Source organism: Hyperolius riggenbachi, chromosome 3 (genome assembly GCF_040937935.1).
Source record: "Hyperolius riggenbachi isolate aHypRig1 chromosome 3, aHypRig1.pri, whole genome shotgun sequence".
Taxonomy (NCBI): domain Eukaryota; kingdom Metazoa; phylum Chordata; class Amphibia; order Anura; family Hyperoliidae; genus Hyperolius; species Hyperolius riggenbachi.
In genome coordinates, this window is record NC_090648.1 from 455,980,838 (window position 1) to 456,125,016 (window position 144,179).

The following is a 144,179-nucleotide window of genomic DNA, read 5'->3' on the forward strand; positions in this document are numbered from 1 at the left end:
ACACCTCACAGCCTCCCCAGCACCCTGCAGCTCCCCTCACAAGCAGCACCCTCCTCCAATAGCACACCTCACAGCCTCCCCAGCACCCCTCACACTCTGCTGAAGCAGCACCCTCCTCCAGTAGCACCCCTCACACTCTTCTGAGACAGCACCCTCCTCCAATAGCACCCCTCACTGCCTCCCCAGCACCCTGCAGCACCCCTCACTCTGCTGAAGCAGCACCCTCCTCCAGTAGCACCCCTCACACTCTGCTGAAGCAGCACCCTGCTTCCTGCAGCACCCCTCACACTCTGCTGAAGCAGCACCCCTCACACTCTGCTGAAGCAGCACCATCCTCCAGTAGCACCCCTCACACTCTGCTGAAGCAGCACCCCTCATACTCTGCTGAAGCAGCACCATCCTCCAGTAGCACCCCTCACACTCTGCTGAAGCAGCACCCCTCATACTCTGCTGAAGCACCAGTGCACCACCCTCCTCCAGTAGCACCCCTCACAACCTCTCCCAGCACCCTGCTTCCAGCAGCACTCCTCACAGCCTCTCCTAGCACCCTGCTTCCAGCAGCACCCCTCACAACCTCCTCCTCCACCACAAGCAGGCTGCCTGGCATGCCTGCAGCACCCGCCCTGCCGTCCCCTCCCTCAAAAACCGTACACAGGAGAGCGCGTACTAATGACTGTAACGTGAGCGTGACGTTGAGATCCCGCCCACTTGGTACAGCCTCCCACCGGCACTACAGCCCACCCTTCACCCAAATAGCGCTCTGAGTGCCGCGGAAGTACAGCGAGTCAGCGACAGCTGCAGACATGAAGGGAGCAATGTCAGTCCTGCTCAGCACCGGAGCCCGCATGCCGAGCCTGGGCCTGGGGACGTGGAAGGTGAGGAGGGGGGTTGTGTGACTTCATGTCTTCCTGTACTCTGTGTGCCGCTCAGTATTCCCTCATGTTGCCTGTGTGTCCTATGCCTCATTCATTATATCCCCATACAGTATGCTGCATTCTATGTACAGATATGCTACCTCACATTGCACCGTATTGCCTGTATGTGACATCACACAGTGTGCTATTCCCCCTGTATGTGACATCACAGCGTGCCATATCCCCCCTGTATGTGACATCACATTGTGCCATATCCCCCCAGTATGTGACATCACAGCGTGCTGTATTGCCTCTATGTGACAACACACCGTGTTGTATTCCCCCTGTATGTGACCTCACGGCTTGCCGTATATTCCCCCTGTATGTGACCTCACGGCGTGCCGTATATTCCCCCTGTATGTGACCTCACGGCGTGCCGTATATTTCCCCTTGTATGTGACCTCACGGCGTGCCGTATATTGCCCCTGTATGTGACCTCACGGCGTGCCGTATATTGCCCCTGTATGTGACCTCACGGCGTGCCGTATATTGCCCCTGTATGTGACCTCACGGCGTGCCGTATATTCCCCCTGTATGTGACCTCACGGCGTGCCGTATATTTCCCCTTGTATGTGACCTCACGGCGTGCCGTATATTCCCCCTGTATGTGACCTCACGGCGTGCCGTATATTCCCCCTGTATGTGACCTCACGGCGTGCCGTATATTTCCCCTTGTATGTGACCTCACGGCGTGCCGTATATTCCCCTTGTATGTGACCTCACGGCGTGCCGTATATTGCCCCTGTATGTGACCTCACGGCGTGCCGTATATTCCCCTTGTATGTGACCTCACGGCGTGCCGTATATTCCCCCTGTATGTGACCTCACGGCGTGCCGTATATTTCCCCTTGTATGTGACCTCACGGCGTGCCGTATATTCCCCTTGTATGTGACCTCACGGCGTGCCGTATATTGCCCCTGTATGTGACCTCACGGCGTGCCGTATATTCCCCCTGTATGTGACCTCACGGCGTGCCGTATATTCCCCCTGTATGTGACCTCACGGCGTGCCGTATATTCCCCCTGTATGTGACCTCACGGCGTGCCGTATATTCCCCCTGTATGTGACCTCACGGCGTGCCGTATATTCCCCCTGTATGTGACCTCGCGGAGTGCAGTATTCCCTATTCGCTCTCCTGCATCCCGGCGTGTGAGCTCCACTGCGATGAGCAACACATTCTGTGGAGACGCGGTATGTCCGGGTTTGGAGTCACCCAGAATAACGGCACTGATTGTAGGAGAACGGCAAGTGACGGAATGACCAATTGTTAGACCAATAGAATGGCAAGTGACCGCAAATAGTTAAAACTACTCTGCACTTGTAGCTGCCTAAGCCTGATGTGGCGTAGTTTTAACAGTGGTGGCTCCCGAGCACAGGAAGAAAAAACGCCTCCCCACCGGCACAGACCTCTGCTGTCTAAAGATAGCCAAAAACAATGTTTGTGCAGTGGCAGGCGATGCAACACATGCAAAGGAGCAACAGACCAATGTGCACCTTCCTTGATTAACATAGTGCGCTTGTAGCAATGCACTGCATGTTCTGCGTTGTAACACCGGCATCCGTTGCATTGCAACTGAGGAGGTGTGAAGTGTACATGAATCATACTACGTTACAATGCGTAAAACAGTGTATGTTACAGCAATGTGTTAGTGTGAAAGTACGCTAAATGCGCACCTGACATACATGAGTCACATCTTACTGGCTAGTGGACTTTTAGTGCAGTTCCACCACTCGTGGGTTTCACAGAGCCCTGCCATGATGCACAGCCATTCTGAGTCTGCAGCTCCCCCCCCCCCCAGTTTATAAGGGCTCTTTAATACTTACCGTGGTGAGTTCTGTTACGTCTCGCCGCATCCTGTTACAGAAGCAGTGATAGCCCCATGAAGCTATCACAGTGATCGCGGTGTTGTGCTCGGTTAATTATGGAGTGAGGCATACATTCATTGTATATGCTGCACTTTATGGCAACGCTGGAGCGGTAATGTGCGGTGCGATATTTCAGAACCATTGTGTTGCAGAAGAACTGGTGTGGAAGGGGCCTAAAGGGACAGTAAGCAAAGCTGGCTCCCCTATAGCACAAGTGCTATAGTGTGTGCCCTGCGCACAGGTAATTCGGAGTTCTGTCGAGATCAGCAGACCTCAAATTACTTCTCCCTCCAAGTTGCTACGACTCGGAGAGTAGTATTTTACGCAGCGGGGAATTTTAACGGCAGCAGGCGGAGCTGTCATTCAGCTCACCCTGCGCCCAACTCACCGGCGGCGTACGTATACCGCTCCATGCACAGAATAAGCCCTTGTGATTTATATAACTTTCGTTTTTGTAAGTGTACTTCTGAAGTTTGGAAATGAACCCTTCGGGTCCGCGTGGAAACATTACAATTTGTGAGCATCACAACACACAGCAGGCTTGTTCTGCATGAACAGTTACACAACCCTTCCCTGCATTTCATAACACCCTGCGGCCATAACCAACACCTGCTGAATAGTTAATTATAGCTTAGCAACCTCTAGATGTGTGTAGGTAAGGAATGCCTGTGTTACATATGATGATGCAGGCTCCACTGCGGTACTTATACAGCCGATTGGCAAACGTGGCGTCTCAAAATGGGCCGATAGGATTAGGCTGTATGTAACCATCTCATGTGATCTCCAGATATTGTAGAGATTGGGCACATTGCACGGTTACTCCCTCCTGTACAATCTGATGCTTCATGAAGAGTGTGGAGATTTCCAGCTGTCTCATCAGATTAGCGTGCAGTACCATCTTTCTGTATTGCTTATGTTCTGCCGATTTCAAAGTTAGTAGATGTTACCCAACAGTCATAAATCCAATTAAGTGGCCAGGGTGGTTGTTTTTTTTTTTTTTTTTTTTTTTTTTTTTTTTTTTTTTTTTTTTTTTTTTTTTAGAACAGTGAGGCCTCTCTTACACTTACCGCAGTGAGACGCGTCACGGCACTCTCCCCCACCGTAGCCTGTTGCAGTGGCCATTAAAGTCAATGAGCCAAGAGGCGACTTTTCGGGTAAGGTGCAATTGTTCTAAATCGCACCGATGGAAAAGCATCACGCCAGTTTCTGCGCCAGAGGAGCTTACACTCTGTGTGTACCGCAGTCACACCGGGCTCAGTTCACTCAGCACAGTTTATAAATTGCTGTAGTTTTTCTCTTGCGCTGTTATTCCCTTTTGGGGTGTAATTTTAATACAAACCTACAAACAAAGCTTTGGGGTTTTAAGGTGTCTCTAGCAGGGCTGAGGAGTCAGAGCAATTTTTTGCTAGGAACACACAATGCGTCCTTTTTTTTTTTTTTTTTTCCCCGATTCAATTTCCCGCTCGATTCTCTTATCTTTTTTCTTATCTATTTCTATTCACTTCTATGAGAAATAATATCGGACATGATGGAAATGATCTAAGTGTATGGTGTGTACCTAGCATGTGGGTACCTGGAGTAGGAGTCTGTGGTTTCATAAACGGAGGCGTTGGAGTCGGATGATTTTTGAACCCACTTAATAGCCATGCAAGGGCTGTGCAGGAGGAGTCAGTCGAGGAGTCGGAATCAGTGGTATCATAAACATCGGAGTTGGATGATTTTTTTGACACTACAGCCCTGGTCTCTAGTACCACAAAGCCATGAAATGTAGCTTTTAATAGTAGTATTTTTTTAAGAGCCTGTTTCCATGTGCCAACATTTCCTCTGTTTTTATGCACGCAAATTTGGAAGCAGAATGGAGTGGTGGTATAGCCTACAATTGAGGGGGGAAAAAATAATATATTCTGAACATGAGCTTTAACTATCCTTCCTAGTGTGCTGGTGTCTCTCCAGGAACCTTTTCCGCCACCTATTAGGTGGTGGGTGGGGGAGTTTGCCCTTTTTTTGTTCCATGGCCTTTAAGGGGACTTCTGCGCACAGCATTAAGGACGTGTGCCGGCCCAGAAGTACATAGACTGACATACATTTAAAAATGGCACAGGCACATTTTTGTAATGTCGATAGATGGCTCACCCTACTGCAGCCAAACTCCTGCCTGTACTAAATACTACTCCCTCTCTGAGTTGTAGCAGCCTGGGGGGGGTTGGATATGTGATTTGGGCACAGTGTATTGTTGGTGCCCAAATTAGTCACTGAGCACCACTATAGCCACAATTCTTATTACAGCCTATGGCAGCGCCTAATTGAACGGCACAGTCCTGTGCCAAAATTAGGTGATTCGCATATACTGTAATATGCAGGATTTAATACAAAAGCAATGTGTTTAAAGTTAATGGAATTTGTCGAAAGAGGAAAAAAGTAAACCAGATAAGGTGAGCGAAGGCTCTGTCCCCTCGTTGCAGGGCTGGCTCCTCCGTTTGAATCCCCCGCCGCGGGGGACTTCAGAAGTCTTTAGGAGTGAGTCCTCCTGAAGACGGGCCGCTCCATACCGCACACGCGCTAGTGTGCGAGAGAGGGCGCTCATGCGTGCTCAGTATGGAGTGGCCCGTCTTTAAGGAGTACTCAGCTCCCGAAGACTTACGAAGCCTCCTTTGGCAGTGGGAAGAGCACTATTTGTCCATATTGGTGAAATGCTGCTATGGTGGTGACAGTGCTGCAACAGGGAACGAGAGAGGTGTGGGAAGGCTCTATAGGACCCAGAGGTTTCCCTCTCCATAGGTAAGTATCTATCCTCCTTTTTTTGATTCCCATTCACTTTAAAAATACCCAATGTGATTGAACGCAATTGAATCAGGGTTGGGTGCAACTTATGTGTGTGGGGGGAAGGGGGGGGGGGTCTATACAGTCACTTCTGGGGGATTGTCATGATCTGCATGTTTCCATAGGTGCGGCTTGAATAGCACCACATAAATACCTGATTCAGTCTCCACCTTTCATTGATAAATTCCTCCAGCAGCAGCTGCTTAGAATGTGAGATCCGTTCCGCTGCTCCATTAATTTACACATTTGCCTGTACTCCAGGCTTGATGGAATGTATTAATTTCTTCTTCTCACTAAGCATGTGAGTTCTCTGAGCTGAATCCCAGTCATGTGTTTCCACAGGGAATTTCCCATATCTCCTGATAAGCTTTTCTAAGTTTTTTTTTTTTTTTTTTTTTTTTTTTTTTTTCCCTTTTAAATGCTTATGAAGGGCTACTCCCAAGACGGGTCTTTGGCAGATTTGCATTACATCTCTCATGACAAACTGTGATATATGTTCACAGCGTAGCTGTACACATGTTCATTTTGGTGATTTTGCTGAAATGAAGACTATTGTTCTGCACTTCCCTGCACTTCCCTTTGGAGATAATAATTGTACCTTTTTTTTTTTTTTTTTTTTTTTTTTTTTCCCCCTATTTGAAATTTTTTACATTTTTTTTTTTTTTTTTTCCTGAAGAGCATGTTAAAAGTGTATCCGAGATGAAAAATTAACTATAACAAGTAACTTCTGTATATCTTATCTAAAGTTTAGATAGTTTATACACATCAAATCTAGCTGCAAACAGCTTCAACAGTATGGCCTAGTGCACACCGGAGCGTTTTCGCTGCTGTTTGCGATCCGCTTGCGGGTGCGGATCCGCTAGGGTAATGTATGTCAGTGGGCTGGTGCACACCAGAGCGGGAGGCGTTTTGCAGAAACGCATACTCCCGGGCTGCTGCAGATTTTGGATTACGGATGCGTTTCTGCCTCAATGTTAAGTATAGGAAAACCGCAAACCGCTCTGAAAAACGGCACTTCAGAGCGGTTTGCCAGGCGTTTTTTGTTACAGTAGCTGTTCAGTAACAGCTTTACTGTAACAATACATGAAATCTACTATCACAAAACCGCAAAACGCTAGCTGAAACGCTACAGAAACATAAGAACAAGCGTTTCAAAATCTGCTAGCATTTTGCGGATCTGTTAGCGGTTTTTGGTGTGCACCAGGCCTATATGAGTATTTCTTCCTTTGATACAATGAGAGCAGCCATGTTCTGTTTGTCATCATTACACAGGCAAGCTGCTCTGTATGTCCATCCCTCAGCCTGTGAAAACTCCACTTCCCTCTCTGCCCCCTTTCCTCTGAAATCTCCCCAGACTGAGCTCCCCTTGAGAAATGCCCTATAAACTATATGTAAGTGGCACAATTATGCAATGAGTAAAAGTTTATCTCGGATCCACTTTAATGCAATGCCTACAGAATGTAACCTAGATTCATGTTATTCTATGTTATTGACATTATCTCAGGATTCACCTACGATCGTTTGTGACCATGGCCACTGATATGGGGAAGTCTTCATTTATTGTGCACAAGGGCCAACTGTTGGCTGCTTCTGCCACTGACACACACTGCAAATCACATTACGTGCATCGCTTGTTACATTTCTTGGAGCTGATATATGAAAAAAATGCAAACGCTAATTTCCTGTGGTATGTTTGACAAATGTAGCACTCAGTGTCAGTTGTAAAACAAGCCTATAAGTCCAGAGTGCAATAGTAATAAAATACGCATATTTTACTGGTTAGCTCACACTACATTTATATAGTATATCTGGGTACAGTACTTGTGTATAACGGCATTGGATGACTATTGACCATTGGCCCCAGCAGGGCTGTGAAATTGGAGTCCCTGGGCTCAGTATTCTTTCCTCCCTGTTACCTTTTAAATAGATAGATAGATATTATATAATCTCTAAACTGAATCTGGAAGTGGCCTGAACTTGTTCATTTTCCCTACTCCTCTTATGCCCATTGTGACAACGCTAAGGTTCCTTGTGGAACCTTAAAGCTGGATTATCTCCATAAAAATCTAATTTCAACAGCCAGCAACTAGTCTGAGTGTATTAAAGGACTTATGAGCCGAAGCAAAAAAAAGAAAAGTTAATTACCTTTGCTGAATGTCAGACCTCAGGGCAGACGATCAGTGCCTCCCTTGCTATTTATAGACCCTCTGCCATGTTAATCCAGCTATCATTAGTGGCCCCGACCCGGGCCAGGTTCGCCTTGGCTCATGACGATTAGAATCGCCGCTTTAAAACTCCTCTGCCTGCGCAGTACTGAGGCTGCGCAGGATTACAGTCCTGGGAGCGGACATCGTCGCTCGGTATACTGTTATACGTCATGTGGGCTTCACCACATGACAGCCCACATGACTGACTGCACTTCGAGCCGGCCGCGCCCCCTCAGCACAGAATACCAGCGCTGAGCGAGGGAGGACGTTACCTAGCTAAAGGATTAGTTTTCTGCCGATTTGCAGAGTACGTTATTTTATTCAAATCTGCAGTAAACAAGTCCTGTAGCTAGGTAACGTCCTCCCTCGCTCAGGGCTGGTATTCTGTGCTGAGGGGGCGCGGCCGGCTCGAAGTGCAGTCAGTCATGTGGGCTGTCATGTGGTGAAGCCCACATGACGTATAACAGTATACCGAGCGACGATGTCCGCTCCCAGGACTGTAATCCTGCGCAGCCTCAGTACTGCGCAGGCAGAGGAGTTTTAAAGCGGCGATTCTAATCGTCATGAGCTAAGGCGACCCTGGCCCGGGTCTGGGCCACTAATGATAGCTGGATTAACATGACAGAGGGTCTATAAATGGCAAGGGGGGCACGGATTGTCTGTCCTGAGGTCTGACATTTAGCAAAGGTAATTAACTTTTTTTTTTTTTTTTTTTTGCTTCGGCTCGTAAGTCCCTTTAAGAGAGAGAGATGCTAATCCTGCACCCCTGTCTGGGGTTGTTTTGCTGCTTCAGGACCTGGGAGGCTTGCTGTGATTGATGGAACCATGAATTCTACTGTCTACCAAAAAATCCTGAAGGAGAATGTCCGGCCAACTGTTCGTCAACTCAAACTGAAGGAATCTTGGGTGCTGCAGCAGGACAATGACCCAAAACACACCAGCAAATCCGCCTCTGAATGGCTGAAGAAAAACAAAATGAAGACTTTGGAGTGGCCTAGTCAAAGCCCTGACCTGAATCCTATTGAGATGTTGTGGCATGACCTTAAAAAGGCGGTTCATGCTAGAAAACCCTCAAAGCTGAATTACAACAATTCTGCAAAGATGAGTGGGCCAAAATTCCTCCAGAGCGCTGTAAAAGACTCGTTGCAAGTTATCGCAAACGCTTGATTGCAGTTATTGCTGCTAAGGGTGGCCCAACCAGTTATTAGGTTCAGGGGGAAATTTCTTTTTCACACAGGGCCATGTAGGTTTGGAGTTTTTTTTTTTTTTTTCTCACTAAATAATAAAAACCATCATTTAAAACTGCATTTTGTGTTCAATTATGTTATCTTTGACTAATAGTTAACGTTTTTTGATGAGCAGAAATATTTAAGTGTGACAAACATGCAAAAGAATAAGAAATCAGGAAGGGGGCAAATAGTTTTTCCCATCACTGTACATGTGATTCTAATTTGCAATTCTTAATCTGTACTGCATGCTGCGTTTTTCTGCATTTATTTTCTCATTTTGATAGCATCCAGGGAAAATTGGAATCGCAAATCAGATTTGCAGGGGCCTTAGAGGGGCAAAAATAAGCCTAGCTAAGGAAGAACTGTGCATCTGTATTATAATTAAAGCGGACCTGAACTCTTGCACAGGAAAGATGGAAAACACTGAGAAATCCACCCTCTGTCCACCCTGTGCGTTTTTTGTTTTGGTTTTTTGTTTGTTTGTTTTTATAGAGTACAGCTATTTCTTTGTTTCTTCTTAGCAAATAATGAGCCAGTGTAATTTGATCTCCCAGCTGTCTGCCTAGTTGTGAGCTAATATGTAAATAGATGAGATTAACCCTTTCTGTGCTCCCAGCAAACCCGGAAGTAACTATAATGCAGCATGTCTGAGGAGCTCTGTAAGCTGTAACAAGGAAATGTTTTTCTGTAAAGCTTATTATGCTGTTACTTGTCTTTTAGCGCAGAGAGGAAGTTCTGAGTTCAGGTCCGCTCTAAGAGCTCTGACTGTTCTCGTCACGCCTCTCTATTATTTTCCACTTTACATAGTTCTGTTTACTGTTAATTATGCATAAAGAGACACTGGGGAGATATATCCACACATTACCGACAGTTTTTTTTTCTTCTTAATCTGTTCTAACCAGCAGGGAAAACAGTTCTGCATGATAAGAACGTTCTTAAATCCTAGTAATAGTGGCAGTTTAGCGTGGATTTCTAGGAGCTGCACTACAGTTAAGAGCAGTGCAAATCCATCCCTAAACTGGCGCAGATTAAGAAGTGCTTGAAAGCAGTTCTACAGATGTAGAACTTCTGGCTAGACATGATTGCAGAGTGCAGGCTGTACATGATTTGTGATGTGCCCATCCCACCTTCTGAATTCCTGCTCAGTGCCTGTTGCTATCAATACAGCAGGTGCGTTGGTTACCTCAGCAACAGCAATTCCCTTCACACACTGCACTATCTGAGAGACCTTCCCAGCTCCTCCTATTATACAACAGTTTTAGAAGGAATCTGCAGTATCTAATGATTTCTTAAAGAGAATCTGTATTGTTAAAATTGCACAAAGTAAACATACCAGTGCGTTAGGGGACATCTCCTATTACCCTCTGTCACAATTTCGCCGCTCCTCGACGCATTAAGTGGTTAAAAACAGTTTTTAAAAGTTTGTTTATAAACAAACAAAATGGCCACCAAAACAGGAAGTAGGTTGATGTACAGTATGTCCACACATAGAAAATACATTCATACACAAGCAGGCTGTATACACCCTTCCTTTTGAATCTCAAGAGATCATTTGTGTGTTTCTTTCCCCCTGCAGCTATCTTCCACTGAAGTGTCAGGCTGTTTCTTCCTGCAGAGTGCAGACAGCTTTGCCCTTGTCTGTAATTCCTCAGTATGTGAAAGCCCAGCCAGCTCAGAGGAGGATTTATCCAGCTTGTAAAAGATAAGAGAGAAGAGAGAAGCTGCTCTAATCTAAATAATACACAGGCAGTGTGTAGAGGGGCCTGGAGGGGGGAGATGCATCACAGAACCACAACACTGAAGAACTTGGCAGCCTTCCAGACACAGGCTGACAAGTCTGACAAGAGAGAGATAAGTTGATTTATTACAGAGATGGTGATAGTAGAATGTGCTGCAGTAAGCCAGAACACATTAGAATAGCTTTTGGAACTTGTAGGATGATAAAAAACAGGATGCAATTTTTGTTACGGAGTCTCTTTAAAGGGAAGGTCCAAGCAAAATAAAAAAATGAGCTTCACTTACCTGGGGCTTCTACCAGCCCCATGCAGCCATCCTGTGCCCTCTTAGTCACTCACTGCTGCTCCAGTCCCCCGCTGGCAGCTTGCCGACCTCGGAGGTCGGCGGGCCGCATTGCATACATTTTTACGCATTCCCGCTAGTGCAGGAACATTAACACATACATTTTTACGCGTTACTGGTTCAATGCGTACATTTTTACGCATTGAACCAGTAACGCGTAAAATGTATGTGTTAATATATATATATATATTTTTTATTTTTTTTTGCTTGGACCTTCCCTTTTAAGATGCCTGAGACAGTTCTGCATGGATTTGTAAAAACCTACAAATATTTTGTCTCAGACACTCTTGATAAATCTGGCCCATTGAATTTACCAGACTTGGGAGATGACGCGTAAAAAGTATTGTTATTGTTGTTATTATTATTATTATTATTATTATTATTATTATTATTATTATTAGGATCATCCAGGAGGGAGAAAAGACCCTCACAGAGCCGTTCGTGCATCCAAATTCTGGAGAAAATAAGTAAAGAATGAAATTTATATTGATCAGGGGCAATGTGGGGTTAATTCAACTGATTCCTCAATGGGGTTTGTAAGTAAGCTAGGAAGTAAAATATGAGTGAAATGTATAAATAAATCATCGCTCTCTGTTGTAGTCAGAGCCGGGCAAAGTGACAGCGGCGGTGGAGGCCGCTCTGGATGTGGGATACAGACACTTAGACTGCGCCTATGTCTATCAGAATGAGAACGAGGTGGGCGATGCCATTCAGAAGAAGATCAAAGAAGGTGTGATTAAGCGAGAGGACCTATTCGTCACCAGCAAGGTAAAGACATCTGTTGCAGATGGTTAAATGTTTATTGTATGCCATTTTTTTACAGCTCATATCCGGACCAATCATAAAAGTTGCAGCACTTTATTTGGGGGGAAAACTAATTACACTAGTGGAAAAACGGCACTACCATTTACATGTTAATCCTGGTGCTGTTGTGATTGGCTAAATGGGCTCAATCTGATTTATCTCAGAAAAGACAAAAAGCAAAGCGGCCACTAATCGTAGTGTTAAAATATGGGGAACAACACACTGTAAAAACTGTTCTCTTGATTGTGACTTGTTAGGTAGCAGCTTCATAAGCTTGTAAAGACCTATACACCTATCTCTACTCAAGTCCTCGAACTGTCTTCCTTGGTGGCTGCCTGTCAAAAAATCACAGTGGGGGCCAATGGCTACAATGCTTGTGCAGTATGCTGGAAACTATTTTAGCAGAGCTGTGGAGTCGGAGCAATTTTGGGTACCTGGAGTTGGAAGTTGGTGGTCTCAATAAATTGAGGAGTTGGATGATTTTTGTACAAACACCACAGCCCTGGTAAGTATTAGCCTAAGGGGTCTGAACAGTTTTGGGTACCTGGAGTCGGTGGTTTCATAAACTTTGGGGTTGGATGATTTTAGTACCGACTCCACAGCCCTGTATTTTAGCGTGGTAGGCGCTCTCCAAAAAAAGAAAACCATTTTAGGTTCTATTTTAGTGCGAGACACATAGTCAAAACTTTGACACGTTGAACTGTTGTGACTATTTCCAGGATCCGCAGACCCAGCATTCTAGATAAGCCTAAAGGCATGACATTTGTTCACAACTCAGTCATAATAAACCTTGGATTGTTATGACTGCTGTGTCATTAAACTCCCATGTGTTTCTGCGAATCTGGAGTACTGATTTCCACATTCACCGGGCACAGGCTAATTTCTTTAATGTATCTGTGCACTGAATGTCTTCTCTTGTGTGGATTCTAGCTATGGTCCACCTTCCACGCCAAATCCATGGTGAGAGATGCTCTCCAGAAGACACTGTCTGCTCTGAAGCTGGATTACCTGGACCTGTACCTGATTCACTGGCCAACAGGATTTAAGGTATGATTGATGTAGCTCAGGACCTCTCTCTGGAAACGTTTCACTTTCATCCAGGTTATTAGGTTTATTATCTGTATATTTGGGTTTTTAAGAGTGATATTGAGACAGATTAGGTTATGGAATTTAAACTACCAAATATATCAGCAAATAAGATATGACTTGAGGATTGCACAGACAAACTTAGGCTACACACTCGCCGCCTGACCAGCGACACCCCCTCAACAACGGTCGTCAAGCGACGCCTCTTCCTGCTCACAACATCACGCATCTTCATGAGGGGAAGTAAGCGATCGCGGTACTTTGCACGGAGTTGTCAGGGATATCGGTCACATAACAATGCGCAATCGCCATTGGGGGGCAACATCGTTAACATGATTATGTTGAACGATGTTCCCTGACGTTGGGGAACATTGGCGCAAATATCACCTTGTGGGTACTTGGCTTTACTCCCACCTCCCAGTGTAGAGCGAGCATTTGAGCGTGCTGATGTGTGCAGTGTGTGCTGCAGTATGTACAGGGCCGGTGCTCCAACAAAATAGCCTACATCATCAAACTAACCTACATCCCATTGACTTTACTGTCCCCCTCCCTAACCCTTTGCCTATGCATTTGCCAATGCATGTAGGCTGATTCGACACGTAGACATAAATTATGGCGGATCTGGCAAGGAAATAAGGGGTTACTACATATGAAAGAGTGGGAAAATGGGAAGCAGCACATGAAAAAGGAAACTGATGCTCAAGGGAGCTGTTCATGAAAGGAGGGGTTACTTTACATGGATAAAACACGAGGAAGGGGGGGCTTCACATGGAATGGGAGGTGTGCCGCAGCACAAGAAGAGTCGCAACATACTTGGCCTAGCGGCACAAGAAGTTTAAATCCAACCTTGAGTATGTATAGCTACCACTCCTTTCTCTGGCTTGCATCCTGTAGAGTCGCATGCAGCTGCTGAGCTGCACTTTTGTCATGTGACCACAGTGAGCCTGGAGCTCTAGTGGCCCCTTCGTAAAGCTGACTGGAAACTAGAGGATGCAAGCTGGAGCCGAGGACAGGTATACATGCTTAAAGAAAACCTGTAACCTCAAAAAGTCCACTGGGGGGTACTCGCCTTGGGAGGCGGAAGCCTCAGGGTCCCAATGAGGCTTCCCACGCCGTCCTCTGTCCCTCGGGGGTCTCGCTACAGCCCTCCAAACAGCGGCGATGTAAATATTTACCTTCCCGGCTGCTGCGCAGGCGCTGTGGTAGCTGTCTGCTCCGAAGTAGGCGGAAATACCCGATCGCCGTCAGGTCTGCTCTACTACGCAGGCGCAACTTTCCGGCGCCTGCGCAGTAGAGCGGACCCGACTGAGATTGGGTATTTCCGCCTACTTCGGAGCTGAAAGTTGCAACAGCGCCCCCACTGGAGCCTGCAAAGGTAAACATTGAACAGGCTGTCGGCGGCTGTTCGGAGGGCTGCGTGGGACAGAGGACGGCGTGGGAAGCCTCATTGGGACCCTGAGGCTTCCCCCTCCCGAGGTGAGTACCCCCCCCAGGGGAACTTTTTGATCTTACAGAGTCTCTTTAAGCATGCTCCGCAGTGCACCATGTATACAGGGGCCCTTGCACATATCACCCATGGTATATCTTCAGCAGATAGACCGATTTTCAACACCACCACACAGGCATGCACGGACCAACGGGAATCCCAGGACAGGAGGTACGTCACTGAGCAGGGACGTGCCTTTGCATATGACCCTGTCTGCATACTCTGCCGCAGAGTCATATGATTGTTTTTTGCGGTGGGATCTGGCAGGAGTATCACATTGCAACGCAAAAATAAAGTAAAATCGTCTTCAAAGAGAACTTGGGTGTAAGTGTGACTGGATATGATTTAATGTAGAGGCTGCCTTTTTTGTAAAATGATATCCAGATTTTAGGGGGCTGGTTTAATTATGCTCTGCTGTCCTTTTGCAGCCTGGAGATGCCTTATTCCCCTGTGACGATCAAGGACTGGTGTACCCAAGTGACACAGACTACTTGGACACCTGGGAGGTGAGTATAAAATGTCTGTCTCGTTCAGATGTACTTTATGTATTTTAAAGCAGCTCTCCAGGCAGAAATAGACTGTGTTCCCTCAGCATTCTTCTGGGACAAAAAGCATGAGCTGGCCACCAAGAGATGGAAACCTCAGCACCTCCACAGTAAAAGTACAAATAAAATGTACAACTTTGGAGACGGCTCTGACAGATGCTCTATGGCCATCTAGAGGTGACCTCTTTCCTACCTGGGATATAGTAGAGCAAGCAAGAGGGACCATATCCACTATCCAGCAGTCTGAGAGTGAGCATGCAGACACAGACCAGCAGCTTGCAGGCAGAGTGTCTGCTAGATGGGTGTCATGTGCCTAATATAGTAATGGTGCCAATACATTACTCAATATTGCAGCCCGTTTGACTCCAACTCCACTGCCCTGGTTGGAAGGTCAGAGTCTGAGCAATTTTGGGTCGCTGGAGTTGGGAGTCGGTGGTTTCATAAACTGAGGAGTCGGATGATTTTTGTACCGACTCCACAGCCCTGGTTCCAACACAATATGGTCATTTAATTAATTTAGGGCTTAAATCAGTTGAAAGGATTATTTGAAAATGCTGGCAAAATTTTGCTCGCGAAGGCTCAGTCAGGTTCTCAGTGGTATTATGAGGCAACCGATGGACCCCGGACCGGTGTCCCCAAGTGTATGTGTCCCTTTCCCATGCTAGTGTTCAGTGTTAAAGGACAATTGTAACGAGAGGGATATGGAGGCTGCCATATTTATTCTCCTTTTTAAACATTATCCGTTTCCTGGCAGTCCTGCTGATCCTCTGCCTCTAATACCTTTAGCCACAGACACTGAACAAGCATGAAGCAGATCAGGTGTTTCTAACATTATTGTCAAGATTAGCCGCATGCTTGTTTCTGGTGTTATTAAAACACTACTGCAGCCAAATAGACCAGCAGTGCTGCCAGGCAACTGGTGTAGTTTAAAAGGAGATCAATATGGCAGCCTCCATATTTTTCTCGCTTTAGTTGCCCTTTAAAGTTTCAGTTCTCCAACAGCACAAATCCTGGCCTCCTCACTACAAAAGCCTGTTCCACGTGACACTGGCGCATGTTATGTCAATAGACGCTGAGCCACATGGTACAGGCACCCGTTGTGCTGCTGAACACCGGAGGCCAGGAGTTGCCATGGCAGAGAGGTGAACCTTTACACTAAGCCTGGGGGGGGGGGGGGGGGGAGGGGGTAGTGCAGTTTTTGCAGGGGTTTGTAGTTCATGGAGGGCAAAGTCTAGGGTGCCAGGACATCTGGTGATGTACATCCATGCCTGAGGAGCTCCCTGCAGTAGGCCTTCATCTCCTCACCCTAGGGCTAAGTAAGCAGATGATGAGGTTCTGTAGTATCTCTGAATATGTCTTGTTTTCACTCATTAGTCTAAAAGAGGTGAAGATGTCGGACAGGAAGGAATTTGGGGAAGTTGAATCGAGATTTAAATTCCTGTTTGAGGAAGCCAAGGGTCACAGTGGGGGCACACATGAAAGCCTAAACATACAAGGAGAAAAGAACTTTCCTTATAACAGATTGTCTAGCAAGCTCATGGTGAACCAGAACTTAGGAGTGCGTAAGGGGGTAAAAAAGACCAAAAAATCCTGTTTACTAAAATGCTATGCAAAACAGAAATGTACCTCAAAACAGAAGGTAGTTGAGATTATTCAGGTTGGAATGTGTTTCTACAATGTCACACAATGCATCACTGCTAAATATGCAAATCATTCTTTTATGTCCCTGTAAGCCAGGAGTGTCAAACTCAAATACAAAGTGGGCCGAAATTGTACATTGGGACCAAGTCGTGGGCCAACCTCAATATCTACTGGCCCCCTTCAACCACTATACAGTTCCCTGGTGTCTAGTTTCCTCCCTCTCCTATAGAGTTTCCTGATGTCTAGAGGCCACCACCCTCCCCTATACAGTTCCCTAGTGTTTAGTGCTGCCCACCCCATATGGCTTCCCTGGAGTTCTAAGGCTTCACCTCCAGTATAGCTTCCCTGGTGGCCTAGAGTGGGCCAAACATAATGCAAAGTGGGGAAACCACTTGAGGGCCAAATTTAATTGCTCTGATGGACAGATTTGGCCCGCGGGACAGAGTTTGACATGTATCTAGAACCGCTGGAATGCAATGATGTGTCAGCTTGTTAATTGCACTGAGCCACAATAATTCAACCTCCATACAGACTGTTTCAGACAGTTTAGTCCTCATGAGCGCATGGCATGAATTAATGTGGCTCTATGAGGTAGGACGTGGGGAGAAGGGGGGGGGGGGGGGGTAGAATAAGGCTACATCCTCCTCCTATTGGAGAGACAGCATATCAAACCCTGCATGTTCTTACATAATATACAGAGCTTGATGCCAGCGGTGTATGTGTTACCAAGACACCCCAGAGATCTGATAGTAGCAGATGTACTAATAAGGCTAATAGACTCCCCAGAGATCCAGTTAGTAGCAGATGCTCTAATGCAGTTAATTCAGGAAAATCTACTTCAAAAATAATTATTGCAGTGGCAGAACATGAATAGAAAGCATCTATTGTGCGATCTTCCTGGTAGAGAAATAAAAATACAGGAAGTTCAATTTCCAGTTCTTTAGGTTCATGTCTTCCAACTGCTTCTCCTGCTGAAATAAGCAGGGCTGTGGAGTCGGTACAAAAATCCTCCGACTCCTCAGTTTAGGATTTCACCGCCTCTGACTCCTCTAATTTGCATATTACAATCTTGTTGAATAAAAGTATGTAACATGAAATTCGTCTCTAACTGCCAACGCTTAGGAATTTTAAAAGACAACTGAAGTGAGAAGGATATGGAGACTGCCATATTTATTCCCTTTAGTCATAGACTAAAACTAGTCCTTGGTAAGAGTACTTGTAAAAGGTACAGACCGGAACAAAGAACATCTATCAGGCCCTAGGCAATGTAACTGTGGGTGCATGTAAGAGTGATGTGCAGGTACTCTGCAGGGGAATCAGGAGAGTCTTCCTCTATTACACATTCTTCATGCACAATCTGAACCAGGTTTATGGTTATAGACAACACCTCTGTGTTCAATGTGCACAACATTCTCAGTGGATTCCCTGCAGCTCTGTGGAGAGTGCATATGTAGAGTATAGTACAACTGTGTAACAAAGTAAACTTGAGACAGATGAAATTAAAGTTTTATACGTACCTGGGGCTTCCTCCAGCCCCCTTCAGGCTAATTAGTCCCCCGCTGTCCTCGTCCGCCACCTGGATCTTCTGCTATTAGTCAGGTACTTGAGCCAGTCTGGCATAGTGCGCATGCACACACTCCGCTGCCGGGAGCGTACTACACCTGCGCAGCACTATTGCGCAGGTGCAGAATGCTCCTGGCGGTGGAAGCGGCATGCGGCCGGACTGCACTGACTGGCTGAATTACCAGGACTCCTAGCAGAAGATGCAGGTGGTGGAGGTGGACAGCGAGGGACTGATTAGCCTGAAGGGGGCTGGAAGAAGCCCCAGGTATGTATAAAACTGTTTTATTTTCATCCGTCTCAGGTACCATTTAATTCGTAGTCACCAAACCAAATTTTAACAACATATCAAATTATTTGATTTCATGAGCAAAGAGAGTGCGTACATTTGCATAAATCAGAATTAACGCAGAATTATTTCCATCTCATTGACCATCTCTATTAGTGACACGGCTACACATCAGGCTTTATACTTACAGCATAGATGTTATTTAGTATATATAAGACATTCCTGTGTACACATCATATATACAGTCACAATCAGATGTGTATATCTGACTTTAAAAATACAGGGACTGCTTTATTGAAGCAGCACAAGTAACTAATTTTGATTGGTTTATTTCATTTTTGTGGACTAAGCACAGCTATTACTTTATGTATAAATTATTTATGATGACTATTATCTGAGCAATAGAACATTTTATCATATTTTCTATTTTACCGTATATACTCGCAAGCAAGCCGACCTGCATGTAAGCCGCCCCCCCCCCCCCCCCCCCCCAACTTTCACCTGAAAAAACAGGGAAAAATGATTGACCCCCATATAAGCCAGGGGTAGGAAATGCTGGCCGCCTTATTCCCCTGGTGTGTCCCAGTATAGCTAGTATAGTGCCCATTCTCGCTTGTATAGTGCCCAGTATAGCTAGTATAGTGCTCAGTATAACTAGTATAGTGCTCAGTATAGCTAGTATAGTGCCCCAGTTTAGCTAGTATAGTGCCCCAGTTTAGCTAGTATAGTGCCCCAGTTTAGCTAGTATAGTGCCCCAGTTTAGCTAGTATAGTGCCCCAGTTTAGCTAGTATAGTGCTCAGTATAGCTAGCATAGTGCCCCAGTATAGCTAGCATAGTGCCAGTATGGGTAGGTGGGTGGGTAGGTAGTTAGTGCCGCTCCCCCCCCCCCCCCCCCGCGGCCGCCACTGCTATTACCTTAGGCGGCGCCGCTTCCTCTATCCCTGTCCTGCTCCGGTAACTAATTCACAGCAGCGCGCTCCTCGCTGCTGTGATGACGGAGGAAACCATAGAGAGCGGCTTCCTGTAGCGGCGATGCCGTTACTATGGGAACCGCTCTCTATGGTTTCCTCCGTCATCACAGCAGCAAGGGGCGCGCTGCTGTGAATTAGTAGTTATCGGAGCAGGACGGGGATAGAGGAAGCGGCGCCGCCTAAGGTAATAGCAGTGGCGGCCGCAGGGGAGCGGAGAGGGGCACCACCTACCCACCCACCTACCCATGACTCGCAAGCAAGCCGTCCCCCCCCCCCCCCCCCCCAACTTTTGGGCCACTTTTGGGGGGTGAAAAATTCGGCTTGCTTGTGAGTATATACGGTAATTACAGTTTAAATTCATTAGGAGTCTGTGCATATTTTTTCCTGACTCCGACTCCAGGCGCCCAAAATTGCTCCGACTCAGACTCCACAGCCCTGGAAATAAGAATGAGTTCTTCAAGTACATTAGAAGTTTTAGCCATTTTAGAAAGTCTTATGCTACGTACACACATGCGACAACGATCGTTCGTTGAGAACGACGAACGAACTTTTAATTGATGAAAGAACGACCTAAGTAAAGATAGTTTTAAAAGGTGTGTAACGATCTGATCGTTAGAACGAACGTTACATCACGTAAAGCATCTATTGCGCCTGCGCATAAAAATGAGAAGTTTCACAGAGAAATAGTGAAATGCGCATGTCAAGCCTAGTACGAACGACCGTTTCCAACGATGTACTACTTTTGCAAACGATCGTCGTTGGTTAAAATCCGCCGAGACAGAACTTTCTTTTGTAGCGATTTGGCTCGTTCGTCGTTTGCCTTAATAGTCGGTGGTTCGTTTTTTGTAACGATCGTCGTTGGTAAAGATCGGGGAACGATCGTTACAAACGACTATAGTCGCATGTGTGTACGCACCTTTAGACCTGGACATGAATGCAGAACTTGGGTCTCTCTTACCTTGTACACTGATAAACTGATGCAGACATCAAACCGACAAACGCTGCTTCGGGTAAAACCTTTGATTAACTGTACATGGTTAATTGCAAGCTTTCAAAACCATTCTTCTTTCTTCAAAAGTGACAAGTTATTCCAACAGTAGAAAAGAGAGAAAATGAGAGCCCAATATGGTGTAGTATGTCAGAGATACGAAGGGAAATGAATAAGTGAGATGGTTATACTCACAAACATGGGTTATCTCTCAGGCAACCACTGTATAGGCAGGTGAGGAGATTAGGCCTCTTGCACACTGCAAGCGATTCAGATTCCGCTTTTTAATCTATTTTTACTTCAGATTCAGATTTGCAGTTTTCTCCCTGCACACTGCAAATCGGAATCGGAATCTGATGTAAAAACTGATTAAAAAGCGGAATCTGAATCGGAATCGCTTGCAGTGTGCAAGAAGCCTTAGACCTGTCCTCAATCAGGATTAAGAAGTCGCTCTCTGTAGATCCGAAAAAATGGGGTGGGGTCACCCCTCCACTTGGGGTGGACTCAAGTATACTGGTGGGTGATCAGAGGCGCCAGCAGAATAAAATTGATATAAAATTGTTCAAAATTGCTAGGAGGGAAAGTGGTGGACTTTCCCCTCAATAATTAGACACCAAGGTCTGTCATCAAATTAAACGAATACATTTATTCAATAGTACCCCAAAATCTGCAACGCGTTTTGTGGGAACAGACCCACTTCTTCAGGCAATAAAACGGGGACAACAAACACAGCAAGCAATGTGCAGTAAATTTAGCGCCTCTGTGAAGCCTGTGTTGCCTGAAGAAGTGGGTCTGTTCCCACGAAACGCGTTGCAGATTTTGGGGTACTATTGAATAAATGTATTCGTTTGATTTGATGACAGACCTTGGTGTCTATTTATTGAGGGGAAGTCCACCACTTTCCCTCGCGGCAATTTTTTAACAATTTTATATTAAAACAGGGAGCTCTGGAAACTTTATTGAACTACAGGAGAACAACCGTCCAGTATCCAGGACCTGGAGCACCTAGTGGGGACCATGAATTCCCCACAGGCTTATACGGTGGTTGCAGGAACTGCAACCCACCTTTGTGAGTATATAATCATAAATACTTTTGTCCCCGTATACCTAATGATACTGCACCATTTGGGCTCCTGGTCTCTCTATACTTCTCGTTTAGGGCTCTTGGTCCCTACAAGAACCACCAAACCACGTTTAACGGTGCAATGAAAGCTTGCAATTAACCATGTACAGTTAGGTACTAAAGGTATTACCTGGACCATACTTCACTTGATAAACTGATGCGATTTAACTGATTAATTGTTCTTTCAGTTGCAATGTATGCAGTGTACAAAGGGCCCGAGGTCCTTTCACACTGAATCCGTGCTGTCAGTTATAACTTAACAGACAACTGATGTGCAGTCCAGTCCTTGTTTCCATCTGTGCGCGTCTACCGCTTTTTACCAGCACCTCAATGTTACAGATTGATACATGTTGCTGAAAAGCGGATAGATGGAAACTAGGCCTCAGGCCTCGTTCACATCTAGCTAGCGCAGATGGCCGTGCGATCCGAACGCAACGCATACGATCGCGCGCCATCTGCGCTGCTGATCCCATCCATTGACAGTGATGGGATCAGCTTTGCGCTTCCGGGCAAAATGCAGGCAGCAGTCTATGCCCTTCTGCCGTTCCTGCGTTTCACCACATCATACGCGCTTCCAAATGTGCACAGAAGCGCGTATGATGTGAACAAGGCCGCAATGTCCATGTTTCCCTATGGCTCAGCTCACATCTATGCACTTTAACTGAAGGCAGTTATATTATAATGGTACTGTTCACATCAGCACAGTAGCAGTATGATGTGACAGATCTGTTGGGCATACTTTTCATTGACTCTGTGTACTTCACTGTATGCAATGTGCGATGAGACCTTTTTGTTTTCGTAGTTTTCCTGTTTTTACATGTGATGCAACTTCCCAATGTGAAAGAAGCCTAGGCCCCTTTCACACTGGCGCATTGCGTTGGCCTATTTTGCTGCAGGCCAACACTATGCCAGTGCAAGTCTCTGGGGAATTTCATTACCTGCGCAATGCGACGGAAGTGCTCAGTTTGCCGCTCGGGTAACGCTGGTGGCCAGCTTGCGTGGCATACTGGAAGTCATGTAAGTCTATACGGCACGGCACATAAACTGTTCACTGCACATACTCGTGTTGCGCATGCCCGGAAGTGTATCTTTACAATAAACTTCCACGCAGTTCTACCGTCAGCCACAGTGAGCGCTAGAGTTTTACTTCCTGTGGCCAGAAGGGAGACTACCGTGCATTGAAGTGGTAACCCCCGAAGGCTTATTTTTTTTTTTTTTTTTTTTAGCTGTGCGATACGATCCTCGCACAGCAATGCCATTTAGCAGTGTGAAACTGGCCTCACACCTGTTCTCCACCCTCTCTCATTACTTCTAGCTACAAAAATGCTGCTTCTGTGGATCCATTAGGGATTACTTTAGGAGGTGACCATTCTGAAGTCGCAGCCCTTTTTGTTTGGGCAAATAATAGCTTTAGAAAACTCCTAACGCAGGTTTATTTGGTTTTTGTTTGGCCCAAATTAGTTGAGGCAAAACATCTGTAAAGAGAGAGAAAACGTTTTAATTTTCTGACAATGAACTGTAGTAACTGACTTAAAGTGGACCTGAAGTCTTACACAGGATAGAAGGAAAACAGAGAGAAATGCGCTCTGTATGTATTTAGAGAGTTTAGCCTGTGTAATTCCCCCTCATCTGTGACTATTCACAACTGTAACTTGATCCCTCAGCTGTGTCACGTGGCTGCCTTGGTACAGAGCTTATTTGTAAACGCAGGATGTTAATATGTCTGCTTCCATGGAAGCAGGAAGTGGACACACTGCAGATTTTTTTTTTTTTGGTAGGATTTGTATCGGCTGCAGCAAAGAAATGTTTTTCTTTAAAGGTTCTTATGCTTTTGCTTATCTTTTAGAGCTGAGAGGAAGTTCTGAGCTCGGGTCTGCTTTAACTTGGCGCATACATTTATGTACAGCTATGTGGATCTCTTGTGTTGAGGGTTATATTATAACTCTGCCCGTCTCCGCAGGGTATGGAAGAGCTGATGGACGCCGGGCTGGTGAAAGCCATAGGAATCTCTAACTTCAATCACAGCCAAATTGAGCGCTTGCTGAACAAGCCGGGTCTGAAGCACAAGCCGGCTGTCAACCAGGTAACCTCCAGCTCCATGATCTATACATGTTCTCCTATTCTTCCTGCAGAGTCACCCAGCCACACTAACACAGCATTATCTGTATTCTTCTCTTCACTACTAGATTGAGTGTCATCCTTACCTAACACAGGAGAAGCTCATTGAGTATTGCCATTCAAAAAGCATTGCAGTGACCGCATACAGCCCGCTGGGCTCCCCTGACCGACCCTGGTAAGACTGCTTTCCAGTAAACGTCCATTATTATGTACTAGCTGGTTGCCCGGGAATGTATTCGGCTGGTGTTGGCTCCGCATACTTTTTCTAACCCTAACACACAATTACTCAATGACCAAGTTTGTGAGCTTTGCGGTCTTTGGTATCAATAATTTGCATTGAAAGGAAAAAAAAACCTGAGTGGCTGTTTGTGGCTCCACCCCCTTTTCTGAATTTGAACCCCAGTCACCCAATAACCAACTGTACCAGGTTTGAGGGCTGTGCCATTAACAGTGCAAGAATGGCAGCAATTAAATATTCCCCTTGAAAAGCAATAGGTGAAGTTTGATTCACTTTTGTAGGTTCCACCCACTTTTCTGTATATTAATCCGTCTCCCAGTGACCAACTGTGCAAAGTTTAAGAACCCTGCCATTAACAGTGTAAGAATGGCTGCAGTTTACGGTTTCCCAGTGAAATTTTGTATTTGTCTTGTTGCCCAAGAATGTATTTGACTGGTGTTGGCTCCGCCCACTTTCTAACCCTAACGCACAAACACTCAATGACCAAGTTTAGGAGCTTTGGGGTCCTTGGCATCAATAATTTGTATATTCCAATATAAATTAAACCACTCAGATTGGCTGTTTGTGGCTTCACCCCCTCCCCAGCATTTGAACCCCAGTCACCCAATGACCAACTGTAGCAGGTTTGAGGCCTATGCTATTAACAGTGTAAAAATGGCAGCAATTGAAATATTCCACTTGAAAATCAACAGGTGAATTTTGATTGGCTATTATAGGCTCCACCCACTTCCCTGAATATTAATCTGGGCAAAGTTTGGGAACCCTGCCATAAATAGTGTAAAAATGGCTGCAGTTTACATTTTCCCAGTGAAATTTGTTTTTGGCTCCGCCCACTGTTTGTAACATGGACACACAGTCAATCAGTGACCAAGTTTGTGAGCTTTGGGGTCCTTGGCATCAATCATTTGTATTTTCCCATGAAATTAAAGAACTCTGATTCACTGTTTGTGGCTCTGTCCCCTTTTCTGAATTTGAACCCCAGTGACCCAATTACCAACTGTACCAGGTTAGAGGCTTGTGCCATTAACAGTGCAAGAATTGCAGCAATTTTAATAATCTCCTTGAAAAGTGACATGTAATTTTTGATTGGCATTTTTAGGCTCCACCCACTTTTCTGATTATTAATCCCAGTCACCCAGTAACTAGCTGTGCAAAGTTTGAGAACCCTGCCATTAACAGTGAAGAAGGGCTGCAGTTAACAATTTCCCAGAAAAGTCTGTTTAACTCCACCCACTTTTTGTAACCTGGACACACAGTCAGTCAGTGACCAAGTTTGTGAGCTTTTGGGTTCCTGGCATCAAAATTGTGTGACTGGAAGCAGTTTATCCAGCAAAGAAATCTGGCTGTTTGTGGCGCCACCCCTTTACTGAATTTGAACCCCAGACACTTAACGACCAACTGTACCAGGTTTGAGGCCTCTGCCATTAACAGTGTAAGAATGACTGCAGTTTCAATATTCCCCTTGAAAATCAATAGGTGAATTTTGATTGGCTCTTGTAGGCTCCACCTACTTTTCCAAATATTAATCCTAGTCACCCAGTGACCAACTGTGCAAAGTTTGAGAACCCTGCTAGTAACAGTGTAAGAAAAGCTGCTGTTTACATTTTCTCATGAAAAAAGTTAGTTGTTTTTGGCTCCGCCCACTATTTGTAATCTTGACATACAGCCACCCAATGACCAATTTTATGAGCTTTGGGGTCCTTGGCATTAATAAGTTGCATTTTACCATTGAAATTAAACAAATCTGATTGGCTGTTTTTGGCCCGCTCCCTTTTCAGAATTTAAACCCCAGTCTCCCAGTGACTGACTGACTGTACCAAATTTGAGGCCTCTGCCATTAAGAGTGTATGAATGGCAGCAATGTAAATAATCCCCTTGAAAATCAAAAGGTGAATTTTGATTGGCTGCTGTAGGCTCCACCCACTTTCCTGAATATTAGTCCCAGTCACCCAGTGGCCAACTGTGTCAAGTTTGAGAACCCTGCCAATAACAGAATGGCTGAAATCAATCTAACAAATCTGATTTGGCTATTTGTGGCTCCACCCCTTTAGTGAATTTGGACCCCAGTCACCTAATGACCAACTGTATCAGGTTTGAGGCCTCTGCCATTAACAGTGTAAGAATGGTAGCAATGTGAAGATTCCCCTTGAAAATCAATAGGTACATTTGATTGGCTGTTGTAGGCTCCACCCTCATTTCTAAATATTCATCCCAGTCACCCAGTGGCCAATTGTGTCATGTTAAAAGTTGTTGGCACTGCCCACGTTTTCTAACCTTGACATAGTCACTGAATGATCAAGTTTATCAGCTTTGGGGTCCTTGGTATCAATACTTTGTATATTACCATTGAAAAATAAACAAATCTGGCTGTTTGTGGCTCCGCCCCCTTTCAGAATTTGAACCCCCAGTCACCCAGTGACCAATTGTACCAGGTTTGAGGCATCTGCTATTAACAGTATAAGAGAATGGTATCAGCTTAAATATTCCCTTTGAAAATCAAAAGGTGAATTTTTATTGGCTGTTGTAGGCTCCACCCACCTTCCAAAATCGTAATCTCATTCACCCAGTGACCAACTGTGCAAAGTTTGAGAACCCTGCCATTAACGGTGTAAGAATTTGCAGTTTATATTTTCCCAGTAAATGTTGTTTTTGGCTCCGCCCACTTTTTGTAACCTGGACACACAGTCACTCAATGACCAAGTTTGTGAGGTTTCAGGGTCCTGGCATCAGAAATGTGTGAATGGAAGCAGTTTATCCAGCAAGGAAATCTGATTGGCTGTTTGTGGCCCCGTCCCTTTAGTGAATTTGAACCCCAGTCACCCAATGACCGACTGTAGCAAGTTTGAAGCCTCTGTCATTAACAGTGTAAGAATGGCAGCAGTTTAAATATTCCCCTTGAAAATCAATAGGTGAATTGATTGGCTGTTGTAGGCTCCACCCACTTTCTTGAATCTTAATCACATTCACCCAGTGACCAACTGTGGCAAGTTTGAGAACTCTGCGAGTAACAGTCTAAGAATGGCTGCAGTTTATATTTTCCCATTTAAAATGAACGGCTGAAATTTCATTGGCTGTTTTATGCTCCGCCCACTTTTCCTGGATTTGTAACCTCATCACCAAGTGACCAACTGTGCCATGTGTGGGGATTCTGGCTTGAATAGTGCGAGAATGGCAGCCTTTTCCATTGACTTGAATAGGTGAAATCTGATTTGCTGTTTGTAGCTCCTCCCACGTGTGCATAGGGGACGCGAGACCCCCAGAACATCTCATCCCAGGTAGTAAGGGATCTGCATACCAAGTTTCGTTCAAATCGGTCAAGCCATTTTCGAGTGGCACGCACGTACGTAGCGCTGGCACCTTCCACAGTGATACTACAGGGTGGGCCATTTATATGGATACACCTTTTTAAAATGGGAATGGTTGGTGATATTAACTTCCTGTTTGTGGCACATTAGTATATGTGAGGGGGGAAACTTTTCAAGATGGGTGGTGGCCATTTTGAATCCAACTTTTATTTTTTTCAATAGGGAGATGGTCATGTGACACATCAAACTTATTAGAAATTTCACAAGAAAAACAATGGTGTGCTTGGTTTTAACGTAAGTTTATTATTTTATGAGTTATTTACAAGTTTCTCTTTGTTTATAACCATTGACATGTCGCCGAGATTAACACGTGAGGGGCGAATAGAAATTGTGTTGATGTCTGGTGAATGCAGTAACCGGGTCATTGCAGCATATTTCAATGCAAGACCCCCCCCCACAAGACCACCCATCTCTCATGCTATAGTTGGCAAACTGCTTGCTAAGTTTCGTGAAACTGGTTCAGTGTTGGATTTGCCAAAATGTGAACGCATGAAATCTGTCACTAATAAAGAATCAGTTGCTGTCCTAGCTTCATTCAGCAAGAGCCCACAGCATAGCAGTCACCGCATGTCACTGGAGAGTGGTATTAGTCGAACATCCCTTCGGTGGATATTCGCTATTTACAAATGGCACCCTTACAAACGCCAGGTACTGCAGCATCTCAACGAGGATGACCCAGATCGGCACACTGAATTTGCAGAATGGGCAAAACAAAAATTGGAACAGGACCCCTCAGTTTACGCAGAAGATTTTGTTCAGTGATGAGACAAACGTTTTTATGTGAATGGTGACGTAAACAAACCAACCTAGCTCACATTGGATAGATCCCTCCTAGACTGTAACGCTCGGTCTACACGCCGCAATGTGTCTTATCAATTGAGCCGCTGATGCGGCTCGATAAGTTTCGACAGGTCCGATCTTGCCGCCGATTCCCTGCTTGTTCCCCACGAGTAGACCATGGCAGGGAATTGAGCGGAAGATAAGCGGCGCCGGCGGGACGAGGGGGGAAATCGAATCCGACGCGCGAGCGGGGATGCGGCAGAGGCGATCCGGCGGCTAATCGAGCCGCCGGATCGCTCCGTCTAGATCCAGCTTTAGAACAAATATAGATGGTATGGTGTGGTATATGGGGTACAAAGATAGTGGGGCCATTCTTCATCAATGGAAACCTCAAGGCCAGTGGATATGCGAAATTGCTACATGATGATGTGTTTCTCTCTTTATGCACTGGAGCTGGCACGTTCCCTGAGTCTTTGCAGCAAGATGGTGCGCCACCACATTATGGATGTCAGGTCCGAGCATTCCTAGTTCCTGAAAAGTTGATTGGTCGTCGTGGCCCCCAAGGTCTCCCGATCTGACCTCCTTAGACTTTTATCTTTGAGGTCATCTGAAGGCAGTTGTCTGTTGTGAAGATACGAGATGTGCAGCACCTGAAACTACGTATACTGGAAGCCTGTGCTAGCATTTCTCCTGCGATGTTGCTATCAGTGTGTGAAGAGAGGGAGAAGAGGGTTGCATTGACAATCCAACACAATGGGCAGCACATTGAACACATTTTATAAGTGGTCAGAAACTTGTAAATAACTCATGCAAGAATAAAGTTGCATTAAAACCAAGCACACCATTGTTTTTCTTGTGAAATTCCCAATAAGTTTGATGTCACATGACCCTCTTCCTATTGAAAAAACAAAAGTTGGATCAAAAATGGCCGACTTCAAAATGGCCTACATGGTCACCACCCATCTTGAAAAGTTTTCACCCTCACATATACTAATATGCCACAAACGGGAAGTTAATATCACCATCCATTCACATTTTATTAAGGTGTATCCATACACAGTGGTTTGCAAAAGTATTCAGCCCTGTTGAAGTTTTCCACGTTTTGTCATATTGCTGCCACAAACGGGAATCAATTTTATTGAAATTCACGTGAAAGACCAATACAAAGTGGTGTACACGTGAGAAGTGGAACGAAAATCATACATGATTCTAAACATAAAAAAAAATGCAAAGTGGATAATTATTCAGCCCCCTGAGTCAATACTTTGTAGAACCACCTGTTGCTGAAATTACAGCTGCCAGTCTTTTAGGGTATGTCTCTACCAGCTTTGCACATCTAGAGACTGAAAACCTTGCCCATTCTTCTTTGCAAAACAGCTCCAGCTCAGTCAGATTAGATGGACAGCGTTTGTGAACAGCAGTTTTCAGATCTTTTCACAGATTCTCGATTGGGTTTAGATATGGACTTTGACTGGGCCATTCTAACACATGGATATGTTTTGTTTTAAACCATTCCAATTTTGCCCTGGCCTTATGTTTAAGGTCGTTGTCCTGCTGGAAGCTGAACCTCCGCCCCAGCCTCAAGTCTTTTGCAGACTCCAAGAGGTTTTCTTCCAAGATTGCCCTGTATTTGGCTCCATCCATCTTCCCATCAACTCTGACCAGCTTCCCTGTCCCTGCTGAAGAGAAGCACCCCCAGAGCATGATGCTGCCACCACCATATTTGACAGTGGGGATGATGTGTTCAGAGAGGTGTGCAGTGTTAGTTTATCGCCACACATAGCGTTTTGCATTTTGGCCAAAAAGTTCCATTTTGGTTTCATCTGACCAGAGCACCTTCTTCCACATGGTTGCTGTGTCCCTCACATGGCTTGTGGCAAACTGCAAACGGGACTTCTTATGCTTTTCTCTTAACAATGGCTTTCTTCTTGTCACTCTTCCATAAAGGCCAACTTTGTGCAGTGCACGACTAATAGTTGTCCTATGGACAGAGTCTCCCACCTGAGCTGTAGATCTCTGCAGCTTGTCCAGAGTCACCATGGGCCTCTTGACTGCATTTCTGATCAGCACTCTCCTTGTTTGGCCTGTGAGTTTAGGTGGACGGCCTTGTCTTGGTAGGTTTACAGTTGCGCCATACTCCTTCCATTTCTGAATGATCGCTTGAACAGTGATCCGTGGAATGTTCAAGGCTTTGGAAATCTTTTTGTAGCCTAAACCTGCTTAAATTTCTCAATAACTTTATTCCTGACCTATCTGGTGTGTTCTTGGACTTCATGGTGTTGTTGCTCCCAATATTCTCTTAGACAACCTCTGAGGCCGTCACAGAGCAGCTGTATTTGTACTGACATTAGATTACACACAGTATTTAGTCATTAGCACTCATCAGGCAATGTCTATGGGCAACTGACTGCACTCAGACCAAAGTGGGCTGAATAATTATGCACATCCCACTTTGCAGTTATTTATTTACAAAAAATGTTTGGAATCGTGTATGATTTTCGTTCCACTTCTCACGTGTACACCACTTTGTATTGGTCTTTCACGTGGAATTCCAATAAAATTGATTCATGTTTGTGGCAGTAATATGACAAAATGTGGAAAACTTCAAGGGGGCTGAATACTTTTGAAAACCACTGTAAATTCCCCCCCCCACCAAGCATTCTGGGAGACCAGAGATCTTCTCTACTGGCTTTGGAGCTCTCCGTTAACCAACATTTTACTGAGATTACCTGCCAGTAATAAAGATGTTGCCGTCTATGATACATTTCACAAAGTAGATCAGAGAGAGGTACATTTTTATGGGGGGGGGGGGGGGGGTTGCATATTGGGAAGGGTTAGAACCTGTTTGGATTTCTTACTGCTGTGACCTTGCTTGATAGAAAGTGAGATGACAATTTCACAAGAACAGTGTATACTATACCTGCCAGGTGAACACACCACCGGTTTGGGAATGAAGTGGCAAAGTGGAAGATTTTCCTCCATTTGGGGAGGTCGTTATCTTGCAGCGACCCCATTGACAGCACAGCTATAAAATCTGATAGTGGATGTCCTTTCCCTTCTTTATGCAGATAGGATTTTTATTGAAGCACAATATATTACCAATAACAGACTTATCAATACATATCACATAGGACTGTACAGATGTAAACAACTTCCCAAGACCTAATTATTAATACTAAAAATCGTGCATCAATGATGGCATATTGTGCTATCGTGAGTATCCGACATACAAAATGAGGGGTATGTTGACCTTGATTCCAACGGATTTTTCATTGTCCGTGTCAAAAATGTTTTTAAAGAGAACCCGAGGTGAGTTCTAACAATGCTTTCGGCACACAGAGCTGGGTCTGCATATACTGCCCAGCCCAGCCTCTGTTGCTATATCGATTACCCCCAAGGCCCCCCCCCCCCCCCCCCCATAAATCATCAGCTGAGCTGTCGACACACAGCGAGTCGCAGCTGGCTGTTTCCCTCTGTAAGTTGTCTCGCCGCTCCCCCGCCTCCTCTATAGCTCCAGTCCCTTCCCTCCAATCAGTGGGGATGGAAGGGACGCGGGCGGGGACCGGAGCTATAGAGGAGGTGAGGGAGCGCCGAGACTGACACAGAGGTAAACAGCCTGCTGCGACGCTGCGTGTCGACAGCACGGCTGGGTGATTTATGGGGGCATAGCAGAGCGCAGGGGGAGCTGAGGGGGGATCGGTATAGCAACCGAGGCTGGGCAGTACATGCAGACCCAGCCTCTGTGTCCTGATAGCATTGTTAGAACCCACCTTGGGTTCTCTTTAACCACTTAAGGACTGCAGTCATAAAACCCCTTAAGGACCAGAGCCTTTTTTTCCATTCGGACCACTGCAGCTTTCACGGTTTATTGCTCAGTCATACAACCTACCACCTAAATGAATTTTACCTCCTCTTCTTGTCACTAATACAGCTTTCTTTTGGTGCTATTTGATTGCTGCTGCGAGTTTTACTTTTTATTATATTCATCAAAAAAGACATGAATTTTGTCAAAAAAATGACTTTTTTAATTTTCTGTGCTGACATTTTTCAAATAAAGTAAAATTTCCTATACATTTGAGCGCGAAAGTTATTCTGCTACATGTCTTTGATAAAAAAAAAAAAAAACCATTCAGTGTATATTTATTGGATTGGGTAAAAGTTATAGCGTTTACAAACTATGGTGCAAAAAGTGAATTTTCCCATTTTCAAGCATCTCTGACTTTTCTGCGCACCTGTCAGGTTTCATGAGGGGCTAAAATTCCAGGATGTTACAAATACCCCCCAAATGACCCCATTTTGGAAAGAAGACATCCCAAAGTATTCAGTGAGAGGCATGGTGAGTTCATTGAAGATTTTATTTTTTGTCACAAGTTAGCGGAAAATGACACTTTGTGACAGGAAAAAAAAAAAAAAGTTTCCATTTCTTCTAACTTGCGACAAAAAAAAATGAAATCTGCCACGGACTCACTATGCTCCTCTCTGAATACCTTGAAGTGTCTACTTTCCAAAATGGGGTCATTTGTGGGGTGTGTTCACTGTCCTGGCATTTTGGGGGGTGCCTAATTGTAAGCACCCCTGTAAAGCCTAAAGATGCTCATTGGACTTTGGGCCCCTTAGCGCAGTTAGGCTGCAAAAAAGTGCCACACATGTGGTATTGCCGTACTCAGGAGAAGTAGTATAATGTGTTTTGGGGTGTATTTTTACACATACCCATGCTGGGTGGGAGAAATATCTCCGTAAATGACAATTTTTTTATTTTTTTTACACACAATTGTCAATTTATAGAGATATTTCTCCCACTCAGCATGGGTATGTGGAAAAATACACCCCAAAACACATTATACTACTTCTCCTGAGTACGGCGATACCACATGTGTGGCACTTTTTTGCACCCTAACTGCGCTAAGGGGCCCAAAGTCCAATGAGTACCTTTAGGATTTCACAGGTCATTTTGAGAAATTTCGTTTCAAGACTGCTCCTCACGGTTTAGGGCCCCTAAAATGCCAGGACAGTATAGGAATCCCACAAATTACCCCATTTTAGAAAGAAGACACCCCAAGGTATTCCATTAGGAGTATGGTGAGTTCATAGAAGGTTTTTTTTTTTTTTGTCACAAGTTAGCGGAAATTGATTTTAATTGTTTTTTTTTCACAAAGTGTCATTTTCCGCTAACTTGTGACAAAAATAAAATCTTCTATGAACTCACCATACTCCTAACGGAATACCTTGGGGTGTCTTCTTTCTAAAATGGGGTCATTTGTGGGGTTCCTATACTGCCCTGGCATTTTAGGGGCCCTAAACCGTGCGGAGTAGTCTTGAAACCAAATGTCGCAAAATGACCTGTGAAATCCTAAAGGTACTCATTGGACTTTGGGCCCCTTAGCGCACTTAGGGTGCAAAAAAGTGCCACACATGTGGTACCGCCGTACTCAGGAGAAGTAGTATAATGTGTTTTGGGGTGTATTTTTACACATACAGATCCTAGGTGGGAGAAATATCTCTGTAAATGACAATTTGATTTTTTTTTTACACACAATTGTCCATTTACAGAGAGATTTCTCCCACCCAGCATGGGTATGTATAAAAATACACCCCAAAACACATTATACTACTTCTCCTGAGTATGGCGATACCACATGTGTGACACTTTTTTGCAACCTAGGTGCGCTAAGGGGCCTAACGTCCTATTCACAGGTCATTTTGAGGCATTTGGATTCTAGACTACTCCTCACGGTTTAGGGCCCCTAAAATGCCAGGGCAGTATAGGAACCCCACAAGTGACCCCATTTTAGAAAGAAGACACCCCAAGGTATTCCGTTAGGGGTATGGTGAGTTCATAGAAGATTTTATTTTTTGTCACAAGTTAGTGAAAAATGACACTTTGTGAAAAAAACTATAAAAATCCAATTTCCGCTAACTTTTGACAAAAAATAAAATCTTCTATGAACTCATCATACACCTAACAGAATACCTTGGGGTGTCATCTTTCTAGAATGGGGTCATTTGTGGGGTTCCAATACTGCCCTGGCATTTTAGGGCCCCTAAACCGTGAGGAGTAGTCTTGAACCCAAATGTCTCAAAATGACCTGTGAAATCCTAAAGGTACTCATTGGACTTTGGGCCCCTTAGCACAGTTAGGCTGCAAAAAAGTGTCACACATGTGGTATCGCCGTACTCAGAAGAAGTAGTATAATGTGTTTTGTGGTGTTTTTACATATAACCATGCTGGGTGGGAGAAATATCTCTGTAAATGACACATTTTTTATTTATTTTTTTACACACAATTGTCCATTTACAGAGAGATTTCTCCCACCCAGCATGGGTATGTGTAAAAATACACCACAAAACACATTATACTACTTCTCCTGAGTATGGCGATACTACGTGTGACACTTTTTTGCAGCCTAGGTGCGCTAAGGGGCCCAACGTCCTATTCACAGGTCATTTTGAGGCATTTGTTTTCTAGACTACTCCCCACGGTTTAGGGCCCCTAAAATGCCAGGGCAGTATAGGAACCCCACAAGTGACCCCATTTTAGAAAGAAGACACCCCAAGGTATTCCGTTAGGGGTATGGTGAGTTCATAGAAGATTTTATTTTTTGTCACAAGTTAGTGAAAAATGACACTTTGTGAAAAAAACAATAAAAATCCAATTTCCGCTAACTCTTGACAAAAAATAAAATCTTCTATGAACTCATCATACACCTAACAGAATACCTTGGGGTGTCTTCTTTCTAAAATGGGGTCACTTGTGGGGTTCCTATACTGCCCTGGCATTTTACGGGGCCAAAACTGAGTAGTCTGGAAACCAAATTTCTCAAAATGACTGTTCAGGGGTATAAGCATCTGCAAATTTTGATGACAGGTGGTCTATGAGGGGGCAAATTTTGTGGAAACGGTCATAAGCAGGGTGGCCTCTTAGATGACAGGATGTATTGGGCCTGATCTGATGGATAGGAGTGCTAGGGGGGTGACAGGAGGTGATTGATGGGTGTCTCAGGGGGCGGTTAGAGGGGAAAATAGATGCAATCAATGCACTGGGGAGGTGATCGGAAGGGGGTCTGAGGGGGATCTGAGGGTTTGGCCGAGTGATCAGGAGCCCACACGGGGCAAATTAGGGCCTGATCTGATGGGTAGGTGTGCTAGGGGGTGACAGGAGGTGATTTATGGGTGTCTCAAGGTGTGATTAGAGGGGGGGAAATAGATGCAAGCAATGCACTAGCGAGGTGATCAGGGCTGGGGTCTGAGGGCGTTCTGAGGTGTGGGCGGGTGATTGGGTGCCCGCAAGGGGCAGATTAGGGTCTAATCTGATGGGTAACAGTGACAGGTGGTGATAGGGGGTGATTGATGGGTAATTAGTGGGTGTTTAGAGGAGAGAATAGATGTAAACAATGGATTTGGGAGGTGATCTGATGTCGGATCTGCGGGCGATCTATTGGTGTGGGTGGGTGATCAGATTGCCCGCAAGGGGCAGGTTAGGGGCTGATTGATGGGTGGCAGTGACAGGGGGTGATTGACGGGTGATTGACAGGTGATCAGGGGGGATAGATGCATACAGTACACAGGGGGGGGGGGGAGGGTCTGGGGGGGTCTGGGGAGAATCTGAGGGGTGGGGGGGTGATCAGGAGGGAGCAGGGGGCAGTTTAGGGACTAAAAAAAAAATAGCGTTGACAGATAGTGACAGGGAGTGATTGATGGGTGATTAGGGGGGTGATTGTGTGCAAACGGTGGTCTGGGGGGTGGGCAGGGGGGGGTCTGAGGGGTACTGTGGGCGATCAGGGGGCAGGGGGGGGGCAGATCAGTGTGTTTGGGTGCAGACTAGGGTGGCTGCAGCCTGCCCTGGTGGTCCCTCGGACACTGGGACCACCAGGGCAGGAGGCAGCCTGTATAATACACTTTGTAAACATTACAAAGCGTATTATACGCTTCCTATCCGGCGATCGTCGGGTTAACAACCCGCCGGCGCTTCCGATTGGCCGGCGGGTTGACGTCGCGGGTGGGCGGAGCCTATTGCCGGCGGATGCGCGCGATCCCCGGCCAGAGAGTGCCCCAGGACCTGACGCCAATCTGCGTTACGTGGTCCTGGGGCTGCCACTTTGCCGCCGCCAATATGAAGTAGGCGGTCGGCAAGTGGTTAAGGAAACCTGTAATGACTTTAAAAATAAAAAAAAAAAGTTTCACTTACCTGAGGCTTCTGCCAGCGCCCTGCAGCCACCCTGTGCTTGCGCCTACCTGGAATGATCCTCCGGTCCCCCACCATGGCTCAGTTTCGCTTTCAGCAACTGCCACTGAGCCTGCACGGCCTTGTTCGTGGTCCTGTCACCAGTAGTGTCCTGCACAGTACAAGGTTTTCTCGTACTGAGCATGACGCTCCTGGTGATGGGAACGAGGGCGTGCACGGCCAGGGCTGCGAAGGCGCAGTGGGCGTCAACTTGTAAGTCTTGAAAGTGAGCCGCGCCGGTGGACCGGAAGATCGTTCCAGGATGGTGCAGGCACAGGGCGGCTGCAGGGGGCTAGTAGAAGCCCCAGGTAAGTGAAACTTTTTTTTTTTTTTACAGGTTTCCTTTAAATCGTGACTAGTGTAGGAGTACAGACAGGACATCTCAGCTGAATGCTTTAATACGGGGCGACGTTCCACAACGCTCTTATCCAGATGTTTAAAAAACTAACTGGGAGTTTGAGGCTCACTGTTGCCTGTACAATGTATTTCAGGGCCAAGCCAGAAGATCCATCCCTTTTAGACGAACCAAAAATCAAAGAGATTGCCGCGCGGCACAATAAGTCATCTGCCCAGGTAAGCGAGAGATGTTCATTTACTTTTGGCACCGGCCACATGTAATTTCTGCACACCTCCAGGTCCTGACCGAGTTCACTCAGACTGATCGTTTTGGGACCTCTGGCGTATGTCCAAAAAAAAAGGTGCCCAGAAAAGCCGATAGAATATCAGTAAATTTACCAGAATTCTATTATTAAAATAGAATAAAGGATAGTCAAAAAAAAATCAGTATGTCATAGCAATATTTTATTACAGCTAAACCAAAGCCTATGCACACTAAAGCCTCCCACTACCGATAACTAACCTTAAACACTCCCCACAGCTAATCTTAAAGGACAACTGAACTAAGAGGGATATGGAGGCTGCCATATTTATTTCCTTTTAAGTAATACCAGTTGCCTAATCCTCTGCCTCTAATGCTGGGTAAACACTATGAGATTTTCTGGCCGATTTACTGTCAGATCGATTTTCAACATGTCCGATTTGCTTTCCGATCGATTTCCTATTGAGGTTAACAGAAATCGATTGGAAAGCAAATAGGACATGTTGGAAATAATCGATCTGACAGAAAGTCGACCATAAAATCTCAGTGTGTGCCCAGCATAATTCTTTAAGGGCTCTTTCACATCAGCCAACGCGTGCACAAGCAGTTCTCCTGCACACGTTGTCTGCCTGCGGCGGCGTCGGGTATCTGCGGTGCGACGCAATCAGCGGCGGTAGCTGGTAAACCCGACGGAAAACGCCGGCTCGCGGGTGCGCTTGAGGAAAAACTGCGCCCGGGTGCGTCGGAACCGCAACGCTTTGAAACGCAGCGTCGGGTGTGAAAGGTAAAATGAGTCTATGGACTTTCACCTTACCTTGGTTAACGCAAACGTTAGCCGTTTGCGTTAACGCTCAAAATCGCCGCTAGTGTGAAAGAGCCCTTAGCCGCAGACCCTGAACAAGCAGCAGATCAGGTGTTTCTGACATTACTGTCAGATCTGACAAGACTAGCTGCATGCTTGTTTCTGGTGTTATGGATCAGGCAACTGGTATTGCTTAAAAGGAAATAAATATGGCAACCTCCATATACCTCTCACTTCAGTTGCCCTTTAAAAAGAACCCGAAGTGGAATTTAATTATGTTAGTGGGGCACAGAGGCTGAATGTGCACACTAACACCAGCCTCTGTTGCCCCATGGTGTGCCTCCAGGACCCCCCTGCGCGCTGCTATACCCTCTGCAGTGCTAGCGACACACAGCGTGTCGCCAGCACAATGTTTACCTATGCGGTGTCTGTCAGCGCCGCTCCCCCGCCTCCTCTGTATTGGCGCTACCCGCCCGCGTCCCTTCCCTCCCGCTGATTGGAGGGAAGGGACGTGGGCGGGTAGCGCCGATACAGAGGAGGCGGGGGATCGGCGCTGACAGACACCGCATAGGTAAACATTGTGCTGGCGACACGCTGTGTCGCTAGCACTGCGGGGGGTATAGCAGTGCGCAGGGGGGTCCTGGAGGCACATCATGGGGCAACAGAGGCTGGTGTTAGTGTGCACAACCAGCCTCTGTGCCCCACTAACATAATTAAATCCCACCTCGGGTTCTCTTTAACACTCCCCACAGCTAACAACACAATTTTTACAAGAGTAATTTTGGTGATTAGACAAGGTAGCATCAGTATAAATGCCAAGTAAAAGGCTCTTGCGGTCAGCCACCACTTTCGCCCATGACCGCAGTTAACAGCGTTGGCTAATCTTAAATGGTTTGTGGCCTAATATGTGACCCCGCCTTTCCCTCCTTCCCCTTGGCAGTCTTTCAGAAACCTCTAATGGCTTTTCTAGCTCTGTGTACCATGATCCTTTTGAGTATGTCAGTCTTTCTACACCCTTATCAGTATGGCAGGAAGTGGTTCCAGTTATAATTCTTTCGACTCACTGCACTGTTGCTCTGGTTGTTATATTGTATCTTTGAAGGTATTATTCTTTCACATTGTCCTCATTGATGCCATCTTTCTGTTTGGTTACTTCAATTGATCGTACTGTCTATTTTTGTATACCGTAACAATCTCTGGTGATGTTGTAGACTTAGCGTGTATAAACATTTTTGATAAGAAAAAAAAACTGTGCGGTGTAGCAGGGTTGTGTGGTTCACTATTAGTTGCATAGAAAAAAAATGCAAAATGGCTTTTTTTTTTTTCTTTTTCCCCTCAGCAGCAGATACTGTATGTGTCACATGACCAAATGTTAAACATTCTTTACTCCCATTCAGGTTTTGCTCCGCTTCCCTCTTCAGAGGAATCTGATAGTCATCCCAAAATCAGTGACCCCTCAGCGTATCGGGGAAAATTTCAAGGTACTGCAGAACAAAATCTATTTGGGAAGGTATTTGACCCAAACCCTAGTGATTTCATGTGGCTTATTGAATCTGAAGTAAAAACAAACTGCTAAGATAAACAATTGTACCTATAGAAATAATGAGGACTTTCCTGGATTCCAGTTCTCTTATTTTGATTTTATGGGTTAAGAACCTGGGTTTGAATATCATTATTCATTGTATTTATGAAGCGCCAACATAGGTACCAACAATGGTAACGAAAGATGACAGGCATGCATGATAAAGGGGGCGTGAAGGAATTTGGGTGCACAATTTCGGCTAGTAGAATATCAGTAAAATTTAATGATGCTCTGTAAAGCGTAAATTATTGTAGAAAAATAATACCGATATTCTACTATAACATAACCAAACACTACTCTCACACAGAACTCTCCCTTAAAGAAAACCTGTAACAACAACAAAAAAAAAACCATCTGGGGGATACTTGCCTCTGGATCCTAACTAGACTTGCCCGTCGTCCTCCATCCTGGCAATCCAGCGCTGTGTAACTGGGCCGTGACCCCCCCCCCCCCCCCCCACATAGTCTTCTCATCAGTATTTCTCCTCTCCTGCATCCTGTTTGTCCACTGTGATCGATGGAATTCTCTGTCCTCCATTTTCAAACTAGCAATTGGGCTTAATTTGAGAAGTGCAAGTTAAAAAACCTCTGCGCACGCTATGCAGTGTAGTGCTGTGAAGCGCGCTGCTAACTTACGCGCACTCCTTTGTATGTACCGGCTGCTCCATTAATCCCGCCCTGGGCCCCATCAGGTCCTGTAGCTTTTTAGGATGTGATCCCCGCACTTTGATTGGCCCAATAGGCTGCCTGTCTGTCAACAGCTTACAGCAATAATAATGGGATCCTAGCAGCAGGAAATGTATGTTTCCATTAATAGCTCCATATCACTGACCATCTCCTGTGTCTGCTTTCCTCAGGTGTTTGACTTTGAACTGTCTGAGGAAGAAATGAAAGAGATAATGAACTTCAGTCAGAGCTGGAGGGTCTGTGCGTTATCATCGTAAGTATAATTGTAATATAGCGAAGCTGGAGGACCACTATAAAGGCCTAATGCAGTCATTATTATTTTATATAGTGCCAACATCTTCTATAGTGTTGTACATAATACAGAACAAATAGTGGGGAGCATAGATTCATGTTACTTACAAAAATGTACAATCAGGACATCCAGCAATAAAAATTCATACATAATGTGTGATTTGTGACATCATCAATACTGGTCCATGTTCATAGGATAAATTACAGCAGAATAAGAAACACTAAGAGGCGGTCCCTGTCCCTGTGAGTTTACAATCCCAGTATTGGAGGAATCAGTCACAGGGAACAGTGTTAGAATATAGTCTATGAAATGCTAATCATTTAGGCTTGCATGCAATTTGTATGTTGAGTGCTTCCTGTCTTGGCTTGGCCCAATTCCAACCTGCATACAATTTGCATGACAGCCGACATTAATAGCTGTGGAGTTTTCCTTTTGCTGTTTTGCGGTTTCCCTGACCTTCCATAATACAGTTTTGTTTTGTTTTTTCTTCTATTTGTTTTACAGTGCCAAGAAGCACAAGGATTACCCCTTCAATGCAGAGTATTGAAGCTGAATGATTCCACTTCTTGTTTGGTTATAGTTTTGTGTCTCTCTACATTCTATAGCACTTTTTGTTTAGCCTTTTAGTGTACTTTACAGATAGTATAGCTAAGCAGTAAGCATTTGGGGTAAGCAAAGAAGAGAACTCACCAATCAGATTGCTTCATGCAATCACACAAAGTGCCTGACCAGGGATGAGACTGTAGGCCTGCCTTGTCCCTGTCCCAACCATAGTGGTCTACACCAGTGTTTCCCACTTCTGTCCAAGTGCCACCATCAGTGGGAGTTGTGCAGGAAGTTGCACCTATACGCAGGTGGGATATTCACAGCATCTCACCGGTGTGGAATTAACCTCTTCTGTGGCGATCTACAATACAGGCAGCACTGATGGTACCAGAGAACAGTTTAAGCTATTTTAAACCGCTGGTCTGCATCTGTGCTTCTTAACCGCGTAACTTGTGCCTCATCAGTGGAACATCCTATGTGGAATTTCTCATCGTGGCACAGGTGGGTTATTCATCATTCAAACAAATTGCCTAGATTTCAGCTCGAGCATGTTATCTAGTAAATTGCTGAACATATAACCGCTAATGCTTTATAAAGGGCACCTCTGTATCCAGAATAAGGGGGGGGGGGGGGGAGAGTTACTTACCTCGGTTAGTAGGCCATGCTTGTACACTGAGGGGAGTGCAGAAGAGTAACCAGCTGGCAGCGGAGGGGTGGTGGACATCAGGGAAGCCTCTGGGCATTCACAGGATCCCCCCCCCCTATTGAGCGATCTACCTTTTTTGTTTTAAAGAGGGAACTGTAACCCAGGATTGAACTTAATCCCAGTCAGTAGTAGGCTTGCTCTCCATGGATTAATCATGAGTAACCACGGTGGTTACTAGTGTTGCGGCAGGGTTAATTAGCCATAATGCCGCTCTCTGCCCAGCGGTTCAACGAGTTGCAAGCGTCCGAATGAGCGTGTTGCAAGCCTCACTATGGAGCACTTCCTCATTAGGCTAGTCAGTAGCTGATATCCCCTTTCCCTTGAGAAATCTTTACTCTTTTCTTTTTTCAAATTGGGGGGGGAGGCATGGGCTGTATGGCTGATATTGTAGTGAAACCACTCCCACAGTATTTCCTGTCTGTGAAACCTCATTGCATTGTGGGAAATAAAGGCTGTTTCCAACTGCCAGCAACCTGCATCTCCCTCTGTGTATATATATCGATCTAAAAAAAAAAAAAGCTTGTGGCCTATCACAATGTTAGGGGGTGTGGCTATAAACAATGGTAGTTGGTGCTGGCTAGTGGTTTTTCCGGTCTGCCAATAGTAAAGATGACACTAACCTCCCCTCCCAAGGCTCATTGTGGATCAAACCTTAATTACATGGTGAATATCAATTGTTTCTCTAGGGTTTTTTTTTTCCCCCTTCACTAAAGTTAATGTTACAGGTATACATTCAAAGCAGGACTGAACAGTCCTTGTTTACATTGCATGACCAGTTTCAGGTTTGGGTGCCATTGTCAACAGGGTTATGGAAAAATCATCTTCTCTAGGCCCATGCATTTTCTGCCACTTAGAGACACTGAAGCGAAAAAAAAATATGATATAGTGAATTGGTTGTGTACTATGAATAATTACTAGAAGATTAGCAGCAAAGAAAATATTCTCATACTTTTATTTTCAGGTATATAGTGTTTTTTCTAACATTGCAGCATTCTATAATGTGTGCAGATTACACCACACTCAGCATTCAAAATGAGTCTTTCAGAGCAGTCTGTGAAGTAATGACCTCTCCTCTAGTAAACAGTTCACTTACAGTTGAGATAATATGTCAGATAACAGCCCTCTCCATGACTAATGCTGGGAATACACGGTAAGTTTTTAATTTAGATAGATAGGTTCGATAGATAAATTCCAACCCGTCGGATCTGGTCGATTCTACTTTCGTTTCGATTCTCCTCATTCAAGTGAATGTAAATTGATAAGAAAAGATAAGGAACTGAGAGGAGAATCGAGAGTAGAATCTATCGAAAGCGAAATCGACGGCAAAAACGCATCGTGTATTCCCGACATAAAACTTAGAGGGAGAGTTAATGGCTTGTTTGCATAGCGATAACAACTGGAGTTTAACTCTTCCTGTACTGGAAACAATTAGACTGATGTATCTGATCTTAATGTTTTATTTCTTAGCTGTACGACACATACAAATCATAAAATAATTTTTTTCGCTTCAGTGTCTCTTTAAAGAGGAATTGTAGTGAAAACATAATGCATAGATTTTTTTTAAATATGAATTTATAGTTTTAGTCCAGTGTTTCCCTATTGTAAAATCTTTCCTCATTTACATTCTGAAATTTATCACTGGAGGTGACCTCTTTAGTTCTGCCAGGGGATCTGTACAGAGTGTTAGTGAGGCCTCTTGCACACTACATGCGCTTCCTTTTTTTTTTTTTATTCAGATTAAACAGCATGCAGTTTTTTTTTTTTTATTTGAATCAAAAATCGGACCGTATAAAAAAAAATAAATAAATTGGAATTTCATGTAGCGTGCAAAAGGCCTTAGATTTCTTTGCCCAGGGGGAGATGCTGTCGCATTTTGGGAAATATTTTCCAACTGCCAACGAGGTTCATAGATGGCAAACTGTCAGGACCATGGTCATGACATCACACTGTGGGTGGGGTTTTACCACAATATGAGCACAAGCAGACCTCCCTGATGATCATTTCAAGAAAAGGTAAAGATTTCTTGTGGGAAAGGGGGTATTAGCTACTGATTGGAATAAAGTGTATGCCTTTAGTTAAAATTCCTCTGTAAGTGGCTATTCATCCATATGAACCACTGTCAGTCTTGTGTACACAAGCCGCCCTTTCCCCATATAGGTACAAAGGGCATAGCAGAAGTACTGAAACTGCCTGGCAGACAAGCCTGTTTCATGATTGTGATGGTAAGGTGAGGAATGGGCATATGATGGGGGGAGGGGGGTGGCTGGGGAGTAGCAGTATAGAGGGTAGGAGCTAGGGTGAGAATACTAAGGCTTCTCAGTGAACAGGAATTAGAGCCTCTTTGACTAGATCACAACCCGAACACAGATTTGGTTATCCCAATTTCTGCCATGTTTCAGGATAATGGGCATATTAGCAGCATTTTAAGCTGATCACTTGAACAGGTGTGGGGAACCTCTGAGCTAGAGCAGACCACTACTGCCACCTAGAGTGATATCATCTCCACTACAGGAGGACAGAGGCACCTTTCATTTAAAACAGCATCACGTTCTGTTATTTTATTACAAAAAAAAGTTGGCTTTAAATTTCTGTTCAGATTTTCGGTCTCCACACTCCAGTCTTCCCCATCTGCATTGAAAGCACTTCTGGGCAACCCACCCCGCTGCTCATAATCAGTGTTGTAGGTTTGCTTTGTTAATGTTAAATAAACCTGTGTTTGCAGAACATCTTTGTGTCATTCATTATGTCAGACTGTCCATTATTCCCTCATATTACCATGGAGAAGAGGTGGCACTGATTTACAGCTTCTGCAGAAAACAGGTCAGTATGTCTCCCTACTACAGACTCTAATCCAAAACTGAGAAGCTTCTGCCTGAGGAAGAAGAGGAAATCATATTGAGACAAACAGCAAGAGACCCGGAGCAGCTAAAAATGAAAATCTGCACTTACCTGGGGCTTTCCCAAATTTCTAGACTTTACTTGAGTATATACAGTAAGTTCAGAACTGTTCAGATATTGCCCAGCATGCCCTGGTACATTATCTGCAGCAAAAGACAACTTTGTCCTCCCATTGGAGGTATAATACAAGCACATTTACTAAGGCTAAAGATGCGTACACGTGCACTACAGCTGCCAACAACGGGTTTATCAAACCCTCCCCCTGGGCGGACTTTCAGGCGACAGTAGCACGTGTGTACGCACTGTCAGCGGACTGATGAGGCTGTTTCTGAACGAGCCGCCGGGCAGATCGCTCAGAAACAGCCTTATCAGTCCGCCGACAGTGCGTACACACGCGCTACTGTCACCTGAAAGTCTGCCCAGCGGGAGGGTGTGACAGACCCGTCGTAGGTGGCTGTAGTGTGTGTAGCATAGCCAGACTGGACAAATTGTTGGTACAGTATCTGACTCCTTTTGAAAATTGCAGCAGTCACTGTATAGAGGCAGCCACTCGCTTCCTGTGAGTGGCTCTGATACCTCCGTAGATGTGTCCTGCAAAACTTTCTGCTCACACTTAAGCCAATCATAAAGTCTCTTCAAAATGCAGCTAATCATAAGTCACTCACATCTGTAATGCGAGTGGCTCAGATAGCTCTGCAGGTAGTTTTGGCAATCTCCACTCGCCTTAGGGGGCCCATACACTGGTCTATTTCAGCAATCGTTCAATTATATGGAATCAATCGGAAATCTATTCCATCAAATCAGGACGATCTATTTGCGGCAGATTTCAGCAGCAGTTAGATGGCCCATAGTTGTATTGTATCTAATGGTCCAATAATGCATTTAGATAAGATTCCAATAGATTTTATTGTGAAATCTGTTCCTAGTGTGTGGCACACATCAGATTCCTGTCAGATTCGACTTAACAGGCATCTGACAAATTATCAGATGGTCGAATCTGCTGCAAATCTATAAGTGTATGGCCACCTTTAGTTGTGCAGCAAGACAGCCCACTCTGTTCTGCACTACAAGTGAGAGTAGCCTGCACTACCCTCTACACGCTACCAGGAATGCCATTGCTAACAAGGAAGAGATGACCGGGTGTGCTTAATCCCGTGGGAGAACTGTAAAAATTGCTTATGGCTGGCTGAACTGTAAATTATCTACCCAGATCTGGGAAGAAATAGTCAATAGTTTACAGTTGAGCTTGCCATAAATTATTACATTTCGTTTAACCTCTTCCTGATGTTGCTAGTTGAAATCTGCACTATTTGGTTCCGCTTAAAGAACCTCCGGACTAAAAATATACTCAGCAGAACTGAAAAGGCTTGGTGTTTAACAGTTTCACAGCATCAGAACTTTGTTTTTCTTACCAAAGCATAATTTTTAGCTGCATTTTTAGCTAAGCTCCACCCATCAAAGAAAAAAGCCTAGGCTTTTTTCCCTGATGCTGTGCAGAGCATGATGGGATTTCCTATGTTATTCACGTTGCCTAGCAACTGGGAGAGGTGCTCAGGACACTGGACAGTTGGAACGGTGTCTCATGCTCCCTGTCACCTACTTTCAACCAAAAAGATAGCTGCCATCATGAAATCAAAAATTTGCCTGTTCTTTTAAAACTGTGGGTAAAAGATTATATTACCTATCTATTTTAATTAACATAACTAATGTAACTTAGTGATATTATGTTTGTTTAGGCTGGAGTTCCTCTTTAAGCCTGCCCGGGCATAAATTTAAATTTCCTTGCCATGCAGTCAGCTTGCTCTGCTGTTAGTGACAGCAGAGCTTCATATCCTGGTCAGATTACAGTGAGTAAAACAGGGAAAGGATGGCTCTGGTCATTAAGGGGCTAGAACGGTCTGGTCCTAAGAGGGTTAAAATATACAGGAAATCTTCATTACAGGTTATGGAAATACTTAAGTTTTACTTGGATTCACTTCACTAGAAGCACTAAAATAGTTACGCTTGTATTTGCACAGGGCAAAGCGCTACTGGGGCACGGCTCGCAATCATGATTCACAGCTACTGATAAGACACTCTGATGTAGCTAAACAACACAGTCCAGTGAATGTATTCAGCAACCATATGTGAAATGACTTTTCATTGTGTGCTGTACTTAAGTTCTAGTCTGCTTTAACAAAAATATGGCATTTATATACTGTGCATAAAAACTGGTCACTCCTCCCATGTGGACAAAAAAAAAAAAAAAGTGTGAATATGCTTAGCTGGATTATACCATTACAGAGGACGTTTAAGTTTATCATCCTTTTATTTTGATATGGATACTGCATTATGTACATGAAATTAACTTTTTAAGCCCCTTCCATACAACATGGCGCTGGCATTATTTTAAAAAAAAAAGTATTCATGATTAAAGGGAACCAGAGAGGAAGCACCCTTGTGTATTTTACCATGTATATCAGTAAGAACATTAGAGAAAACACTTACCATGCTCTCTGTTTAACCCTCACTGCTAAAAGTGTCTGTTAACAGCAGTCACAAGAATCCCAGACTGAGCAATTAAATCTGGCTTTGCTATAATGACTCAGCAATAATCATTCCCAGCAAAGCCACAAGGGGGCAGGCTTGGGCTTGAAATAACACCACAGAAGACAGACTTAGCTATAATCTTTCTGTAGCAAAGCTAGACGGAGCAGCCTGACTTGTCAGTCGGGGATTCTTATCAGACGTGATAACAGGCAGATTACACAGAGAACAATGAAACAAAGGGCAGATTAGGTGTTTACTGTCATGTTCCCACTGATTTATAAGGTAAAATACAAGAGGGTGCTTCATCTCTGGTTCTCTTTAAGGTCCACAGTTTATCAACCAGATGGGCGCACAAAATAAATAAAATAAATAGCGTCCACATCAGTCACGTGTGTGAGGTCAGATTCTCGTCAGTATTAAATACGTTACAGTCCGAACTCAATAGTTCCTCCTCCTCGGAGTCGTCGTCTTCCTCGTCTGGGTCAGTGGGGGGCCCTATGGTGGGGCCCTTGCAGATTTTGAGGTGTCGGGTGAGGTGGTATTTTGTGAGGAAGGCCTTGGAACATTTCTCACAGACATAGTCCCTCCTGCCTTCATGGGAATTTAGGTGCTTCTTCAGGTGGTTGGTGCGGCAGAACTGCTTTTCGCATTTGGGACACTTGATCTGTCTTTCTCTGGAGAAGTAAACACACAAATTATTAGTGAAATCTCATATTGAGTCACCAGAATCGCAAAAGCCACCAGCTGAGAATGAAAGTGAAATACTTTCCATAAAAACAATGTACTTTTAAAAAATGTATTGATGCTCTATACATTCTTTTTTTTTATAATTTAATGTTAAAGGGAACCAGAGATGAAGCACACTTGTATTTTACCATATATATCAGTGGGAACATTAGAGAAAACACCTACCCTGCTCTCTGTTTCATTATTTGCTGTTCAGATTGCTTCTTATCAGCCCTGATAAAATCCCCAACTGAGCATTCAGTCTGGCTTTGTTCAGGAATCTTTATAGCTGAGTTTGTCTTCTGTGCTTTTCAAGCCCAAGCCTGCCCCCTTGTGGCTCTGCTCATGAATCCTTATAGCTGATTTATTATAGCAAAGCCAGACTGAATGCTCAGTCGAGATTTTATCTGGGCTGATAAGCAATCTGAACAGTAAATAATGAAAGAGCAGGGTAGGTGTTTTTTCTAATGTTCCCACGGATATATATTGTAAATTACATGAGGATGCTTCGTCTCTGGTTCACTTTAACACTAGCCTTTCAATTTCTAAATATCTAAAACTACCTTTCTAGCCTGGAAATTGTACTCTGTGTTGCAGTACAGGCAGCCCAGGTATTTTCCTCATGAGTAATCAGCAGCACTCAGGGCCTAGTCCAACAGGGGCGCTGTGCGCGGTGGGGGTGGGCAGACCATGCCCACGCCACACTGTGGGACCCCCCCCCGGTGGTTAACTGGCTTGAGGCGTCTTAATAGCCACCGCACCAGTTCACTACACGCAGCCCACCTAAAGAGCAGGGCTGCAGGAAGCCCTGCACTAGAGACTGTGTCTCCAGTACAAGGCTTCGGGCACCATCTTCCCGTAGCCGTGCTCTGCAGTGTCAGCATGGGAGTTGAAAATCATCGGGGAGATGCATGCCGGGAGAGTAGTCTTTTTTTTTTTTTTTTTTTTTTACAGGTGCACAGTATTTTCTGGTGAAATGCTGCCCGCATTACATTTTATGGTGTAACATTGCCACATTACGATTATTTTCTTAGGGTGGGCACCACAGGTTTTCTCGACCTGGAGTGACAACATGGCTAGAGGCACCCCTAGCAGCAATAAAGCTGCATACACTATACTCTTATACATTCAACGCTAGACGCTGAACAAGCATGCAGCAGGTCAGGGGTTTCTGACATTAGCTGCATGCTTGTTTCTGGTGTAATTCAGTTCACTACTGCAGCCAAACAGATCAGCAGGACTGCCAGGCAAATAGTATTGTTTAAAAGGAAATACAGTATGTCAGCCTCCATATCACTCACACCTCGTGTTAATTTTAAATGTAATTCATTGTGTTTAAAGTGAAAGGTTTACCTCCCACACTCCAAAAAAATAAACACATAAAATACAAAAAATACAATGTAAAAAAAAAATAAGTTACCTAAGGGGTTCAACTTTTTTTTAATATGCATGTCAAGAGTGTATATTACGAATATTTTTTAAATGATAAGCTTGTAAATAGTGATAGATGCAAAACTGAAAAAAAAATGCATCTTTATTTCCAAATAAAATATTGGCACCATATATTTTGATAGGGACATAATTGAAATGGTGTAATAACCGGGACAAATGGGCAAATAAAATACGTAGGTTTCAATTATGGTAGCATGTATTCTTTTAAAGCTATAATGGCCGAAAACTGAGAAATAATGAATTTTTTCTTAATATTCCTGTTTAACCACTTGAGGACCACAGTGGTAAACCCCCCTAAAGACCAGCCTGTTTTTTCCGTAATTGGCCACTGCAGCTTTAAGGCCAAGCTGCAGGGCCACACAACACAGCACACAAGTGATTTCCCCCCCTTTTCTCCCCACCAGCAGGGGTCTGATTCCCCCCCCCCCCCCCCCCCTTTTGTGTTTATTTTATTTTTTTAATACATATGTATGTTCACTGTTTCCTACAGTTTTTTTACTAATTCTGTTTATTTTTAGAAATTCCCTCCCTTCCCCAGCCAGCCAATCACGCGACTGGCTGTCATAGACTTCTACCTATGAGAGCCGATCGCTCTCTTGTCCCCCAGGGGGACAGCCGTATCACACGGCTGTCCCCAGTACAGCACTGCTGCTGATCACTATGTAAATAGATGGCGATCACACCGTCTAACAGTCTCCCGAGCGGCAATAGGGTATAAATACAATACAGTAACGAGTTATTCAGAATGACCTTTCTATTAAAAAAAAATTTCAGCTAGCTAAGATTTTCTGCAATTATAAAGAAATTGTAATTTCACGTGTCAGCGGTGTGGTGTTTGATGTACTAAACATCCCTGGATTCCGATCAGCCTGCCTAATCTGCTGCAGAAAGTGAGTTCAAAGCATCCCTTGTTCCAGCCTGAGCTTGGAAATCAAACATAGGGCTCTATTCACAACTTCTTATAAATGACTTCTCACTTAAAGGAGTACTGTAGGGGGGGGGGTTGGGGGGAAAATGAGTTGAACTTACCTGGGGCTTCTAATGGTCCCCCGTAGACATCCTGGGCCCGTGCAGCCACTCACCGATGCTCCGGCCCCGCCTCCGGTTCACTTCTGGAATTTCAGACTTTAAAGTCTGAAAACCACTGCACCTGCGTTGCCTTGTCCTCTCTCTTGCTGATGTCACCAGGAGCGTACTGCACAGGCCCAGTATGCGCAGTAAGCTCCTGGTGACATCAGCAGGAGCGAGGACACGGCAACGCAGGTGCAGTGGTTTTCAGACTTTAAAGTCAGAAATTCCAGAAGTGAACTAGAGGCGGGGCCGGAGCATTGGGGAGTGGCTGCGCAGGCACAGGATGTCTGCGGGGGACCATTAGAAGCCCCGGGTAAGTTCCACTCTATTCCCCCCCCCCCCCCCCCTACAGTATTCCTTTAATAAAAATAACCTTTCAGCACATCTACAAGCAAAATAAAGTAAACGGTTCGTGATTAACTTCATTTCAATATTACTTTTCTTACCTTAATTATATTTTTGCTCTTTGGGAGCTTAAAATAGTAACTTAGATAAGGTGAAAACAGCTGAGAAAGCTTTGTGCATCCTGCCCATTGATGGGGAAGACACTGTAACTGTGTCGAATATTCTCTACACAAAACTAGGGCAAGGACTTGGCATAATCCTAGCTGAGGAAGGTTAATATAGAGGCGGCCATATTTGGCTATTATAAAATGCGTGCTGACGATCTGTCATACTGAGCTTCTGGCTTAAAGGACAACTAAAGCAAGAGGAATATGGAGGCTGCCATATTTAGTTCCTTTTCAGCAATACCAGTTGCCTGGCTGTCCTGCTGATCCTCTGCCGTTTATACTTTTAGCCATAGACCCTGAACAAACATGCAGCAGATCAGCGGTTTCTGACATTTTTGGCATATCTGACAAAATTAGCTGAATGCTTGTTTCTGATGCGATTCAGACACTACTGCAGCCAAATAGAGCAAACAGGGCTGCCAGCGCCTATAGCAGTGCCTAGGCAATTATGTTTTTTCCTTCTTTGTGGCTTGGTTGGCGACAATTGGCGGTGGGGGGAGGAATGTGGGTGTGAGGGTTATGCGCCAAGTAGGAAGTTTGCGCTTGGGGGGGGGGGGGGGGGGTGTTTGGGGCCTGGTGTCAGGTGGTTTGTGCAAGGTGGAGGGGGTTTCACTGTGAGAATAGGGTTAGGTTTGGCCATAGTAAAATACCGGTATTTAATACCAATATTTGGGGGGGGGGGGGGGGGGCGGGTTCAAAGAGTAAGTATAAGATCCTTATACTAAAACAAATTTGTGTAGTTATATAGATCTACTGAGAGTTCAGGTGTCCTTTAAGTAAATAAACTAGGACAGAGGAGGATGGGCAGATTGCATTCACAGCCACTGTTTGCTGAGTATGACTTTCTTCTGCTTTACTCAACCAAACCTGATAAACCAGTGCAGGGAAAATGCACTTTAAAATAGAAGCATGCAGAAACTGTAAGGTTTGTACACACGCTTTATCAATGTTTCCCTTAAAGGGGAACTGAAGTAAGAGGTATATGGAGGCTGCCATATTTGTTTGCTTTTAATCAATACCAGTTGCCTGGCAGCTCTGCTGGTCTATTTCTCTGCAGTAGTATCTGAATAACACCAGAAACAAGCATGCAGCTAGTCTTGTCAGATCTGACTTAAAGTCTGAAACACCTGTTCTGCTGCATGCTTGTTCAGGGGCTATGGCTAATAGTATTAGAGGCAGAGGATCAGCAGGATAGCCAGGCAACTGGTATAGCTTAAAAGGAAATAAACATGGAAGCCTCCATATCCCTCTCTCTTCAGTTCCCCTTTAAGAGATCATTGCTCGATCTTTGGAGTGATATTATGGTGGATGTATAAACACGCTGCTACAATGCGCACAAGTACCTGAAAGGCTGTGTATTTTCACAATGAAAGACTGCTGCTACATAAGAACTAGGATCATAATACAAAAACCTCTTTTTAGAAAGTGAACCTGTGTCGAAAATGGAGTGAGACTTCATCCTTTGCTCCCCCACTAAGCTGCTCTTAAAAAGTGAACCAGTGAACCTGAGATGGCCCGAAAGGAAAAATGGATAACTACCTGGGGCTTCCTCCAGCCCCCTTCAGGCTGATTAGTCCCTCGCTGTCCTCTTCCACCACCTGGATCCTCTGCTACGGCTCCCGGTAATTTGGCCAGTTGGGGCCAGTCAGGGCAGGCGCAGTCCGGCTGCGCACATTCCCAATCGTGCTCCCACGACTGGAAGCCATAGCGGAGGATCCAGGAGGTGGAGCAAGATAGCAAGGGACCGATCAGCCTGAAGGGGGCTGGAGGAGGCCCCAGGTATCTATAAAATATAAGAACATCTCAGGTTCACGTTAATGGTCATTTGTCCTCATCTCAGGTCATGAGAGCCAGTTCACACTTCTCCAGAGTGGCAGCGTATTCGTACAGTACATATGTTGTGCGCTACCGCAGTCTGTGGAAGCTTGTGTTGCACGCACTTGGGCAATGCACCCACTGTCCAGAACAACAAACATGCAGGTCATGTTTGTGCGCTGTGGAAAGGCAAAGTACAAGGCTGGACACAGAAGAGATGGACGTGTGTGAAAGGGTACACATGGGGTCTGTCAGTCTACTGCGCTAGGTAGTGGTCAGACACTGGACCAATTGTGAACTTGCCCTGACAGCTGGAAGCAGAACAAACATTTCAGGGAACTAGCAATCATTCCCACGGACACGGAGGACAGCAAAAACAGGGCACAGACTTTCAATACTCATCCAATTCAAAATATAAATTATAAAGCTTGCAGGCAAAAGAATAACAGGGAAGTTCTTCTGCTATCACTTCCTACATCTGTACACGCATGTGCTTTAGGAAGAGGTCATTTTAAAGAAAATATAAGGCAACTCCCATAGACTAGTTCCACTGCTTTACTGTCCTCACATTTCTTCCCCTCCCACCCCCAACGTTTTGCGTCAGCCACAGTTGGGAAAGGTTAGAAGGCAGTGGTGTCATCAATCAAAACTGCTCCTCTTACTTTCTTACAGTGCTGATTAGTAGCGATAGTCACTGAGATGCTCATAATTCATTGTGAATTTTGTTAATGTTATGCAAATATATGCAGCTTGGCATTGGACCATTCAAAACCATCAGCTACTACAATTTCAAGCTGCACAGAGTTGCATCTAACATATATTTTGCATCGACTTGAAATGACTAGAACTCCTTGACTATCTCTGCGAATTATCTGTAAGAGGCAGACATGGCAGCCATCTTTGAGGAAAGTTATATGATCCGATACAGAGTGCCATGGCTCGTCTGCAAGCGGGCGGGGCTATGCACTCGAAGTCGGAGGGCAGGTTAAAAAACATTGGTAAAGTCATATCTTTTTAGTAGAACACGGTACATGCTATGTTTATTTTAGACTGCTGGAGGAAGGGAGAGCGTAGCGGTCACTCACCGGGTGTGGGTGAGGATGTGCTGCTTCAGGTCCTGCCTTCTCATGAACATCTTCTCACAGAAGTCACACTTCAGATTCTTCTCCCCTGTGTGCGTCACCATGTGTGAGGCTAGGTGAGCTTTCTGCGTGAACGATCTGTCGCACAGCCCACAGCGATAGTTCTTCTGTCCTGCAGGGAGTCATACAACCGGCATTTATCATCTAAAGTCACATTTCATGTCTCCATGAGCTGGTATAATAATAAAAATAATTCTTCACATTGTATAGTGCTTTTCTCCTGTTGGACTCAAAGCGCTTGCTCAATAAGCCCCCTGAAGCATTAAAGTGTACCTAAGATCAGGACACTGGGCATATTTTTACTTACCTGGGGCTTACTCTAAGCCCTATGAGGTGCGTGGGTTCCCCCGCCGTCCTCTCCATTGTCGTGGAATCAGACCCAATAATCTGACCAGTGGTGGCCAGCTTCTGCACATGTGTGGCCTGGCCACGTGCCACCACTCTCCCATCCTCAGAAGCGTTCTGCATCTGCACATTGCTCCCTGGGATGGGAGTGAGGCTAGAGGAAGCCCAAGGTAAGACAAGCTTGGCTTTCATTGTATGGCATTTTTCCCCTTGAACAATTTTGCTTTCTATGCATTGTAAGAGGAGAAAAACTGATAAAAAAAAAAAAAAAACACATTCATTCTTAGTTTTACTAATTCCAGTTTAAAAATAAAAAGCTCTACAGTAGATAAAAAAAAACACATTTTGTTTGGCTATTTCTACTGTAAAACACAAAATTTAGATTATGTTCCTGTCACAATTTATGTTTGATTCTGAAATAATGCTACAGTTTGTATTTTTCAATATCAACTAAGAAAATAAAAGTATTTTTAAGGGTAAAAATAAATCTTATTGGCTCAGGGAACATATATTCCCTTTCGCCAATTAGTGCTGTAGCATATAGTGCACAATCGTGCACAGCTGTGTTTCAGCTACACGATGTAGATCTATGTCCTCGTGGCTTAGATGAAGTCACAGAGGATACAGATATACTGTAATGGTGGAAAAAGTGGTTATGATGAATTAGCCGATTAGAGGCCGACACTATGAGCCTAGAATATTGAACCCTTTCACAATATTCTAATGGCCTGAGATTTTTGATTTTGGGGGTTTCATAAGCTGTATCAAAATTATAACAAAGGTTTAAAATATCTCGCTTTGCTTCACCTTTTAAGTTTAATTACTGAAATAAATTGACTTTTTGCACGATATTCTGATTTTTCGAGTTATACCTGTATAGGCAACAGGCTCTAGGATTCGAGCCCTGGTCTCTTTTGTCACAGGTGGGGTCTTTAGCCAGTTCACTATCCAGCCACTGTTACAAAGGATTTTGTCAAGGGAACTTAGCTACATAGTTGCACCATTACTGAGCTGCAGAGGGACACACACACACACACACACACAATTTAAATTTGCTTTATGCAGTGGGGAAGGAAAGCTGGTGTAGAAAATGGCTAAAATTCTCAAAAAAAATAAATAAATCATGTGTGACATTGACCATCTGAATACTGGACCATTTTTCCTAGACATGGAGGGCATCTGACAGAAGACAAACTTTGCAAGAAAATGACTCAGCATTACTGCTGAAATATGCAAATTATCTAGTGTCGTCCCTGGAAGCTAGCCACACCTCCAGATCCGCTGGAATGCAATGATGTGTCAGCTTATTAATATTACAGAGCCACAATAATCCAACATGCATACAGACGGTTTTGGATTGGTTGATCCTCATCAGTGCATGGCATAGATTAAATGTGGCTTTATGGGGTAGGCCTTGAAACACCCAGAGGTACAGATTAACCAGAAAGCTCATGGTGACCCAGAACTTGTTGGGATGTGTAAGGGGCTACAATGGACCAAAACTGCCATGGAAAACAAAAGACTGCTTTCTTAAAACAGAAAGAATTTGCAATAATTCAGGTTGGAGTGAGCTCCGCGATGTCTTTTCAACTCTGGTTCACTTAAACTGTGTCCACTGGCTTCACATTAGTTGAGCTGGAGTTATTATTCTAGGCTCTATTTTTTTTGGCTTGTGCATGTGAACCTCTCATGTTTTGATGCAGAGTCAGCCATGAACAGAGCACGCCTCCTGGCAGTGGGAGGGGCTGAACGTACCTGTATGTATGCGGAGGTGGGTGCGCAGGTTGCTGGGGTCGCTGAAGGCCTTGCTGCAGAACTCACACTTGTGGGGCTTCATGCCCATGTGGCCCATGTAGTGCACATTGAGCTTGGTGGAGGAGGAGAAGGAGCGGGGGCACACCGTACACTTCCACTTGCGCTCCTTGCTGGGGGTCATTGGCTGGCTGGTGTCCTCGCTGCTCAGAGTCTCGCTGGAGAGGTGACTGTTGATGTGACTGTTCAGGTGAGATTTGAACTCCGCGTAGGAGGAGCACTCCTTCCCGCAGTGACACAGCAGCATCTCTGGCTGTTCAGGCAATCCTAAGAACAGGCATTATAAAAAGTGTCACTCAAACCAGCAGCAATACTTCATGTATCACAGGCCACACCTCCCATTGGCTGCTAATATCCCGAGGCTACCCATGGTGACAACACAAAAGGGGGGGAATTGTGCAACATGATAGATAAACCGGTTTTAAAAACAGCTAAAATAATAAAGGGAGGGGAAGATTAATTATGCACAGGCAACACATTTTGTGGGTCTAATGCCCACTTCCTCCCACAGAGTGCCTCACTGGAGAGGCGCTCCATTCTTGGCTTTAGATAAATCTCTGGCACTGTATTAGGCCTAAGGAAGTTAGACCAACAAAATGCGTTGCCGGTGTATGAATGTGTCGTTATTGAGGTAAGCCACCTCTTTATTATTTTAGCTGTTTTTAACAGTTTTATCTATAATTGGGCACTTCTTCCCCCTTTGTGCTTTTCACCCTCCTTTGGAGGAGTGTATTCTAGTACCCAGTGGCTCTGCCACTGATAGGTCCTTTGTTTTGCCAAGAGTGTGACCGGATCAGGTTCCAGCTGGACACCCAAGTGGAGTCGGGTTTATAAAGCTCCACCTGCCCTCAGTGGTTGGTTGACCCCATGCAACCTACTTTGTGAGTACCACAAACTGTTTTTACATCTGCCATTTAACTTGTGACGTACGGCACCATTTGGTGGTGACATCTTAAAGAGAACCTGTAACAAAAAAAAGTTCCCCTGGAGGGTACTCACCTCAGGAGGGAGAAGCCTCAGAGTCCTAATGAGGCTTCCCCCTCCCCTGTAGCTGCAGGCAGTCTAGCGCTGGCTCCCCAGATGTGTCCCAGAATCCTCCCTCGACAAGCCTGACAAGCGCTGATTTATTTACCTTTCCTGGCTCCAGCGGGGGCGCTGTTGCAGCTCTACGCACGGAGATAGGCGAAAATTGTCATCTCCGTCGGTCCGCTCTACTGCGCAAGCGACTTGCATCTGCGCAGTGGAACGGGCTGACAGCGATCGGCTATTTCCGCCTATCTCCAAGGCGGAGAGCCGATACTGCGCCTGCGCTGGAGCCGGGAAGGTAAATATTTACATCCCCGCTGTCGGACCGAGGAGGATGGGGGAAGCCTCAATAGGATCCGGAGGCTTCCCCCACCCGAGATGAGTACCCCGCAGGGGAGGTTTTTAAAGTTACAGGTTATCTTAAGTCCTGTTAGGTGTGTTCTGTGCACAGAGGAAGATGCTGGTTGCTTGGCAGTTGGAAAAAGCTGTTATTTCCCACAATGCAACAAGGTTCACAGACAGGAAACTGCCAGGACCATGGTCATGACACCTCACTGTGGGGGGGGGGGGGGGTTTCACCGCAATATCAGCCATTCAGACCCCTCTGATGATCTATTCCAGAAAAGCTGAATATTTCTCATGGGAAAGGGGTATCAGCTGCTAACTGGAATGAAGATCAATCCTTGGTTAAAGTTCCTCGTTAAGACGTGCCCATTCACTGTTCTGTGCTCAATTTCATGTTCACTTCAGCACCACTTTGTTTTGTGGCAGTGATCAACAAATTTTCTATTATCTCTGATGCTGAGCTACCACTACTAATTACAAAGCTGTCAATTAAGCCAGTTCTAAGGCCCAGGGAGCTGACTACACAGTCAGCATGGTACCTATTGTGGGGGAAATCTTAGTAAACCGCCTAAGCGGTGCCTTTACTGACAACTGGAAAGATCTGTTTCCTCATCCTTGTTTTAAGGTGGCAATACACTCGTTAGATTAGCAGCAGATAGATCATCAGATAGATTTCTGATCTATCTGATCTGTTTAGGAACATTTTTTTACTAGGAACAGATTTCCAATAGATTTCAATTTGAAATCTATTGAAAATCGATCTGATGGCATTTTTTGCCATCAGATTTCCATTAGGGCCTATGCAAAATGATAAGCAATCTCAACAGATCGACCTAGATTTTCCAGCCTGCCAGATCGATTGAAATGGATCGAAATTCGGCTGCAAATCGATCGATTGGATTGCAATTGACCAATCGATCGATTATGATCGATAAAAAAAAAAATCGGCCGAGTGTATGGGCCCCTTTAGTACAGCGGTAAACTCTCCTCCAACGATCTCCAGCAATGTCATTCTCTGCCCCTCTCATGCTATCTTTGCAAGTCACAAAGAAGGTGGGTGGAGATTCATGTCACTAAGCCAGTTTCATTTCGATACGCTTTAGGGTGAACTTTCTGCAAGTTTCTTTTAGGTTTTAAAGTAAACCTATTCACAGTAGAATCGGGACTGTGTGTCTAGGAGTCTAAAGTTCCTCTTTAAAAGGAAGTGAGAGGGATATGGAGGCTGCCATATTTATTTCCTTTTAAACAATACTGGTTGCCTGGCATCCTGCTGATCTTTCTGGTCAGTAGTGTCTGAGTCACGCCTGAAACAAGCATGCAGCTAATCTTCTCAGATTTTCATCAGAAAGATTTTATCTGCATGCTTGTTCAGGGTCTATGGCTAAAAGTAATAAAGAATGAGGATCAGCAGGACAGCCAGGCAATGTGCTTTGTTAAAAAAAGCAATAAATATGTCAGCCTTCATATGTCGCTTACCTTGCGTTCCCTTTAAAAGGAACCAGAGGTGTGAGACCTATTGGAAACTGCCATATTTATTTCCTTTGAAACAATACTAGTTGCCTGGCTCTCCTGCTGATCTTTCTAATCAGTAGAGTCTAAAACCACACACAGGAAGAAAAAAACATGCCAGCCTCCATATCCCTCATCTTCACTTACCTGGGGCTTCTGCCAGCCCCCTGCAGCCATCTTGTGCCCGCGTCTACCTGTAATGATCCTCTGGTCCGCCGTGGCTGATTTTACCCGTCTCCGTTCAATGCGCATGCACAGCCCTGGCCGCGCGTCCTCATTCCCGTCACCAGCAACATCCTGTGCAGGCTCAGTAGAGATTTTATCGTAGCGGGAGCGTGACCGAGGATGTCCGTGGCCAGGGCCACGTAGGCGTGGTGGCAGTCGACTTGTAAGTTGGTGGTAAGGAAACAGAGCCACAACGGGGGATCTGAGGGTCTTTGAGTACCAGCGCCAGACAGGATGGCTACAGGGAGCTGGCAGAAGCCACAGGTAAGTAAAGCTTTTTTTTTCCCCCCAATCCTCAGTTTAGCTTTAAGGACCGGATCCTTTTTTTTTTTTCCAATTTAGCACGGATAGCTGCGATTGGCTCACAGTGACCAGGGGGTCAGGAGCCAATAAAAATGGCTCCTGACAGATGTACAGAGCTCAGTTGTCTTTAGAGCTCTATGCCGGCAGGGATGCACAAACGCGTTACGTGCAGAGAAGTCGCTGGCATTAAAACTACGCCATATCAGGTTTAAGCGGCCACAAGTGGAGCGTAGTTTCAAACTTAGTCGGTCCCGAACCGGTTTTTAATCAAATCACGACCTCGAATCTAGATTAAGGAGATAGGGTGAAAAGGATTTTACCTGTCTCTTCTTTCTGTATGGGTGAAGGTTCATACGGATCGTAAAAATTTTATAGCTGAGATTGCAAAACATAAGACTGCTAACATTATATTATTGTTGGATTATTATTGTTGATCATTGGGACCCATGATGGGAAGAACAGTGGTGTAGCAATAGGGGTTTTAGAGGAAGTGTCCGCATCGGGGCCCTTGAGCCATAGGGCCCTTCCTCAACCAAGGTATTAGCTGTTTATTGGTCCTGTGCTGGTAATGGTCACTTCTATAGATGCTTTGAATAGTAGTAATCATTAACAAACTGCTCCCCATCCCATTCTTGCACCTCTAATACTGTTTTGGCACCTCTAATGGCAGGTTTTGGTGCGCCGTATTAAGTGTTACATATAGAGTGCTTGGGGGCTGGGGCCTGATGTAAAACCTGCACCGGAGCCCATAGCTCCGCCACTGGGGAAGAAGCTTCTGTAACGTTAGCCTGACATGCTATATAATTCTGTTGAGCTTTTTCCTCTGTTTAATAAAGTTTTTCAAAGAAGGAAGGGAAGAAAAAAAAGGCCATATGACCTTACCCATCTGTTGGGCGTAATCCCGGCTGTAATAGAACAGCAGCTCCTCCTGGGCGGGGATATCCTGGGAGGTGCAGAAATAGATCTTCCCATTGTGAGGATAGGCCACCAGGTTCTGCTCCTCTGGGTTCCTGGTGGGAACATATAAGACATCTCTGTATCAGGAATACAGGGAAACAAAGGATTCTGGTAATTCTTTATCTGCCAAGCAGCTTGGCTCATATTCCTTCATACCTCGCCTTCCGCACAAACATCATCCAGTTACATTCATTCTCATCTGTTGTTATAATGCAGAACTCCATCACATTGTTGTCGTACATCTGCGACAAAACAAAGGGGGACATTTATCATGAGCTTCTGAGACAAAATATTGGTATGTTTTCAGAAATCCGTGCAGAACTGTCTCAGACATCTTAAGAAATAACTAGATAGTGCAGTTTCCTTCTAAAACTGTTGTAAAATAGAAGGAGTTATGAAGGTCTCTCAGATAGTGCAGTGTGTGAGGGGAATTGCTGTTGCTGGGGTAACCAATACATCTGCTGTATTGCTTCAATGCCCAGTACTGGAAGGGTTAATCACAGAACAGCTCCACAGGACACCTGGTAGCAGTGGGAGGAGCACTATCTGTAGAACTGCTATTAAGCACTTCTTAATCTGCATCAGTTTAGGAATGAATTTGCACTTTTCTTAACCATAGTGCAGTTCTAGAAATTCACACTAAACTGTCACTATCAAGCAAAATGTATTATCATACAGAACCGTTCACCTGCTGATTAGAACTGCTTAACCTATTTTGGTTCCTGGACGTAGAATCTACGTCCAGGAACCATTGCGCGCTACCGCGCGCTCCCGCGGCCGATTGCGCGCATGCACACGCACTCCCGGCCGCGGATTCGGTAGCTCAGGAATCAATGTATCGGGCTATGGTGCCCGATCACTGATTCCTCTCCCCCGCTGAAAAAGCGACAGCTTCTCTCGGAAGCTGTGCTTTTTCTGGCTCTCACCTCCCCCATGCGTCGCTCTAAGCGTGTGTTACGCTTAGAGTGACGTCATGTAAACAAACTCATGGCCGCCATCTTGTGGCCAAAAAGTAATACTACAACTGAAAGTAAAAAAAAATAAAAATTAACACACATTTACATTATAAATCTACTGTTTACCTCCCACCCTCCCAAAACTACCCAAATAAAATGTTTACTATATATATAAAAAAAAAAAAAAATTACAATAAAAAAAATAAAAATTAAATATTTACCTAAGGGTCTAAACTTTTTAAATATCAATGTAAGGATGAAATATTTCTATATTTTTTTTATTTTAAACTTGTAAATAGTGATAGATGCAAAATGGAAAAAATGCACCTTTATTTCCAAATAAAAAATTGTCGCCATACATTGTGATAGGGACATAATTTTAACGGTGTAATAACCGGGACATATGGGCAAATACAATACGTGAGTTTTAATTATGGAGGCATGTATTATTTTAAAACTATAATAGCTGAAAACTGAGAAATAATGAATTTTTCCATTTTTTTCTTATTCTTCCTGTTAAAATGCATTTACAGTAAAGTGGCTCATAGCAAAATGTACCCCCCAAAGAAAGCCTAATTGGTGGCGGAAAAAACAAGATATAGATCAGTTCATTGTGATAAGTAGTGATAAAGTTATAGGCAACTGAATGGGAGATGAACATTTCTCATGTGAAAACGATGGACCGCGAATGGGTTAAGAAGAAAAAAAACTGTTGGTAATGCTTTGATAAATCTGACCCAAAGTGTTTATCAGCTGCAAACATCAAATCAGGTAAGAGAAAACCCTGCTGTACCACAACAGATCCTCATCCATAGACAAATATACAGTACCAGCACATACTGCTATTAAAAAATAAATAAAAAAAGTCTTTACCATTAGTGATGGTCAGGGCTACAATTCATGGAGAAGCATGTGGTTTGTTTGATCAGCTGACAGATTTGCAAAGCTCTGATTTGCTATAATCACACCTTTCTTTTTAGCACATGATGACTAGCAAATCAGAAACTTACATATTTATCACCTGACCAAACTGATCACATGCTTCTACATAAGTTCTCCTAGATATCATCACTATTTATCACACATAATCTGAAGATAAAATTAAGTTAAAAAGTTAAACAACGGTCACTTAGATGAATGTACTATTTGGGGATGAGGCGAGGCAAAACATCTGAAGAGGGGATGTAAAATGCCAGCGAGGGATGGAACTGAAAAATCACGTTGGTATCCAGTGAACATTTTTCGATATTCTGCATATGCAGATGTGTGGTAGACCTACCTTCCAAATGTGATTGGCAGATTTGTCGGTCCAGCCAGCGACCTCTAGGGACTGACTCTCCATTCCCACTAAGGGGCCAAAGCAAGTCCTAACGGAAATATTCTCCTGTGTCCACACACCTGGAAATAATGCGAGATGGCAAAGCAGATTCTAGAGTCAGAGACAAAAGCTTCCTAAGTCATCTGCAAAGTGTAAGGAACAGATTCAGAGCTCCGCCTAGTGCACGTATTGTGAGCGGAGTCTTTTCAGCTTTTAAAGTGATAAAAAAAAGCAATCCGGTTAGTTCAGATCTAAACGCCAATTCATTTTTTAAAACATTATTTCAAATGTACTACCAGGACCTTTGTTTTACAGCTACTCCATACCACAGCATTACTGCCAGCACAATGAGTATTAGATGGGGCAGTTTGCCAATTAGTGCACGCAAACTGGAGTGTTTCCTGCTCTGTGCAGGTAATACGCATGCTGAAATATGTAGGAGGTACTGGGTACACTGTACTTCATAGTCTGATTTCATCGTTGGACAAAATTACTATTTGGGCTATATTATGTTATTAGAATTACTTTGTTTTTTTTGGCAGTTAGCTATGAATATTGTAAAGGGCCCGCCTTTACAATATGCATAGCTAACTGCCAAAGAAAACAAAGTAAATGTAATAACATAATATAAAAAAATGACTTGAAGTAATGTCAGAGGGTTTTTTCCCTAAAGATAGTCAATACAGTCTGTAAAGCGGTTTAAAAGCAGTAAAAAATAGCACAGGCTTTATTTAACACAAAGTAAAGTTCGTCAAACAAAAATACAAAAGCAAGTTAAAGGGACTCCGAGCAGTGCAGAAACTATGGAAAGATGCATATCATTTTAACCTCCTCAGCGGTATGGACGAATATATACGTCCATCACCGCCGGAGGTCGCCGCTCAGGCCCTGCTGGGCCGATTTTTGCGAGATAAAAAAGCAGCACACGCAGCCGGCACTTTGCCAGCCGCGTCTGCTGCCTGATCGCCACCGCTCTGCGGCGATCCGCCGCGAGCAACGGCGAAAGAGGGTCCCCCCAGCCGCCCGAGCCCTGCGCAGCCAGAACAAAAGTTCCGGCCAGCGCTAAGGGCTGGATCGGAGGCGGCTGACATCAGGACGTCGGCTGACGTCCATGACGTCACTCCGCTCGTCGCTATGGCGACGATGTAAGCAAAACAAGGAAGGCTGCTCATTGCGGCCTTCCTTGTTTATTCTGGTCGCCGGAGGCGATCAGAATGACGCTTCCGGAGCGCCCTCTAGTGGGCTTTCATGCAGCCAACTTTCAGTTGGCTGCATGAAACAGTTTTTTTTTTATTTAAAAAAACCCTCCCGCAGCCACCCTGGCGATCTTAATAGAACACCAGGGAGGTTAAAGCTCTCTTTCTCCTCTTTCCAATGATATATAAACCACCGCCCTACGCCTTTTAGTTTTCGCTATTTTCGCGATTGAAGTTGCGGTAATTTCGATCGCGTAAATAGCGAAAACTAAAAGGCGTAGGGTGGTGGTTTATATATCATTGGAAAGAGGAGAAAGAGCTTTAAAATGATATGCATCTTTCCATAGTTTCTGCACTGCTCGGAGTCCCTTTAACCATTGTAGGATTAAAGTTTTCAGAATTAAACTTTATAAGGGCTTGTGCACCTGTGTGTTTGCACCAAAAGCAAACTTGAACTTATACACGTAACTATCCCATAAGTTTATGGTTTTTTGTGTAGTACTAAAAAAGTAGATTTGTTTTTTTGCTTTAGTTTAAAGCACACCTGAACTGAACCCAAAATGTCAAAATCCCACATACTGTACCAACGCGTGTATTACAGGGTCCTGATACTGACAGGTCCTCCCCATGACACATCGGAAGTACACTTGCCCAGAACGCACAATGGAGAAGAGCCCATCCAAACAGGGAGCCCTGTAAGTATCGGGACCCCATAATACACATATTGTCATATGTGGTTTAGCAATTTGGGGGGGACAGTTGAAGTGCCCTTTAAGGGATGACTTTTTAAAACTGAATTCTAAACAGCGGCCACGACAGCCTGATGCAAAATCTCCTTCATTCAGCTGCAAAACTAAAGAAATAAAAGTTAATTGACCTACATAATTCTGTCCCTGTATGAACAGTGTTTATGCTGCCAAATGGAAGTGTTCGGTTTCTGTACACTTGTCAGGAGAGCGAAGACTGAATTTGACTTGCTGTTCGACTGCCTCATTTGCATTAATAAGGTTTTTTTTGTTTTTTTTAAACAGACATGTTATTAGTAGGACTAGTACATTACGTACTCCTGTTTTTCTCATGCCACATTCAGGTACCCCTTTAACATAGCATCTCTTCTGCATATACATAAATGGTTTTTATGGATTTGACACAAATGTCTTTATGAATTTGTTGGCAAGTCACCCATGGAATTCAATATGGTCAAGAAAGTATCAAGAGCACAATGAAAAGCCGAGCTACTTACCGGTAGTAGTGTTTCGGCGAAGCCTCCAGGACAGCTCACCTGAGATTACTATTGAGCCCCTCCCCTGTGGAAACAATGCACCAATCAATTAAATCTGACCACCCCTCTGCTTACTTAGCTCTGTTCACCCCTCCTTCCATCAGTTCTTAGAAGAGTACATAGCTCACCTGTAACATATATCTATACGTACAAACAGGTTTATCACTTATATCACTTTTTTTTTTTTTTTTCAATAGGGCTGGGAACTAAGGCAGCTGTCCTGGAGGCTTCGCCGAAACACTACTACCGGTAAGTAGCTCGGCTTTTCTCCCTTCATCCTCCAGGACAGCTCACCTGAGACCAGCGAGAACTCTTTGTACCTTAGGGTGGGATGACTGCCTGGAGCACCTTGCGTCCAAATGCTTGATCCTGGTTTGAAAGTTGCTCCACCCGGTAATGCTTGACAAACGTAGAATGTCCCGACCAGGTTGCTGCTCTGCATATTTGGTCTAGTGTGGCCCCCGACCTTTCCGCCCAAGAGGCTGCCAGTGATCTTGTCGAGTGCGCCCTGATGTCTGACGGTGCAGTGGTGTCTCTCTCTTTGTAAGCTAACTGAATTATCTCCCTAATCCATCTGGATATTGAATTCTTTGAGGCTTGTAAACCTTTCCTGCTACCCGCAAACAGCACAAATAAATGACTCGATCTCCTCCACTGTTGTGTTCTTTTCAAATAAGTTAGAATTGCCTGTCTCACATCTAGTCTTGCCAGTCTGACTTCTCTGTCATTTTTGGGATTTGTAGAAAAAGAAGGCAATACTACTTGACTTCTGTGAAAATGTGTGGCCACCTTTGGTAGATATGTAGGATCTGGACGAAAGACTATACGATCTGAATGAATGATCATGTAAGGGTCTTTTATTGATAGAGCTTGGATATCTCCTACCCTCCTTGCTGTGGTTATGGCCACCAGGAAGGCTACCTTTAGCGTCAACATCTTTATGGAAATGGTTTCTGACGGAAACAATTCATCCGCCATCAAATAATCTAGCACTAGTGACAGGTCCCAGGGAGGTATCATTTTGGTTGGAAGAGGCTGCGACCTGGCCACAGCTTTAAGGAAATTTTTTATATGCAACTCAGTGGATAAGCGCCTGTTTAAAAAAATGGATAAGGCTGAAATTTGGACTCTGAGGGTGCTTACCGCTAACCCCATGTCCACTCAGTCTTGCAAGAATTCCAAGACAAATTTTAAGTCATTTGTCCTAATATTGTTTTTCTCCTTCCAAGAACAAAAAACTCGCCAAACCTTGGCGTAAATTTTCCGTGTGTTGTCCTTCCTGCATCTAAGCAACGTATTGACAACCCTGTCTGAAAATCCTAACCGTCTTAAGCTCTCCCTTTCAGGATCCATGCTGTGAGATTGAAGAACCCCGGATCTGGATGTACCTGGTCGCTCTGGAGCAGTAAATCCGCTCTGTTCCCCAAATGCCATGGTCCCTTTACTTTTAGGGACTGCAGAAAAGGGAACCAGGCCCTTCTCGGCCACCATGGCGCTATGAAAATCACTTCCGCTTGTGAATCTCTCAACTTGCCTAGTGCTCTGGGAATCAAATTGAAGGGGGGAAAAGCATACAAGAGCCCCCTTGGCCAAACAATCGCTAATGCATCCAACCGGGTCGTTGAAGAGGAAGGATGAAGGGAACAGAAATCCCCTACCTTCGCGTTGTGAGGTGTAGCAAATAGATCTAGAATAGGCCTCCCCCATTCCTTGGTGACACTGTCGAAAACCTCCTGATTTAACTGCCATTCGGATTCCCTTATGACTGAGCGGCTGAGTGCGTCCGCCCATCTGTTCTGGGTACCCTGGATGTGGGTGGCCGTGAGTGACTGCAGATTTGCTTCTGCCCAGTCCAAAATTTGAATTGTTAGAGACATCAGAGATTGAACTCTGGTCCCTCCCTGTCTCCTGACATAGGAGACCGTGACCATGTTGTCGGAGTATAGGCTTACCTCCCTGTCCTGAATGTGTGGCGCCAGGGACTGTAGCGCTACCTTGACCGCCAGAAGTTCCCTGAAATTTGAGGAGCTTTCTCTGACTTGGGGGGACCACTGTCCCTGAACCTGATGGTCCAGACAGTGCGCTCCCCAGCCCCAAGAGCTTGCGTCCGTGTAAAGCTTTACCGGATCTTTCTGCCTCCAAGGACGACCACTGGCTAATCGCTCTGGATTCAGCCACCAGTCTAATGTCAGGAGGACTTCCTGCGGAGGTACTACCAGCCTGTCTAATGACTCCTTCCTCCTGTCCCATACCTGAAGAAACCATGCCTGTAAATGCCTTGTGTGTGCTTGTGCCCATTCCACTGCTGGGATAACTGCTGTCATCTGCCCCAGTAATGACATAGTGTGCCTCAGGGATACCATTGGTTCTGCCCTGTAAGCAGACACAGCCGCTATGAGTTTGGACACCTTCAGCTGCGGGAGTATAATTTTCCCCTGAACCGTGTCCCATGTCAGGCCCAGGAATAGAGTGGACTGGGCTGGCTGCATGCAAGACTTTTCGCTGCTGATCAACCACCCTAGTCCCTCGAGGGTTTGTATGCAGATTTGTAGATTTTCCCTCAGGAGCTGTTCGGAGGATGCCAAGACTAGGAAATCGTCCAAGTATGGCAGAACCCTCACATTCTGGAGATGTAGATGTGCCACTGCCTCTGCGACTACTTTCGTAAATATCCTCGGGGCCGAGGATATTCCGAAGGGTAGGGCACGATATTGATAATGGCATATCGCATCCCCCATGACTACCGCAAATCTCAAGAATCTCTGGAAGTGCGGATGGATCGGGATGTGGAGGTAAGCATCCTCCAAATCCAAGGTGGCCATAAAAGCTCCTGGCCAAATTAAATTGCGAATTGAGGCTATACTTTCCATACGAAATTTTTTCTCCAGAATGTAAGGGTTCAAAGGCTTTAGATTGAGGATCATCCTGAATTTCCCGGACGGCTTTTGAACTAAAAACACTCGGGAATAGAACCCCCTGGACTGCTCTCGTTCCGGTACTCTCTGAATTACCCTCTGTTGTAATAACTTTGTCACAGAGGAATTTATGGCTTCTGCTTTCTGTGGATCTCTTGGAGTTCCTGTAATAACAAAATTTCCCGGGGGTGGGGTATGGAACTCTATTCTGTATCCGTTTTTTATCAAATCTAAAATAAATTCGTTGCTTGTTACTTTCTGCCAAGCGTGAAAAAAATAAAGAAGCCTTCCCCCCACTTGTAAATCTGTGTCATTTACTAGTTTTGGTTGCGGGCGGTTGAGGTTTGTTAAATAGGAAACCTGACTTACCCCTGCCCGAGCTATAAGTCCATCTACCGGATCTCTGTCTTTGTTGCTGTCTTCCCTGATCCTGCCTGGGAAAAGTACGTCTTCCCTGGAAGGGTTTAGTAGCCTTTTTCCTTTTGTCTGGGAATTTCTTAGCTCTGTCTGAGGATCTTTCTAAGATAACCTCCAGATCTTTGCCAAACAGCAAGTCTCCTTGAAATTCCATTGCGCATAATTGATGCTTGGAAGAGACATCGCCCTCCCAAGCATTCAACCATATTGCCCGCCTGGAGGAATTAATTAACGCAGCTGTTTTGGCGGAGGCCCGTAATGATTCCGTCGCCCCGTCTGCCAAAAAGGCCACTGTCCTTTCCATAACAGGTAGGGATTCCAGCATCTTTTCATGAGCTGTGCCGGCTACTAGATGCGCTCTTAACCCCCGCATCCATTTCTCTAAGTTGCGGGTTAGGCATATGGCTGCGATTGCTGGCTTAAACCCAAAAGAAGCTGATTGCCATGCTCTTTTTAGTAATATTTCCGCCTTGCGGTCCATGGGATTTTTCAGGGTGCCTGCATCCTCAAAGGAAAGGTCTGCCGACCTAGAATGTTGAGACAAAGGTGCGTCAATCTTTGGGCACTTAGACCAGGGTTCCTGATCATCCTGAGAGAAAGGAAATCTTCTCTTGAATGATCTCGGGATAAACAATCTTTTTTCAGGCTGCTTCCACTGAGAAGATATCACCCCTTTGATGGACCTATGTACTGGAAATGTCCTGCTACTTGTGTCCTCTAACCCCCTATATATATCATCCTGAATTGAGGCCGTGGGAGTTGCATTTTGGATGTGTTCCGACTCGTACACTGCTTTCAGAAGCTCTGGGGTGTCTTCTACATTAAATAAATATCTAGGGGTCTTGGCCCTGGGAATGTCCTCTCCTGAATCCCTAGCCTCCCCCTCCTCTAATGATTCCTCTGACATATCCTCATAGGACTCATGTGGGGAATCGGGCTCTATCGGGCCTGTCAAAGGAGGTAAGGGTCGCACCGGCTGACTCTGGGGTATAAGTGTTTGGGATCCCTGAGGCTGTTCCTCCCACTGTCTCTGTTGTGGGCTTGTGCGGGAATGGCCTGGGATGCTGACTGCCCTGATTGTGGAGGTACTAGCGGCTGAAGCACTGCCTGCAGCTGAGGTTGTGTTGGAAAGGCTGCCCGAAAGGCCGCGAATGTACATGTTAACTCTTTTTTCATGGATTTCATCAAGTCTATCATCATTACATTGGTATCTGTGCTAGACTCCCCCTTATGTCTACATCTGTCGCATGAGGATCTATTGTAATTAGGTGGTAAGATGTCGCCACACTTTGTACATTTGTTGGATTTCTGTGACGCCTTTTGGCTCTTCTGTAAAACAGAGATAACCAGAGAGACCAAAAAACATAATGTCATTACTATTCTCCTGAGTCATTCACAAGCAGGGATAGAAGACAAAATTCTTTTTTAAAATACCTGAGCCTGTACTGGATCATGGTCTGAGGCCGGTATCTTGCTGCTGCTCGCGGTGGAGGCTTCAGCTGATTCCATCTCCACGCCGCACTGACAGCGTGTCGGCGTCCCTCATGCGCGCTCTCAGCTTATACCAGCCGCTTCCGGCATCCAGCACCGCCCCCCCGAGGTCAGGGAAGACCTTCCTGCCATCAGCCAAAGAAAAACGCCCGTATGGGCGGAGCTGAACGCGACCCTCCCCGATGATGTAGAGGGTCACGTGCCCGCACGAGCTGTAACGCCGATGGGGCGGCCTAGAGGAGGAACGCAACCAACCCACCGCAACGGGCGGCCGCGTCGATCGGAAGCCACACAGTTTTCCAACATAACACGCGGCTCCCATCCGCTCTGCCAACGCAAGCATGAGCTGCAACCTCCAGGGGACTCCAACGCGACTCCTTGTCGGTGCATACACACTACAGGTGCCCCTCAGGCTCCCCTATAGCGCTTCCTGTCCACGGGTGAGTGGAAACAATAATGAACTGATGGAAGGAGGGGTGAACAGAGCTAAGTAAGCAGAGGGGTGGTCAGATTTAATTGATTGGTGCATTGTTTCCACAGGGGAGGGGCTCAATAGTAATCTCAGGTGAGCTGTCCTGGAGGATGAAGGGAGAAAGGAGGCTTCACTCAGAAAGAGAACCTATTCAAACAGAAATGTCGTGGTGCTGCAGTGTATACAGAGGCGCCAAAAGAATAAAACAACCTAAAATGGTCAAAAGTGCTTGGAAGGTAGCGGTGGACTTCCCTCAAGTCCAACGCTACCTTCCAAGCACTTTTAACCATTTTAGCTTGTTTTATTCTTTTGGCGCCTCTATATACACTGCAGCATCTTGGTATCCACCGTTGGTGGATAGGTATACACCACTTTATTCCTATCTACAGAGAGCGACTTCTTAATCCTAAGTGGGGACAGGTCTAATCTCCTCACCTGCCTAAACAGTGGTTGCCTACGAGGTAACCCTGGTTTGTGAGTATATCTTTGTACTCTTTAATAAATGTACCAATTACCGGTACATATTACACTATATTGGGCTCTCGGCGTTATCCTTTTTGTAGAAATGTCATGGTGTTCTAAAGGCATACGACTAGGTACAGATCGGAAAGGTATGCAGTAAGGCTACAAGGGTTGCATAATGTTACTCAACACTGGCTAGCTGCTCTCCAAGAGTATGGTGCGGTCCATGGGGAATGGTAAATATGCATTTGGAAGAGAGGATCTTAGGGGCAGAACGCACAAATAATGCATAATCATTTCTTGAGAAAGAATGAAAAACAAGTCTTTGCATTGAAGACCAGGCTCTGCATCATCATTTTTGGATGAAGCAGACATAATCACTCAGGGTATGGCCAGACCGACTATTAGATACATCCCTCTCTGATTTTATCTGATCAGAGGGGGACCTATAGCTTGCCCACACTCTGCACAGCAATGGGGGGACACTTATACACTTGGGGGGGGGGGGGGGGGGGGGGGGGGGACATTGGCCAGGGTCCATACAACTTTCATATATTAAACGTCATTACCGCCACGCACCTAATCAAGCCCTTGCGACAGATTTCAAACAGAAATTGCTCAAAAGATCAATTGGGGAGCCATATAGCGGCATCAATTCTCTTCCGATTTGAAAAAAAAAAATTGTACCTGAAGGTCGATCAGGCCACAATATCGAGTAATGTATGAACACCGTTAATTCAGATGGGAGTCAGACCAGGAACCCCAGATCCTCAGGGGAAACAGTCCATATAAACAAATATTTGACCCAGGACCCCCACCTGGATCTAGACTATCGTATGACCGCAGTACCAAATGACGCTTTAATCAAATGAGCATCCCTGCTTCAATAAGACCAACCCACATAAAAAGGTAACAGCCAAGAAAGGTAGTCCTTACCTACTTCAGCTCCCGTCACCGACTGCCTCAGTACCAGCTGCTTGGGCAGGGACAAGCGCGCCCGGCTCTCGATGGGGCTATCTGGTATAAAGGTGACCGGTCCATGTTCGGGGCAATCTGAGGGATATGCCCGGTTACACAGTGTACACCCTACATTGAGGAGAACATATGTCACTGCCCCCATAGAGGGATAAAAAATAAAATTACAAAAAAAAAAAAAAAGAGAAAACGATTGCCAAAACTTCAGTTTTGAACAAAACCTCCGATTTTTGATACTGTCAATGCCACCACTAAAGAGGAACTGTAATCAAAATAATAAAATTGCTTATTAACCACTTGAGGACCCAGCCTTTACCCCCCCTTAAGGACAAGCGCTGTTTTTTATGATCTGTCCTGGGTGGGCTCTGCAGCCCCCAGCACAGATCAGGTTGCAGGCAAAGTGATCAGATCGCCCCCCCCTTTTCCCCCCTATGGGGATGATGTGCAGGGGAGGGTCTGATCTCTCCTGCCTGCCTGGGTGTTGCGGGGGGGGGGGGGGGGGGGGGGAGGACCTCAAAGCCCCCCTCCGCGGCGAAATTCCCCCCTCCCTCTACTCCCTGTCCCCCCTTCCCCCTGGTGATCTGGGCTGCACAGGAAGCTATCCGTCCTGTGCAGCCAGTGACAGGCTGTCCTCAGTCACATGGCGGCGATCCCCGGCCGCTGATTGGCTGGGGATCGCCGACCTGCCTTACGGCGCTGCTGTAGCAGCAGCGCCGTTCAATGTAAACAAAGGAGACAAACGTCTCCTGCGTATACATTTAGTCTGCGAGCCGCGATCAGCGGCTCGCAGGCTATTCACGGAGACCCGCTCCGTGATCTAACAGGAAACGGCCGCTCGCGCGAGCGGCATTTCCTGATTAATTAGGGAGGCACCTGGCGACGCAGATGTGCGTCGCTGGTCCTCCAGCTACCACTTTGCCGCCGCACGGTATGAGTGTGCAGTCGGCAAGTGGTTAACATCATTTGGAGGGACAGCAGCCAGGCGGTGTCACAAGGCTGATTGTCGAGAGACTTCATGCTGAATATCGGGAATCGGTCTGCTGGTGTATGAGCAGTTCACAGATCTCTCGGATCAGATTCGATCTTTCTGATCAGATTCGATCAGAGAGAAATTTGTCTCTTGGACGATCTCTCCAAACATTGCTAGATGTATGGGTACCTTAAAGCGGACCTGAATTTCCTCTCTGCTCTAAAAGATAAGCAACAGCTTAATAACCTTTAAAGAAAAACATTTCCTTGTTACAGCTTATAGAACTCCTACTGAGAATCTGCAGAGTGGTTACTTCCTGGGAGCACAGAATGGGTTAACCTCTTGTGCTTATATATTAGCTCAGAATTTGGCAGACAGCTGACAGCTCAAATTACACTAGCTCATTACTTGCTGAGAAGGGAGAATTAGACAGGCTGTTCTCTATAAATACACGCAGTGTGGACACAGGCTGGATTTCTCTGTGTTCTCTTTGTCTTCTCAGATCCTCCTTAAAGGGGAACTGAAGTAAGAGGTATACGGAGGCTGCCATATTTATTTCCTTTTAATAAAAAAATAACAGTTGCCTGGCAGCCCTGCTGATCCTCTGCCTCTAATACTATTAGCCATAGAGCCCCTGAACAAGCATGCAGCAGATCAGCTGTTTCAGACTTCAAAGTCAGATCTGACAAGACTAGCTGCATGCTTGTTTCTGGTGTTATTCAGATACTATTGCAGAGATCACTAGACACCAGGCAACTGTATTGGGAAGGAAGGAAAGATTAAACACTAGGGAAAAGTATAGGGAAGGGAGGGGGCCATTACACACCAAGGAACTTTATAATGCGGGGGCTCACTAGATATTGAGGTAGGCTCGCGACTTGGTCCAGTGTTCAATTTCAGACAACTTTGTATTTGAGTTTGACATCCCTGCTTTAAAGCGTACACTGAGCCTAGTGTGCTGAAAATAATATAGAAATTGTTCTAAAAGTAAACAGACTCACAAATGGTAAATAGAGTTGCCATGTTTTCCTTGTTAGAGTTTGAGTCGATCTGTAATGAGGACGGGACAAAAGTCAGATTGCCAGCATCGACATGTCCGCCAGCAAGTGACACCTCCTGCGTGATGGAAGATGCGGTCACCGGCTCTAGGCTGATAGTGCCACCGTGCAGCGACACCGAGGTTAAAGAGGAGAGCTGGTGAGAGGTAGAGAGAGCCACACTAACGGTATTATTGTTCAAGGCCACAGTGTGGATGGCATCGGCCAATGAGTTCTCAGACATCCCGGATCGAGCCCCCATGTGATGCTCGCTCTCCATGACCACGGGAAGCTCCAGCGAGCCGCTATGTAATGGCAGGACCCCGGCATGACCCACAGCATCAGGAGGTAGGTTGGCATCAACAGTAAGGGACTCGTGGGATCGTGGTACACTGGTGATCTGAGTATGCTCCCCGGTCACTGCTTCTATGGTGAGTTCATCTGTCATTCGGTCAGTGGTGATTGGGCTATTCACCCGTGACACATTGTCCATGCTCATCCCGGCATCCAGCGCCACCTCATGCCCATCGCTGGGATGTAAGCTCTGACCAGCATGGCCACTTACTGCACGAGAGTCCAAGGTTACCATTCCTGTCTCCAGCCCCACAGAGCCAGCTGATTGGTAAGGATCCAGAGATGGAGAGTTGTTGGAGACGGAAAGGCCTGCATTCCCATCAACATTCAAGGAGCTGGGGTGTATGTACTGTGGAGGGGGGCGGTCGGCTAAATACGACAAGATTCCTGGAACAGAAAAACATTTACCAGAAATCAGGAGCAGACATACATCATAAACAAATTGTATTATTTTTAGGAAAACTAACAGGAATTAAAATAAAGTCCATCAAATTCTATTGCCATGATTGATAATATAAATAATGGAAACAAGGTATTTTCCAATGTCTTGCACCAAAATGTCACCAAATAGTGATCTGTACTGGTTACGCAGCAACACACATTGCCTTGATTCACTAAGCTGCGCTGCTAAAGATGCGCAACTTAGATTAAGCAAAGCAAATTAAAAATCCTGTGCGCAAGCTACGCATGGTAGAGCTGTGTAACGTGCGCTGCTAACTTACAAGCGCTCCTCTGAAAGTATAGCAACTCCTTTAATCCCACCCTGAGCCCCAGCGGGCCCAGTGTCTCTGTAGGACGTGATCTCCGCACTTTGATAGGCCCAACAGGCTGCCTATCACGTGAGCAGAGAGAGTCTTGCCAGCAACAATTACATTTGCCAATTAGCTAGAAATAAGCAAGCCTATATTGCTGCAGTGAAAATAAATTATTTTACACACAGGGAATGCTTTCAAATGTTCTTTTATGAGCCTAAGAGTAACACATAAATTCGCCTTCTTAAAACAGGAGGTATTTGCGGTTATTCAGGTTGGAGTGAGTATGTAAGGTGCCCCACAATGCATCACTGCTGAGTATGCAAATCATCCCTTTGATGTCCCTGAAAGCTAAATACACCTCCAGTAACCCTGGAATGCAATGATGTGTCAGCTTGTTAAATATACGGAGCCACAATAATCCAACATGCATCCAGACTGTTTCGGATTGGTTGATCCCCATCAAGGCATGGCATGGATTAATGTGGCCCAGCAAGTCCATGGTGAACCAGAACTCCTAGGAGTGTGTAAGGGGCTACAAGGGACTAAGAAGAATTTGTGTAGAAGTTTAAATACTTGAAAATAAATGAGAAGTCTGCATTACCAGGCAGTATGTGACGGAAGTAGGTGCTCTCCAGGTGAGGATATGGCGGTGGTGGCAGGGTGTAATTCCGCTCCGGTAAGCCACACATCACCCCTCTCTCTCCAATGCCCATCGGAAGCATGACAGAAAGGGCCGAAGGGAGGGAGCCAAGAGATGGGCCAAGGTTGGGAATGGCTACAGGCAGACCTGCACAGAGAAGACTCGAGTCAACCATTTCATTTTAACATCTCTACATGAATTTCAATTTTTGGAGTTCCAGTTAAACACAAAGGTTTACTAAAATCAGTCAAGTCTCAACCAACAAGATTTGCCTCTAAACTTTTACTTTTTTTTCTCTAAGATCCTCTGTGATAAAGTGTTAGAGGGTCAAAGAAAGGACTCCGGTCCCTTAAAGAGTACTTGAGGGGGTTGCAGGGTTACTGTACAGGTAGTACCCGATTTACGAATGCCCAACTCACGAACGACCGCCGAGATGACGTCACGCAATCGGGGACTACCTCTTCTGCTGTTTTTATTAAAGCAGAGTAGGCGCAGCGGAAGGCAGATAGAGGACATCTCACCTGTTCCACAGTGGTAGAAGGTCCCAGCGTGCTGCCCAGAAGCTCCGCGGCCCGTCCTCTCTCTCCGTCCACTGTTCCCCGGCGGCTTCTTATGCGTCGCATAATGACGCAATCAGGAAACGCCCCCTAGTGCGACGCATGAGAAGCCACCGGGGAGACAGTGGACGGAGAGAAAGGACGGGCCGCGCAGTGCAGCTTCCGGGCAGCACGCTGGGACCTTCTACCACCGTGGAACAGGTGAGATGTCCCCTATCTGCCTTCCTCTGCGCCTACTCTGCTCTAAAAACGGGAGCAAAGGTGGCTGGCACAATGTCCAGACTTAAGGACGGATTCAGGTTAAGAACGAGCCGACAGTCCCTATCTCGTTTGTTAACCGAGGACTACCTGTATATATTCGCATATAAGCCGACCTGTGTATAAGCCGAAGTCAAAACCAGGAAAAAGTGATTGACTCGTGTATAAGCCCCCTCCCCAGTAGCCAGATGAGCCCCCAGTACAAGTCAGCCTACACACACACACACACACCTCGAGGGTGATACAGCTGTATCTCATGAAGCCACCAGATGGCGTCATAGATATGCGACACAGCAATTGCCCCACAGGAAGAATCCCAGAATATTGCACAGCTGACACATTGCTTGCACGCTCCACTCCACAAGCCAGGAGACACAGGAAGTCTTAAGCAGCGCACTCTGCGCACCATGTTGCAGGGGATGGGGGCACAGACACAGCAGGGAGTCAGCTGGCAAGAGAAGAATCACTAGTGCACTATCCTTACACTCCTCTACCAGTAACAAAACATGCTCCACCATCCATTCTGCTCCACTGATTCGCATATAAGCCGAGGGGGTAACTTCAGCACTTACTGAAAAATTAGTCTTATACGGGAGTATATAAGGTATTACCTGTCCTGGCGTTATCCCTCCAGCCAGGCGATTGAGATGGGTACTAGCAATTTTTTTTTCTAAACTGCCCACCGAGGCTCTTGCCACACCCACCAGAATGGCATGGTCTGCCCCCAGCTTGGCAGCTGTGGCCTGATTGGTGGCTGCCAAGCTGGGGACAGGCTGCAGGCACGCAGGTGGAGGTTTTCAAAGAGCTCTGGCAGTCTTCTGAAACATGGTCGCTGTACTTCTGGCTGCTATGAAGAGAGATTGTGATTCCAGAAGCCTGGAGTACTTCCCCAATTTCCTGTATGGTTGATGTGAGTGACTGACTGACATCATAAAAACCAGTACTCTCCCTGACATGGTAAGATCAGACTCCCTTCCTCCGTACCTGAAGTAGTGAGAGCGTTGTGAGGTGGGGATGCAGTCAGCCCCAGGTGGCCTCCTGAGACAGGGAGAGCATTGGCAACAGAGGAAGAGGTAAGCTGGTCCATGCCCACAACGCTGAGGTTCAGCTCATTCATTCTGCAGCACAAAAATACATTCAGGGTTAGCTTATGCAAAAAATATAAAAATAGGCCTTTACATATTTCAGTGTAGCATCGGGTCCCAGGTTCAAATCTAAGCCAGGACACTATCTGCATGGTTGGTTGGTCTCCACAAAAAAATGCCTTTAGAGAAAGAAATCATTGTCACATCCCAAAACCACATAGAACAGTTCATTCGCTTTCACACAATATTGTCCTTGGCATGATGAACATAGAACTATAGTAGAGATTTGATTGTGAGCTCCAAGGGACAGTAATCCGATTTTTGTTTCCGATTAAAAAAAAAAACATAGCAGCATGCAGTACTTTTTTTTTTTTTTTTTTTTTTTTTTAAATCGGAATCAAAAATCGGATCATGTGAAGAAAAAAAAATCAGAATCGCATGTAATGTGAAAAAGGCCTCAACCATCAGATAGATCCCTGTGAAATCAAATCTGACAGGGATATATCTGATCTTTAGCACACCTCAGGAACATATTTTTAGTAGATTCCGTAGATTTCGGGTCAGCAGTTCGTATCAGCGGGCGTTCATAAGTTGGGGAGAAAAAGTACGTTCTATATTCCGAAAAATATGGTAATTATATAAATTAAAGTAGACCTGAACTCTTGCACAGGACACAAGGAAAACAGAGAGAAATACATCCTGTGTGATTTTAGAGTGAAGAGCCTGTCTAATTCCCCCTCATCTGTAAAGTCTAATTTGATCTTTCAGCTGCGTCAACACAAAAATGTGTCAGTCCTCGGGAGACACAGCTAATATGTAAACACAGGATGTTAACCCTTTGTCTGCTTCCAGGAAAGCAGGAAGTAGACACACTGCAGATTTATTGGAGGAGTTCTGTAAGCTGTAACAAAGAAATATTTTTCTTTAAAGGTTATTATGCAGTTGCGGATCTTTAGAGCAGAGAGGAAGTTCTGCGTTCGGGTCCACTTTAGCAGGAGATAAGAAGAAACACACCACGTAAAGTAATCAGATATGAATCTAGGTGTTCCTCTAACCTCCTCCATTAAGAGAGATTATATATACAGGAATCAGGGTCCTGCATCATGGAACCCTAAAGAAGCAGTGATTTTCAAGCTTCAACTACAGGCTTTAGAGAGAGCCCGAGGTAGGCTTAAAAAAAAAAAAAAAAAAAAAAAAAAAAAAACATAGGCCACCTGATCCACGGGGCTGAGCGAATCAGGTAGCCGCAAAAAACGCGGCTCCCGTGGAACGCAATTGCCCACTTTCACTTTGGTGACCTCTGGGTTCAAGGGGAGACTGTGTGTCTCTCACCAGTGCGCAGGGAGGCGGGGGAGCGGCAGGAGGGCTGGCTGGGAGAGAGCTGCCCAAAGGCAGCTCTGCAGACCCTGTAGGAATGCCCCTGGCAGGCGTTTTGAACAGGGAATAGCTCTCCCCTGTGTTTACCTCCGAGATAGGGGGGGGGGGGGGGGGCGGTGTGCGGACACAGAGGCATGTTATGAGGCAGGGAACGTGCCTCTGTGTCTCATATGCCCCCCCCCAACCGCCCACCTCAGGTTCTCTTTAAACTGATTAGGAATTTTAAACTCCACCCTTTCTCAACATATTAAAGGACATTTGAAGTGAGAGGGATATGGAGGCTGCCCTATTTATTTCCTTTTACCAATACCAGTTGCCTGACAGTCTTGCTGATCTGTTTGGCTTAAAGGGGAACTGAAGAGAGAGGTATATGGAGGCTGTCATGTTTATTTCCTTTTAATCAATACCAGTTGCCTGGCAGCCCTGCTGGTCTATTTCTGTGCAGTAGTATCTGATTAAAACCAGAAACAAGCATGCAGCTAGTCTTGTCAGATCAGACTTATAAGTCTGAACCACTGAAACACCTGATCTGCTGCATGCTTGTTCAGGGGCTATGGCTAATAGTATTAGAGGCAGAGGATCAGCAGGGCTGCCAGGCAACTGGTATTGTCTAAAAGGAAATAAACATGACAACCTCCATATACCTCTCTCTTCAGTTTCCCTTTAAGTAGTGTCTGAATAACACCAGAAACAAGCAAGCAGCTAACCGTCAGTAACATCTGATGTGCATGCTTGTTCAGATATTTTGGCTAAAAGTATTAGAGGCAGATGATCAGCAGGACAGCCAGGCAATTAGCATCCTTTAAAAGGAAATGAATATGGCAGCCTCCATATCCCTCTCACTTCCGCTGTCCTTTTAAAAAGTGTACCCGAGCCAAAGCTTGGATACAAAAAGAGGGATGTCTCAGAATCCTATTGAGGCTTCCGTCTGCATTCTGGGGTCACCCTCGCCTAGCGAAGATCCCAAAGTTTGCAGACAAGAAACAGTCGCCAATGTTATCAGGGCCGCGCACCTCCTCTGACATCAGCGCGGCTGGCACAATCAAGCCCCTGTGCTTATGTGCATGCGCGGCTACTGCTCGTCTGTCCTCATCACAGAATAGGAGCATGGCCCTGATGTGCTGGGCGGTCCGCACTCGGCAGTGCGAGAAAAGATCCCAAAGGGAGCCTCAATAGGATCCTGAGGCTTCTCTCTCTTCAGATAAGCATCTCTTTCTGAGCCCGAGCTTTGGCTGGGGTTCCCTATAAAGGATACCTGAAGTGACATGCAGCGTGATGTGATAAAGAGGTGCATGTACAGTACAGTGCCAATAGTACTTAAAACAAGCCGGTATTCCTTGTTTCTTACGGTATACACATGCTCTACTAATGTCACCAGTAAGGATCATGACTTGGTCATTCTAGCGACATTGCAGCGAATGACTGCTGTACACACTGCACTTCTAGTGACTTGGCCAAAAGGACTTCAGAAACAGGCACACAGGCCCGTGGCAGTATCTTGGGGTTTTCGCAAGATACTTTTAGCCATAGACCCTGAACAAGCATGCAGTAGATCAGGTGTTTCTGACTTAAGTCCGACTGGATTAGCTGCATACTTGTTTCAGGTGTGTGATTCAGACACTACTGTAGCCAGAGATCAGCCGGACCACCAGGCAACTGGTATTTAAAACGGAAATAATTATGGCAGCCACCATACTCAGTTCAGGTACACTTTAAGCTGGAATCTAACTTCAGTTTTTAAAGCACGCTGACTACCTGGCTTCTGGGACCAGTCCAGTCCTTTATAAGAGTGAGAAGAGTTCTGCTTCAATCCTCCAGTTCTCATTTTACATACGAGTCTATAAAAGGAAAGAGTTTACATATCCAGTGTAGAGGCACCTGTTTCACTTTGTGTCCTCCACCAATCTCATTGTCAGATAAACCTTGCTGCAGAATAGGGAGACAGTCTTCCCCCGCGATGGTGATCAGCCGCCATGTTATTGGTTGGACAAAAGTTGGTCATTGGAGGGGTCCTGCAAAACAAACAGAATAAGACACACAGGAAGCATGCCTCCCTTATAATAAAACTAAAGGGAGTTAAAAAGAAAGTTAGATACTTACCTCAGTAGTAGGAACTTAAAGGAAACCAGAGATGAACGCTTTGGCACAAAATAAACATATCCCCCGATAGATTTTACAAAATACTATACCTGTTATTTTCGCTGCTCTGTTGTGCTGTTTTTTGTGGGTTTTTAGTAAAACTCCACGTAAAAAACAGTTAATCAGACAAGCATATTAGTTAGTGGGCTTTGTGCAAAATGAAATCACCATATCAAAAAACCTCTTACGACTAACAAATATAGATTAAAAAAATGTTTTTCAATATACCCTTACATTAGCAGTTCCTCCCATCTCATCACAGCTCTTTGTGATGCTATGAATATACAGAACAGGAAAGCAGAGCAAGAAGGGGGCAGACTTGGTCTGGAAAAGACATCAGAGAAGACAGACTCAGCTATAATGATTCCTGAGCAAAGCCAGACAATGCTCAGTCAGGGATTTTATCAGGGCTGATAACAAGAGGGCTGAAAACAAGGAGGCTGAGCAGTGAAGGATGAAACAGAGAGCAGGGTAGGTGTTTTCTCTAATGTTTCCATTGATATATATGGTGAAATACATGAGGGTGCTTCGTCTCTGGTTCACTTTAAGCCTCTACGTAGCTAATCGGAATAGAAATTTAAATGAAAACCGTGCTGCCCGTGGCCAAGGGGGGGTGTTAACTGTAAATGCATCCGCCTTAGACGATGCACTCCATTTGCGTCCTATGTCACTCCCATGCTTCCTTTTTCAACCCGGAAAAAGGAAGCATGGGAGTGACGTGGGACATAAATGGAGCGCATCTTCTAAGGCGATCGCAGGGAAGCCCAATCTCATTACGAGTAGCTACGTATTTGTAACTACCGTACTCGGCATGATCAACCCTAGTGATAACATAATCTTTTGTTTACATTCCTTTGTCAGCTACAATTAGTATACAGCCAGCAGCTACTGAGACTGAGCTCCACACATTGTAGAAGCAGAGAAACCAGAGAAGAGATCACTGGATGCATTATAATATATAAATACAGCAGCTATGCAATAAAATGCAATGGCAGCTTTCAGAGCAGATAAACTGTACTTTGGGAATTTGTAAATGGACAACAATACTTGTGCAGAAAAGCAAATATAACTAAGAGTAATAAAAAATTAATTGTTTATATAAGAGTTTAATACCTCTTTAAAAGGGAACCTTAACTGTGGGGGAAAAAAGAAATTCACTTACCTGGGGCTTTGCCAAGCCTCCTGCAGCCGTCCTGTGCCCGCGCCGGTCCTTCGGTGCCCTCCGGTCTCCCTCCGCAGCTAAGTTTCGTTTTCGGCCGACTGCCACTCGTCCTCCGGCAAAGCGTCCTCTTCTTCCGCATTCCCTGACATAAAGCGCGTCATCCGGACGCGCTTTACGGCTGGGTATGCGTTCCATGGACGCGCTTTACGTCAGGGAATGCGGAAGAAGAGGACGCTTTGCCGGAGGACGACTGGCAGTCGGCCGAAAACGAAACTTAGCCGCGGAGGGAGACCGGAGGGCACCGAAGGACCGGCGCGGGCACAGGGCGGCTGCAGGAGGCTTGACAAAGCCCCAGGTAAGTGAATTTTTTTATCACCACAGTTAAGGTTCCCTTTAAGGACTAAAGCCTTCCTTTTTTTCATTTTAGTCTGTGATCGTCTCACAGAGATCACTAGGTCAGAAGCCAATGAAAGGTACTAGATCAGGAACCAATGAAACATACATATAAAGTGTACATTTCTCCCAGAGTGAAATGCATCTTAAATATGGTTTCCTATGTTGCTGACACTTACATCAGGTAAGAAAAAGCTGACAGGTTTTGAACTAGTCCATCTCCTCATGGGAGATTCTCAGTTTTACCTTCACTCTTTACAAAGACACTCCTTGGAAAGGATCTATACAAAGATGTCAGCCTGCCCCATGAGGAGATGGACTTAGTGCAAAACCTGTCAGATTTTCACTACCTACTGTAAGTGAGAGCAACGTGTGTGTGTGTGTGTGTGCGTTTCATAATGGTTTAAGACCACCTTTCCAGTGCTGGGTCCCTCTGAATCTTTCAACAAAATGTATCTTATAGGTTTCTTCTGACCACAAGTGCAGCCATGGAAAAAAGCATCTGGACTGGTCCTGAGCAGAGGGAGAAGGCCAAGCATGCATAGCTTCATCTTACTGTGCATGCACGGACTTTACCTCATTACCTGCGCATGCCCAGTCCAGATGTGCTAATCCATGGCCAGGGGTGCAGCCAGGAGATGAAGAGGGAAACCTGCGCTGGAGCGGTGGGATCTACAAGGATCCAGAGAGTCTCTGGAAAATCCCCCCATCTCTCCCCTCCATTTGCATTAATTAACAACATTGGATAATGAATGCCACCTTCATTGGCATTAAATCCCAGTAGGGTTGGTATGTAGATGGAGTTTGTAAGGTCTCCCCAGGTCTGTGTGACTTTTCTAGGTGTGCCAGTTTCCACCCACAACACCAACCATCAGGGCAGGTTGAAGCAGAGTTAATGAGTCAACCTCAAACCCACGTGTAACTGGATTGGTAATTAAAGCAACATTGAAGCAAAGCTGAAAAAAAAAATAAAAATAAAAATACTCACCTTGGAAGGCTGTGGATCCCAGAGAGCCTTCCTGGTCCTCACTCCATGCCCTTGTTCCACAATGTCCGCTGTTAAAATGTTGTGCCTTTGAGACTCCTTGGAAGGCATTGGAAGCACTAGCATCACGGTGTGCTTCCATACTCTGCATGCACGAGCAGGCGAACACCGTAAATACAGTGCAGGAGACTTGGGCGCACAGGGAGTCATTTCGGCGCCGTCAGAAGAGAGCTGAAGTTACTTTTAACACACAATAATTCGGCTTCCGAATTATTTCATTCCCCACCATCCATGGTGGCCTGGAGGGGGAATAGTATTTAAAGAGGCTCTGTGAAAAAAATTCAGCCTTATTTCTTCTATCCTATAAGTTCCTATACCTGTTCTAATGTGGTCTGGATTATTGCAGCCTTTCCTAGTTGCCCTGCCTGCACCTCTGTAAAATATCTAATCTTCTTTCCTCTGTCAAGCCTTGTCGCACCAGAGAGGAATGCACTGCCTCTGCTGTGCTAGGGAGAAGTTATGTATGCCCCCTGCGGGCTCTGTGTTTGTGCTTTGCTTATTAGTCACAGACAGCTCTCAATTTCAGCTTATCTGAGGGGGAAAGGAGCTTCACATGTTGAGAAACTGAGAATCCCTGACTAGAGTTCACTATGTAATAAAGACTTGCAGAGAGGTAGGTGTGTGTGTGTGTGTGTGTGTGTGTGTGTGTGTGTGTGTGTGTGTGTGTGTGTGTGTGTGTGTGTGTGTGTGTGTGTGTGTGTGTGTGTGTGTGTGTGTGTGTGTGTGTGTGTGTGTGTGTGTGTGTGTGTGTGTGTGTGTGTGATTTTTTGGGGGGTTTGTAAACACTGCCTAAACTGGCGATTAAAAGCCAGGATCACGGCAGGGAGCGGCGGAAACCGGGACTTGTGCAGCAGCAGGATCAGCCATATACCGGCTGTATCCTGCGCCCAAGTCTCCGGCTCCGATATCTCTCGTATGCTGAGCAGGGCGTGACTAGCTAGTGCACACTTGATTGTGTTTTTCCCATGCAGATAAATACAGACAGGCAGGCATTTTCTCTATCAGTTACATTAGCTTCTGTGATAATACGTGCATGTCTTTACACATACAGACACTCCTGGTGTTCAGAAAACGCATGCATAAAAGTGTGCTCCCAGCCTCCGCTTATTACACTCACTCTGTCCATCTCTGATGGAGCAGAACTGGCTCTGCAGACTCCTCCAGAATCACTACAGTACAGAGCACTTGGGGAGGGTAGAGAGGTTGGAGGCTGGGCACTGTACACACGACCCTGCTGCACAGTGAATCGGGACTGTCTGCAAAACTTTGTATGATTCCTTATGAGTGGCTGAGCAGATGCAGTCTTTAGAACAATTGTGCAGAGAGAAATGATTTCTCTTTGTTCCCTTAGTTGTCATTCTCTTAGGACAGGGAAAAGAAACTTCTTCCCCCCCCCCCCCCCCCCCCCCCACGAGGCCCCCTGCAGCTGCATCCTTTGCAACGTCTATTGTTACTCCCCTGTGCTTTAGCCGGGACTCGGACATGCACAGTATGCACCAGCTCCTCTTCAGAAGTATTCCGCGAAACACACGTTTTCGAAGCCTGCACAAGGAGCACCAAAGGCGTATTCAAGCAGCTGGTCGAATAACTTCAACGGGGCTAAAGCAATGGAGCAAAGGCACAGAGAGGACTTGGAAGGTAGTATGGGATCCAGAACCTTCCTTTGACATAGCTGAACATCTAAGTTTTTTCCCGCTTCGCTTCAGTACTGCTTTGAATAAAAATCTCACAAACAAAAGGATTTGTGCACATCCTGCACAGACTTACATAAGGCAAGGGAAGGTGCTAAGGGGTGTGGCCACATTAAAAACATATACTAACCATATGTACTCCAAAATACACAAAGACACCAACTTATAACAAATAAATAATAAAACAAAAACAAAACACACTAATGTTGTTAAATGGAGAATAATAGTTTCTCAAGAACAAGCCAATTCTCCATGACAGGCTATTCAGCACATCCCCATTTTTTAAAAGTATGGTGATCAGAATATTATCCCTGCATAACATAAAACAAATAAAGATCTGTTTTGTCATCAACTAGGTACTGTGTAAGCGTGCTATTATTTCAGCAAAAATAAATCACACCTCTGGTGAACAGCCTGTTATCTTCCTTATAAACAATGTGGTTCCCTTTCCCACCACTTGATTTTTGGAGGTATTTTAACTTCATAGCCTTACAGGACAGCCAGAATGTAGGTAGGTTTTATTAGGGTGTTATTCATTTGACTCCTCCACCCAATCCCTGTCCTGTGGGAAGGGAGATGCAGCTCAGAGTGGCTCACAACATGGCTGCACCCATCACAGCACCCAGTGGAGTAATATGCAGGGTATCAATATCTACCTCTGGCATACAGAACACATATACTTACCTAACAGGATATACCAATGATATAGTGCAAAGCTATACACAACTGGTGGCAGGTTTTCTGTAAGACCCCTCCCCCCCAGGCTCCCTATAGCATTTAACAGTTTCCTGCATTCCTACATAAGCTGATGAAACCCCAGCATCTCACCCACCCCGCTGCAGAGACCACGAGGAGAGAAACCAGGCGAACACTCACCCACTTCTCTGCCCCATCATTCTCTCTTCACACCTCCGCTGGCTGCCACTCCCAAGATGGCGCGTGCGGAAGCGACGTCACGGTGCCATACCCGACCAATCAGCGTGCGCCAGAAGGTCAGGCCACAGCGTAGTGGGTGGGACGAGCCTGGGACGTTCAGCGCCAGCATCCTATGCGTCGCTATAGAGACGGGAGGATGCTGCGGCGCTTCTTAGGACCGCTGCTTCCCAGCTCTTCCTCCCTGAGCGTCGTGTCACCTCTGCCCTATTATGTATACAAAACGCTGCAGTCACTTATCCAGCCTGATTCACCCCTTTCGCTTATTTAGGACAACTGTAGTGAGAGGGATATAGAGGCTGCCATATTTATTTCCTTTTAAGGCTCTATTCACACTTGCGTTTTGAAAACGTTTTGCAGGAGTGATTTTTCCGCGATTTCACGCGGAAAATCACTGAACACTGCAGCGATTTTGGCGCGATCGCGTTTTGTGCTTCTATAGCACTGAAACGCGATTGCCTGGAAATCACCTGAAAATGGTGCAGGCTATGTGTTTGCGTTTGGCGTTTTTGCCCATTTTTGGGTGATTTGCAGCGATTAGCACAAATCGCCCAAGTAAGAACAGGCCCATAGGGTTTCATTATGCTAGCGCTTTTAAAAAGCGCTAGTGTTTGAACGTTTTGCCAAAATCGCGGCAAAACGCTCTAGTGTGAATGGGGCCTTACTGAGAGGGATATGGATGTTTCCTTATAAACCATACCAGTTGCCTGAAAGTCCTGCTGATTTCTATTGGGCAGTAGTGGCTGAATCACACACCTGGAACAAGCATAGAGATAATCCAGTCTGACTTCAGTCAGAGCACCTGATCTGCATGCTTGTCGAAGGGCTGTGGCTAAAAGTATTAGAGACACAGGATCAGCAGGAGAGTCAGGCAACTGGTATTATTTTAAAAGGAAAAATCCATATCCTTCTCAGTTTAGGTTCCCTTTAAACAATACCAGTTACCTGGCTACCCTGCTTGTCCTTTGCCTCTAATACATTTAGCCATAGACCCTGAACAAACATGCAGCATATCAGGTGTTTCTGACATTATAGTCAGATCTGATAAGATTAGCCACATGTTTGTTTCCGGTGTGATTCAGACACTATTGCGGCCAAATATCTGCAGCCTCCACAGACCTCTCGCTACATTTGTCCTTAAAATGGTGAAACCTGAAGAGAGAGGGGTACAGAGGCTACCATATATACTTAATTTTAAACAATATGCAGATTGCCTGACTTTTTTGCTTTGCTGATCCTTTGCCTCTAATACATTTAGTCTTAAGGTGGTTATTAGCAGTACAATATTTTCATCACATGCGATCTTTTGACGCAATATTTACGATCGAATTGTACAAAAAACAATGCAGTGTTTGGTGAAAATCGATGTGAAATGATTTTTTTGGTCGATTGGAGCTGAACGATCTGAAAGTTGGATTTTACAATGGTATCTGAAGAAAGAAAATGCCCGAATTGACCTGTTTAAGGGAAAAATCGAGAGTTACCTTCTGATTACTTTTGCACGTGAAAAGTGCGTCAAAAGATCACATCTGATTAAAAAATTGTACCGTTAAGGGGCACTTTTAGACCTAGAACAAGATGTTTCTGACAAAAGTTGGCTTTTCTGCGCACCCGACTCGATCACGCACCCGTCGCCATAAACCTCCTGCACATGTGCGGTTCTCAAAAAACTGAACCATGCATGCGCAGGAGGCTTATGGCGATAGGTCACATGATCGATTTGGATATGCAAACCGGTCATGCAGACGCAGTGGCTCACGACCTCAGCTGAAGTCACCGCACTATCGGGGCCACCAGGGGGACCACAGACAGGACACAGAGGGACCTCACAGTCCTGGGGGGGGGGGGGCTAGGGGCTGGAGGAGGCCCCAGGTAAGTTCAGATTTGCTTTTAACAGGTCTGGACCCTTTAAAGCAGGGGTCTCAAACTCGAGGCCCGCGGGCCATTTGAGGACCTTGGTACAATATTTTGTGGCCCGCGCCAGCAAAAGCAAAAGAGACACGGAAGCGAACTATTTCACCTTATAGTTCGCTTCAGTGCTCCTAAGTAGTCCGCAGCATCCCCGCCGCTAAATGAGGGCTGCAGAGCCCCCAAATCCCCCGGGCAAACATCCACGACTGTGCTGAGGGGCAGAGCTTCCAGCTGAAGCTCTGCCCCTCCTGACGTCAATCGCCGCCTCTCCTCGACCCTCTCTGTGAAGGAAGAGTGAGAGGGGTGGGCAGAGGCGGCGACCCGCCGTGATTGACGTCAGGAGGGGCAGACCTGAAGCTGAAAGCTCTGCCCCTTCCAGGAAATGCCGGCGGATTGCCCCCCTGGGCAATTTGCGGGCTCTGCAGGCCTCGTTTTGCGGCGGGGACACGGCGGATTACTTGTAATGGGAGCACTGAAGCGAACTATAAGGTAGGACACTTCATGTTCAGAAGAAATAATTAAAACTGTTAATAATGACATTTGAGGACTTTTTCTGTGAAATCCCTTATGCGGCCCAGCCTCATCCTGACTTTGCCTCCTGCGGCCCCCAGGTAAATTGCGTTTGAGACCCCTGCTTAAAGAAAAGCGTATATAGTAGCTGCTCTTTCATGTATAATCCAAACATATCACAAATCCCTCAGATGGCTGGCCTGGCACTGGAAGAAACTGGCACATACGTGTTTGTGGTATATATTTTATTTGAATTCAGCCATGGGTTGGGATGAAGATAATTGTTATGGAGCGGATGCTTCTAATCCTTTAATGCATCAAACCGTCTCTCAGACACCTTGTTCTGTCATGTGATCTGGCCCACCCTCACAGATGGAGTAATACCTCCCTGGCTGGGGGGGGGGTGTGGCGGGACAGAAGCAGGAGTGCTGGAGAGGGTCTCGGCGAGGACACTGGAATCATCCTTTGATGTATGTGGTTATTCTCAGACCCAAAACACCCAGTTGGAGCTCACAGGGTGTTTGGTGTAAACTGCTCAGCCACCGTTTCACACTTAGATCTCACCTGACGCTATAAAGACCTCACCTGTGAGGCTGCCTCCATCATTCCTCAGCTTCATGCGAGTTCCAGTCACACAGGGGAGGAATCACTCTCAGAACAAGACGTCCACCTCAGAGCGGGTCAGTCCCAACAGCTTCCTCTTTATTTCTGATTTATGTCTCTCTTCCTTTATATACAGAACAGAAACTCGATAAAACAAAAAGCAGACAAAAATATTTCATCTTCCAAATATTATTTTCCAGTTTTTAGTTAATTTTCCTCCCGCTGTATGTGTTATTTATTTATTTGTATTTATGAGTGGTCTTTTTTCCCCATTTCTCATTTTAATTTTTTTGTTTTTTAAGTTTGTCTTGTTTTTAATTCTACCATTATTTACGATTTCCTGCTTATTTTCATGACTTTTCTTTTATGTAATTATTTCCTTATTTATGTATTTCTTTCTTAATAGGTTTCTTGGCTTTGTTTTTTTCATTTACTCCTTGTTTTCCTGCTTATTTTATTTGTATTATTAGCATTTTGTTAGTTACATAGCCAGTCAGATGTTCTTGAACAGATTAAATTGCAAACTGGATTCTTCCAGAGTATATTATTATTATTGTTGGTTTATAAACTGCCAGTATATTCCATAGCCCTGTACAGAGTAAGAAACAAACATGGAGGACATAGTACAGACAACTGTATTCACACAAGTCAGATACTGGTACATAATACAAGAAGTTTTGAATCAGGATGATGCCAGTAAATGGTGTCATCCTGATTCACAACTTCTTGCTTTTACTGATGGCTAACAGGTACAACACTCTACTGGTACATAATACAGAATTGGCAGACATAGAAATGACAGTGACAAATGTAACACAATTGACAAAACGTATAGCAAGTTCCACAAACCCAAAAGTAAGGGAGCCCTGCCTTTGCATGGTGATGATGTTAATATGATGCTGATTATGATAATTTTACTAGTTGCATTCATTATCACCTGGGAATGGTTAGATTTAGGTAAGGTAAGAGGTTGGTTATGTACTGCATGTAATACTATTTTTTATTTGCACTAACAGTAACTTTTTGAATATAGAATCAGAATCAATTTTATTTCGCCAAGCATGACTGGGTCAAGCCCGGAATTGGGTTTGGCACAATGGAGCAGTACATAGAAAGAAAGGCAGGGAAAAAACGTTAGAATGACAGTAGTATCTCATACTCAAATATAAGCATACATGAATATACAATCAACAATTAGATATACAAAGCCGAAGTCTGCCGCTCCTATGCAGGTGGTAGGGCGCTGATAGAGGGTGGTAGAATGTTAAGGGAGTTCAGGAGGCTAACGACCATCGGGAAGAAAGAGTTCTTGTGTCTGGTGGTCTTGGTGGGGATAGCCCGAAGTCTCCGACCCAGTGGAAGTGGGGTGAAAAAACAATGGCCTGGGTGAGAGAGGTCACTTGCAATCCTCAGTGCCCTGGCTCGCAGTCTAGTGTGATACAGGTGGTCAAGTTGGGGCAGAGGTCTCACAATGAGCCTCTCTGTCGACCTAATGATCCTCTGTAATTTGTGCCTGTCACTGGTGGTGGCTCCCACAGACCAGAATATAAGGTGGTCTTCTTCGTCTTCTTCTTCCTTCTTCCATGTCATGCCCTATTCCATAGAGCCATATAAAGCCATGCCATGCACTGATTAGGACCAGAAAGTTGAATACAGGCTGTCTGTAAAAGTTATAAGCTATAACTTATAACACTATACACTAGTGGTGCTGGATTTTTGCCAGGCTTTAGGGGTGTAAAGAGATGATTTGCATATATGGTAGTGATGCATCATGGGAAACCACAGTTGCTCACTTAACCACTTCGGGACCACAGTCTTTTCGCCCCTTAAGGACCAGAGCCTTTTTCTCCATTCAGACCACTGCAGCTTTCACGGTTTATTGCTCGGTCATACAACCTACCACCTAAATGAATTTTACCTCCTTTTCTTGTCACTAATACAGCTTTCTTTTGATGCTATTTGATTGCTGCTGCGAGTTTTACTTTTTATTATATTCATCAAAAAAGACATGAATTTTGTCAAAAAAATGACTTTTTTAACTTTCTGTGCTGACATTTTTCAAATAAAGTAAAATTTCCTATACATTTGAGCGCGAAAGTTATTCTGCTACATGTCTTTGATAAAAAAAAAAACATTCAGTGTATATTTATTGGATTGGGTAAAAGTTATAGCGTTTACAAACTATGGTGCCAAAAGTGAATTTTCCCATTTTCAAGCATCTCTGACTTTTCTGCGCACCTGTCATGTTTCATGAGGGGCTAAAATTCCAGGATAGTACAAATACCCCCCAAATGACCCCATTTTGGAAAGAAGACATCCCAAAGTATTCAGTGAGAGGCATGGTGAGTTCATAGAAGATTTTATTTTTTGTCACAAGTTAGCGGAAAATGACAGTTTGTGACAAAAAAAAAAAAAAAAAAAAGTTTCCATTTCTTCTAACTTGCGACAAAAAAAAATGAAATCTGCCACGGACTCACTATGCTCCTCTCTAAATACCTTGAAGTGTCTACTTTCCAGAATGGGGTCATTTGTGGGGTGTGTTTACTGTCCTGGCATTTGGGGGGTGCCTAATTGTAAGCACCCCTGTAAAGCCTAAAGATGCTCATTGGACTTTGGGCCCCTTAGCGCAGTTAGGCCGCAAAAAAGTGCCACACATGTGGTATTGCCGTACTCAGGAAAAGTAGTATAATGTGTTTTGGGGTGTATTTTTACACATACACATGCTGGGTGGGAGAAATATCTCCGTAAATGACAATTTTTTTATTTTTTTTACACACAATTGTCTATTTATAGAGATATTTCTCCCACTCAGCATGGGTATGTGGAAAAATACACCCCAAAACACATTATACTACTTCTCCTGAGTACGGCGATACCACATGTGTGGCACTTTTTTGCACCCTAACTGCGCTAAGGGGCCCAAAGTCCAATGAGTACCTTTAGGATTTCACAGGTCATTTTGAGAAATTTCGTTTCAAGACTACTCCTCACGGTTTAGGGCCCCTAAAATGCCAGGACAGTATAGGAACCCCACAAATTACCCCATTTTAGAAAGAAGACACCCCAAGGTATTCCGTTAGATGTATGGTGAGTTCATAGAAGATTTTTTTTTTTTGTCACAAGTTAGCGGAAATTGATTGTAATTGTTTTTTTTCACAAAGTGTCATTTTCCGCTAACTTGTGACAAAAAATAAAATCTTCTATGAACTCGCCATTCTCCTAACGGAATACCTTGGGGTGTCTTCTTTCTAAAATGGAGTCATTTGTGGGGTTCCTATACTGCCCTGGCATTTTAGGGGCCCTAAACCGTGAGGAGTAGTCTTGAAACCAAATGTGGCAAAATGACCTGTGAAATCCTAAAGGTACTCATTGGACTTTGGGCCCCTTAGCGCACTTAGGGTGCAAAAAAGTGCCACACATGTGGTACCGCCGTACTCAGGAGAAGTAGTATAATGTGTTTTGGGGTGTATTTTTACACATACCCATGCTGGGTGGGAGAAATATCTCTGTAAATGACAATTATTTGATTTTTTTTACACACAATTGTCCATTTACAGAGAGATTTCTCCCACCCAGCATGGGTATGTATAAAAATACACCCCAAAACACATTATACTACTTCTTCTGAGTACGGCGATACCACATGTGTGACACTTTTTTGCAACCTAGGTGCGCTAAGGGGCCTAACGTCCTATTCACAGGTCATTTTGAGGCATTTGGATTCTAGACTACTCCTCACGGTTTAGGGCCCCTAAAATGCCAGGGCAGTATAGGAACCCCACAAGTGACCCCATTTTAGAAAGAAGACACCCCAAGGTATTCTGTTAGGAGTATGGTGAGTTCATAGAAGATTTTTTTTTTGTCACAAGTTAGCGGAAAATGACACTTTGTGAAAAAAAAAACAATACATATCAATTTCCGCTAACTTGTGACAAAAAATAAAATCTTCTATGAACTCATCATACACCTAAAAGAATACCTTGGGGTGTCTTCTTTCTAAAATGGGGTCACTTGTGGGGTTCCTATACTGCCCTGGCATTTTAGGGGCCCTAAACCGTGAGGAGTAGTCTTGAACCCAAATGTCTCAAAATGACCTGTGAAATCCTAAAGGTACTCATTGGACTTTGGGCCCCTTAGCACAGTTAGGCTGCAAAAAAGTGTCACACATGTGGTATCGCCGTACTCAGAAGAAGTAGTATAATGTGTTTTGTGGTGTATTTTTACATATAACCATGCTGGGTGGGAGAAATATCTCTGTAAATGACACATTTTTGATTTTTTTTACACACAATTGTCCATTTACAGAGAGATTTCTCCCACCCAGCATGGGTATGTGTAAAAATACACCACAAAACACATTATACTACTTCTCCTGAGTATGGCGATACCACATGTGTGACACTTTTTTGCAGCCTAGGTGCGCTAAGGGGCCCAACGTCCTATTCACAGGTCATTTTGAGGCATTTGTTTTCTAGACTACTCCTCACGGTTTAGGGCCCCTAAAATGCCAGGGCAGTATAGGAACCCCACAAGTGACCCCATTTTAGAAAGAAGACACCCCAAGGTATTCCGTTAGGGGTATGGTGAGTTCATAGAAGATTTTATTTTTTCTCACAAGTTAGTGAAAAATGACACTTTGTGAAAAAAACAATAACAATCCAATTTCCGCTAACTTTTGACAAAAAATAAAATATTCTATGAACTCATCATACACCTAACAGAATACCTTGGGGTGTCTTCTTTCTAAAATGGGGTCACTTGTGGGGTTCCTATACTGCCCTGGCATTTTACGGGCCCAAAACTGTGAGTAGTCTGGAAACCAAATTTCTCAAAATGACTGTTCAGGGGTATAAGCATCTGCAAATTTTGATGACAGGTGGTCTATGAGGGGGCAAATTTTGTGGAATCGGTCATAAGCAGGGTGGCCTCTTAGATGACAGGATGTATTGGGCCTGATCTGATGGATAGGAGTGCTAGGGGGGTGACAGGAGGTGATTGATGGGTGTCTCAGGGGGCGGTTAGAGGGGAAAATAGATGCAATCAATGCACTGGGGAGGTGATCGGAAGGGGGTCTGAGGGGGATCTGAGGGTTTGGCCGAGTGATCAGGAGCCCACACGGGGCAAATTAGGGCCTGATCTGATGGGTAGGTGTGCTAGGGGGTGACAGGAGGTGATTGATGGGTGTCTCAAGGTGTGATTAGAGGGGGGAAATAGATGCAAGCAATGCACTGGCGAGGTGATCAGGGCTGGGGTCTGAGGGCGTTCTGAGGTGTGGGCGGGTGATTGGGTGCCCGCAAGGGGCAGATTAGGGTCTAATCTGATGGGTAACAGTGACAGGTGGTGATAGGGGGTGATTGATGGGTAATTAGTGGGTGTTTAGAGGAGAGAATAGATGTAAACAATGGATTTGGGAGGTGATCTGATGTCGGATCTGCGGGCGATCTATTGGTGTGGGTGGGTGATCAGATTGCCCGCAAGGGGCAGGTTAGGGGCTGATTGATGGGTGGCAGTGACAGGGGGTGATTGATGGGTGGCAGTGACAGGGGGTGATTGATGGGTGATTGACAGGTAATCAGTGGGTTATTACAGGGGAGAACAGATGTAAATATTGCACGGGCGAATTGATAAGGGGGGGGTCTGAGGGCAATCTGAGCGTGTGGGCAGGTGATTGGGTGCCCGCAAGGGGCAGATTAGGGTCTAATCTGATGGGTAACAGTGACAGGTGGTGATAGGGGGTGATTGATGGGTAATTAGTGGGTGTTTAGAGGAGAGAATAGATGTAAACAATGGATTTGGGAGGTGATCTGATGTCGGATCTGCGGGCGATCTATTGGTGTGGGGGGGTGATCAGATTGCCCGCAAGGGGCAGATCGGGGGCTGATTGATGGGTGGCAGTGACAGGGGGTGATTGACGGGTGATTGACAGGTGATTGACAGGTGATTGACAGGTGATCAGGGGGGATAGATGCATACAGTACACGGGGGGGGGGGGGTCTGGGGGGGGTCTGGGGAGAATCTGAGGGGTGGGGGGGTGATCAGGAGGGAGTAGGGGGCAGATTAGGGACTTAAAAAAAAAATAGCGTTGACAGATAGTGACAGGGAGTGATTGATGGGTGATTAGGAGGGTGACTGGGTGCAAACAGTGGTCTGGGGGGTGGGCAGGGGGGGGTCTGAGGGGTGCTGTGGGCGATCAGGGGGCAGGGGGGGGGGAAATCAGTGTGCTTGGGTGCAGACTAGGGTGGCTGCAGCCTGCCCTGGTGGTCCCTCGGACACTGGGACCACCAGGGCAGGAGGCAGCCAGTATAATAGGCTTTGTATACATTACAAAGCCTATTATACACTGTTGCAGCGGCGATCCGGATGCCAGTAACCCGCCGGCGCTTCCGAACGGCCGGCGGGTTACGGCGAACGGGGGGCGGAGCCAGTCCCCGGCGGCTGATCGCGTCACGAATGACGCGATCGCCGCATAGCCACTCCCGCAGCCGCCCCCGCCGATGGGCGTATTGCGGTCGTTTGGGCCCAGACTTTGCCGCCGCCCATCGGCTGGGGGCGGTCGTTATGTGGTTAAAGCTGAATTATGGCAAGTACCTACTGTTTTAAGAAGGCAAAATTATATTAAGTGTTTCTTTTTAATATGAGGGCTCTTTGTTCTCTTTTAGCCCCTTACACTTGCCTAGTGGTTTTGGTTCACCCTGAGCTGTCTGGGTATTCTGTATTATCTTCTTGAAGGATTAGTTTTTTTTTTTAAATCCAACTTCACTTCATCAAAACATGGAGTTGTCCAAGAACTAACTATTATTGAACTGTATATGCCTATCTTAGCACAATCACATATTATTTTTATTATAGAGCGCCAACATATTCCGTAGTGCTGTACAACGTGCCAAACATACAACAATGACACATGACATGAACAGTTCAACATACTGTACAATCAGGACAGCCAACCAGTGACACAAGTACTGATACATATAATTGATGTGTAGTTGGAATAACATCACCATACTGAAAGCTATTCATTAGAGTTGGGCCGAACAGTTTGCCTGCGAACGGTTCCATGCAAACTTCCGTGGTTCGGTTCGCCCCATAATGCACCATGAGGGTCAACTTTGACCCTCTACATCACAGTCAGCAGGCCCAGTGTAGCCAATTAGGCTACACTAGCCCCTGGAGCCACTCCCCCCCTACTAAAAGGCAGGCAGCGGCGACCATTACGGTCACTCGTGTGCCTGCATTAGTGAGAGTAGGGCGAGCTGCTGCACACTCTCTCTCATAGGGAAAGATTAGTTAGGCTTAGCTTGTCCCTGGCTGCATACCTGTTCTGTGAACCCACCACTGCATACCTGTACTGTGAACCCACCACTGCATACCTGTTCTGTGAACCCACCACTGCATACCTGTTCTGTGAACCCACCACTGCATACCTGTACTGTGAACCCACCACTGCATACCTGTTCTGTGAACCCACCACTGCATACCTGTTCTGTGAACCCACCACTGCATACCTGTTCTGTGAACCCACCACTGCATACCTGTTCTGTGAACCCACCACTGCATACCTGTACTGTGAACCCACCACTGCATACCTGTTCTATGAACCCACCACTGCATACCTGTTCTGTGAACCCACCACTGCATACCTGTTCTGTGAACCCACACTGCATACCTGTTCTGTGAACCCACCACTGCATACCTGTTCTGTGAACCCACCACTGCATACCTGTACTGTGAACCCACCACTGCATACCTGTACTGTGAACCCACCACTGCATACCTGTTCTGTGAACCCACCACTGCATACCTGTTCTGTGAACCCACCACTGCATACCTGTTCTGTGAACCCACCACTGCATACCTGTACTGTGAACCCACCACTGCATACCTGTACTATGAACCCACCACTGCATACCTGTTCTGTGAACCCACCACTGCATACCTGTTCTGTGAACCCACCACTGCATACCTGTTCTGTGAACCCACCACTGCATACCTGTTCTGTGAACCCACCACTGCATACCTGTTCTGTGAACCCACCACTGCATACCTGTACTGTGAACCCGCCACTGCATACCTGTTCTGTTCAGTGAACCCGCCACTGTATACCTGTTCTGTTCAGTGAACAGTTTGGTGTGTCAGTGTGAAGCAGTACCTTTATTACACTACCTGATTGATGTATACACATGCAAGATGTTTTAAAGCACTTTAGGCCTGTCATTTAGCATTCAATATGATTTGTGCCCTTAAAACGCTACTTTGCGTCAAATCCAGATTTTTCCCGGGGACTTTTGGCGTGTATCCCACTCCGCCATGCCCCCCTCCAGGTGTTAGACCCCTTGAAACATCTTTTCCATCACTTTTGTGGCCAGCATAATTTAATTTTTTTTTCAAAGTTCGCATCCCCATTGAAGTCTATTGCGGTTCGCGAACTTTAACGCGAACCGAACCTTTCGCGAAAGTTCGCGAACCCGGTTCGCGTACCTAAAATCGGAGGTTCGGCCCAACTCTACTATTCATTTGATAAATTGCACAGAAAAAAAGAAACACCAGAGGGAGATCTCTGCCCTTGCGAACTTACAATGTAGAGGGTAGTGGGGTGGAGACACTGGGGGAGTAGACAAAGGGGTTAGCAGATAAGGCAGTGAGTTTTTAATTCTAGCTACAGTAAATGATAAGCTTGTCCGAAAAGGTGAGTCTTGAGGGTACGTTATTTAACCGGTTCAGCGCCGCAGTGCCGAAAATCTCATGCATCCGAGCAACGTTCACCTCCCATTCATTCGCCTATAACTTTATTGCTACTTATCACAATGAATTGATCTATATCTTGTTTTTTCCGCCACTAATTAGGCTTTCTTTGGGTACTACATTTTGCTAAGAATTATTTTTTTCTAAATCCATTTTAACAGGAAGATTAAGAAAGAAATGAAAAAAATTCATTATTTCTCAGTTTTTGGCCATTATAGTTTGAAATTAAGATATGCTACCGTAATTAAAACCCATGTATTTTATTTGCCCATCTGTCCCGTTAATTACACCATTTAAACGATGTCCCTATCACAATTTATGGTGCCAATATTTCATTTAGAAATAAAGGTGCATTTTTTCAATTTGCGTCCATCACTATTTATAAGCTTATAATGTTAAATAATATAATAACATACTCTCTTGACATGTATATTTAAAAAGTTTAGACCCTTGGGTAACTATTTATGTTGTTTTTTTTTATTGTATTTTTTTTTTTTAATAAAAAATGTATGTGGGTAATTTTTGGTGTGGGAGGGAAACTGCTTATTTTACATGTAAAATAAGCAAATTCTTTAATTAAAAATGTATGTGGGTGCAGTTTACTATTTACAGTGAGAAAAGTCCTGGATGCGAACGATCTCGCATCCAGGAACCAAACCAGAGGAGTTGTTTCCTGGGGGCAAAAATACCATGCTCTCTGGAGAGAAAGCGTCGGTATTTCTGCGGGGAAGTTAGATCGGTGAATGGGAATTATATTCCCATTCACTGATCGGGGGGCTAGCGGCGGGTGGCGGGTGCGCGCGCCCGATCGCGCGCACCACGCATTGAAAGCAGCAGTGCCTTTCTGGACGAGAAAGCTCGTCCAGAAAGGCCGAACTGGTTAATATATTACAGTCTGTATTCTTAAAGGGAACCCAAGGTGATTCAGATGCTTGTTCCAGGTGTGTTCTGCAGACAGCGATCAGCAGGACAGCCAGGTAACTGGTATTGTTTAAAATGAAATAAATATGGCAGCCTCCTTATGTCTCTCATCTTGGATCACCTGAAAGCTACGTACACATTGGAGACATTTGTTGGCTGACAGTTTTGCAGTAATCGTGGTACTACCAATATGTTTGTTATGTTTCAAAACTTTTTTAATTGAATTTCTAAGAAATGCATTTATAAAAAAAAACTGTTTGAATAGGGGCAGGGGCGTCGCAATAGGGGGTGCAGAGGTAGCGACCGCATCGGGGCCCTTGGGCCAGAGGGGCCCCGTAAGGCCCTCCCTCAACTGCAGTAATAGCTTTCTATTGGTCCTGTGCTCATAATAATCACTTATATGATACTTTGAATAGTGGTAATCATTAACAAACTGCTCCCCATTCCCATCTTGCACCTCTGACACTGTAGTAGCCATTGGCAGGTTTTGGTGCGCTGTATCAATTATTATGTATAGAGTGCGTGGGGGACCCCATTCTAAAACTTGCATCGGGGCCCACAGCTCCTTAGCTACGCCACTGAATAGGGGCTTTAACTCCCAGCGATACAGCCATAAATAGGGGCTGCCCCTCTGCAGGGGGAATACTTTTCTTTTGTTTGCAGTAATAATAATAACTAGGAGCTGTCACTCAGCACGGATCATTACTGCTCCTAATGGCATTTCTCTCAGGCATTCAATATAGTGTCAAACATTCCAAACAGATGTGTAATGAATGACATGTACACCGGTATGTAGAATTACATAGCAAATGCAGCAATTACCTGCTGGAACGTTGCTTCTTACAGTGCTACAGTCTACATACATGTACTTCAAGTAAACCTTCAAGAGGATCCGTAACAACATATAGTAGAATGCAGTCAATTATTCAGGATACCCACTTTTACGCTAAATATCCCGGTTTCAGCACCAGAAACACTTCCTATAGCTATTTTTTGCTGTATATTGGTATGTAGACCCGCCTTCCCACCAAGGCTTAGCTTAGGCTGTTTATTTTTTATTTTACAGATTTCTCCCCCACAGAGCAATCTTTAAAACTCTCAGTAAACAAACATTCTGCAGAGATCACCAGCCAGGGCTAAATATGTTGCTGCCTGTGATAAATTCCCGAAAGTAAATCAGGGAGAGGGAAGATTTTACAATAGGCAAACACTGATAAAAATGAATATTGTACTAAAAAAAAAAAAGCAACTTTATTAATTACGGTTTTTGACTACAGTTCCTCTTTCAAGGAAGCCTAAAGTAAAAAAAACAAACAAACAAACAAAAAACAAAAACAAAACAATGCCCTTTTACTTACCTGGGGCTTCTTACAGTGAAATCTTCCTGGTCCCTCGCCATCTTCCTGCACTCGTCGTTCCTCCGCCCCTCCGCCCCCTCCAACACTGGATGAGCGACCCCATGCCCCACGCCTCCTCCAATGCACTGCTGTGGTCACCTGACTTTTACGTCTGTCGGATTACGGAGGGGGACAGCAGAGGAACAGCTGAGCGCAGAGTCACGACGAGGGAGCAGGAGGACTACAAGTGGCTGGAAGAAGCCCCAGGTAAGAAAATGGGCAATTTTGTTTTCACTTTACCAAGCAGCTCAGGGTGACCCAAACTACTAGGAATGTATAGGGGGATAAAAGGAACCAAAAAGCCCTCCTACTAAAAAAGCAAAGCTTGGTGTAATTGCCTTCTTAAAACAGAAGGAAATGTGCAATAATTCAGTTATAAGTGAACATTTGTGGTTACCCACAATGCACTACCACTAAATATGCAAATTATCCCTTTTCGCCCTTGTTAAGCCAAGCAAGCATCCAGAACCGCTGGTGTATAGCAAGCTTATAGCTTTAAGTTTTACACAGCCATATCAAACCCACACGTAGACAGCCTGTTTCAGACTTTTGGTCCTCATCAGTAGTGTTGTCCGGATCATGAACGATTCGGATCTTTGATCCGAATCTCTTTTGTGAGTCGAATCATCCGGATCATCAAAGTGAACGATTCGGTTTACAAAGGGGGTGGAGGTTCACAAAGGGGGTGGAGCCAGGAGCGGCACGCCCCCTCTCAGAGGGCAGAGGGGTCCTTCGAAGCAGAGCAGAGATGGATCGCTCAGTTGGAGGGGAGGCAGCCTTGCAGCCAGGGACAGGTACATGAGAGAGAGGGGACATGGGTGCCACTGCCAGATATGTGTAGAGCACACGTACTGGCTCGTTTCCACTATGGCGAATCCGCATGCGGGCACCGCATTCGGATTCGCATAGGCAATACAAGTGGATGGGATTGTTTCCACTTGTGTTGTGCGGGTGCGTTTTGGTGTGCGGGGGAAATCTGCTCGGCAGAGCCGTCAGATTTCGCCTGCGGCTGGAATGCGGGCGAATCGCCCGCAATGATTTTAATAGGGAAATCACATGCGGCTTTGTTATGCAGTTTTCCGTGCGATTTCGCATGTAATGGTATGGAAATTTACACAGGCAGTGACATGGTTAAATTCGCCTGCTTCTTAGCCATGCAAAATCGCATGCGAAATCGCGGGGAAAACCGCATGCAGAAACGCATCCGCATGCGATTTCGTCCGCGGTGGAATCCAGGCGATTCCGTACCACAACAGTGGAAATGAGCCCTTAGGCTGTTCCATAGTTGTGCATAGTGAACACATGGGAAAGTTTTGGCTCAGAAGCACAGCTCAGTAACTTTGCAGACAGCGTGCTGGGCTAGAACGACAAGGCAATGGTAATACAGCAGCAGCTACATGCAAGCCATGCTGACACTTGTAGTGCTATCTGATAGCTTGTAATACATCAGCAGCTACATGGGAGTGATGCTGACACTTGTGCTCTCTGCTGACATGCAATACAGCAACAGCTACATGCAAGCCATGCTGACACTTGTAATGCTCACTGATGGCTTGTGATACATCAGCAACTACATGTGAGCCATGCTTACACTTGTAGTGCTATCTGAGTGCTTTCAATACAACAGCAGCTACATATGACCCATACTGACATGTGTAGTGCCCTCTGATGGCTTGCAATACAGCAGCAGCTACATGTAAGCCATGCTAACACTTGTAGTGCTATCTATCATTTAAAGTATACAGATGAACATATAGGTGGAATATATTTAAAGCATATGATTGCAACATGTGAGTAATTTGTGCAAAAAACATTTCTGCTCTCCCCTCTTCGTCCACTCCCTGCCCTTCTCTGTCCACCATCCCCCCTTCTCTGTCATAAAGTCCTGTCCTGCTAGTCATTTCACCCCCGAATGCTTCCCTAGTAAAATGATTCGAGATTCGGATCAAAGATCTGGATCTTTTCAATGATCCGATTTGAATCATCCGAATCATTGAAAAGATCCAGACTTTCCATCTCTACTCATCAGTACATGGCAGGGATTGATAAGGCTGTATGAAATAGGGCTTGGACCAGTACAACAGAGTAACCAAGCAGCTCAGGGTGACCCAAACTACTAGGAATGTATAGGGGGATAAAAGGAACCAAAAAGACCTCCTACTAAAAAAGCAAAGCTTGGTGTAATTGCCTTCTTAAAACAGAAGGAAATTTGCAATAATTCAGTTATAAGTGAACATTTGTGGTTACCCACAATGCACTACCACTAAAGGTGACCATACACTGGTCGATGTGCCATTAGATCGACCAGCTGACAGATCCCTATCTGATCGAATCTGATCAGAGAGGGATCGTATGGCCACATTTACTGCAAACAGATTGTGAATCGATTTCAGCCTGAAACCGATCACAATCTGTTCAGCTGCTCCTGCCGCCTGTCCCCCCCCCCCGTATACATTACCTGAGGCTGGCTCCCGGGCGTCTTCTCTGCGCTGCACCGCACCGCTGTTCTTGCTCCATCCCGGCGCTTCCTGTGTTACTCCGTGACCAGGAAGTTCAAATAGAGCGCCCTCTATTTCAACTTCCTGGTCACCGGAGTGACACAGGAAGTATAAGCGTACACTGGGACATGCGGAAATGCGGTGCAGCGAGGAGAAGAGGACCCCGGAGCCAGCTTCAGGTAATGTATACATGCGTCGAATCGGCCCGAATCGTACGCCGCAAGCGATGCGCTCCTACCGCCGGGCGATCGAGGGTAATTTCCCGCACGGCGCGATCGACGGACCGATCCGATTTCGGGAGGAAATCGGATCGGCGGGTGCGTTTAGCGCAAGCGATTGGCAGCAGATTCGATCCCAGGATCGAATCTGCTGTCGAAACGGCCGCGAATCGAGCCAGTGTATGGCCTGCTTAAATACGCAAATTATCCCTTTTCGCCCTTGTTAAAGAGACACTTAAGCCAGGAAAAAAAAAAAAAAGAGTTTTACTCACCTGGGGCTTCTACCAGCCCCCTACAGCAGTCCTGTGCCCTCGCAGCCACTCACTAAACCTCTGGTTCCCCGCTGTCAGCTAGTTTCGTTTTTGCCGACAGGCCCGTCAGGACTGGCCACGCGTAGGTTTTTACGCATTCCCGACTGTAATTAGCGCTATTGCAGCCCGCAATATGTACAAAAATACACGTTGCCGCATTACGCACGCATAGATATGCTATTTTTGTACGCGTTGCGGCCCGCAATAGCGCTAATTACAGTCGGGAATGCGGAAAAAGCTACGCGTGGCCAGTCCTGACGGCAAAAACGAAACTAGCTGGCAGCGGGGGACCAAAGGATTAGTGAGTGGCTGCGAGGGCACAGGACTGCTGCAGAGGGCTGGTACAAGCCCCAGGTGAGTAAAACTCATTTTTTTTTCTGGCTTAAGGTTCACTTTAAGCCAAGCAAGCATCCAAAACCGCTGGTGTATAGCAAGCTTATAGCTTTAAGTTTTACACAGCCATATCAAACCCACATGTGACAACCTGTTTCAGACTGTTGGTCCTCATCAGTACATGGCAGGGATTGATAAGGCTGTATGAGATAGGGCTTGGACCAGTACAACAGAGTAACCAAGCAGCTCAGGGCTCACATTGAAGACAAAATTGCGATCGCCTCCGTATTTGAGATTTGGCAGTCAAAATATTGCGTTTTACCGCGATTTGCGCTTGTGATTCCCGTTCAGTACAACTAGAGTCGCAGTGCTGCAGGCAGCACGTTTGCGATTGATCACAATCACAAACGCTCCATGGGGATACATTAGCAGCAGTGCTTTGCTGATCGCCGGCGATCTGTAAAACACTGCTAAAGCGCCAAGTGTGAACCAGCCCTCAAACGGTGCATGCAGTATTTTTGGAGCAATTGCATTTCAGTGTTAAAGAATCATAAAACGCAATCACTCTAAAATCACTTTCCTGTATGGCGATCAGCAAAACGCTACCAAAGCACCCCTTGTGAACTAGCCCTCATAGGGTTTCAGTAGCCAAGTGCTTGTCAAAGCGCTGGCGGTCTTAAAAGTGCTCAGAAGCACTCTTGGGGTTTGATACACTACACTGTGATAGCTCAGATATCACACCTTATTAAAGATATCACACCTTATGAAAAGATATCACGCCTTATTAAAGATATCACACATTATGAAAAGATATCACACCTTATGAAAAGATATCACACCTTATGAAAATATATCACACCTTATCAGAGTAGCATAGCGAGCGCTACGAACCCGCAGGGGCTCAGGGCAGGACGAGTGCCATTGCCAATTAGCAGGTATACGTTTGTAGCGCTCTCTATGGTACTCTGATAAGGTGTGTTAACTTCAATAAGGTGTGATATCTTTTCATAAGCTGTGATCTTTGATAAGGTGTGATATCTTTTCATAAGGTGTGATCTTTGATAAGGTGTTTATATTTTAGTTATCACGATTTAGTGAATCAAGCCCAAAGGTGTGCACCAGCCAGGGTGTCCAGCGCCGATTCACTTCGGGTGTCCGATTTTAAGTATTTGTATACCATCTAGTAAATAATTACTAACAAAAACATCTACAGCCACATATTTAATGAGATGTTGTTAAGCTCAGAGGTGCCAGTACAAAACATTGCAGAGCCCTTTATCCCAGCTAATGAGCATCTTGGCGGAGATGTAAACAATGACACGACTGTCCAGACATGTTATATTATCACTTCCCAGGTTCAGGAGAAATTCTTCTGATCTGTATGATGAGAGTGACAGAGATCAGTGTGCCCACCTCTGCAGAGTTATACCGCTATCATCAAGGCCCACATCAGCAGTTCACAGTGGGGCATTGAGTTGTGACGTAACGGACGCACTGTAATGCAGAACATGTTCTGTGGTGTTCACAGTTCGTCCGGTGCAATCTAAAGGAATGCAGTATGACAAAGTACTGCATGCCGTGTGTTACCACAAAACATACATGTTAACGGTGACAGCGAAGCATATTTTTCATTATATGCTTCACTGTATGCAACGCAACATGGGCATAACGTGCAGTGTGACTTTTCTGTCTCTGGTTTTCCAGGGAACGCAATGCAATGCCCATTGTGAATTTAGCTTTATAAAGGCTTGGTTTCCACTGCAGTACAAAACTGACATTTTTATGCCTGTTTAACCGCAATGAAGAAATGACAGTGAATGGACAGTGAATGGATCTTATTGTATAAATAGGATCCGTTCACACTTGTGAGTTGGATCTTTGCATTAACCCTCTGGGCGTTACAATTACACTGCCCAGGAGGGGGCGCAGCACTTAAAATTTTTTTTTTAAAATCATGTAGCTAGGCTAGCGCAAGCTACATGATAGCCACTGTGCAGCGGCATCCCCCCACCCCCTCCGATCGCCTCCGGCGATCAGCGCAAGCAGGAGATTCCGTTCAGAACGGGATCTCCTGCTTGGCTTCCCCCGTCACCATGGCGACGCTCGCGATGACGTCACCGACGTCACCGATGTCAGGACGTCAGAGGGAGTCCCGATCCACCCCTCAGCGCTGCCTGGCACTAATTGGCCAGGCTGCGCAAGGGGTCTGGGGGGGGGGGGACTGCGCGGCACGGCGGGTAGCGGCGGATCGGCGGCGATCTGAAGTTACACACAGCTAGCAAAGTGCTAGCTGCGTGTAACAAAAAAAAATTATGCAAATCGGCCCACCCGGGCCTAAGAAATCCTCCTGCGCGACATTCCCCGAGCTTAGCTCGGGATTATCACCCAGGAGGTTAAGCAGAACGTACTTTTGTGATGTCTGCGATATTTCCGCTAGAGCGACTGCCATATAGCCTATGGTGGAAGCGCATCTGCCCTGTGCTCTAACCGGACCACAAATGGGCTGTTGGAATGGACATTACACTTGTCCACTTCTACTGTCCGTTGGAGTCCGGCTCAGGTGGGAACCCAGCCTTAGGCCTGGAGTCCACTAGCAGTACATTAGTTGGCGATTTCTAAACAGTTGTGATTTGAAAAGCTCTTGCTAATTTAATGCTATGGGTGTGATCCCACTTGAGTGATTTGATTTTGTAAAAATCCCCCATTGCATATCATTAGCGAGAGCTTTTCAAATCACTAGTGCTTAGAAAAGGCTGCTAGTGGGTTTGAGCCCTTAGGCCTCACACGGCGGGTTGAGCGAGCTTGCAGTTCAGCCTTCCGCCTGCTGACCACCAGATGCCTTCGGGCTCTAATCTAATGCAGTCAAATACAGACAAACACATTTTTTTACGCAACCCCTCTGAACAAAATGGGCGTGGCCACACATCAGAATGTGGTCATGGGTGGAGTCAAAAGTTATGTAGATAGTCATATGTGCCCCCCTTCACCCTGTATAGATAGCCAAATGTGCCCCCTTTAGGTAGCCTTATTCTGCTGCTGTTAACACTTCTGCAGAGGGAGGGAGAGAAGCAGGGGCACTTCGGGCAGCCAGCGAGCCACCTCTCAAGCACGTGGGAGTGCAACGGCCGTGCTGAGCGCCCCCACAGTGCTGCGCCCGGGGACGTGTCCCCCTTGCCCACCCTTAGCTACGCCTCTGATTCGTCAGTCCGAAGAAATTGCTGCAGACCCAAATTTGTGGTCTGTTCAGCGGAATAGACCCGTTAACAAATCTGTTAAAACAGAACAATGTGAACGGATCCTATTGATTAACATAGGATCCATTCAACTCTTTTTGTCCAATGTGAACCGGGCCTTCACCCATCATCAGCAAATGTTATTATTATACATTCATATAACACTTTTTGACACGTTTTGACAAGTCCATATTTACTGTTATTATATTAAAGAAAGATAAGACATGCAGTTCCACAGCAACACAAGAGAGCACATCACTCGCCAATCCATCAAATATCTTCCCCAACGCAGAGGGTTAAAAGCGCCGTGGCAGGCAGGAGGTGCCCTCGGCGCCGCTCCGCAGGCTCCCGGTGGTCTCCGGTGGCGAGCCCGACCTGGGCTTCTTCTGCGCTCCAAAGTGCGTGTCACTCGTGCGCGCTGATGTCATCGGACGTCCTCCGGGCTGTACTGCGCAGGCTCAGTAGTTCTGAGCCTGCGCAGTACAGCCCGGAGGATGTCCTATGACGTCAGGGCGCATGAGTGACACGCACTTTGGAGCGCAGAAGAAGCCCGACCTGGTAGCCAGCCTGGCCAGGTTTGGCTCGCCACCGGAGACCACCGGGAGCCTGCGGAGTGGCGCCGAGGGCACCTCCTGCCTGCCACGTGCTGGAGGAAGCCCCAGGTAAGTGGATTTGGATTTTTTTTTTCTTTACAGTCCCTGAACCTTCCCTTTAAAACATACATAGCATATGCAGTGAATTTGTTTTTTAAAAGACTTTTTTAAACTTCATGCAGATAGCAGACTGCCCAGGATAAACAATACTGGAACTCATATAAGCATGAGTGCTAAACACTTGTCACCTTAGCCTACTCTTGTCTCAGTAACACACCCAATGGGGACACAAACAGCTTGACACAAACTTGACAGAGGTGGTTAGGTATCAGGAAATTTGGGCGCCGGCAGCTAATGGACGATTAATGCAAATGTCGTTAATATGGCGCCCAAAGCAGAAATTTGGGTGTCCAATAAATATCATTTTCAAAATTAGAACATTTAAGTTTTTGAAATATGTTATTATTTAAACTTGCAACATTATAGTTTTTGTAATATTATTTCGTTTGTATGTACATATTTTTACGTTATCAAATATTTTATCGTCTGTATGTACACATTTTATGTTTGTAAGTGTGTTTGTTCTGGGGAATGGTTAGGATTAGGCATAAGGAAGCATGTTTGTGCGGTGGTGGGGCTGTTGGTTAGGGTTAGGCACCACCAAGGGTGGTTCTTAGGTCTAGGCACCACCAGGGGGGGGGGTCTTAGGGTTAGGCACCACAAGGGGGGGGGGGAGGAGGGTTAGTTATCGGTAGTGGAGGGTTGTGTGTGAGAGTAGGGTTAGGTTAAGCTGTAGTAAAATATCGGTAAGATTTTCTACTGTTTTATTATCTTCATTAACAATTTTCATTCAGCAATAATATTATGATAGTATACATCATCCACACTTTAAAAAAAACTAAGAATATCAGTAGATATGAACAATATTTTTTTAATGAAATGGATATTAACAATATTTTTATTAACAAAACCCTGCGCCCATTTTTCCTCATGCCCTTTTTCTTGCACGTGGTTATAATCTTTCCTTGCTCCATCAAAAAATTTTGGAAAAAAAGCCGAACAGCATTGGGTGAAGTTGCTTGGTTTATGTTTACCGGGTGGTATGAGGGCACCAGGTGGCAGCTTGTTCCTGCCAGGTACCTGTGATGTCTGATGCCTTTGAAGGTTAGCTGTTCTCACCTTAATATTACACTTTGTGCAAATTGCCAATCTTTCAGAGGGACCTACATCAAACGCAGCTGCAGATTACAAGGAATTCACAACCTGTTTATGTTTTTCTTTCATTATTTTTTTCTATAGCCCACGGAATTACAGGAGACACTTCAAGAAGGAATCCAAAGACCCTCCCTCCTTGTTTCCATCTTCCACCCCCTCTTTCATTATCACCGTGGATGAAAAGATCAGCCTTTTTGAAAATGGATTAAGGAAGGGACAACCAAGAAGTTCCTGGATAAGCAAAAGATCAGGGATTTCAAGACTGGGTGGTATTCTGTAACAGGTATAAGAAAAATCCCATCCAAAAGGATCCTCTTCACTCCACTACACCATCTTCTCCAGGAGGACCAATGCAACCAGTGACATGTGAATGAGCAATAACTTCATTGTGAAGGAGTAGTAAGAAACGGAACTTTTTATTGGACTTTCACTCAGTTTGGGTCTTCTGATACATGATGAACATTAATAGACAAGACCTCTTGTTCAACAGGACATCACTGCACTCTCTGACCATACCTTGGGGCCTCCACATTGACCACTGTGAAGCCTCCTTAAGAGATTCATATGGAGTGTCCTTCCACTTGGACTCTAAATCTTGCTGGGATAGCCGATATACTGGGCACTTTTCATGCTTGCCCCTCCAAAGCCAACTTGGACTCTGTGAATATTCCTTGGAGCCAGCCTTCATCCGGAAGAGAAATGAAAGAGAAAGGCAGCGCGTGAGATGTGTTAATGAGGGCTATGCCCGACTCAGGCAGCATCTTCCTCAAGATTTGGCCGAGAGACGGTTGAGCAAGGTGGAAACTCTACGAGCTGCCATCGGATACATCAAGCGCCTTCAGGATTTGTTGGATTTTGAGTCCTTGAGGCCTCCACTAGAAGAATCTAAATGTAATCCATGTGACATTCTGCATATGACAAAAGAGAAAAGAGCTTCAGGACTTTCCATCAGCCTCCAAGACTCTCCTAAAAACCTATGTATAGCAGACCACCAGCGAGCCCTACGGCCATCATCCAGCAGTGATCAATGTCAAAGAAAACCAAAGCTTTGTTAAAGTGCACCTAAGGTGATGTGACATGATGAGATAGACATGTGTATGTACATTGCCAATCATACAAATAACTATGCTGTGTTCCTTTTCTTCTTTTTCTGCCTGAAAGAGTTAACATTCAGGTATGCAAGTGTCAGTTTCTGTCCAGTTGGGAACTACTGTAGTCAGGCTATAGGCAGATCTTCGCTGATGAGGAATTACAGCCATAAAACTCTTTCCTGCAAGAGAACAGCTTCTGAGTGCAGGTGATATATTACAAAAGTCAATAGTTCATACATTTTGGCTTATAACTCTCTCAGACTGTGTGAAAGACTTTATTGTTCAGTTGAGACAATACAACAGTAATAAAGTGCACTGAACAGTATGTTTTTACTTTTTAAAAACTAACCTTCCCATAAGGGAAGTCCGTACTGTGGTGTCTGAAAGACAAGGCCATATTTATACTCTTTGCGCCCCTAGGCCGAGTATGTTGTTGCACCCCTTTCTTGGGCAGCAGTGCTCCTCAGATTCCATGTGCAGTCCCCGTTTCTATGTGTGATATCCATGTAAAGCAACCCCTCTCTTGCATGAACAACTCCCTTCAGCATCATCTGTTTCCCTTTTCATGGGCTGCTGCCCATTTTCAGCCTCCTCTATCATATGTAACTGCCCCTCTTTCCGGCCCAGGTGCCCGTTGGGCTTCAGCTGCCCAAGGCCGGTTTCTCTTTGGCCTTTCCAGAAATCTGGCCCTGCGGGGGGGATCACCATTATTTACCTAGGTGGTGCTGATCATCTGCTTCCCGAACTGATCTGGATCCTACATCATCTTCTCCTGTCCGCAGCTTGTGATAGAATTTGTACTTCCCGGCGAGCTCTGCATGCTGGGAGGTGTAGTCCAGATATATGCGAGTACTACACCTCCCACCATGCATCGCAGCGTGCACGTGACTCCACCGGGAAAGTACAAATTCCCACACAAGCTGCAGAGGACGGCAGACAGGAGAAGAAGATGGGGTATTTAGATTGGAGCAGGGGACAGAGGACCAGCACCCCCTAGGTAAGTAATGGTGCTCACTCTGACCCTGTACCCTCAGCGTCACACAACAATACAAGTTTTTTTTTTTTTTTAATAGCATCTTTTTATTAAAAGTAGCGAAAAGTGAACAAAATTTGCCATTCAAAATCAAAGTTATACAGAAAATCACTTTACATACTAACAAATTTTCCATTATAAACATGTCTGAGAAAATATCAATTATAGGTACATATCAATAATAAAGTATCTAATTAGTTAGACCAAAGTGGACGATGAACTAAATTTTTCTTTTATATTGTGCATAATTTCAAGAACAGATTTTCACATTATACAAATAATTTCTCTGTAAGTAGTAAATGCAGCTTATTCTCAGACGTATATTCATTAGTATAATCAAAACCAGTGTCTCAATCACTTGTGCTGAGGATAGTTAGATTTCTAGGCCTCCCAAGTATCCCCCTATCTTAGCCTTCAAATACCATGTAGTATCTTCAAAGGGCTTCATCATTTGAATTATCTGTTCCTTTGTATGACATTTTTCAGTAAAGACTTGCCACGTATTAAAGAATTTCTGGACTGTCTTGGATTTATGCCTTTCAATGTTAAGTCTTTCCATGTGGAGAAGGTGGTCAAGAAGAACCAGGGCCGGTTCTAGACAGGCACATATGAGGGGGTAGACACAAATTTGCAGGGGACATAAAAAAAAAACGGGGTGGTCATGCAGCAGACCGTGGGCGTGGTCATGGGTGGGGCCAAATACAGTGCTGTGCACTGCAGATTATTGAAAATGTTTTCTCAGGTGTAACACAAATATTTTTCTTCAAATGCTAATATGCTGCTATTGCGGGTTTTTTTTTTAAGCACAAATGCAGTTCTGCGCACTAAGGGCCTGAGGCGGCGGCAGATGGCGACGAATGCACACAAAATAAATGAGGCAATCTGAATGATTGATTTGCCAGCCAGGCTGCAGTGCACTCTGGCAGTGACACTGATTGACTGACGGGACTGCTTCTGGAAGGCAGGTGAGGGCCTGAGGTGGCGGTAGATTAGTCAATAGAGTGCACACTGCACACGCAAAATAAATGAGGCAATCTGAATGATTTGCTAGCTAGGCTGCAGTGCACTGTCTCTGGCAGTGACACTGACTGACTGGACTGGCAGTGGCACAGCAGCCACAGACAGAGGTGAGGCGGTGGCAGATGGCAGAATGCACTGCGGCGGCGGGCAGCCAGAAGCAAGACCAGAAGAACAAGTGCTCCTCTGCTCTCTCCGAGAGGACTCTGCTCTGACGCAGGCAGTGACGGGAGTGGGACAATACGAAACCGCCCTGCATAGAAGAGGAGTCAACTCTCTCAGAGGTGGAGGATTCCTCCTTCTCTGAGAGAGTCGACTCCTCCTCTATGCGGGGCGGCTTCTTGTTGTCAGAGAGAGTCGTCTCGGAGAGGAGGAAGAGGAAATAGCGGTCATGTGACTGAGTGAGCACATGACCGCTCACTACACTGACTGCGTTCCATGGACCAGGAAGCAGCGGCTCCGAGACATCGGCTCTGATTTGAGGGGGCAAGAAGTCTATTTGAGGGGGCTCTGCCCCATCTTGCCACCCCCTAAAGCCGGCCCCAAGAAAAAGTAAAACATCTTGTGTGGTGGGGGAAGATGGATCCAGCCATTTTTTCATTACTGCTTTTTTTGATGCTAGCAGAAACAAATGTTCCCGTTTGGTAATTGAGGTAGCTTTTTAATTTTCTACCAGAGATAAGCTGTGAAACAGGCAGAAAAAAAGGTCAGGCGATCTCTGGATATTATAAAGAGAATTTAGGAATGTGACTACTGTTAACCAAAATGCTTGTCTATTGGGACATTGCCAAAGCATATGATTGAGTGTGGGGTTAGGATCATTACATTTAGGCCTCTTTCACATTAAGACGTTGCGCTTTAGGAGACGTTAAGATCGCATAACGTGCCCCTAACGCAACGCATGGTGGTGTTGAAGTTGGACGTCAGATTGAGCCACGTTATGCGGCTCTTGGTGAGCTGTTTTCGTTCCATCTATACTGATAGAACAGCCGCTCCAGGCTAGTGATGGGAAGTCCAGATCTTATCAAGGATTCGGATGATTCGAATCGGATCATTGAAAAGATCCAGATCTTTGAACCAAATCATTTGAATCATTTTACTAGGGAAGCAGACTGGGGGTGAAATGATTAGCAGGACAGGACTTTCCCTGCACTGTACATTCTGTATGTACCTGTTTCTTCCAGACAGACATCCACTGTGAACCAAATCGTTCATTGTGATGATCCAGGTGATTTGACTCACAAAAAAGATCTGGATCAAATGAACGATTCATTCATTATCCAGACAACACTGAGTCGAGGTTACCTCACCGCAGTGCAGTGAATATTAATTAGCCATGTGGCTAGTCACTGAGCATGTGCAAGCAGTCTAACGCAGCTAAAGCCCAGTATAACGCACAGCATGCTGCACTTTCCCAGAACGTGCAGCGTTACAATGCAACGCAACGTGGGCACTGTGAACAGGCAGCCCATTGATTTTTCATTACTGTGCAGTGGGCTGCGTTACAGGCTGCTCTAACGTGCGCCTGTAACGTCCCACTGTGAAAGCAGCCTAAGGGCATAGATTAAGGGGCGCCCCTTCACCATGTCTATATGGGCCTTTTATGGGAATATAAGCTCTATAGAGCGTTTTCAAATACATTTCTCGCCAGACTTCTGCTACCATAGTTTTGCATACTTCCAACCACCCCTTTTTTGCAACCTCAAAGACGAGTTTGTTTTTAAAAAAAATAAAAAACACACTACTCAGTGCACCTTCAACCTAATTTTGTAGCTGATACACAGAAAATAAAACCCTGGGATTCTAAGAAAGTCATATTTAGGAGTAGGAGGATTGGTACAATTGCTTATCTCATTATTTTTTTTTACCTCGGGTTTCTTTTTTAACCCAGAAAAAAGTTTATTTGAAAGTCAAGGTAATAATACAACACTGCCGGTGTGCGGCAGAATTCAAGTACAAAATTTAGAATAATTAAACAGGATATAATACCGTACAAACATTTAGGGCTCGGATCACAATGCGGTGCTAACCCAGTTAGAGACTTTAGGCGTGATAACCATTGCATCACGCTGGTGAAAAGCCAGTTTAGGCGTGATAAGTTTAGGCATGATAAGTTTAGATAAGTTTAGATCGCACGTAAATTCCCGCACGCAAAGCAGCGCCATTAAACTCTATGCGAAGTGCACCAGACTTTGCTAGCGCAAAACTTTTGATCAGCTTTGCACTGCGGTGCTAACCCAGTTGGTGCTATAGTTATCACACCTAAACTTATCAGGCCTAAACTTATCAGGCCTAAACTTATCACGCCTAAACTTATCACACCTAAACTTATCACACCTAAACTAAGTTTAGGCGTGATCAAGGGCTTTTCACCAGCGTGCTAACTGTTAGCACCGCTTTGTGAATCAGGCCCTTAGTCTACATAGATCTTCAGTGCAATGGGGTATCACATAGTACAAGGGAATAAAGTTAACTTGTAAAGCAGGTTCCAGCAAGGCGAGCAGCACATAAATACAAATGTATAGTTTTACATACGCATATTGTACCAGGCATAAAAGGAATGTTTATCTATCTATCCACCTGTCCCATATTAGATGGAACTTGTTGGGAGCTTTCCTGTGTATATAAATACGTTTCTTATAGGGTATCGTGTTGTCCACACATCTAATCCAGTCAGCAAGTAAAGGAGAATTTGGTGAAGGCCATTTAACCTCCTGAGCGGTATGGACGAGCTCAGCTCGTCCATCACCGCCGGAGGCTGCCGCTCAGGCCCTGCTGGGCCGATTTTCTTCAAATAAAGTGCAGCACACGCAGCCGGCACTTTGCCAGCCGCGTGTGCTGCTTGATCGCCGCCGCTCTGCGGCGATCCGCCGCGAGCAGCGGCGAAAGAGGGTCCCCCCAGCCGCCTGAGCCCAGCGTAGCCGGAACAAAAAGTTCCGGCCAGCGCTAAGGGCTGGATCGGAGGCGGCTGACGTCAGGACGTCGGCTGACGTCCATGACGTCACTCCGCTCGTCGCTATGGCGACGATCTAAGCAAAACAAGGAAGGCCGCTCATTGCGGCCTTCCTTGTTTATTCTGGGCGCCGGAGGCGATCGGAAGAACGCCTCCGGAGCGCCCTCTAGTGGGCTTTCATGCAGCCAACTTTCAGTTGGCTGCATGAAATAGTTTTTTTTTTATTTAAAAAAAACCCTCCCGCAGCCTCCCTGGCGATCTCAATAGAACGCCGGGGAGGTTAAGGGAGATTTCCTGCCTAGCGTGAAAGAAGGTTTGACTTATAAATAACTTATCATTCTTTTGAATATCCTCATCGGTGATGAGACCTAGGAGGCATATTGCAGGGTCAAGTGTAACTGGGCAACCCATTTTATCATGGAGGAACGCGACTACCTGAGTCCAGTACGTAACAACAGGTGGACATTCCCAAATCAAGTGGAAGAAAGTTGGATTGGGTATTTGACATTTAGGGCATTTATCAGAGCGATTTATGTCAAATTTAGCAACCTTTCCAGGGGTGAGGTATGCCTGCTGGATGATATAGAGTTGAGTAAGCCTTTCCCTTACACAGGGAGAGGCTAATCTCACTGCTGAAAGGATATCATCATCTTCTACAGTTAAGCCACATACCTCGGGTTTCTTTTAAATCTTATTGTATGGGGTACTGTGATATTGCGGCTTTCCTGAGATCTGCATTAGTTGGAGATCTTTGAGATTTCCACCTCTGTTTACTTCTACTTGACCTTTATTTCTAGCTGAAACAGAACAGTAGGCAGCTGTTACGTACCGGGTGTCGTCAGGCAGACTACTGTAAAATAAGAACACTTGTAAAATGTAGAAAAAAAATCTGCTTATCATTTTCAATTGAAGTGTCTAAGTTTTCATTGTCTTAAAATGCCTTTTCTGGTGGAGAGGTGACATCAGAAATGGAAATTTTCAGGTGTCTGCCCTCGGGCATATCCATTTATGACAGCATTTTCTGCTAACACTTGTACACAGGTTAAGTTGACCCAGCAGTTGTTTTAAAGGGCAACTGAAGTGAGAAGAATATGGAGGCTGCCATGTTCATTTCCTTTTAAACAATACCAGTTGCCTGGCAGCCCTGTTGGTCTGTTTGGCTGCAGAAGTGTCTGAATCACACACCAGGAACAAGCATGCAGTTAATCTGTCAGATCTGACAATAATGTCAGAAACACTTGATATGCTGCATGCTTGTTCAGGGTCTATGGCTGAAAGTATTAGAGGCGGGGGTCAGCAGGGCTGTCAGGCAACTGGTATTGCTTAAAAGGAAATAAACATGGCAACCTCCATATACCTCTCTCTTCAGTTGTCCTTTTAAAGGGAATCTAAAGAGAGAGGGATATGGAGGATGCCATATTTATTTCCTTTTATACAATACCAGTTGGGTGGCTTTCCTGATAATTCTGGCATCAGTAGTGTCTGACTCAGAAACCTGAAGCAAGCATGCAACTAATCTTGTCAGATTTCTGTCAGACATCTGATCTGCTGCATACTTGTTCAGGGCCTATGGCTAAAAGTATTAGAGGCAGAGGCTCAGCAGGACAACCAGGCAATTGGTATTGCTTAAAAGGAAATAAATTTGGCAACCTCCATATCCCGATTAGTTCAGGGTCCCTTTAATAACTTTAGCTCTGTTTTAAAATACTGGTTTGTGACTAACATTGTTTAGACTCAGAAATGACATCTTTTTGCTTAAAGTGTACCTGATATGGGCGATTACCAATAAAATATGGTACATACCTGGGGCTTCCTCCAGCCCCCTCTGGCCTGATCTCTCCCACGGCTTCCTCTTCTCCCTCTTTGTTCGCCTGTATCTGGCCCTGGAAAATCTGTCAGTTGGGCCCGGGGCGCTCTACTGTCTTTCTGCACCCGCGCAGAATGCTCCAGGCCACGTGAACACGGCAGGAGCGCATGCACGACCAGGCCACGCATGCACATTTGGCGCCAGATCGGAGGACTTTCTGGGGGCAAATTGTGGGAGAGGGAGAAGAGGACACTGTGGGAGCAATCAGGCCAGAGGGGGCTGGAGGAAGCCCCAGGTATGTACATTTTAATGCTAATCCCCATCTCAGGTTCCCTATAAAAAGAACCTGACATGAACTACATCTCAGGTTTTATACTCTAAAGCTTCCTTATGCCCCCTTGAGGCTGCTTGGTCCCTTGCCGTCTCCCTGCAGAATGGCCTGGTGCTCTGTTCCTGTCGTGCATGCTTGACCTAGACAGATGTGCAGCATTGCCACTGCACCCGCACAGTAACTATAGCAGTATAGAGGGTACTCTTGCGGCCAGGAACGTGAAGAATCACTTGCGTTCCCAGGCCTGTCGGCGCCTGTCGCCCAAAACGGAAGTAGCTGCCGGCGGGGCCAGGAGGATCCGAGCGAGACTGCGTGGGGACCGGACAGCTGCAGGGAGCTGGTGGAAACCCCAGGTGAGTAAAACTTTTTTTTATAGCCTTAAGTGACCCTTTAATTACGGCTATAGTGGCTCAAGGGGCATTTCACCCAAAATCACTGTAATTCCAGTGCCGGCAACAGCCTGATCCCCAAATTACATCTATAGAAGAAGCAGTGTTTTAAAGGGATGCTCATTACCACCTTGTAATTTACGGCTATACCGTAATTTCGGGACGATTTCAGCAATTACGACCTCAAAATCGTCAGTCGAGATCTGGCTCCTCGGCTCGACTACAGATGGTGATTTCAAATGCACCCATAATCGCAGACAAATTCGGTCTGTTATTCCGGGTTACGAGCCGTAATTACGACTGTCAATATACAGTATATATAATATATATATATATATATATATATATATATATATATATATATATATATATTGCAGGGTATATTAAGTAGAACAAGAGGACATTTTTTTTTCAAAAAGACCTTGTAGTTATTAAGAAAATTGATGTTAAAGTTAGAGAAAAAAAAATTACAATTTAAATGTAGTAAAATGACAGATAATGTATCAGCATGTACGTAATTTTTTTTTGTTTTGTTGGCGCTGGCCAAGCCTCCCCCTCTCCCCCAGATCCCTCGTCCAATCAATGGACAAGGAGCTCTTCCCCACCTCCGGTGCCCCAGGAGGAGGTGGGGGCTGATGACACCCTGGGGGGTTCATGGTGGCATCTGGGAGTCCCCTTTAAGAAGGCGCTGATAGGCCAGGCAGCGTAGGGGTCTAAGGGGGGGGGGGGGGGCACTGAGAAAACCTCCTGCGCGGCTTACCCCGAACGTTACCGCCAGGAAGGTTAAGACAAAATGTGAGCTGTGTTCCAAATTGTTATGCTGGAATTCTAGGTCTATACTATAGGATTTGGGGAGGGGAAGGGGGAACAGGAAAACGCCAAACACAGCCCTTGGGGCCCATTCACACTAGAGTGTTTTGCCGCGATTTTGACAAATGCTAGTGCTTTTTTAAAAGCGCTAGTGTAGTGAAACTCTATGGGCCTGTTCTTACTTGGGCGATTTGCGCTAATCGCCCCAAAACGGTCAAAAACACGGAACGCAAGCGCGTCGCCTGTACCATTTTCAGGCAATTTCCCGGCGATTGCGTTTCAGTGCTATAGAAGCGCTAATTGCGATCGCCGCAGTGTTCAGTGATTTTTCCGCGTGAAATTGCGGAAAAATCACTCCTGCAAAACACGGAAAAAAATCGCAGGCGTTTTGTTTTTCTAAGTGTGAATGGGGCCTTAAGCCAGTTTCCAATGTACAGTATTTCTAGTTCTTTTCCTGCTAAGTGGTTGGTGGAGAGAAGGTGCTGTAGTACATACTAATGTAGCTGAACAGTACTTTGTACCTGCCATTGTAAATGTCAAGGTTACATTCCGAATACTGCATTGTGGGATTTACTGGGTTAATGATTTAAAGGTCTGACGTACACAGCCAGCTGCCTAAGCAGGAAGTGCCAGATCAGAGATCAGTGCTGTATTCTGCTACATCTACCTTTCTGTAGTGCTCTCCAATTCTTCATATCAGCCGTGTGGACAGAGGAAGCTCTGAAAGCATATCAAATATGGCCCCGTTAACTGATGTCACTGAGAAAATTAGAATCATCATGGAGAACTTGAATCTAATAGGAAAACAAAATGAGACAACACTCTGGAATCTTGAAGAAAGCAGGAGAGAAGTTCAAGTGAAAGCTGCTGGTATAACAGAGAGAGTCGCTGCCCTGTTCATAGACCTCAGGAGACAACTTGAAGACCTGGAGAAGAACGTCCTGCGTGAAATCTCCAAGCAGGAAGAGCAGATTCTGCTTTCGGTCTCGGACCTGATCCAACAACTGGACAGAAAAAAGGATGAGCTGTCCAGAAAAATGAGTCGCATTGAGGACCTGTGTAAAGGTGCCCATACACTCGTCAGATTGGCAGCAGATAGATAAGAAATGCATCTAATGATCTATCTGATACGTTTTTAGAACATTTTTTACTAGGATAGAATTCCAATAGATTTCAGTTTGAAATCTATTGAAATTCGATCTGATGGCATTTTTTTGCCATCAGATTTCCATTAAGGCCAATGCAAACTGATAAGCAATCTCATCAGATCGACCTACATTTTCCACCCTGCAAGTTCGATGGAAATCCATCGAAATCGATCGAAATCGGCCGTCGATCGGTCGATTGGCCAACCGATTTGCAATTGATTGATCGATCGATCGGGATCGATCGGTCGGCCAGAAAATCGGCTGAGTGTATGGGCTGCTTTAGATGAGTGATCCATCATCCGCTTTGGAAGGGGAAGCCATAGATGTTGTGGCATGGAAAGATGACGGTATCTTTAGGCATGATGGCCAAGTTAGTGGTTTAAACGAAGGTCAGGTCTTGGTTACTCTACACAGAGGCTTAGCAGATATCATGACTTCTACAAAGAGACAGCAGAATGCGTCAGAATTAACATTGGATGTCAAGACTGCAGCGCAAGATGTAGCCATGTTGGGTGACCTGAAAGTGGTCTTTACGGCAGAAATTGGCCAACATCGGCCAGAAGCACCTGAGAGATTTCAGAGTGCTCAAGTTTTTTTTTTTTTTTTTTAAATATCTTTATTTGTACAAAATTTTTCAACAAGCAATACATAGTAACAAACTTTTCAATGGGAAGCCATTACCAAATTCTTTTATCTCCCCTGCTAGACTTAGATACAATATACATTTTCTTACTATGCATCATATCCTCGTCTCGATATCTTATGGATTCCATTTATTATATCTGCTTATTCTTCTTTTTTCTTCCCCTCCCTCCCCCTCCCTCCCCTTTTAAAACCTCACATACTAAACAACCTTTCATAATACTTCCTCATACCATTCTCCCCATACACATCACCACTCACTCATATACCGGGTCAGTCCTCATATACCTCTATCTACATTTCAATAGTTTCCTATCTCTGTCACAGAAGCCACGGGTCCCTCCACCATTCTCACAACCCACATCTCTTTTTCATATTCCTCTGATTTCTTAAACTGCTCCCATTGAGCCCATACATCCTCATGCGCCTTTCCTCTTCCCTGCACATAACTGGTCAGTTCTTCCATTTTTTGTATTTCATTTATTTCCCTAAACCATTCATGTATATCAGGGCTTTGTGTTGACTTCCAGTGTCTTGCAACCAAGACCCTAGCTGCATTAATCAGAAATTTAAGTAACGAATTCTTATATTGTTTACTTGACCAGTCATTACAGTGAAGTAGAAAGAACGCTGGATCTTCTGGTGTTTCTGATCCCATAATCTGGTTAACAAAACCCCTAACTTCCCTCCAAAATTTCTTAAGTTTACTGCATCCCCAGAATACATGTAACATGTTTCCATTATCCTCCCCACATCTCCAACACAATGATGAGGTACCCGGAAACATCCTATTCAACCTATCTGGTGTGTAGTACCATCTGACAAAAATCTTATATCCAGCTTCCTGTCCTTTCGTTGGAATTGCTGACTTACTAGCCAGAGATGTCACCTTTTTCCATTGCTCCTCAGAGAAGTTTCTCTTCAATTCCCTCTCCCACTTCTCCCTTACTTTCAAGGTGTTATCCCTCCTCCCCTTAAGGATCTTATAAACTTTCGACAAACTCCCCTTTATCTGTCCCCCTGCTCTACATAGTTTCTCGAACATGGTTAACTCCCTACCCAATTCTTCCCTGGTTCCACAACTTCTCAAAAAAGATTTTATTTGGGCATATTTCCAATCGTCCAAATATCCCTTTCTCCTAATATCTACCAAATCCCTAATCGGGGTCCATTCTGCATTTACCACAATATCCTTGGCCCTAAGAGTCTGCTCCTTATTCCAATGTGGATAGTTATTAAAATTCATCCCTGCCCGAAATCTATCATTACCAAAAATAGGGATCAATGGAGTGGGCCAAGGCGACATCTCTGGTATATTTCTCCACTTACCAAAAATCTTCAATGTATTTTTAATCAATTCAGTCCCCTTTTTATGAATGCCTCTACCACACTTCTCGTGAGTCCAAGGAATATCACCAATGGGCCTCCCTAGGATTCCCTCCTCCAAGGAGACCCATCTTTTTTCTACTCCGTTCCTGTTCCAATCTATAATTCGGACTAGGGAGGCAGCTTCATAATATAATTTTAAATCAGGTATAGCAAGTCCTCCCATTTCTCTATCTGCTGTCTGTAATTTATAATTAACCCGTGTTCTACGTCCTCTCCCAATAAATCTGCCTATAATACTTCTCAATTGCTTAAAAAATAAGGAGGGGACTAAAATTGGTAAAGATTGAAACAAATAGAGGAACCGTGGAAGCACGTTCATTTTAATAATAGATATTCTGCCAAACCACGAGAAGCATGGGCGATCCCAGGTCTCTAAATCCTGTTTTATTTTCCCCAATAAGGGGTAGTAATTCTCAGTCACTATCTCTTTTAAATCAAATCCAATCTTCACCCCCAGGTACCTCATCATTCTGTTCTGCCATTTAAAGGGAAAACATCCCATTAGCTGTTCCCTTTGTTTCCTTCCCATTCCTCATATAATTGCAACACTCTTATCAAAATTAATCTTCATGTTAGACAACCTCCCCACAGTCTCAAATTCCTTCATCAAATTTGGCACCGAAGTGTGGGGATCTACCAAATAAAACAACATGTCATCTGCATATGCAGAAACCTTATGTACTTGTCCCCCCACTTCTAAACCCCGTATGCTGGAGTCCCCTCTCACCCTACACAGGAATGGCTCCAGCACCAGAGCAAAAATCAGTGGAGACAGCGGACAACCTTGTCGCGTTCCATTTTTAATTTCGAATGTTTCTGACAAAATACCATTAACTCTCACCCTTGCATTAGGGTTTGTATATAAATTCATTATTCTAGTACGCATAATCTCCAATAGTCCCACATGTTTTAATACCCCTTCTATAAAAGCCCACTCCACCCTGTCAAAGGCCTTTTCAGCGTCTGTAGATAGAAAAACGACAGGGTTGGAGTGGGCTCTAGTCCAATTCACCAAGTTCAGCGTGCGGATAATGCCATCTCTGGCCTCCCGACCCCCCATAAATCCAACTTGATCAACATGAATCAATTGACTCATAAACGGTGCCAATCTATTAACCATGATCTTAGCAAATATTTTTAAGTCTACATTTAACAAGGCAATGGGTCTATAACTCTGGCACTGCATTGGATCCTTATCTTCCTTATGTAGTAATGAAATATAGGACTCCAGCATACGGGGCGAAAATTCCTGGTTCTCCCCTTCTTTTGTTGTCATTCCATTAAATGCTTCCCTTAAATGTTCCACTAATTGCCCACTAAATCTTTTATAATAATCTGTTGTTAACCCATCCGGTCCTGGAACTTTACCCGGTGACATCTGTTTAATTGCTATTCTAATCTCATCTTCATGTATTTGTGACTCCAGGGAGATGGCATCTTCCGCCGACAGTCTAGGCATACCACTACCTTCTATATATTTTTTAATATCTTCTCTTCTCTTTCCTTGGTTAACCCCTATTGTCCCATTCTTCAAGTTATACAACCCTTTATAGTATTCTCTAAACTCTTCAGCAATTTTTCCCAGACCATAAACCAACTTAGCCTTTTTATCCTTTATACAAGGGATATAATTATTTCTTTGTTTTTTTTTTAATGCCCTAGCCAGCATAGAACTGCATTTATTACTATACTCATAAAAAGATTGTCTACATCTAAGCGCCATATTTTTAACCCCCTGAAACAACAAAGATTTAAGGTATTCCCTCTCTTTATTTAATTCAATCATAGTATCTTCTATATTTTGCTCTTTATATTGCTGTTCCAAGATTCTTATTTTTTCCAATGAATTTTGTATGTTTTTATCTCTCTCTCTCTTCCTCCTGGCCCCCTCCTGTATCCATATACCCCGGATGTAACACTTATGGGCCTCCCAAACTGTTGCTTCTGATACCTCTCCCCTGGAGTTCACAAGAAAATATGATTTAAGTTCATCTTCTATCTTCTGAGCAATTTCCTCATCCCTCAGCAAGGAATTATTTAATCTCCATATCATAGGGCCTTTTACCTTCTCCCCCCATTTTAATTTCATCATTACAGGTGCATGGTCTGACATAGTCGTTGGGCCTATCTCTGAGTTATTTACCAATGAGAGTATGTCATGTGAGACCATTATGTAATCAATTCTAGTAAAACATTTATGGACCTGCGAATAATATGTATAGTCCTTCACCGTGGGGTTACACGCACGCCAAACGTCCACAAGCTGCAGCTTATGCAACAATTCCCTACTCCTCCTCTGGACCATTAAGGGTGTCGAACTTCTACCCATCGAAGTATCCAACCTAGTATCTAGGGGAAGATTTAAATCTGTACATACTATTACACCTCCCTCCATAAACCATTCCAATTTATTAATAAATCTTCTCAAGGCTGAGACTTGTCCGTCGTTTGGCGCATAGTATGACCCCACCGTAATCATCCTATTCCTTAATTCACCCTTTACCAAGTTAAATCTACCTTGTGGGTCAGCGTACTCCTCCTTTATAATGAAGGGAACATTCCTTGCTACTAAGATAGCTGTCCCCCGTATTCTCGTAGGTTGTAAACTACTAAGATATATTGTTCTATAGTATTTATCATAAATTCGTGGTGCCCGAGGACCCTTAAAGTGTGTTTCCTGGAAGCATACGATATCAGCCCGTTCTCTATAGCACAGTCTGAGGATGGACGATCTTTTTTCCGGAATATTCAATCCCTGACATTCAGTGACAGAAACTTAAGATCTCCCATCTCTATTTTTCTTTTTTCTCTTTTTTCTTTCCTATGCTTATCCTTGGAACTGACCCGGCACAACACCACTTCCCATTCAAACTCCCTGCACACTTCCCCCATTCATCCTCACTCTTTCTTACCCCCACCCTGCAGCAACCCCACATTTGATAGTCCCACCCACTATCCTCTGATACCCCTTTTTTAATATGGAACCCTTCCATTGGGAACCAATTCCCAGTTCCCTCGGTGTGCTGCATCACCCTAGGGTAGTAAACTTCCATTCTTCTTAAGTAATCGATAACCCCATCTCCCCTCCCGTACCCAGCGAAGCACCAAGAGTGCTCAAGTTTTAAGCACAGAAAGTTTCTCTTCAGGACAACATTACTGGGAAGTGGAGCTAAGCACTTGTGGTGTGTGGTATGTAGGGGTGTCCTACAGCAGTATTGATAGGGACGGCCTCAGGTCTTGTCTCGGTAACAATGACAAATCCTGGTGTATGTGTTTATTTTATAAAAACTACTCGGCTATACACAACTCACAGACAACAGAACTGCCAGTTCAATCATCATCAGTAAATCGCCTAGGAATGTACTTAGACCATGAGGTAGGGCAGCTGTCTATATATGAGCTGGGTGACTCTGTTAAACATATACACACCTTCACAGAGCCCATCCATGCTGCTTTTGCTGTTCGCCGCAATTCCTGGATAAAAATTTAGTTAGAATCATAACTGTTGTATTGAACACACACACACACACACACGCACACACACACACACACGCACGCACGCACGCACACACACACACACACACACACACACACGCGCCTGTTTTCTAGGTTATGTTTTGCAAGAGACACAGGCCCGAATGCAATTCACTTGGAGAGTTTTCTCCTAGGTAACATTTTCAAACTTGTCAATAAAATGCCGTTTAAACCACCAGCAAGGAAACAAATACTCAAAATTATTTTGATAGTACTTTTCACCTACTTTTTGGTACTTTTTCCATTGCAAAGTGCTAAAGTTATAAATCGAAGATGAAAAATTTTCTCCTAGGAGAAAACTCAGGAGAACAAGTGAATGGCATATGGCCCATAGAGAGAAAATGGCAGGAGTGTTGTCAAATTTTGGCATCACAGAGAAACAGTAAAGATGGAAACCAGCAGAATATTTTTTCTCTTAAATCTGACAGTGAACAATTAAAAACAACAGGATAGGTAAGCTAAATAAATAATTTCTTATTGATTTATTGGATGACTTATTTTAATTTGTTTAGTTAATATGGGGTTTCATCCCACTTTAACCTCCTTAGCGGTAACCCCGTACTAGATACGGGATAGCCGCCGCGGAGGATCACATGGCCCCAGGAGTTTTTTTTTTTTTTAATCGGTGCATTACGCTTTAGCTAGCGGTTCGCTAGCTAAGCGTATGCACAAAGTTGCTCTGGTCCCCCGCAATAGCCTCCATTATACGTACCCCCCCCCCCAGCATTCCCACGCCGGCACAGCTGCCCAATCGGCTCCAGGCTTCGCGATGACTGCGATCGGGATTGCGGTTGACGTCATGACGCCATCTCCGATCGTCGCCATAGCAACGCCGGAAGCCGATCGGGAAACTGCGCTTTTCGTGGGATCGTGGCGAGGTACGTATAGCCGGCGGCGATCGACGGGCATGGGGGGAGGACCGGAGCAACTTTGGCCATACGCTTAGCTAGGGAAATGCTAGCTAAAGCATTTTAAAAAAATTTTTAGGCAAAAAACCTCCGGGCGGACGCAGCCTCGGAAACTGCGTACCGCCAAGGGGGTTAAAGCCCAACTCTAAGCTCAGATCTAGATATATTATCTAATCTAATCTAATAGCATAGTACAGTAATCAGGACAATAATTTTTTTTTTTCCAAATGAGACATTTGCAGCCAAAAACCTGATCAGAATAACCAGAAAAAAATGAGATCAGGATCTGCGTGTAGGATTGCATCATTCCCACTGCAGAGGAACAGGGCACAGTCTGAATCTGTCTGAGAAAACTACAGCCTATAGCACAGACATGCAGGAAGTTGCCAGTTTATACGTTCCTGACTAGGTACATAACAGGTCATTGATTGGACATTGGCTAATCAAGGTGTTTCTACACAGAAAGATAACAGTTTTGACTGGAGTGGTGATCTATGAAGAGATATGTGAAAGAATGAAATAAAGACATGGAGGCTTCATTTTCTTTGCTCATAATGCTTTTTATGTCAAACAGCACACATTTTCCATTACAGGCATTTTTAGTGCCAATATCAAGTCCTTCTGGATTTAAAAAAAAAAAGAAAGAAAAAAAAATCTGTCTCAGCTGTGGCAGTAAAAACCAGCCCTTCTTAAAGGGCAACTGTAATGAGAGTGATATGGAGGCTGCTATAGATATTTCCATCTAAGCAATACCAGTTGCCTGGCGAACCTGCGGATCCTCTGCATCTCATACTTTTACACCTTAGACCCCTGAACAAGCATATGCGGATCAGATGTTTTCTGACAGTATTGTGAGATCTGACAAGATTAGCTGCATGCTTGCTTCTGGTGTTATTCAGGCACTACTGCAGCCAAACAGATCAGCAGGACTGCCAGGCAACAAACAGGAAATAAATATGGCAGCCTCTATATTCTTCTCACAACAGTTGTCCCTTAAATCAAATGGAGGAGTCACTTTAAATAAATCATACTTTCTCTGAGAATAATAATGCAAACATACGAAAAAGCCAATGCTGGTTAATTACCTTTACATACTGGTAACTAAATAAATAACTTTTATCCCACCGTAAATGCCGAGCAGATCTCTGAGCACATAACCATTCATTTCAGCAAACCCCACTGTGTTCCAATGTGACCCAGGCAAGGGGTGCAATCATAATAACAGGATAGGTTTTAAAAAGCCAGTGCAGATTTACTGGATGTTTTAGGATATCCCCACGGGGGGCTTTGTGGACCCCTGCAAATGGCGTAGTACACCAGGCCACGAGTTGCTTGCCCTTGGACTACGATACTTTAAAGTGAATGGGAACCGCATTTAAAAAAATGAGACAGATACTTACCCAAGGAGAGGGAAGGCTCTGGGTCCTATAGAGCCTTCCGGCTCCTCTCCTGGTCCCCTCGTTCCGGTGCTGGCTCCTCCGGTAGCAGTATTTGACTAAATTAGTCAAATACTGCTTTACCCGGCCGAAGGAGGCTTCAGAAGTCTTCTGGAAGCCCGAGTGCTCCTGAAGAAGGGCGGCCTTGTACTGCGCCTGCGCAAGCACGCTCTCTTGCACGCTCACGCCTGTTCAGTATGGAGCCACATGGCTCCCGAAGACTTCCAAATACCCTTTCGGCGGGAGACTGAAACGGGGGGAGCCAGCACAGGATAGAGAGCACCGAGAGAGGAGACGGAAGGCTCTATATGACCCAGAGCCTTTCCTCTCCTTAGGTAAGTATTTGCTTCATTTTTTTTTTTAAAATGCGGTTCCCATTCACTTTAAGGGCCACTGTCGTGGAAAATTGTAAAATTTTAAATATATGTAAACACATACAAATAAGAAGTACGTTTCTTCCAGAATAAAATGAGCTATAAATTACTTTTCTCCTATGTTGCTGCCACTTACAGTAGGTACTCGAAATCTGGACTAGTCCATCTCTTCACGGGGGATTCTCAGCATGGCCTTTATTCTTTATAAGGACACTCCCTGAAAAGGATTTATACAAAGATGCTAGTCAGCCTCCCTGCTCACTTTTTGGCAGCTGGATGGAGCAACTGCCATTCACAAAGTGCTTTTGAAAATAAAGAAAATCCTGAGAATCCCCCATGAGGAGATGGGCTAGTCCATAACCTGTCAGTTCTGTCAGATTTCTAATTTCTACTACCTACTATAAGAGACAGCAACATTGGAGAAAAGTAATTTATCGCTCATTTTACTCTGGGAGAATCATACTTCCTATTTGTACGTGTATACATGTATTTTAAATTTTACAATTTTTGCAATAGTGGTCCTTTAAGAGTTTGTAGCTACAACAATTGTGTGAGAAGTGTCTTAGCAGTTGCTGCCAACGTGATGCAGTGCAGTAGTGACTTACACACTAGAGGAACTTGTTGCTGCAGAAGCACAGAATGTAACCAGTTACAAACTCTCTACTACAAAGTCTTTCCTATAATGGGAAACTGTTGTAGATACATGCGAGTTGACTACCTGCTGAGGTTTCATCTACCTGGGATGAAGCTAGATCTCCAGGCTAAAAGCCTTTCAGTAAAGGTGGCCACTAACGATCCAATCTTACCATTTCTATGTAATATAAGGAACTGCCTATAGTAGTTATTCAATATATTCACTCAGTTTACTCTTCTACTACATAGATTTGGTAAGATTGGATAAAAAACATTGGATCATTAGTGGCCACCCTAAGGCATATACTATACAATTTTGTTTAACCACTTGCCGATCGCACACTCATACCGTGCGGCGGCAAAGTGGTAGCTGGAGGACCAGCGACGCACATCTGCGTCGCCAGGTGCCTCCCTAATTAATCAGGAAAGGCCGCTCGCGTGAGCGGCCGTTTCCTGTTAGATCACGGAGCGGGTCTCCGTGGATAGCCTGCGAGCCGCGGATCGTGGCTCGCAGACTAAATGTAAATGCAGGAGACGTTTGTCTCCTTTGTTTACATTGAACGGCGCTGCTGCTACAGCAGCGCCGTAAGGCAGATCGGCGATCCCCGGCCAATCAGCGGCCATGGATCGCCGCCATGTGACAGAGGCCAGCCTGTCACAGGCTGCACAGGACGGATAGCGTCCTGTGCAGCCCCGATCACCAGGGGGGAGAGGTAGGAGAGGGAGGGGGGGAATTTTGCAGCGGAGGGGGGCTTTGAGGTGCCCCCCCCCCCCCCGCAACACCCAGGCAGGCAGGAGCGATCAGACTCCCCCTGCACATCATCCCCATAGGGGGGGAAAAAGGGGGGTGATCTGATTGCTCTGCCTGCAACCTGATCTGTGCTGGGGGCTGCAGAGCCCACCCAGCACAGATCATAAAAAACAGCGCTGGTCCTTAAGGGGGGGGGGGTAAAGGCTGGGTCCTCAAGTGGTTAAATAGAATTAGACATTGGATCCAATAAAAAAAAAAAAAAATCAAATCTGATGAATTAAACCAAATGATGTTCAAGCATTTTGTAAAACAAATTTTTGTTAGAGACTGAAGCGAACAAAAATTGCTATTTTTTACCTTCTAGTTCGCTTCAGTACGCTCTCAGTAGATGTAAACCGCCACAAAATGTGGGCTTTAGACCCCCCAAATCCCCGGGGAGCAATCTGGCCGGCGCTTCCTGAAAGAGGTAGGGGTTTCAGCTGCAGCTCTACCTCTACTAATGTCAATCGCCGCCTCTCCCCTCTCAGTCTTCCTTCACTGAGAGGGGCGGGGAGAGGCGGAGATCCGAACAGCGATTGACATCAGTAGAGGCAGAGCTGCAGCTGAAATAAGAGGCATTGATCCCGAGCTAAAATAAATTGGCCTGGAGCGCTTGCAAGCCTCAAAAATAAATTGGCTGTTAAAGGATTACAAGTATTCGAGACAGTGAATCAGCAGGGCAGGCATTGTTTAAAAGGAAATGTCAACCTCCGTGTCTCTCACTTCAGGTCCCCTTTAATGACGAAAGCAGAAGCCGGAGCTGTGAACTCCATAATAAACACCTAACCTGCCTATAGAGTACCTTAGGGAAGGTCACCTGACATAAATATCCCGGAAACGAAATATCAATTTTACGTGGATCAGCTCTGTAACCCAAATACAGGAAAAAAAAGATGTGGGAACCCAGATCATAAAGCTGGTCATACGCCGGTTCTTTATGTTGACAAATGTTTTTACCTTAATTTAAATCTGCCAGTGATCTACTGACCCCCACCTTCCCGATCAATAGACTCTTGATTGATGTCAAGTTTGTAGATCAAAAGTGTCATCAGGAGCAGAAGTTCTTGAATCGGGGTAAATGGCAGGAGATCTGCACAGCCTTGTACTTCATTAAGCAGTACAAAGCTAGCAGGGCAGTGGCTTGATCTATTGTCATTCCGACTTCTGCTGAACTCTGCTAGAGATCAAGAGGTGCATCAATCAACAAAATCACTAAACTCGATGCTTTGCTGAAGCGACCCGTGTTTGACTAAATTAACGAGCTACATGAGGGCTCTCTAAAATAAACGTCATCATTACAATTAAAGGGCTTCACATAGAGCATATACTTAAATAAAAAAATTTAAGTATCCAATTAATTTTTCTCACCTATGGAGAGCAGTCTCCCCCCCCCCCATTCCAATGCATGTATTTGACCAATTGTTTGAATATGCCTTTGGGGCCCTTTTGAAGGCTTCAGGAGCACTCATGTCCCCAAGTGCTCCCGGGGATGTGTGGCTCCATACTGCGCATGTGCAAGAGCACACTTCCTAGCGCATGCGAAGTACGGAACTGTTCCTCTTCGGGACCACTCGTCCTAAAGTATAACACTAATCCTAAAGCCTTCTGAGTGGTCCTGTAGGTGGCATAACTTCACCGGGGCACAGTGAGGGAATGACAACACCAAGAGGGGACAGAGAAGGCTCTGGATCCTATTGAGCCTTCCCTATCCCTTCTTGGTGTTCTCATCCCCCTCTCTGCCTTTTTGCTGTGTGTTTAATCGCTATGGATTTGCTTTAAAGGGTAGAGGTGTGACCACAACATTTTAAGGATACATCAAAGAAGCCTGAAAAATAAAAACGCATTCATTTACCTGGGGTTTCCTCCAGCACCTGCCAGCCGTTCTGTGCCCTCGCCACAGCTCTGCTCCCCAATGGTGGCCCGGGGTCCCCTCCGGTACAAGATGCCCACTGCGCCTGCGGCTCTCAGAGTCGCACTGACGTCATCCGGACCACACTGCGCAGGCGCATTAGCTCTGTGCAGTATAGCTCGGATGACGTCAGTGTGACTCCGTGAGCCGCACACGCTGGAGATGGCCGGGAGCCACTGGAGCTGCAGCGAGGGCACAAGCCGGCTGCCAGGGACTGGAGGAAGCCCGAGGTCAGTAGATTTTTGATTTTTAAACTCCTTGGACCTTCCCTTTAATGCCGAAAAGAATTAGAACTTTTGTAAGGTCTGTTTTGCTTTCTGCAGTCCTGCACAAAAGAATCCTTTCACTTCTTGTTTCTGGTGACACAACAGAAAGTGAACGAAGATCCATAATGGTAAGAGAGACGGAACATAAAAACACACTTTAGTAGTGTGAGGATCACTTTATAACCATTATCAAGTTTTCATTGCGGTCTTTGCTCTCATGTGAGAGATTCATTCACTCCCAGTTATTAGTGATATCACAGGAAGGAAGAGATAATTCCAACAGGGACAGTGGCAACAATAAAAAAAACCCAAGAGAAGTTTAAATGTTTTTCCAGAGATAAAATAAAATTTGGCTGGAGCACTGCCTGCAATTTAAAGTGTACTCGAGCCGAAGCTTGGGTCAAAAAATAAATACTCACCTAAGAAGTGGAAAGCCTCTGGATCCTATAGAGGCTTCCCAATGCTTCCTCCAGTTTCCAGTCGCTGAGTGTGGACCCCTCCCGAAGATTCCTGACAAGGGCTTGTAATCACATCGAGGCCGCGCTCCTCTTCAGGCACCAGCGTGGCCATGACCGCGATGTGCAGCAAACCACACAGATCTATCGGGCAGATGCATTCATGCTTGTGCCAGAAGAAGAGCATGGCCCTAATGTTAAGGAGGGTCCCAGGCAGCGGCGGAGGACAGCAAGGGGGAAGCCTCTGGAGGACCCGGAGGATTCCCTCTCCTTGGCTAAGTATTTACTTTTTGACATTGTGGATGCCTCAGGTTCTCTTTAAGAGGGGCAAAAATGAAGAAGAAAAAATAGAGTTATTTCCATGAGCAGAAGTGGCGACATCTCCTCTGGGGAAGGCAGGTGCTCCACATTGAGAATCAGTCCTTGTACAGTCCTGTGTCCTTGCTGGACCTGCTCAGCCCTTGATCACAGCGATGGGACGCAGTTTAATGGCCTTCTTACTGATGCCGGCATCGTGACAAGTGTTCACCACATCTGTGACGTTCTTATAGGACTCCGGAGCCTGCAATGACAACACATCCTGAATGAAACTGCAGACATGAAACAAAGCAAAACCCCGGGAACTGGAGCAAGATCGTTCCAGCATGCCAGACCGGGGAAATTACGTTTGAGCGGCCACATTGCGGAATCGCTCTCATAATGATCTAATACGCCAGATATTGAGGCCACAAATCTTGTGGTGTATGACCACCTTTACAGTCAATATGTGCTCATTGCTCTGAATGGCCATATACTGCAGTACCTTTCCAGTTATTATATGTAAACTGAGTATCTGCTTGGGGAATGGCATACAAATCTGATGTCTTGCCGTTACATTTTTTGTCTTCATTAAATCTTGGACTCACTAAAAACACTCACACAGTTAATATTAAGCACTTCACCCTTAGGCTTATGATGGTATAGGTGCTGTAAAGAGGTATGGGCAGAGGTGTATCTAGAGGGGTACAGGCATGGCTCGTGCCACCAAAGCACCATGGATGCCATACCTGCCTCTGTGCTGCGTCCCGACTGCCTGTGCTGCACTGTCAGGCCTGTGCCTCCCCGTCACTCAGATTAATTCTGTTATCTGGGGAACATGGCCTCTTAATTTATGTATGTAGGGCACACTTGGCTAAGTGTTAGAAAAGAGGGCAGAGCGGAAATAGGGAAGAGGTATTTCCCCAAAAGTAACTTCTGCAATATCCCGAGCCAAAAACCACTGGTAACAACCATAACACGTTAGGGGAAGGGGGAGGTAATTTCAGTGTTTCTATATTACCCAGATACACCCCTGGGTATGAGTAACAGTATACCAGTAGCAGGATTGAGAGGACAGGGGACAGAGGAAGCCTCTTTAGGATCCAGAGGCTCCGCCCTCCCGAGGTGAGTACCCCCTAGGGGAGCCTGCTTTTTTTTCGTAGGTCAACTTTAGAGGAGCCCTGAAGTGACCTGGAAAAAAAAAAAGACTTTCCTTGCCCTCTTTCCATCTCCTTGTTCCCCCGCTGCCCCCTGTTCAAAATGAGCATCTACGGAACTATTAGAAGCCCTCATGCCATAAGTGCTTTTGAAGACAAGGTGCATCCATACTGCGCATGCGCGAGTATGGATCTGCACGTGCACAGATTGGATCCTCTTGCCTTTGAAAGTACCCGTGGACACAAGTACAAAGATGTAACTGCTTTCTTTTCTCACTTCAGGGTTGCTTTAACTCACATGTGTCAAACTTTGGCCCGCAGCATCAGAAAACTCGGCCCACAAGTGCTTTCCTGATTAACATTGATTTTGGCCCATGGCCATGCTCCCAGCTCCGCCCCTCCCACAGTAAGTTTGCGCTGCCCTCCCTCCTTGTATTAGTGATAGAGCGTGATTACGCTCTCACTCCCTTGCTCCACCTAACGACATGAGGGGTTTTACTCCCTGGTCGCCGCTCCATTACCTCCTGGAGTCGGCGGCTCGTCCTGCACAGAAGTCTGCTCCGCTGAGCCTCTTCGCATGCCTGGCGCCATGGCATGCAGCAGTGATGTGAACACAGCAGAGCGGCTCCGACCTAGAAGGCGCGTATACAGAAAGTACTTCCTGTATACGCGACGTTACCGGGGAGCCGCTCTGCTGAGTTCACATCACTGCTGCATGCCATGGCGCCGGTCATGCGAAGAGGCTCAGCGAAGCAGACTTCAGTGCAGGCCGGGCCGCCGACTCCAGGAGGTAATGGAGCGGCGACCAGGGAGTAAAACCCCTCATGTCGTTAGGTGGAGCAAGGGAGTATACTGGGGGACAGCTGCCTATCTAATCTATACTAGGGGACAGCTACCTATCTAATCTACACTGGGGGAAGCTTCCTATCTATACTGGGGACAGCTACCTATCTATTCTATACTGGGGGAAGCTTCCTATCTAATCTATACTGGGGACAGCTACCTATCTATTCTATACTGGGGGACAGCTGCCTATCTAATCTATACTGGGGACAGCTGCCTATCTAATCTATACTGGGGGACAGCTACCTATCTAATCTACACTGGGGGACAGCTACCCATCTATTCTATACTGGGGACAGCTACCTATCTATTCTATACTGGGGGCAGCTGCCTATCTAATCTATACTGGGGGACAGCTGCCTATCTAATCTATACTGGGGACAGCTGCCTATCTAATCTATACTGGGGACAGCTACCTATCTATTCTATACTGGGGGACAGCTGCCTATCTAATCTATACTGGGGGACAGCTACCTAGCTAATCTATACTGGGGGAAGCTGCCTATCTAATCTATACAGTGGACAGCTACCTATCTAACCTATACTGGGGGACAGCTACCGATCTAACCTATACTGGAGGCACCTACCTAGCTAATCTATACTGGAGGCACCTACCTAGCTAATTTATACTGGAGGCACCTACCTAGCTAATCTATACTGGGGAAACCTACCTAGCTAATGTATAATGGAGGCACCTACCTAGCTAATCTATACTGGAGGTACCTACCTACCTAGCTAATCTGAATTGGGGACAACTACCTAGCTAACCTATACTGGGACCACCTATGCCTGACTAACCTATACTGGGTGCACCTATGCCTGACTAACCTATACTGGGTGCACCTATGCCGGTCTACTTATACTGGGTCACCTACCTGACTAACCTATACTGGGGGCACCTACTTAGCTAACCTATACTGGGGGCACCTATGCCTGACTAACCTATACTGGTTGCACCTACCTTGCTAACGGATACTGGGGGCACCTACCTAGCAAACCTATACTGGGGCCCTAACCTAGCTAACCTATACTGGATGCACCCATGTCTGTCTACCTATACTGGGAGTACCTACCTGGCTAACCTATACCTGGGGCACCTATGCCTGAATAACCTATACTGGGGGCACCTATACCTGGCTTCCTATACAGGGTCAGCTGTACCTGGCTACCTACCTATACTGAGGGTTTTTTTTTTTGGTCACACCATATAGCTATAACATATGGTACACTGTCAGGTCTGTGCGATCATTCCAAAAAGGGGGGGGGGGGGGGGGTAAATATGCCTGTCGGCCCTCGACCTGGTCTAAGTTTTACATTTCGGCCCTCCGTCTATTTGAGTTTGACACCCCTGCTTTAACTCCTTCTGGACCGCAGGCTCTGGTTCCTTGAAGGACCAGAGCCTTTCTTTTCCTTTTTACACTTCCCGATCACTGTGATTGGTTCACAGCGATCAGGAGGTCAAGTGCGAATGAAAACGGTTCATCTCCGAGTTACAGATGAGTTCTGTGCTGGCGGGGATTCTGTGCTTGGGATCGGACGGCGTTAAAACGAAGCCCCATCTGGCTTAAGCAGCCACGAGTGCGGCATAATTTTGAGTACATGCGGTCCTGTATCGGTTAAATGTCCCTAAAGTCACATGGATACGGTATATAAAAGAAGTGTACCTGTAGGTAACAAAAACTGACCATCAGAGGTACTTACTAGACCCTCCAGAGGCTTCCCCATCCTCCTCCATCAGCTTATTCCAGCGTTGGGAGCATGAGCACTAGCAAGGACCTGCTCGGGCTTCAGTAGAGAAAAAAAAATGGGCCCATCAGGTTTGGGCTACTGCAGATACCTGAACCGGCTTGGCTTTTCCCGAAGCTAGAGCAGGTCCGTACTACTGCGAATCAGGAGTCCCTGCTCACAAATGGTTTGGTGGAAGAAGATGGGGGAAGCCTCGAGAATCCAGAGGCTTCCCCTCCCAATGTAAGAATCTATGCACGTGAACAGAGACGCCAATAGGATAAAACAATGAGATAAAAGTTTTAAAACATGGATGTGGCAGAGGTGGATATCTAGCCACTCGAAAGGACACTCTAGTACAAAGTTTTATTTATACACTCCAGTTACACAACGCGTTTCGTGGGCGTGACCCCACTTCGTCAGGCAATTTAGAAAGGAGTATATAGCTGTATGACAGAGAGCTGTATATCAGGCATAACCAATATTCATATAAGTAGAAAATGTGTTTCACAGCTTACTTGGTATACTCTATAAGTGCATTTTAGTTCATATCTGGTTAACGAAAATGAAAATATACAGTACATGATGTCAAACTTATAACAATGCAGCACCTGGCTGTTTGATGCCGGGCTAAATATATTAATATTGTCAATAGTAACCAGTAAGGAACATCTTACTACTTATAACATGGTATGACCGTGGTGCTGACAGTTAATTCATACAAATGGTTATGATGTGTTCTAATTATAGTGTCTGGTATAGATCAGTGGGTAAGGCAAGAGCAGGGTAGGAAGGGGGGGGGGGGGGGGGGAGAAAGGCGAGCGCTTCTTGTAATCAAAGCAGTCCATGAGGCTGTGCGGAAAGAAAGGAATAAGAAGGAAATGGGGTTAGCCAGGAATAAAGCAATGGGGTAATGGGAGAGTCAGGGGAAGGTAGTGAAGTGAGACTGTTAGTTGCGGGAAAGATTCTAAAAAAGGGGGGGGGGGGGAGGGATTGCAGGACTTACCAGCACTGGTTCAGGTCTGTATTTAGCGCCTCTGTGCCGTAGACTGTCGGCTTGGCGCTTAAAAAACAAATGCCTGGTGTGGAGGACCAATAGGAACAGCTGACGTCAGTCAGGGAGGCGTGAGTGCGCACAATTCGTCGCGCTATGTCTGACGTTGTCAGACATGAGCTGTATAATAATAGGGGAGCGGAGGCCATACTTGTAAATGGCTCGGCTGGCATGGCTGGCAGGGATTGGAGGGCTGGGCCAGGTGGTATGTGATGGGTGTGTACTCCAAGAGCTCCGTGCAGCTTTATCGCACAAGAGCTCAGCTGTGAATAGACATTCGTGTGCTTAGGTGGGGAGAAGGGCAGCGAGAAGTAGAACGTAAGAATCTGTTTTTCTCCCAAGGAAACTTACAGGTTTACTTTAAAATGCTATAGATTCAAACTTGTGGTAGACTTACCTCTTCCATGACCAGCTTAGGAGAGGCCACTCTGATGGCGATTCCCATGTCTGCCAATTTATCCAGAACATCTTGGAAGTCCAGGTTACGTCTAGATTTGGCTCTGGACAGCGCTCGTCCCTACAGGAGAAAGTCCAGGCATCAGTAACAAGCAGGACGCCCTCATCCAACCATTACAAAAAAATGACATCACGTCACTACTTACAGCTCCGTGGCAGGTGGTGCCAAATGTCTCTGTCATTCCTTGCTCAGTTCCAGTTAGCACATAACTGCAGGTCCCCATAGTGCCACCAATGAGCACTGGCTGTCCGGTCAGCTGGGTGAAGAGAAAGTGACTTATTTAGTACAGTCTAAGAGTGCCACAAGCAGTGGCAGAGTCATATGCTGCATCATACAGGCATCATGCCTATTCCAGATCAACTTTGCCCCAAAAATAAAACATTCACTATACAGGTGGAGTTATGGAAAGTACAAAAGCAGCACTATCAACTGGAAGAAAAGGGGCTGTGCTGTGAGATTTGCTTGATTCCTTCTCACCTGGTAATCCACAGCAATGAGTGGATGGTGGGGTGGGAAGGCACGTGTAGAGCCCTTTCTATGAACCAAGAGAGTCTTTTCTTTTCCATCCACCACATGCTGCTCCACCTTGGCGATATTGTGAGATACGTCATAGATGACATGCATGTCTAGGTCATCGGGGGTTGTATTGAAGACTTTGGCAAATGCCTGAAAAAGACAGAGCGAGCAGGTTATTATGAAGAGGCAAAGAACTAAGCTTGTATTAAAGCAGAAAGCCGGATCTATGGCTCCCTCTTCCCAACTCAGATGCATGCTGGGAGAGAACTTCAGCATAAAATGGTGACAAAATTTCTCACCCAGCATGCATCTGACTCAGTAGTCATTTATTGCTACACTAGTAGACCTACGCCCGTTTCAAAACAGGTTCTAGGTCTGTGTTGAATCCACTCTCCTCCCTCTCCCCGTGACCGCCGCAGTCACCACACATGCGCGCACATCGGCGCACGTCACCCATCCGCGCGCACACCCACCGCCCACCCGTCCTCCCTCAGCTCTCAGTCTCTGCGTCCTTCCCTGAACATGCGCAGTAGCGCAAAACACGACACACACACACACACACACACACACACACACACACACACACACACACACACACACACACACACACACACACAGAACTTCCGCATAAAATCGTGACAACATTTCTCACCCAGCATGCATCTGACTCAAAAAGCTTCCAACAACTTGTTCCGGGAAGGCCTTCTGCTTTTCCCTCTGCTTGCTGCCTCCCTCTTCCCAACAAACACAGCTAAAGGCAGCCATACACTGGTCGATTGCCAACAGATCGCCCAGCACATAGATCCCTCTGTGATCGAATCTGATCAAAGAGGGATCCATTGGCTGCCTACACTGCAAATAGATTTTGAATCGATTTCACTATGAACTCGATTCACAATCTGTGGAGCTGCCGTCGCCGTCCCCTGCATACATTACCTGTTCCACCCGGCGCGAGCCCCCCGGTCTCCTCTGTCCCTTCTCCGCTCTGGGCTTCAGCTTCACTTTACTTCCTGTCGGGGGAAATTTAAACAGTAGAGGGCGCTCTACTGTTTAAACTTCCCCCGACAGAAAGTAAGTGAAGCCAGCCGGAGCCCAGTGCGGAGAAGGGACCGCAGGGACAGTGGGGACACATGCCGGCGGAATAGGTAATGTATTGCCACTAGCGTTGGTCGGACATTCGAACGGCGCTATCGACACACTCCCGACCCGCTGACGATCAAACGAAATTTCCAGCGCGGACAGATCGACGGGATAGGTCAGCGTTTGCGCATCGATTTCACAGCAGATTCGATCACTGTGATCGAATCTGCTGTCTATTGGCGGGAAATTGAGTAAGTGTATGGGCACCTTCAGTGAACGCAGATCAGGATTCACAGCACACCATCCACATCTCTTTACTCTGTTGGCTGCATGGAATGATTTTTCTCTGAAGAGGTGACAGCCATTATAAGTTATCATAAATGGTAGGTGGGGACATTAGTTTCACTATTAATCTACCCATTCATGTAACCTGCAGTCTATTCTCTCCCGAGAGATTTTGTGTTCCTGTAATTTACCCCACTAGCTAGATAACTATATTTAGTCTACGACCTTTGAACCGGATGGTACTTGTGTGGCACTTGCGCACTACAGTGCAAGACTTAGCCAAGTCACGCACTACTGTGTATGTGCTGACCTGGTGGCGCATGTTCTTGATCGCGCTCCCACAGCTGGGAACCATGCAGAGTGCTCTCATCCAGCAGTTGCACAGCCAGATCAGTGTATGCACAGTAGTGAACAACTTGGCTACTGTACCGGGCCAAACAGCGTATTGAGGAAGAGGACCGGGAGGACAGCGAAGGACCTGCAGCCTACAGGGAGTGGAAGAAGCCCCAGGTAAGTAAGTAAGCTGTGCACGTGTACCTCCATCCCACTGGACCTGCTCAAACCATGCTTGCACATGCGCAGTATGGAAACTTCTGAACTTGCACACTGAGCAAACATATTTGACCTGCTGGTTTGATTATAAAGATCCAGAGGCTTCCCACTCCTAATGCATTTATTTTCTACACATGACTTCAAGATAGCTTTAAAGGGAACCTTAACTGAACGGGGGGGGTAAAGAGTTTCACTTACCTGGGGCTATTACCATCCCCCTGCAGCAGTCCTGTGCCCTTGGCGCCGCTCTGGAATCCTCTGGTCCCCCGCTGTCACTTAGTTTCCTTTTTGACGACTAACCAGTCGCCGGCCGCCATGCGTATTATTGGACGCATTCACCAATGCAATTAGCGCTATTGCGGACCGCAACGAGTACAAAAATACGCGTTGCCGCATATCTACGCGTGCGAATGCGGCAACGCGTATTTTTGTACACGTTGCGGTCCGCAATAGCGCTAATTGCATTGGTGAATGCGTCCAATAATATGCATGGCGGCCGGCGACTGGTTAGTCGTCAAAAACTAAACTAAGTGACAGCGGGGGACCAGAGGATTCCAGAGCGGCGCCAAGGGCACAGGACTGCTGCAGGGGGATGGTAATAGCCCCAGGTAAGTGAAACTCTTTACCCCCCCGTTCAGTTAAGGTTCCCTTTAAGGTGGTGACCTTCTAAAAAGAAACTCTCTTGTATTCAACGCACCCAGATCTCAGCAAGTCTTACCTGTCTGGTAAGGAAGGTCATGGAGGATCGGTTCACCCAGGCATAGTTGCCGGCACCAGCCATGCCTTTGAGATAGTCCTGGCCTTCTGCAGAGGAGATTCTTGCACAAGCCAGCTGCCTGTCATTCACAATGATCTTGTCTCTCTTCATGGCTTTCTCCATGGCCACCAGGGCATCTGCAGAGCACACGAGGAGACTCCACATTACATGGCTCATACACATCGTCTAATTAGGATTACCTTGGATAACTGGGATTAGTAAGCACCATTGTTCTTTAAACTAAGGCCTGTGTGGATAGGTACACAACGGCTTTGTAAATTTGAAGTTTGGTGAAAGGTTAATACCATGTATAAATAAAAACTGAGATTTCTGTCTGCAAAATGTCTGCTTATTAACCCTTAGACCGCCACAGATGTCCATAAGCTTTTCTGTGCTTCTGCACTTATATGCCATTGACGTCTAAACACGTTTAAAGGACAAATGAAGCAAGAGGGATTTGGAGGTTGCCATATTTATTTACTTGTAAACAATACTAGTTGCCTGGCAGCCCTGCTGATCTATTTGGCTGCAGTATTGTCTGAATAACACCGGAAACAAGCATGCAGCTGCATGCTTGTTCAGAATCAGAATCAGAATCAGTTTATTTCGCCAAGCATGACTTGGTCATGCCCGGAATTGGTTTTAGCATCACAGGGCAGCTCACAAAATAAATAAGAAGTTACAACGAGACAAACGTAACACAGTGCGCAGGCAATAAGTTACATCAGAGACGTGACAGAGTAAGAAAAACCTTGAGACAGTAGCATATCAAGCAGCAAAAACAAGATAACACAGTCTGAACGCAGAAAAAGAAAACACTCATGTACTATGGGTAGTGGGCAGCTAAGTAGGTGCTTCCTGCAAGTGTCAGGGGAGCGCAGGGCATTTATAGGGAGTTCAAGAGTCTCACCGCTGTGGGGAAGAAGGTGTCTCTGTGCCTTGACGTCTTGGTAGGGATGGCACGTAGCCTCCGTCCTGATGGGAGCCGTTGGAGGAAGCGATGACCCGGGTGAGATGGGTCATTAGCAATCTTTGTTGCCCTAGAGCACATCCTAGAGTTGTGGATGAGCTCCAGAGGGGGGAGGGGTTTTCCAATTATTCTCTCCGCTGATCTGATGACCCTCTGAATTTTGTATCTGTCGCTGGTGGAGGCGCCAGCATACCATACGAGTATAGAGGAGCACAGGACAGACTCTATGGTGGCGGAGTAGAAGGATTTAGGCCTCTTGCACACTGCACGCGATTCAGATTCAGATTCCGCTTTTTAATCTGTTTTTACTTCCGATTCAGATTCAGATTTGCAGTTTGCTCCTTGCACACTGCAAATCTGAATCTGAATCGGAGGTAAAAACTGATTAAAAAGCGGAATCTGAATCTGATTTGCTTGCAGTGTGCAAGAGGCCTTAAGAAGTTCTTGGGCCATGCCGAACTTCTTTAGTTGACGCAGGAAGAAGAGTCTCTGCTGGGCCTTCTTTTGGGTTGCGGAGGTGTTCACTTTCCAGCTCAGGTCATCAGATATGGTAGTGCCCAGGAGTCGGGCACTGGGGACAATTTCAACTTCCGCCCCATCAATAATGCTGCATACACACTTGAGATAAAAGTCTCTGGAAAAGGCAAGTTCACAGACCAATTTTACCCCCTTCCATGTAGTATGAGAGCCATACTCTACACAGTCTATTCTATGGAGCTGCACTCCCCATCAGATAAAATCTTTGCAAGATGCTGCACACAAAGTTGCCCGTACACATTCAAAAGATCATTATCTGCAAAAGATCTCTTCCTGCAATAGATCCATTCCTTCAAAATGCATTCATAGTCTATGAGATCTGCAGATCATCATACACACCTTGTTTAGCAGGCAATCATCTGCAGATCAGATCCACCAGGATGGATTTTCAGATCTGCAGATGATTGCCAGATATGCAGATGAAGTCTGTTAAACAAGGTGTGTATGAGGATCTGCAGATCTCATAGACTATGAATGCATTTTGCAGAAATGGATCTATTGCAGGAAGAGATCTTTTGAAGATAATGATCTTTTGAATGTGTACAGGCATCTTTGTGTGCAGCATCTTGCAAAGATTTTATCTGATGGGGAGTGCAGCTCCATAGAATAGACTGTGTAGAGTATGGCTCTCATACTACATGGAATGGGGTAAAATTGGTCTGTGATCTTGCCTTTTCCAGAGACTTGTATCTCAAGTGTGTATGCAGCATAAGAATCGGTCGGGGGGTGGTGCTCCGCCTTCTGAAGTCTATGACCATCTCCACCGTTTTGGTGGTGTTGAGCACCAGCTTGTTCCCCCTGCACCAGTGGCAGATTCTATCCACCTCATCTCGGTAAGCCTGTTCGTCGCTCTTACTAATGAGGCCAACAATGGTGGTATCGTCGGCAAATTTGATGACCTTGACAGAGTTGACCTTGGAGGTACATTGGTTAGTATAGAGCGAGAACAGAAAAGGTGACAGGACACATCCCTGAGGGGCACCAGTGTTGGTAATTCTTGGTCTGGACGAGATGTCTCCCAGCTTAACAACTTGGGACCTGTCTGTAAGGAAGTCCGTGATCCAGCAGCGAAGGGCAGGGTGGGTACTGAGATCCACTAGGATGTCGTGCAGTATACGTGGGCAGATGGTGTTGAAAGCCGAACTAAAGTCCAGAAGGAGCATCCTGGCATAGGAGTCCGGGCTGTCCAGGTGACCGGTGATGTACTCCAGGCATATGTTGATAGCATCATCAGTGGACCTGTTTGTTCTGTACGCAAATTGAAACGGATCCAAACAGTGCAGTGTGGAGTTCTTGAGAAGGGATAGGATCACTTTCTCAAAGGTTTTCATAACAACAGAGGTGAGGGCCACTGGTCTGAAGTTGTTAAGGTCTGAGACTCCTTGTTTTTTTGGCACAGGAATAATTGTGGACTGTTTAAAGCATGAAGGGACCTTGCCCTCACTTAGGGACCTGGAGTATATGGAAGTGAGGGTGGGGGCCAGCTTTCGTGAGCAGGTTCTCAGGCAGGCTGGGGACACACCATCAGGCCCCGAGGCTTTCCTCGAGTTCAGTGTGGACAGGTGGTACAGAACATCAGCCTCGCTCACTGCTGGGGGAGGAGAGCTCGGGTTTGTAGTGAAGGTGGCTGGGGAAGCCTGATACCTCTGCCGGTCCGACTGGTCCTCGAACCTGCAGTAGAAGCTACTGAGTTCCTCAGCTAGCTCAGTGCTTGGTGTTGCCTGGAGAGGGGGAGGCTTGTAATTTGTGGCCGCCTTGAGCCCTTTCCAAACAGCCCGTGGGTCATTTGAGCTGAGGTTCTTTCTTATCTTATCTGCATATTCCCTTTTAGCGACTCTCAGTTCTTTGTTGAGGCAGTTCTTTGCTATCCTGAAGTCCTCTATGGAGCCGGACTTATGTGCGGCTTCTTTCTGCTTACGCAGCTTCCGTAGTCTGTTGGAGAACCACGGTTTATTGTTCGGATAGACCCTGAAGGACTTTGAGGGAATGCAGGTTTCCTCACAGAATCTTATGTAGGAAGTGACAGCGTCCGCCCATTCATCCAGGTTCGGTGATTCCAGAACCCTCCAGTTTGTGCTGTCGAAACAAGCCTGAAGCTGGTCTTTTGCCTCATTTGACCACACTTTTGCAGATTTGACGACTGGTTTTTCTGCCTCTAGTCTTCTCCTGTAGGTGGGAATCAGGTGTATGAGGTTGTGGTCCGATGAACCCAGTGCGGCCCACGAGATCGCTTTGTAGGAGTCTTTCAGGGTCGTGTAGCAGTGATCCAGTGTGCTGGCATTTCTGGTGGGGCAGGTGACGTGCTGATGGAACCTTGGCAGCTCCCGGCGGAGATTGGCTTTGTTGAAGTCGCCCATTACAATAAACAGAGAGTCCGGGAGAGTCATCTCCCACTGTAGGATGGTATCGCTCAGGTCACGTTCAGCTAGTTTGACATCAGCGTCAGGCGGGATGTAGA

At 45.4% G+C, this 144,179-nt stretch overlaps 3 protein-coding genes across 3 annotated transcripts in view; 1 reads left to right on the forward strand and 2 right to left on the reverse strand.

The window, feature by feature from the left end:
* Positions 1 to 699: 699 nt before the first annotated feature.
* On the forward strand, positions 700 to 44,268 carry LOC137564257 (aldo-keto reductase family 1 member B1-like). Its single transcript, XM_068277907.1, has 10 exons — positions 700 to 875; positions 11,717 to 11,884; positions 12,851 to 12,967; positions 14,921 to 14,998; positions 23,571 to 23,693; positions 23,797 to 23,903; positions 36,824 to 36,905; positions 39,130 to 39,213; positions 40,171 to 40,253; positions 40,797 to 44,268. The coding sequence occupies exons 1-10, from the start codon at positions 804 to 806 to the stop codon at positions 40,837 to 40,839; spliced, it is 957 nt and encodes a 318-aa protein (XP_068134008.1). The 5' UTR covers positions 700 to 803; the 3' UTR covers positions 40,840 to 44,268.
* Positions 44,269 to 46,731: 2,463 nt separating this feature from the next.
* PRDM4 (PR/SET domain 4) lies at positions 46,732 to 86,122 on the reverse strand. The gene is made up of 12 exons (XM_068277908.1): positions 86,035 to 86,122; positions 80,607 to 80,740; positions 77,251 to 77,384; positions 75,413 to 75,598; positions 73,667 to 74,443; positions 71,657 to 71,806; positions 62,447 to 62,565; positions 60,368 to 60,453; positions 60,137 to 60,264; positions 55,790 to 56,113; positions 53,633 to 53,801; positions 46,732 to 47,645 (listed from the first exon to the last, which is right to left on the reverse strand). The coding sequence occupies exons 3-12, from the start codon at positions 77,381 to 77,383 to the stop codon at positions 47,357 to 47,359; spliced, it is 2,361 nt and encodes a 786-aa protein (XP_068134009.1). The 5' UTR covers position 77,384; positions 80,607 to 80,740; positions 86,035 to 86,122; the 3' UTR covers positions 46,732 to 47,356.
* Positions 86,123 to 126,167: 40,045 nt separating this feature from the next.
* Positions 126,168 to 144,179, reverse strand: part of RTCB (RNA 2',3'-cyclic phosphate and 5'-OH ligase) — a 42,798-nt gene continuing 24,786 nt past the window's right edge. The window contains exons 8-12 of the mRNA XM_068277909.1: positions 140,176 to 140,351; positions 137,502 to 137,690; positions 137,170 to 137,280; positions 136,965 to 137,084; positions 126,168 to 132,053 (exon numbers count right to left, since the gene is read on the reverse strand). Coding sequence (XP_068134010.1) covers positions 131,946 to 132,053; positions 136,965 to 137,084; positions 137,170 to 137,280; positions 137,502 to 137,690; positions 140,176 to 140,351 — 704 coding nt within the window. The 3' untranslated portion in view covers positions 126,168 to 131,945. The remainder of the gene's footprint in view (positions 132,054 to 136,964; positions 137,085 to 137,169; positions 137,281 to 137,501; positions 137,691 to 140,175; positions 140,352 to 144,179) is intronic.

Bases quoted from the DNA above. Each gene is read 5' to 3' on its own strand.
- PRDM4 (XM_068277908.1), bottom strand. From the start codon at position 77,383: ATGAATGAGCTGAACCTCAGCGTTGTGGGCATGGACCAGCTTACCTCT. The intron at 75,599-77,250 runs GTACGGAGGAAG...TTCTCTGTGCAG, and splicing joins CAACGCTCTCACTACTTCAG to GTCTGCCTGTAGCCATTCCC. The intron at 71,807-73,666 runs GTGAGTCTGTTT...TCCTCAATGTAG, and splicing joins GGCAACTCTATTTACCATTT to GGTGTACACTGTGTAACCGG.
- LOC137564257 (XM_068277907.1), top strand. From the start codon at position 804: ATGAAGGGAGCAATGTCAGTCCTGCTCAGCACCGGAGCCCGCATGCCG. The intron at 11,885-12,850 runs GTAAAGACATCT...TGTGGATTCTAG, and splicing joins ACCTATTCGTCACCAGCAAG to CTATGGTCCACCTTCCACGC. The intron at 39,214-40,170 runs GTACTGCAGAAC...TGCTTTCCTCAG, and splicing joins GTATCGGGGAAAATTTCAAG to GTGTTTGACTTTGAACTGTC.